The 144,179-nt window shown below is 44.7% G+C and overlaps 3 protein-coding genes and 1 pseudogene across 4 annotated transcripts; 2 read left to right on the plus strand and 2 right to left on the minus strand.

Annotated features, from left to right (window-relative positions):
• Positions 1-43,005: 43,005 nt before the first annotated feature.
• On the minus strand, positions 43,006-115,743 carry LOC104354714 (immunoglobulin lambda-1 light chain-like). The gene is given in 8 exon segments (XM_086460791.1): positions 43,006-43,151; positions 53,036-53,170; positions 67,663-67,680; positions 68,052-68,387; positions 76,251-76,292; positions 110,515-110,528; positions 111,891-112,188; positions 115,701-115,743. Coding segments are annotated over 8 exon segments (1,032 nt in total).
• On the minus strand, positions 89,919-93,068 carry LOC104353542 (trypsin II-P29-like; annotated as a pseudogene).
• LOC147416290 (trypsin I-P1-like) lies at positions 95,692-99,037 on the plus strand. The gene is made up of 5 exons (XM_086481335.1): positions 95,692-95,731; positions 96,211-96,379; positions 96,976-97,229; positions 98,016-98,152; positions 98,888-99,037. The coding sequence occupies exons 1-5, from the start codon at positions 95,692-95,694 to the stop codon at positions 99,035-99,037; spliced, it is 750 nt and encodes a 249-aa protein (XP_086337461.1).
• Positions 115,744-123,473: 7,730 nt separating the features above from the next.
• Positions 123,474-126,816, plus strand: LOC147416291 (trypsin I-P1-like). 2 transcript variants are annotated; one of them, XM_086465020.1, is made up of 5 exons: positions 123,474-123,513; positions 123,989-124,157; positions 124,754-125,007; positions 125,794-125,930; positions 126,667-126,816. In XM_086465020.1, exons 1-5 carry the CDS (start codon positions 123,474-123,476, stop codon positions 126,814-126,816), a joined length of 750 nt encoding a protein of 249 aa, XP_086321146.1. The 2 variants fall into 2 exon arrangements, with proteins under 2 accessions (XP_086321146.1, XP_086321154.1); XM_086465028.1 differs by lacking the exon at positions 123,474-123,513 and adding an exon at positions 124,479-124,480 and having other exon boundaries at positions 124,018-124,197.
• The last annotated feature ends 17,363 nt before the right edge of the window (positions 126,817-144,179 follow it).

Consider the following 144,179-nt stretch of genomic DNA (forward strand, 5'->3'; position numbering starts at 1 on the left):
TTAATCTGGCTGTGTTCTTAACTCAAGTCCTGACCCTTTGCATCTTTGGCAATGTTTCTTGGAAGGTCTCCATTCCATTTCCCCTGTATGGTTTCTAAATTCTGTCTCTTATAATACACACTTCAGGGCTCTGCAGGGCAGTAGCCATGACAGAAGAGCTTCCACCATCTATGACAATACAAATCTGCACTGCTGACACACTTGTAACTGCATTTCAGATGCAGGTATTTGTCCCTTTAAACATATGACTGTACAACACTATTGAAGCTGGACAGTATTTTTCCCATTAATATGCTGCAGGTGAGGAAGCAGAAGTGATACTTAAGGTCAAATAGGGAGCCAGGAAAAGCACACAAGTCCAAATTAATTTTCTTAAGTTGTAAAAATTCAAACAAAGCCAAACAAAACTCCACTGTCACCATTAAGAACCTGACGTAAAGGCTTATCTCACAGTCAGGGAGCAGCATGTAGCCTAATCCAGCAATGCATTAGATCAATCCAGCACAGTAATTTTGCTAAGCAAGGTATTTCTGGCTTCATCTGCCCCATTCTCAGCCCACCAGAGAAATATCATGGTAATATGTAGGTTACATGCAAAAAGCCAGTATGTTTTGTTTCTTTAGGTGCTCTTTGTGCAGAGCATTGAAAGCACTTCAATGTCTTCAGTGAGACAGTGAAGCGTAACTAAGGAGAAAAAAAATGTCTCAGGCAATATAGAGAAATGGCTCAATAACTTGGCTGAAATAGGGGAGAGAAGAGTTGTAATTAAAAAAGACAGCCTCACTGCAATTGTCTGAAAACCTAGCAATGAGGGATTTGAGCAAGTTTGGCACAGCAGAGAAAAAAGCAGCCTGGGGATTATAAGAAAAGGCAATACAGTGCAATTTGATTTGCTTTACTAAAGAGCGGGAGAAATTTCTGGACAGGATGGAATAACGCTCTCTTACACTACCCCTAATGAGAACCTAGAGCATAAATGAACCAAAGGCACCCTGAGCATCACTAAAACATAAGGAAACTAAAGGAGTCTCAGGAAGAAGCAAAAATTTTGATTCATGATTTATGAAGAAAGATAAAAATAAAATCAGTTACTTATAACTAACAAAAAATTAAGAATAAATAGGAGGATGGATATAATACAGGTACTGCATATTAGTTTATGAAGGATGCATACATCATAGAAGAAAAACACCACTGTATGAAACTGCAAAAAGGAGAAAATACCAGTCTGAAAGATCAGAAAACCTTTCTTTGCAGCAGGAACTATCCAAGCACATAGCAGCGTCCTCCAGGAACAGGGGCGAAGACAACTGTGAGCCACCAAAAACAAGACACGGTACACTGAAATCAAGCCTGTATGACTACTCTACATGGAGCATAAATACTCAGCATTTGTACTGCCAGTCAATCTATTACATTATAACATCTAAAAGCCTTTTTTTAGGCCAGCCAACTCCAGAGAGATAGGGACTTTTAAGCATTCATTTTGAAGGCAAATAAACACAGAAGCAGAGGTCAAATAAACTGAAGAAAACTTTCATTTCAGTCAGTGGGACTGCATTCATTACAGAAGGTTTGAAAACAGTCCACAGTTCAGACTCTCTCAATGTCACATAACTTATGAGTGGCAGAGCAGGAAACAGAACTCAAGTATGGTCTAGCTGCTGGATCCCAGGCCAAAGTCTTGAAATTACTAAGTAATATGTAAGGAGGAAATTAGTTTGCTACCACAAAACAGACAGAACTTAAAAAAACCCTGCTACCAAGAAGCAGACACAAAATCATTTCTGGCTTCAAAGAAACCAGTTGTTCTCCTGCTCTCCCTGCCTTCACACCTCTCTTACAATATCTGTTCAGCTTACCCTGATAAACCTGGTATCCCAGCAATGTTGCACCACTCTTCATGAGGCATCATATAGTCTTTTTCTGGATTAGAGCATAAAATTATTTTTCCATTAAATAATTTGTGGCTAAACAAAAAAGCTGGTTTTGATTTATCAGTTAAAAAAGGTAAGTCTGTCTTTTTTTTTTTTTTTTTTTTTTTTGATTCTGCCTTTTCCACACCTGAATGAAAAATCCTTACTCCACAATGAAGGATAGAAGAGAAGATTATCGAACCATTTAAGGGACAGTAGGAGGGAAGCACTAGCCTCTCTGAATTAAAAGAGTTACAAGCCCCTAAATTGCTAGCCATTGCCCTGCCCTAACCCCAGCACTTGATGTGTGTGGAATTTCACTACACCCAAAGACACTCATCTTTAATTCTTCTGTTCTCCTACTATTTCTTCCCTACACCAAACTAAACAGAAACTTCAAACCATCCCAACTCTTAAACAATCCTCTCTTCTTGTCTACACAAGCACCTTTCTGTGGCCTTCTCAGCTTGTTATTTCCTCCAAAACTGCTTTCAGACAGATTGCCTCTCCTTGCTACAGAATCCACTATTCCCCATTCTCCTCCAAATCCAACTGCAAAGTAATAACCTTCCCTGTACAGGATCCTTCCATAGACTTCCTTAAATATCCCTTCTCAACCCCTCTCTCTTCCAGCTACATAGAACTTGTCACCCATGTACCAGCTGTCAATCCTTCTTATGCTAACCCTTCCATAAATGAATGCAAATCACTTTTGGGCATATACTTCCTTGGGTAGTGGAAAGATCTCCAACTCCTTGGAAGTGCTGAAAATCATAAAGCATCTAAAAAGCATGACCGTTCCTGAGGATCCAAATGTCTTTTAATGACTCAACCCTATTAAACAGCGAAGATCTCAAGCAGCCAGAAAACACCAGTTACATTTGCCTTTACTTTAGTACCAAGCTCCAAGAGACAGCAGGTTGAAGTCTCCGGGTTATCTGCTTACATTATTCAACAACGCTATCATGATTGTTTACTTTGGCACCATCACTGTGGTATCTGGATTACCAAAATTTAGTTATGTTCAAGATCCCAAGAAAAGAGATGAATACAATCATCACCAGTATTTTCAATAATACTGGGTTCTTAGCTGAACAGCCAACAAGGGAGACTGAGTTCTTCAGGGAGCTTGTCAAGGCGAGTTTTGAACCCAAGGATGGAGATTCCTCTGCTTCTTTGGGCATCTGTTCCAGTGCTGAACCACTACTGTTGTTTGTTTTTGTTTTGTTTTGTTTTTTTCTTCCTTATATATAGTCAGAATCTTCCTTACTCTCTTTTGTTGTCTATCTCAACAGAAGAGAGTCAGCTCTTGCCCAGCTTCTGCTATACCAGATTGCAAACACAAACCACTTGGAAAGACTTGAGTGTGAAACATAGGATAGGTGGGTTAACAGGGACTGTTTACAGCTGTTTCTTCTCACCAGACAGAGCCAGTACTGTAATTTCTCGTTTCTGAACTCAGTCTTGAAATGGAAACACTTTAGTACAGACTCCATATAAATGATGCTCAGTGCTACAGGACAGATAGCGATAGGGCTTCCCATATGAACAAGGACAACTGACACTTGTACAGGTCTGTTCTTGTGAGTTTTCTGTCACAAAGGGGGCTGCTGTGTGCCCATCCTGTAAATAAACTGTGGCAAACATGGAGTACTTCATGCAGCCAGAATCTCTGCAGCAGTTTCCTTATGCAAGTAAAGGATCCCCTCAAAGTTCAAGCATTGTCAATGATTACACTTGAAGAGCCACAGGGCACTAGTGTTGCTAAATGGGATTCAAAATTCTCTTCCATCAGTGCACGTGTTTTTATTAGAAGGGAAGCAGATTTGCTCTCAGGTTTATGTAGTCGCTTATTTTTGAGTACCTCAATGGCATATGTCTTGAGTCTTGATGGAAGTGGTCATGCACATGACAAACCTAAGAGGGGTTTCCTAAGAATGGACTGCTTTTTTTCTTCAGTGTTTGCCTGGCACTCTGAGACTGATCAAGAACAGTGACAACTAGATAAACTGTATTAATTCTCTGCTGGCCACAGGTTCTGCTGGATCAAAGCTTTAAAGAAAACCCTTTGCTTTCTAATCCTTTTGATTGCACCAATAAATCTTTAGACAGACCTTCACTGAACCATGTTCTAACTTAGCGTGCAGACAATGTGTAGCCACAGATTAGAAAATAATGCACATCGACCCCATTTCCCTCTGACAGATACCACCTGCAGAACCTGGCATCAATAGCAGTTAAGCGTTCATCTGAACCATGCACCAGTCTGGTCTGCCTTTACAATTAAGAAAAAAGCTAGGATTGTTCAGGCATTGTACAAGTCTTCTGGAGAAAAGATGAAGGCCTGACAGGTTCTTCCTTTCCATGAATGGAATGGAGCTGTTTCTTTGAGTTCTGTGAAATTAGAGCAAACCAGACGCAGCAGGAAGAACTATCAGTTCCATAGCCTCCAGTTCCTACAGGAGACTTAAGGGCAGTTCCGATATTCTAGTCTGTAAAAGCTGACAGGAGTTTGATCCACTTCAGAGAGGATGCTTCATCCTGCACTACTTTGTAGAAATTCCAACTCTAATATTGGTCCAAGTATCTCATTCCCAGGAGGCATGGAGGCAAATGGAAACAATGAGGCTGTCAACATAATACAAAAATTGTCAGTTCTTAGTCAAGAGTTCCTGACAGCCTTCCTTATTGCAAGAACATTTGTGATTCTGAATGTGGGGTCAAGAGAATACCAATTCTGCATGCTTTAGTGCAAACTAGATTTCAAAACATAAGAAAGAACACTGAAGCAGATCAATGTCCATCTAACCCAAGTTTTATCTCTGTCTCCAGTTCCAGGAAGAGGTGCTATCTGGAGACAGCTTGCAAGTCTGGCCTCTATGCAGTCCACTCCCCTACTATTCCTTCAGCATCCACAAATACAACACAAGGGTTGCTATAAGTATACCCCAATCCATTCCCTTTAGTATCTCTTTACGAAATTATCTAATCCTTCTTTTGAACTTGCAAAGGATTTTAAAATACATCTATCCCTGTGCAACAAAGTATTTTTATATATTTTAAATTGTTCTACTAACAGAAGTTGAAATAGTAACAATGCCAGGTTTTTTACTCTTTCTATTCAACTGTCCCAAGAATTTTTCCAAATCATCTTGTTTCCTGGAACAATGTTTCTTCCTCCATTATTAACTGACTCCTCGAGGCCTATTTCACAGTAGAAATCATTATATGGTTATAGCTTTCCTCTGCTACATTTGATTCAGCAGATTTCCCTCGTATTTGCCATACTTCTTCCTCACAGAAAGCATCTAGATGCAAAATAAATGCACCTCAACAATTCATAGAATAGAATCATAGAATCATAGAATGCATTGGGCTGGAAGGGACCCCCAAAGGTCATCTAGTCCAACCTCCCTGTAGTAAGCAGGGACACCTTTAGCTAGATCAGGTTGCCCAGAGACCCATCAAGCCTGATCTTGAACGTCTCAGGGATGGGGCCTTGACCACCTCTCTGGGCAAACTGTTCCAGTGCTTTACTACCCTTACGGTAAAGAACTACTTCTTAATATCCAATCTAAATCTACCCGTTTCTAGTTTAAAACCACTGCCCCTCCTTCTATTGCTATGTGCCCTTGTAAATAGTCCCTCCCCAGCTCTCCTGTAGGGCCCCCTCAGGTACTGGAAGGTCACTATAAGGTCTCCCCTGAGACTTCTCTTCTCCAGGCTGAACAACTGCAACTCTCTCAGCCTGTCTTCACAGGGCAGATGCTCCAGTCCCCTGATCATTTTCGTGGTCCTCCTCTGGACCTGCTCCAACAGGTCCATGTCCTTCTTGTATTGAGGGCTCCAGAGCTGGACGCAGTACTCCAGGTGGGGTCTCATCAGAGCAGAGTAGAGGGGGAGAATCACCTCTCTTGATCTGCTGGCCACGCTTCTCTTGATACAGCCCAGGATGCGATTGGCCTTCTGGGCTGCAAGCGCACATTGTTGGCTCTTATCCAGCTTTTCATCCACCAGTACCCCCAAGTCCTTCTTGGCAGGGCTGCTCTCAATCTCTTAATCTCCCAGTCTGTATTGATTATGAGGATTATCCCAGCCCAGGTGCAGGACCTTGCGCTTGGCCTTGTTGAACCTCAACAGGTTCACCTGGGCCCAACTTTCCAGCTTGTCCACGTCCCTTTGGATGGCATTGCATCCCTCAGGTATGTCAACTGCACCACTTAGCTTGGCGTCATCTGCAAACTTGCTGAGAGTGCACTCAATCCCACTGTCTATACCAATGATGAAGACATTAAACAGCACCGGTCCCAGCACAGACCCCTGAGGCACATCACTTGTCATCCATCTCCATCTGGACATAGAGCCATTGACCACAACCCTCCAGATGCAACCATCCAGCCAATTCCTTATCCACCGAACAGTCCACCCGTCAAATCCATATCTCTCCAATTTAGAGGTAAGGATGATATAGTGGGGGACTGTGTCAAAGGCCTTGCAGAAGTCCAGATAGATAATACCCATAGCTCTTCCCTTGTCCACTGATGCAGTCACTCCACCATAGAAGGCCACTAGGTTGGTCAGGCAGGACTTGCCCTTGGTGAAGCCATGCTGCCTGTCCTGAATCACCTCCCTGTCCACCATGTGCCCTAGCAGAGCTTCTAGGAGGATCTGCTCCCATGATCTTCCCAGGCACAGAGGTGAGACTGACAGGTCGGTAGTTCCTGGGGTCCTCCTTTCTACCCTTTTTAAAAGTGGGTGTAATGTTTCCCTTCTTCCAGTTACCTGGGACTTCACCTGACTGCCATGACTTTTCAAATATCACGGTGAGTGGCTTGGTGACTACATCAGCTAATTCTCTCAGGACTCTGGGATGCATCTCATCAGGTCCATAGACTTATGTAAGTTCAGGTTCCTTAGGTGGTCATGAACCTTGTCTTCACTCACACTGGGAAGTACTCTGTCGCTTTGGTCCCTGTCTTGTGGTCCTTCAACTACGGAGGTGCAGGCACAGTCCTTCCTTCTCTTGCACATTTTGCACTATGACTCATAACAGCTTAATATTATCTCTCACTGAGAAGTATTAAAAAGACAACATCTGGGAGAGTCAATAAAATACTATTCCAATTAATTTATGCTGCATATTGATACATCACATTTAGGCAGAGTACAAAAAATGGAATTAGTACTTCTTCTCATTCGTGATAAATAGGGAACCATGACAGCGTTATACATCAAGCAAGAGGCCTTCCCCTCTCCTTTCACCTCAGCTTTCTCCTACTATAATTGCTCCTTCGCCACTGAAATGCCCTTGCAGATATTGTCAAGCATCTCACTAGGATACATCTCACAATGCTGTTGTGAAAAGCTGTCACTCAAAGCTTGTGCAATGCTTCAAGCATGACATAATATTGCCTACCTTCTTTCTCAGATAACAATTACAATAGCAATTCATAGAAATCTTTCTACACACCAAACAGGAAGTGAATGAGGGGAAAGCAACACATAACTCATCACTCAGGGTTTTAATATTATCAAGTTAATTTGTTCTTCAAAAAAAATCACTGTGGCACATATGGCAGCACAGAGAAATGTTTAATTAAATATATAAATCATTTTAGTAGTTCCTGTATGTCCTTTTATCCTCTATTACTATTCGAGATTATTTTGAATGACTCTAAACCACTTAAAAAATATCTGAGACGAGAGTGGAATTTTTAACAAAGCCTTGTAGATTTTTTTATGTCTGTTAAGTTTATTAATCTGATTTTGAGAGAAAGGGTCTAGGGGTTAATGCGTAACTAAGCTTAAAGGAATTCTTCCTCAATAACGTACTTCATAAAAAAGATTTTCTCTAGCTGGTTTGATCATTTGTTTCTTACAGATTATGTGAACAGGGTTACATCTCTGTCTTTCGGGTTTCTTTAATTTTACAATGACAATCCAAGGGCTGATTTTGAATGCTCTCCAAAGAAAGGGACTGATTTCCTTGTTTACCATGGAAACACCAGGAGTCTTGAAGCTGATCTTCCATGCTTGGATTATACATTTCCTAGTGTGATCCAAGTTAAGAACTTCCATAGTCCTTCCACAGTACTGTGTCCAGCTCTGGGGTCCCCAGCACAAGAAAGACATGAACCTGCTTGAGCAGGTCCAGAGGAGGGCCATGAAGATGATCAGGGGGCTGGAGGACCTTCCCTATAATGATAGGCTGAGAGAGTTGAGGTTGTTCAGCCTGGAGAAGAGAAGGTTCCAGTGAGACCTTATAGTGGTCTTCCAGTACTTCAAGAGAGCCTACAGAAAAGATGGGGAAGGACTCTTTTATCAGGCAGTGTAGTGATAGGATGAGGGGTAACAGTTTCAAACTGAAAGAGGGTAGATTTAGACTAGATATTAGGAAGAAGTTCTTTACTGTGAGGGTGGTGAGACACTGGAACAGGTTGCCCAGAGAAGCTGTGGATGCCCCCTCCCTGGAAGTGTTAAACGTCAGGTTGGATAAGGCTTTGAGCAACATGGTCCAATGGAATGTGTCCGTGCCCATGGCAGGGGGTGTTGGAACTAGATGATCTTTAAGGCCCCTTCCAACCCAACCCATTCTATGATTCTATGATTAAAGGGAATGGATGCTTATTTTAATGAATTTTTATTAAGCCCCTGTGGCTTGGATGGGGTGCCAAAATTAGAAGCATCATCACTCAAACAACCTCTACAGTCAGTGGTGTGAGCTGAATCATCTTCAGTAGATACCTAAGATCTGCACTAATTAAAAAAAGGGAGCTATGGACAGCTGAACAGCCCCCTTCAGGTGACTCCTTAGGTGCAGCCTAAAAGTATCTGGGGAGATTCTGAGCCTCTGCGCTGTATTCCAACTCATACCTGTGGCCATGTTAGCAGTTCTTTAGGTAAGTACATTTCCTTTCAATCTCTCTTCTCTGCTATGACACATATTTGGCTAAGAGAAGCCTCACAGCTGTACTTGTGACCCTAGTTAATCTCCTAACTAAAACTGATTCACTGCTGTTCTGTTTCCTTAGACTCTCTCAAAGCCTCCCCATTATATTTCTGCTACACCTAACAAGATGGACACTGATCTCTTGAAACTATTGCAATTAATTTTTTAAAATTTTTTAGTTAAAACCACAGATTATTTCTTCCGCCTGCTTATTAAGTACTTGAATTATATGCATATTAAATACAACAAAGGTGCTGAATAAAATCTTTCCCCATCTCACAAGATTTGAGTTAACTGGCAATTTTTATAGCGATTCGTGCACTTTTCAAAGAAACATTGGTAATTACACTCAAGTTTCTAACATTAACTCCTAGAAGCAAAATCCCAGCTCTAGAATACTAACACTGTTAGAGAATGAAAAATGTGAAGAAACGTACTGTTCTGTATGTTATCCATCACTTGCCTGATAGAAACTCTCAAAAATAACAAGAATTGGAGTGATACAGAAATTACCCCCTTTGAATTTTCATACAGTAAATAAAGGAGACTGCAGAAAGAAGAGCAAGAAAAAGAATCAGCAGCTGCCCATAACATTTATCGTCTTTGATGGAAAAAGAAGATAACGGCTCTAGCTACTAGGTATTGTTTCACTGTGCTTTACTAATTTTACTCTAATTTCTCAGGAAACTTCTCTCAGTACAGGTGTGCACAGATCGTTGCAATGCACTTTTATCCATGTGAAAATAAACACAATGTTTCAACTTCAAGTATGATTTACCTTTAACAAGTATACTTTCATCTGTACAAAAGGAAGACATAAGGCTTCAGAGAGGAAAAAAAATTAGGTAATTTAAAAGCTGAAGGTCAGAACAGCAAACCTTTCTCAAGCACTGTGTAAAAGCTTGTATTTCCAAAATTCTAAGCACAGATTTTATGTTTAGGGGATTCGACTTAAGTATCCCTGAAGATAGGAGCTAACACATTATTAACTTCTAGATGAAAAAATTCTGTGGTAGTAAAAATTCTTTGAAAATTGACATTTCCTTCTCTACTACAACCAGCAATATCTAAGTTTAAGTAAATGCTTCAAATTTCACAGTAATTTTATGATAGAACAAATCTGAAAACAAGGAAAAGGCACAATGCCAAGGATTTTGGCGTTAAAAAAAGGAAGGGAAATCAAACTTTTTCATGAACAGAATTTAAACAAAAGATGTGTGACGTAAAGAGTACATCCCTAAAATCATGTTCTCATCAAGTCAGCAATGCTGATCTTGCTTCTCTTTCACCTGAAATTAAAGTTTTATTATATAGCAAGTTCTGATTGGTGATGGATGGAAAATGATAAAAAAGGCCAAGCACAGTCTTAGCAATGGCCAGACAAACAACACAACAAATTAGACAAATAACCTTGACATCTGCTGACCAAGTCTGTGAGAGCATCTGCAAATCTCCATAGACAAATGACACACAGAGCCGCCAAAGAGCCTTAAAGGCACTGTCAGAATGCTGGAAGAGAAAGCAAGGGCCTGAAGGCTGGGTGGGAGCAAAAGTGAGAGTGGCTTACAAAGGAAAGACATGGATAAGCCTAAGAAAAGGGATATTTTATACTAATTCTGTTTCCCATTTTAAATTAAGAATGTAGCCTTACATGGCATGTGTAGAAATAGATGAACCAAGATTTATGCACAAACACTCAAAACACAGAATGGAGGGCAAAATCCAAACTCAGAATGCTTTTGTTAAACTGCTCTTTTGGACAAAAAAAAAGAGCTTTTATTAAACTGCTCTTTTGGCCGTTTAGTAAGGATTAAGATTTTCTTCAGCTTCAGTAAAGAATCTTCATTTTTTTGTAAAAATACACTTACTGTCTTCATCTCTAGTTTTGCTTTTGATTTTATCAGAGTTTTACAGTAAGGAATATTTAGCATGAGCAGAATATGCATGCTACTCATACTCACAGTATCCAAACTTATGCTGTCTGTTAGGAGATAGTGGCAGCACTAACAGTCAGTTAAAAGATAATTTTCCTCTTCTATGGGAATTCCCTGCATTTTCAAGTTGCCTTTCATTCCATGAGAGAAACTGACATTTCAAAACAGACTACAGAAAAGAACTAACAATATTAAAACATCTGCATTTAAGTGCTGCTCTTTTTATTAACCTCCTTTCTGGCTTCAAGGAGACAGCTTGGGTTTTCAGAGAATGTGTTTCATGATTTAAGCGTTAATTATACTACTTTTTTCCATTTTAATCAGTTTCACAGCCTTGGGCTGTCATTGAGATTGGTTCTCAAATTGTTGGTTGCATGCACTTGCAGATAGAGCCTAGGCTACTTTTATTTTTAAAACTATTTAATTATTAGCATTATTTATCATCACTGGGTTTATTCCTGTTAAGAAAAGCAAGGAAAGAACGCTTCTTTGTAAAACAACAAGGCAGAAAGGCACTGAAGCATAATCACTTCACTGACTTGTTAACTGTCCTGATTTTGCTGTCTAAACTTCACTCCCAGCCCCGCTTCATGCGGTTGATTACCAGCCAGCTTCCATGCAATTATACCTCATACCTACTGCAAATACCAGTTTTCAAGTTCATAAGGTTGCCCTAACAGAGGCCTGTAACATAACGTATTCTCTGAATGGAAGAAGGAATAAGAAATTACCTTCAGTGAAGCTGATTCCCTTAAATTTTGCTGACTGCACCAACAGGCTAAACAATACAGAAGCTTTAGCTCCAGCATGTAAATTAGAGTGTTTGATGTGGAAATGTATGCACAGAACTAGGAAGCTATGAGGGAGAGAGAAAATGGCTCAGAGAAGAGTTCTATCACACAGTTTTCATCCTTACATGACCACTGTTTGCCTAGTTGGGAATTCTGTCTGTTCCACCATTAGTTTGAGCTTCATGTTCCCACGAGGCACTAAACACTACAAAATAATCCTGCACTGCACTGATCATGCTCCACAGAACTGCCCACCAACACTAACTATTGTCTGCCTATAACCATTTTTGCAGGACGTGTTACGGCACTGTGCAGTAACAAGCAACTAGGGAGCTACCTTGGTAGCAACCTCTCAAGGCACAGTAAAAACACAGCGACAGAAACTATGAGATGTAGAGCTTATTTGGGAAAACTTTACCAGTTTTGCTTCTTTCAGTTCCAGTCTCCAAATCTGTAATCTTTACTCATACTCAAGTCTCCTTCCCCCATAGTACCTCATCTCATCATTAAAATGACTGAACTGAGCAACAAGAACAGACAACATAAGGGCCCTATTCAGAAACATCTGACTTCGTCTTTAACATTAAGTTTCTTTTGCCTTTTGTCAATGATATATAGATATTTATTTAGAGAACAATATTAATGATTCACACTGGTTCAAGGCTTAGACCAGGCTCTCACTTGGATTTTGTGAATCAAGTTGCCCAAAACTGGCTTTTGTCTAAGAGCCAGTTGAGAGAGCAATGAGGGAGAAATGGCAGCCTCAAGAAGAGAAGTGAGCTCAAGGCTGCAAAGTAGAGAGATGATCTGAAAGGGCATGACTGGGTGGAACAACTAGTTGAGTTCAGTGAAGCATCACAGGGAGCCCATATGTAGTGAAAGCAGGTTAGAGAGCCCCACCAAAAATTTGAACTTGCCACTGGCAGAGCCTGCAGAGCAGCCAATTCTATTCTCAGGTCCTTCCCTCCTCCTCCATCCTGCATTTCCAGTTCGTTGTTTCCACCCTCAGGAAATAGGAACATTATGTGCCATTACTATTTCAGCAGAACAGAAAAGGGAAAGCCAAGCGGGTTACCATAGAAAGATATTTCAGGCTCATAGCATTTCTTTCTAATGCATGTTTGTATTATTTTTCATGCCAGAGATGAAAGCAGTAACACATAAATTTCAGAGCTCATCCTGCTTCCTCTGCATCACAGAGGCTTATTTGTATTTCAGTGTGGATGCTGGGGCTCACTGCTCTTGTTACAGCCATGTCCATTTCAAACCAAACGATTACACCTAAAATGGAACAAGCACAACACACCACTTCCTTTCATTGGATACCACCCAGTCTTTGTTTTAATGAAGCAGATCCAAGGCATTTTCTGTCAGTAAGACAATCCCTCCCCCAGTTGCTGGCGAGACCGTAGTAACAGAAACTAAAAGAGGGGGACGGGCATCTTTATTTAGACAACATCTGACCTATAGTCCCCAGTCAATTGCAGGACGTTTGTCTGTATATTCATTTGAACTTTCCTAGACATATTTTTAAATTACATAAGCAATAGGCTTCTACAACTTCCTACAATCTACTCAGACCTTTGCTGGAAGAAGAAAATATGCCTTAATACCGAACCTGAAATCACCTACTTTGGGCACTTTGAGGCAGTCCTTTTACTTTAGCCTAGGATCTGGTCAATAGTCTCCCAGGTACTATAGATACTCCAGAGTAACCCTTTTCCAGTCATCGTTAAGCTAGATCTTTTTAATGGCATGTCAAAAATTCCCTGTAGTCTCCTAATCAACTCTGTTGCTTTTCACTGAACTCCCAGTTCATCAGTGCTGTGGCAGAGAAGTTCAGACAGTCAAATACAATAGTCCACATGCATTTGCCTTAGTGCCATAAGGTCAGTGATTGTCCAATTTCAAACACCATAGGTTCAAAGGCACAAAAGAAAACACAACAGAAAACACTAGGCTGATCTGCTATGATCTGGCAGGGGAAGAGCAAAGCCTTTGTCGAAAGAATAACCTAAAAACTAATTTTAAAAAAAACTTTCTGAGGTTTTAGGGCAAGTTCCCCCTTCCCACTCCAATTTCTATCCACACAACTCTTTATAACACTATTAGACACAGCAGGATGGTACAAACTACCAGTCAAGAGAAGCAAGCCAGGTACAACAATTAAATGAGCCTATTCTGATCCTTTCAGTTAAGAGTTGTACAGTAGGTGTTATTTTACCAAAGAGACGAAAACTTGCATTAGCTTAATTCTTTAAAAGAATTGAACATTTTTATTTTTACTCTGTTTCCAAAGACTGATTTATTTTCTTTATACCCTGTCACCGCACACACTCTTTTGGGAGTAATTCATTAGACGGAATCAAAAGAATCTACTTCGGAAACAATTTTTAAGCTATTCTTTTCAGGTAACATGGATATAGAGGCTAATTTGATTTCCTTAGTTGCAGGAACCTGCAACGATCTGAGACCATCCAGAGCCACTTCTAATTAAAGACGAGTAAAACAATCTGTAAGAAACATGCAATTGTGAACACAATTCCAGTCAGCATTAGGAGGACTTTTGACTGAAACAAGGAGCAAAAGTCATGCATCATTCCCATTACGTTATTTCACCGACTATCTTTCTGCTGCTCAGCTTGGGGCCCTGAGCAAAAAGATGCTACAGTAAGGCTCCAAAGAAAACTAATTACTCTTCAGCATCTGAATCCACATACTTGTCCCTGCAGAACACAACACCAAGATACAGGCAAACTACAGAAAATTCCCTCTATCAAGCCTCTATATCTGTTAGATTTTAGCAGACTGCTGATTTACACTCAGGTCAGAACAATCTGTTCTCAAAACATGTTGTATTGCACCTTTACCAATTTCTAACATGCTTAGATACTGGAAGAGAAGGTGGCCACTAAGATTCTCTCTGCATTAGTAACTAAATGAACTATTCCATTCCTGGTACCATAATGATGGCAGTAATAACTGCTGATATAGTGGCCTCTTTATGAACATGCTCCAAATGGGATCAGCAAACTCACTGAAAAGTGAAAATGCCAGTACATATTTGATTCCCCTTGCTGCTGACACCAGCTCAAAGCCTACTGACATTAGCAAGGGAACGGACCATCTGGGAGACCACTGCAAGCAAACTTTCCAATCCAGCTGTGCTTCCAGAAGCTTCTTCCTGGCTCAATACACCAAGAAGGAATAATTTCAAACACCTTCCTGGTGCAGAAAGCATTTCAGATTCTGCTTACTGGAATCAAATTGATCCTAGCTGTGAGTGTAACTTAACGTTTGGAAATTCACTTTTATAAACAGTCCAACTTGAACTTCCCAGTTGAAATTATTCAAAACCTTCCCAGAAATCTCTGCAACAATATCCCTCTTGTCACATCCCACCCTCTTAAAGAACAGTTAGGAAGACAAGAGAGTTCTGCCGAGGAACCCTGCTTCCATTTGTAGACATCCTCAGGAACTGAGAGAACCTGTGGTAAACCTGATGCTAAAGGTCTCCACACATGTCTCTGTATCCTACACACTGCCTCTGAAGTGGTCAGCTGGGCCAAATAGATTCATATCATATGAGTGTTTTACAGTAAGTGGGAAAGAGATCAGGTTATTTAGGGAGCTTTGAAAACCTTACAGTAACTTGAAGGAACATCAGTATGCTAAACCAGAAACAAGTTACAAAGAGTCAGTAGTCCTCAGTCTCTAGCTTCTAGGGTTTAATTAAATGATTTAGACACATTGGATATTTTCCAGAGGCATGGCACAGAGGCAAAAAACTGCACTTGAAAACTGCAGAATCAGCAGAGGAATCATTGACTTGGCAAGCTTGGGAAGAAAAAAAAAGAAAGAAAAAAAACTGTCTGAAAATGAAGTCATGTGTGTTTCAATATACAGGTCTGGGCTGGCAAGAATTTCCATCCTAAGGTGAACCAAGACCTTAAGGATCCAGCCTTCATATGTACGGCTATAGTTTTCAGATCGGATAGGCTGTGTTCTCATAGTATCCAGCATCTTGTCTACTCCCAGGACAGTACTTTTCTTCTCCTCTTTAACTGTTGTTGTGTGCACACAGGGGCATGGGCATGTATGCATGCATATCAGAGTACATGTGCACACGAAAGAAACATTCGAACAAAAATTTTCTTGACAAGCAAGACGTGAGTAGCAGAATGCACAGTGGCCTCTGGAGGCATGGAAAACTGAAATCAATTACTAGGAGAGCTTGACTTCCAAAGCTGCTTCTTTTCTCCTAAGTGGTCTCAAGAACAATCTTCAAGTAGCAACTCTGCGACAGGAGCATCAGCCTGCTCCATGGTGACTTTTTAAGAGGCAAGACAGCGTTTTCTGTATAAAATATTGTGCCATTACCTCCATAAAGTACACTTTTTAATTTATTTTTTTTAAACACCACATGTATTAATAGCACACTTAAAATAAAATACTATTCCTGGTGGCAGAGGAATATTTCTTGAAAGCACAACACATGCTTCCGAGAAGAAAGTATTAGGGTAGTTCTCCTCTTTAAGTTTAAAACTCCTTGTGTAAATCAAATGCAAGAGTGACAACATGAAATAGCATTTTCTTCCTCAGTAGATTTGCTGCTCACATGTCAGAGTACCATAGCTGACATGAGTGATTAAGGAGGTTTTATCCTTTTTGGAGTCTGTTTATGTAGCACAGTTGGCAGCACTCATACCAGAGAGCTAGTTTGCTGCTGTACAACATCTATAGAATTATTTACAAGATCCATGTAAATTATAACTTGTGCACACCCCCTGATGTCCATGAAACTGCGTGGTTGCCAGAGAGAGCAAATACGGAGAGAAAACAGATGTCCAGCCCAAGACTTAAGAAGGAGAAGCTAAATTATAAGGTTGCAAAGAGTTGGAAAATTGCTTAATTTGTGGAGTCAGTAGCTGGAAAAGGTAGGTTAACTGTATTGCTGTAAGATGATATAAAGCTTCCTAACAAAATATCAATTTTCCATTTTTTAAACAGTAAGATGCAATAGTAATATAACATTAAAGCAGGTTTAAGAAAAAACAGAAGAGAAAATAATGACAAAATTATAGGAGGCTCATCAGTTTCCTCCTAAAGCTTTAATTAATTTTTCTCTTAATAGAAATGAGTCTTTTAGCTTTCTGAAAAAAATCATTATATGTTTATGACCATGAACAGCCGATCTGGAATACTCTTAACTAACACTTTTTCACGATAGCAATCTTTTTGGGTGATACTGCCATCCTTTTTGGTCGCTAAACTGCATTATAAAGATCTAGCTTGACCATACATACCAGCTTCTACTTTTTCCATCCGCTATTGTTCATGTGTGCAGCAAACATACACAATATAGCCACAGAAATGAGAAATAAACAGTGCAATCTTAAATGTGCTCTAGAAGTACTCTGCACTCATCTGTAGGGACTTTAGAGGAACCTTCTACACAGGGGCTGCTGAGGGATAAATGCACAGATAACAAGGAAAAGCAGGTTTGAGGGGGAGCAGACCTACAGAGGGAAGCATTCCTGAAGCCAGAAGAAAACATGCATAAATCTCCAAACACTGAAGGTATCCAGGGAAGGAGAGCTGACCACAGAGCAACTCTATCTTAATGGAGGCACACAAGGTAAGGGGTGGCAAACTGTAATGATCTCTTACATGATTCTCTGCATATGGCACATACAGTATCAAAAGGGAGAAGGGGAAGACATCTGCACCTGGGCACAAAGAGGAATGTACACAGTGAATTTTATTGGCATAAAGAAGACAATTCTCAATGGATTGAGGGATCAGCATTCTTGACAGACACATCTCCTGGAAGCCTCTGGGAGCATAGTGGAGAATAAGCAGCTGCCTCCTTGGAGCCACCAGCTGCCTTTCCCCCAGAAAGCATTTACACTGTGTGATTGGTCAGCCTGCAAGTCAAATACAGTAAGTGAGGACAGTAGCAGCCTTGGACAAAAGAAAAGACAGGAGACATCTCTCCCCCACCCCCTCCAAAACCAGTCTCTATAACCCAAGCTGTTCTTGCCACATTACAGCTCGGAAGAGATGAGAATCTCATAACAAAGCAAGAAAATATGCCTTTCTGCAGCGTTTCTATGATTAAATTAGAGAGGATACAACCCTCCTCACAAGCTCCAATGCTCCAAAGTAATGGTATTTCCAAGTATCAAAACACATGGCCATACAAACAATTCTGTGCAGCTCAGTGCAAGTGCAAGAATGTCAAATAGGAGAGAACTCAGAAGACGTGAAAAAATGTTTAGTGGCTAGAGGGGCACACATACATGTCAAGGAATTAAAAATGTATAATTTGGCTGAGAGGACATAAATGCAAAATGCAGTAAGGGAAAGGATGTAATTATGTGCAGCTATCTGAGGTTCGCCAAAACACTAGCAAAATAAACTCAAGTGGTGCAAGGTGTTGAATTTTGGGAAATAACTGCTAGAGAAAAACAGATTTTTTTTTTCAGCACAGAGGTCAGGTAGCATCAAAGAAAAAAAGACTATTAGATTGTGGATTATCTCTTCCTTTTCGGCTCCCAAAGGAACCTCTGCATTGGAATTATTTCAAATTGGGAATGAAGACATAAAAATAGTCACTAAATCTCGTATTACTGACTTGGGGCAGGTGGATCAGCTGTGACTAAACAAGAGGTGCACCCACATCGAGTTTCCATGTTTCTGAATAGAACCTAACAAGGTAGGTTCTAATTAGAACATAACAAGGCAGAAGGAAGGCTCCCTTGTTCATCCCAGCTGAGGTTGCAGATCTGTCTCTGTAACAGATGTGTCCAGTGGCAGCTACTCTTCCCACTGTCTTGACTTTGTTGTTTCCATTTACCCTCTCATTCTCCTTCATCAATCTGCATGCCTTTATATCACTTCTAATGAAGGATGCCCCTTGAGACATTTACTTCTCCATCTTTACTCTTATTTCTAGAACTTGTGGGGGAGGCAGGTGATACTCTCTCACCAACTGAATGAGTGTGGTAATAGCAAGAGAAACTTAAGAGTAAGTGAAATCATCTCAGCGGATCCATGAAAGGCAAATTTAAAATTGCCTATCAGAACTGCCCCTCCCACATTCACAGACTTATTTAGCATGAGTAGTAGTAACTTGCATCATCTCCTTGAAAAATAGGTTAATGTGGCTTTTATCTGCCACAAGCACTCATACAGCCATCTGTCCCCACAAAAGCACTAAACAATCGTTCCCACAGAGAAGACCACAAAGCCTTCCTTATGTCATTCCACGAGGATCAGGAACCTACACCAGCATACATCCACCCCTACCTTCCCACTTCAGTGACTTCAACGTCAGCATTTAATTATGCCTCCTCAAGGAGAACGAAACAACGTGCATGCATGGAAGACACCTTCTTTTGATAGTAACTTCCATAAGCAGAGAAACTGTGACACGATTTCATACAGCTTTTCTCTCCTTGCCCACACTCGGCATCTGACACAAAAAGTTCCCTTTGGGTGAGGGTCTTTCTGTGCACTCCGAGTCCCAGTAACACAGCCTTTAATCAGCAGATATCAGGAAAGGAGAACACAAAACCCCCACAGCCTCAGGAGTTTTAATCCCTTTCAGAAGCAGTACTCGCTTATTCTGTGTCTTTGCCTCCCCACCCCGGATGGCAAAGACCAATGAATACCCTCGACCATGGCTCTCTTCCTCAGATCTCCTCGGCCAGGCCCACAATGCCCTTCCCCACCGGCCCGCTCGCCCGCCACAATACCTTTCGCAGGACTCCAGCAACACCTCCTTCACTTCCCAGCATTATTCAAGTCGTTTTCGGAGGAGCCCTTCCCACTAGAGCCATGCCGACCAGCATCAGGAAAAGTTGGACAAAGCTCATTTTCACCGGTGAGTTACACCATCTCGATGGGCTAACACCAGGTCCTCTCGCTCTGCACCCACTGCCTCTTTGTCCCCCGACCCCGGGCACAGCTCTTGGCCCTCTATCGATGCCTTTAACACGTCGGGCGCATGCGAGCAGTCCGGATCCTTGCGCTCCTCTCCAGGCCCTTCTCTGGGAACGTTTTTTTTTCCTCCTTCCCCCGCCCAGGATTCCTCGCCAACAGGAGTCTCCCTTCCTCCCGCTTGCTAGGACCTGCCTTGTCCCTTTCTCCGGGCTCCTCTCTCTCTCGCCCTTTCTCTCTCCCCTCCTTCTCCTCCTCCCTGTGTCCCTCCTCCTCCCTCTAGCCGCGCCCCCCCACCCCCCACCCCCCCCCGACCTGCTATTCTTTGGAGGCGCCCGGCCTAGCGCAGCAGCACGCTACGGCAAACAGGGATAGGGGCGCTGCGAGATCCCACACTCTGAGGAGACAGCCGCCACTCCTGGCACTTCCGCAGCGGTCACCATCCTGTCTCCCACCCCTGGCGGTTCCGTCGTCCCCTGCCGCGGCGGACTTCCCTCTGCTGGCTGCCACAGCCAGGGCTCGCAGGGATGGAGCGGTGCACGCAGCTCCTCTGCTCTCATAGCCGCCTCGCTGGGCAGCACGGGTTTCGTCCTCGATTCAACTCTTTGCTGCTCAGACTCCATCCCGCTTCCCCCACCCAGCGTCTTTCAGGGATTTTCCCAGCGGGTCTTCCGTCGCCACAGCTTCAGAGCTGCGGGCCTGGCCTGCGCCTTCTATACCGTGCTATTTTGCTGCAGCTGGGCTTTCTGTGAGGAGGCCCAAGTGTGACTCCAGGGGTGCCAGAAGTACAGTGTGGCAGTACAGGAGTAACATTATGAAATGCTTGATTCTTGATCAGTCTCTCATGACATTGTTGAAATTCATGTTGTTGTATGGCATCTGCTGTTGTTTTCTGGCAACCTAGCTTAAAGTTAGCACGTATGTGCTTACTTGCACTCCATTTCCAAATGCGCAAGATCAAATGTCACAGAGGCTAGGTTCTTCCCTGGTTCTAGGTACTAACCAGCCTCAACTCAATCAGCAGTGGCATGGATGAATCAATTTGGGTTCCTCAATTGTCCCAAAGGAGAAGCTCAGCTTCCAGGGTAGAAAAACAGGATGGGAGGCATCTTTCTGGGTCACTCCTGTCTCCTGCTAGTGCAAGAACAAGAGACTACCTATTCAATCTGCAAATGTCACTGGACTGAATATGGAAATATGCTAGAGGATGAGGCATGCTGCATAACCCCCTGATTGTACCTGCCATTCAGTGAGTTACATGGACAAGGGGCACAAAATGAGGGTGCTGTGGGCTACAGTGTAAACACAGTGTACTGTTTAGGACCAAACAGAAAATGTACCAAAACTCAGTGGCTTACGATTCACAAATACTTCTGTGATAACACAGAGCAGAATTTTCGGCTTCTGCTACCAAAGTAACTTCCTTTGGTTTGAAGTATGAGCTTCCTGTTACATACAGTTCAAAGTGATGGTGATTCCCTTCAATGTAAAACACTGGTGTACAGGCAAAATGCACATTAGACACCCCACTACATGATAAAATGTATAAACTTCTGCTTAAAAGAAATACTATCAGCTGATAGTGCCATATCTCAGAGTTCAAAAATCTAGAGCTAGTTTCTACACAGCACAGCCTTTTCTAGAAGTTCTGTATAATATGCAGAATAACACAAATACATAGCATAGTTTCTTTCTTAATCCTCTCTGTGGGGGTTTCTAGACACCAATTACAACAGACCTCTTTCCTTCCAACTCCCCTCCCTCCCCCTTCCCCCTCAACCCCCACCCCTGGCCTGATTCTAAAGGGAATTGACTTCAGGGGAAATGGCAGCCACCCAGCTCATCTTGAAGTCTGGTCCTTACTTACTCGGTAGTAATTTTTTGCACATATGTTTTCCTTTCTTTCTCGTTTTAATATGTATTAGTATTAGTATTTAGAGGATCATCTGGCCCATAGAAAGGAGCAGTGGGACTGCACCATCACACCAGGGTCAGGAAAGAGGTTAACTAGCTGCTTTGTTCAATAGCTGCAGAAACACTTCCTCCCCTTTATGGTAATGGAATATTCCCCCCACAACCTCCTCCTTCCTTCTTCTTGTGGAATGAAAGCCAAGCCTGAGGGTGCTGCTACTCTGAATGGGGAAGTTTAGGAAAAGTTCCCGTGCTACAGGGACACACACATGCACATGCAACATCCACCCCCTGTTTAAAATCTCACTTGGTGGAAGGCAAGATGACAGCCAATCCTTTACTAGGGATTAATTTTAAGGCAGTGTTTAAATGTTCTTTCTTCGGTGCTGCAGCATTTTGCAATGCATGCATTTGTAGCTTCAAAAAGCTTTCCCAGTTTCTGAAACCTTCCTCTAGTAGGCAGAATCATACCATACCAGAAAAACTCAGCCCTCTCAAAATGTAAACAATCACAGCCCAGACATGACAGAAACAGAGAAAGAAAAGCTCTCCATTGCGAACTACAATCGATGGATCAGATTATCGAGACAGTCTTAAATGTGACAAAACCTGCATACCTAACAACAGTGTGGCTGCATGATACAGATCAGTGGTCTCCAAAGTGGGGTGTGTGCACTCCAAGGGGTGTGTGAGAATTCGGGAATAAAATATTAGAACTCCAGCAGTACATTTATATGATTTATAAATAAGTAAATATACGTATATTTGGGGTGTATGTTTTTTACTAATAGGGGTACATGATTAAAAGAGTTTGGATACCACTGACATAGACAATCATGTGCTCCAACTTGCATAGACAGGCATTCATTTTATACAGAATTCCACACAATAGTGAGTTGCAAATATCCAGATACCCAAAAATTCTCATAATATTTAAGCAAAAGAAGAAGGTATAGTTATCAAAACAATGGTCAGAATAGCAAAACACAATCCATTTAATAAATAATCTCACTGTGTGAAACGTGTTAGGTCTTGAAGAGAAAAGAGTTGGAATGCGCTAGGCAGACCACACAAACCAAAGAGAAGAAAACCACACATGAGAGAATAGCTGAGGAGGATAAAAGGGAGGGGTGAGGCTAAGATAAGGGGAATAGAATATCTAAGTAAAAAAAGAGAAAAAGGAAGGTAAGAGTGAGAGAGGTGGAAGACAGGTAGAGAAAGCAAGATACAGACAAACTATAAAAGCTAGACAAGGAAAGAAGGGATGCGAAGAAGAAAGGGAGGAGCTGGGAATAGCAAATAGAATAGCAGGCAGAGGAAAGAGTAAGAAGGGTACTATTTATACATGAGAAGAGATGTTTGACAAGCAGTTTTGACGCAGAACTATTTTCAGTGGATAAAATCTTCAAGATTTTTTTCAAGGACAGATTTATCACTTCAAAAGTCTAAAATAACACATTCTCCCTCTCAGATTTCTGAAAAATAATCATACAGAGCAGTAAATTAAAACCTTGTAATACCGTTCTGGATACCATATATTATGGGAGACTAGACTTTTCAATCTGCTGATCCATGTTAATCCATGTTCTAAACTCCACTCATGTCCTTTGGAGGTGTGCTGTGACCCCAGTTCTTGACCAAGCATGGGTTTTATAATTTCTGCTGGATTTGCGGACAACTGGAACTGCAAACTCTTGTTGGAATAGCATAGATGAAGTAGCACTGTACTTTTTTCAGTATTGTCTGTTTGGCTTAGAAGGAAGAGGGGCACAAATAAACTGCAATTATCCCAGTGTTTTGTTGCTTCAATAAGAGTGTTTGAAAGTATTCCATACTTACAGCAGATCTGTGCTGGGTTCAGATGACTGTTGCTCATCTGAAGAATGACTCCAGAAAGCTGCATATGATTTCAAAAAACTCTAGTTTCTGTTGCATGCTGAAGAAGAAAAAATGGACCAACAGTTATGTAGATGGGAAGGAAAGTTACATTTCTTTAATGTCCTGGGATTTAAGCAAAATTGCCCTGATAAAAAGATCCCATAACATAAAACTTGCTTTTGGAAGCCCGGTAGAAAAATAAGGACAATAAGGTACTGGAGTTGAAAGGCAGAGTGGTGAAGGTTAAACACTCTCAAGAAGCTGCAAGGGAACGGAGCTGAGGTTCTGTAAGAGAATGTAAGGTAGCAGACTGTTTCTTTTCGGCTCGAAAACTGGGCAGCTTGCGCCACCCTATGTCAAAATACAGCGTCTCTGAGCCTGCTCGAGGTTACAGTAAGGGGTTATATAAATGACTGCAGTTCCAGTTTTGCTCTTGGCTGAAAAATGAATAGGAAAGGAAAACTACAAATTTAGTTTGGATTGGAATAAAATTATGTCTTTTCTTTGTGAAAGAAGAGGAATGTGGGAAGTGTTAATCGATTTTATTTAGCGTGAAACACTCCATTTAACTTATTTCAGGAGCTCTTCAGAGAAGGAAATGAATGGCTAGATACATAAAGCTGCTGGCAAAAGAAACACAACCTTACTCTCTTTTCTCTGCCCTGAGTTGTATGTCCTCATCACCTTCCCTGCACTGGCAGCACAGATTTGTGCAGTGACCTGGATGAAGGAACTGATTTGGCTGAAAACCAATTCAGCAAAAATTATATGTAAAATATTGGAGTATGTGTAGGAGACTTTATGGAGCTGTATGAATGCTACAGCTGGAAGATGGATGGGAAGGCAGAGGATATGCAGGTTAGGGAGGAACAGGCAAGACCACCCTTTTAGCAGCAACCCAGTTGTTGTATGTTTAAAGTGGACATATGCCAGTCCCCAGAGTATGAGGCCTGTAATACTGAGTGTCCTTTAATAGGGATGAGTTTTCACTACCCCTCGCTCTTGCAGTCTGTGACTGAAACTGTTCTCTTCGCACGAAAAATAAAGCTGGAAAAAGAAAGAAAATCCTTCAGTAACTATGCAGGAGACTAAAGCTAAACTTGAAAATGCCTCCAGAAATTGCTGAAATGCCATTGTTCAGTAAATCTGCTAAACACTGGGAGTGTGGGGGTGGGAAATCACCCAGGTTTAACCACAGTGTAACATGAAAAGAATAAAACTCCTATGTATTAGGCAGCACTCCTGCAGAAGCTGAGTAAGCACCCTGAAGGTAACAGTAACAATGAACAACTGCTTCTGTTTCTCATGTTGTGGAATGATCTCTGACAATCATCTCAGCTCTCTTGCTTATCTTACTGAATCATACAATTATAGAATCATAGAATATCTCGAGTTGGAAGGGACTCATAAGTATCACTGCTCCTTACAAGGGTACCTAAATCTAGACTGTATGATTCAGTGTCGTCCAGATGCTCCTTGAACTCTGACAGGCTTGGTGCCATGACCGCTTCCCTGGAAAGCCTGTTCCAGTGTCCAGCCACCCTCTCATTTAAGAACTTTTCCTAATGTCCAATCTGAATTTCCCCTGAAGCAGTTTCATTCCATTTCAATGGAATGAAAAGACAATTAAAAATGTTTTTATAAATACATTAACAACAAAAGGAGAGCTAAGGAAAATCTCCATCCTTTATTTGATGTGCGGGGAAACATAGTGTCAAAGGATGAGGAAAACGCTGAGGTACTTAATGCCACCTTTGCCTCCGTCTTTAATAGCAAGACCAGTTGTTCTCCAGGTACCCAGCCCCTGAGCTGGAATACAGTGATTGGGAGCAGAATGAAGCCCCCATAATCCAAAGGGAAATGGTTAGCGACCTGCTACACCACTTAGACATAAGAGGAAGACATTAAGAGGAAACAGCCTCAAGGAAGATGCAAGGGGAAACGGCCTCAAGTTGCACACATGTCTATGTGGCCAGATGGGATCCACCCAAGGATACTGACAAAGATAGCGGAGGTGCTCACCAGGCTACTTTCAATCATTATCAGCAGTCCTGGCTAACTGGAGAGGTCCCAGTTGACTGGAGGTTAGTAAATGTGACACCTACCTACAAGAAGGGCTGGAAGAAAGATCCAGGGAACCACAGGCCTGTCAGTCTGACCTTGGTGCCAGGGAAGGTTATGGAGCAGGCCATCCTGAGTGTCATCACATGGCATGTATAGGACAACCAGGTGATCAGGTCCAGCCAGCATGGGTTTACGAAAGGCAGGTCCTGCTTGACTAGCCTAATCTCCTTTTATGACAAGGTGACCTGTTTAGTGGCTGTGGATGTTGTCTACCTAGACTTTAGTAAAGCCTTTTCCCACAGCATTCTCCTGAGGAAACTTGCTGCCTGTGGCTTGGACAAGTGTACTCTTCACTGGATAAATAACTGGCTGGATGGCCAGTCCCAAAGGGTTGTGGTGAATGTAGTTAAATCCAGTTGGCAGCCGGTCACAGGTGGTGTTCCCCAGGGCTCAGTATTGAGGCCAGTTTTGTTTAATATCTTTATCAACAATCTGGATGAGTGTACTCTCAGTAACTTTGCAAATGACACCAAGTTGGGCGGGAGTGTTGATCTGCTTGAGGGGAGGAAGGCTCTTCAGAGGGATCTGGACAGGCTGGATAGATGGGCTGAAGCCAACTGTATGAGATTCAACAAGGCTGAGTGTCAGGTCCTGCACTCAGGTCACAACAACCGCATGTAACACTACAAGCTTGGGGAAGAGTGGCTGGAAAGCTGCCCAGTGGAAAAGAGACTGGGGGTATTGCTCAACAGCTGGCTGAATATGAGCTGGCAGTGTGCCAGGTGGCCAAGAAGGCCAACAGCATCCTGGATTGTATCAGAAATAGTGTGGCCAGCAGGATAGGGAAGTGATCATCCCCCTGTACTCAGCACTGGTGAGGCTGAATCTTGAATGACATGTTCAGTTCTGGGCCCTTCACTACAAGAAAGACCTTGAAGTGCTGGAGGGTGTCCAAAGAAGGGCAATGAAGCTGGTGAAGGGTCTGGACAACATGTCTTACGAAAAGCAGCTGAGGGAACTGGGTTTGTTTAGTCAGGAGAAAAGGAGGGTCAGGGGACACCCTGTTGCTCTCAACAACTACCCGAAAGGTGATTGTACTGAGGTGGGTGCCAGTCTCTTCTCCCAAGTAACAAGTGATAGGACAAGAGGAAATGGCCTCAAGTTGCACTTCCCTCAACCAGCTAGCTATGCTGTGCTTGATGCACCCCAGGATGCAGCTGGCCCTTTTGATTGCCATGGCACACTGTTGACTCGTATTCAACTTGCCATCAACCCAGACCCCCAGATCTCTTTCCACAGGGAGGCCCTCCAGCCTCTCATCCCTCAGTTTGTATGTGTTAGATTCCAGGATGTGAACAGAGAGGACTCAGATCTATGAAAAAGACAGGAAAAAGAATTGAAAAAGAACTTGGAGAAGCGAGTGTACTTTTGAAGTGGATCTCAAGAGAATAGGGAGCTAGTGGAGATATTTGAGAATGAGTAATAAAATTTTCTTTGTGCTGAAGTCTGCATACAGGCATTCAGAAGCTAAAGATAGTATGTGGAGTGTCTAGCATTCCTTTAGTTCTTTCAAGACAGCATGGGATTCTAGTTCACTGTGGAGGTAAAATCACAAAAAGCATGCAATTTAGGAGTCCCTCTTTCAAAAACCACGAGGCCAGAGGACTCCACTTTGTATTTCTGTAATTGAACATTGCCACCCGGTGGACAGAAGTGGTATTGTTAGCTAACAGGATAGCATGCTGCTTAACATCCAAACATCCCAAACCACACCAAAACCTGCAACTAGGGGTATCAGCCTCCACTGACCTCCAGGTGATGCTTCACAGGAGTACCATTTACTAGAAGGAGATATATAAAAGCATTGTGTATAAAAATTTTAGAAACTCCGTGGAAAAAACAAAGCTTGGACAAGTACCAGCCCCTCTGAGGATACTTATTAGCACTGCAAAGTTCAGGGTAGCTTTATTTCCTTCAAACAACTGAATTTAGTAGAGGAGGGATTTTGAAACGAAATACCATGTCACTAGCATTGCAGGGATACTCATGAATTCTAAGTGACTATGATTAATCACTAACTACTAACCTGCTGGGCTTCTCTGTGCTGCAAAAAGTATCTTGAAGCAATGAGTGGTCTCTGTTTAGAGTCAGCATTATCCTAGTGACACAGCGTAATGCTACATTGTGGAAAATTAAGTTAGTTTTTAAAGAAGTCTTTTTCTATGAGTCTATAATTTCCGATTTCCTCTGTGATGCTTCTCGAAGCTGTACTCTCTCAACAAAGACAGTCAGGGTCTTGAGGCAGTAAGCCTTAATTGCCCTGAACAACCTCACCTGCACCCTTCAATAATGCAGTCACTGTCCATTTTCCCAGGAACTGTATTTAAGCTCAAACCTAGGCACACATTCCCTGTCTAAGCTATCTTTTAGGTAGTGCCTAGTCTTTACCTTTGTTGTTTCTGGCTTGTTGATTTGGTTCATGGATAGGACATGAACTTGACTTGTCAGAGTGTTTATCTGATGATCAGTTGATGGAGCCTCTTATTGTTACCAGCCCTGCTTGGGTACTGTGGGAGTGTGGCCTTATCAGTGAGGATGCGGCTACCGCCTGTTTTGTGGTCTTACATTTCTTCTGTGGGAAAAAAATGGCCTTCTTCCCTTACTCTTATTGTTCCCTGAAAAAAATCAACATTAATGTCCTTATCACTAGTTTTGTCAAGTTATTGTCATGTTTTTCTTAAAGCTAGCATTGATGGTAAATTCTGGTACAATAATTACATTTTTGTATGTAAGTGCAATTCCTTTCCTAAGACATCTCTTGTGGGTTTTAAACACTGGAAAATTGCAGTTGCAACTGGTGAAACAGAAATAACTTTAGAACATTAAAACACAACAGCCAGCTTTTCTTCAGTGAATGAAGTTGCTGTAGAGAAATGTCATCCTGCTTAATTTTATTTGGACTATCTATGGTGACTTGAGACTGAGTCAGGGTGGTCTTGCACAGACGCCACCATAGCAAAAAAATCCCCAATGTTTTAGCAGCTGTTTTTTCGTTAATATGTCATTTGTTTTGATCAGCCAGTCAGAACCATAGAAATGAATCATCTCACAGCTAATTTTGAGAATTTGTCTTCAGGTGAAAACTAATGTAACAACATGATACTATAAGGATTTGACCTTTTGTTCAAACTAACTGGTGTACAAATACATACAAGAAAATGTGGAAAACCCTAGACTGTGGGAAACACGCAGAATGCTCAGTACAATAAAGCTTGTGATCACATACAAATTTGTGTGAAAACAAAGAACTATGAGAAGAATTACAGAGATCTGTAAAGATCAAGGTGAATGGCTACAGCTGCAAGTAATAAAAAACTCTGATATGAAACTGGTGGAACAGAAACACAGAGCAGACTGACCTTCAGCAGAATCAAGACAGCGCTTAGAATAGAAGCAAACATCCAAAGGACTGAGCTGATTGGGTAAATCAAGGGGCTGAGACAGGGAAGTAGCTGTGTAGAATTGTATATAATAGAGAACTAACTCGAATAAAGTGATTCTGCTTGCTCCATCTTCCAGAAGCCGTGAATTCATACACCACACTAGACTAAGCACTTTAAAAAACCAAGGGATCTAGGACTTGAAATCTATTGAAAGTTATATGCCCCTACCACATGATCTAAAGCCCCTTCAGCTAATGTTAATGACTTCTTTTTTTTTTTTTTTTTTTCCAGACAGCAGAAAAGAGGGCAGCAGAGGGCAGCAGGATTCCACATCCAGAGCCAGTAAGTTGGGAGAAATACCTCCTTTTGAAAAAAAAAAAATCATGTGAGTTGTGCAAAAGTAAAGTGATGCTGAGTTCTGAAGCAGAAACAGGATGAAATGCAGCTCAGTCTGAGCATTAGTGAGTGAGGCATTTTTATTCAAGCGATCTGTAGTGCACAGCTTTGTGTCAACAACATCGTAGCCTCCTTGCAGTGACAGAAGCATTCAGTTACTAGGATGACCTAGATGCAAGCTGCTTGGCTGGGAGGTATTTTTTGTGTGTTGCTGGGTGAGGTGCACCGTTGTCCTGCAGGTACTGCTTTGCTTTTTTTTTTTTTTTTGTTAGAAAAAGTGCTAGTGATCTCTCATGGAACGTATTTACAAACTGCTTGTTCTTATGTTGACAATCTCCTGCTGGATCATCTAAAGGCTTTCTCTCCTACTTAGTGACCACTGGATTGGTGCAAAAAGGTTCTTGGGAGCATTTTAAAGGCAGAATGTCATTCAGGAAAGGCCAGCTCAAGTTCTTTGCCAATGACACAAGGCTATGTTACTTTGCCAAAATACAGACATTGATTGGAACCCTTGTCAGATGTCATTAGCATTACTGAGTCAGTAATTCAGGCCTTGTACAAGAGCAAGGAGATGTCATCCTAGAAATACAGTAGATTTTATGGGAAATGTCATGGAGCTACTTCTGCAAGGTCTGTCAATGAGAGTCATGCTTCTGAGAACCATATGTAGTTAGATCTCACCTACATCTATTCATTAGGTTCCAAAATGCTGGGCAGAGAGAACAACTGGCATGACTGTAATCTTGCCTTTAAGGTAGGCACCAAGTTTCAAGTTTCCTTTACTTCTGAAAATGCCATTGATGTATTAATAACAATACTATGTTTAAGTTTCTTTTTTTGCCTCAACAAAGTAAAGAAACTCTAATGCTGCTGATACAGAACCATGTACTGCAGCTTACTTCCTGCATAAAAGGAGTAACAGTTTTGACAAGGTCTAATCAAGCAAACAGTAAACAGCTGTAGAAAAGGAAGCAAAAATAGTCAACTTGTTGCTGGGCTTTGCAGCAAGATTGGCGCCCAAATAAATATATATATTTTATATATATATATAGGGTTGGTGCGTGCAAAATGTATGGTAGAGTTGTGGCATCCTTACAGTTGATTTTGTGTCTGCTTGGAGAGGAGGACATAGCAGACAGCTTGTCTGTGCACAAGATGTAAATGAGGAAAAGAATACCTCTCCTTCAGTAGCTAATGTGGCCTGCCTGCAGGTGCCTTCAGGTTTCACAATCAACAAGATAAACATGGATGTGGTTGAAAGATTTCTGTCTATAACTGCAACAGTTTGCATCCTTGACTAAGTATTCTGTGGTTCAGAGAAAAAAAAAATAGCTTCAAGAAAAGGCTGCAACTTCAGATAAATACAAGACTGTTCTTGAGACAAATGTGGAAGCTTAGAAACCTCGTAGTGATGTCAAGGACAAAACTGACATAGCACCTTTGATCTCATTAACTCTGTAGTGGAACAGGTTAGCAATGGTCTTGAGAGTCTAAGCAAGAGTTCCAGAACAAGATAAATTCTCTTTAGGGAACAGCCCAAGACTTCTTCAAGCAGGCAGTAAGCTGGGTTCTGGCCTAGGGAGTGGTTTTGGTTTTCAGACCTCACCCAACGGTGCTTTACTTTTACCCGAGGCTTGCTTTAGCAGCATTTCTGCTAATGGTGGAATGCTCAGAGTTAATGTTACTGGTCTTTCTGCAAGAATGACACATGAATTCATGATACATACTGTGCTGGAGGAAAAAATGCTGTCTTGCAGGGGAGTTTTCAGGCTCAGGAGGAAGGTGAGAATTCCAAAACCATTTTTCTGCAATCTGCAAACTAATGGGTTAATAGATGATCACTAGCCTGACAGGCTAGTAGGCAGTCATTTTGTGCAATCTGCCTTGGTAGGAACTCTGTGTTGCTGGCAGCCCTGGCCTCCTTCTCTCTGCTGTGGCCCATTCTACTTAAGACACATTGCATTTGGATTATCGTGTTACTTATAACATTATCATATTACCCATGTGGTGGGCTCTCAGCCAAATGACTGCTCATCAGATCTGGTGTTGGAGCACACTTTGGGATGCTGTGTGAACCCCTACCAGAAGTGCTCAGGAGAAACTTCAGCGTGGCCTGGGCTTTGCATCATTGTCTAATGCTCTCCTGTAGCTATTTCGGATGATCATGCCCACAGTTATGAGCAGAGGGTCAGCCTGATGGACCATCAGTCTTCCCTTGCTTGCTGGATGGTGTGCCAGGCAATCCAAACTTGCATGGGAAATTAGAGGCTGGGACTAAACATAAACATCATGGTTCACAGCTATACTATACATGTCTTTGGCTCATGTTTGTGTTCAGAGAGTCTGGTAACAACTGAAATCTCTATTCCTTGTGCTCAGCCTGTTGTAAGTCTGAGTAAAGGTCTTTGCAAATCCTACCTGGGCCATCTCCAAAGCTAGCTCCTCCAAAGTCCAGCCTTCAGTTAGGCTGGAAACCAGAATCCTGGGAGGAACTGCTGGCCTGGTAAACAGTGACAGGCCTGTCAGTCCTGAGGAGTGTTTGACCATGCTTGGCAGTTTCCTCTATAGGCCAAGCTTGCCCTGTGTTGCTTCTCTCCAGGTCAGTTCCTTGTATACCTTAGCAGGCAGCCCTTGAGAGATGAGCTGGCAGGCTGGAAAGACTGTTATCTCAGGTGGGGTTTGTGAAAGGAAAGGCACTAACTGCAATATGGCTTGCTTAGGAGAATGAACACTACTTGGGACTATCAACTTTTACCTCAGGGTTGACATGACCTGGAGACCCAACCGAAGGCAGCTCCTATTAGCTAAGAACGTCCCATACCAACAATAAAATAGTAGATTGGACTTAAGAAACCAGGCATATAACCACAGGCAGAACAGCAAACCACCAGAATCCAGTATAAAACCACTCCACCTGCACAGGACAATGGTTTAGAACAATGAAGATCAACACACCACTGACCATATGTCTACACCACCTGCATGAGACAAGCATGTACTGATTCTGCATGGGACAAGCACATACTCATTATGCAAGCAATAGTAACTGATTTGCCCACCCCTTAATGTGAGTAATTTGACTGGTCTACACAACTGTATTGTAACATATATAAACCCTGCTTTCCTCAATGTCAGAGTCCTTTATGCGTTAGGCTGGGACACCACTATCAACACAGCTAATATGAGAGAATAAATTCCCTTGGTAATTCTATGTTAAGCATCCTTGTCTCCTTCCTCTGTTAGTGAAGAACCATCTTCTACAGGTTCTTGGTTATCAGGTTACTTTTTTTTTTTTTTTGCTCCAGAGCAGAGTGCAGGGGCTTTCGTTAACGAGTGTGACCTTAGCAAGGCTAAGGGAGGCTTAGAAGGGAGGCTTATCTTGACATTTCTTGTCCCCTCTGGAGTCTTTTCTTCAGGGCCCTGGCAGCCTAAATTTTATTCCCATTGGGTGTTCAGTTTCAAATTATTCCCAGGTGGGCCAAAAGACTCTTTTCTTCCTGCTGGCTTATGTGGTTTCTGGATGACTATAGGGCACTGAGGTTTCTGGGAGCATTGTTCTCTGTGGCTTGGCTATGAGGGTCAGTTCTTTGAGCTTGGCCTGTATAAGTAAGGAAAGTAAAGCTATTTTGTCCACAGTAGTGTGGGTTTGCTTTTTTCCCCTAAATAAACTAATGTCTTGCCTTCTGCTTCAGCGTCCTATGGACAGGCCTGAATCCCAAATTACCTTTCTTTTGCCTTCTACACATCCATTTGTTTTGTCTCCCTCACCTTGATCCTAAAAGGCAGCCTGTGTCAATCTGTTGACCTTACAATGATATTAAGTCTATGATAGTCTAATATTTCTATCTAATGACTTTCTGTCATTCCCTTGATCTGAAGCACTTTTTAGAGACCTGATGAAATTCTGCATTTTCCTGGGCTTTGAGTTAGTGCTTGAGCAAGACCAAATCAATAATTGTTTTGAGCAACTAATTTAAGAGGAGAGGTAGTTGCTGTGTGCAAAGAGGTTCATGACTGACTGTTAAAGAAGCCATAACTCTGCCTAGTTGCTTCAGGGTATCAGTATCCTATACTCAAGTTCTTATGCAAATAAGAGCAGATATAAATGTGAAGAATTCACGTTTAAAGAAGATTTATCTGTTCTTTTGAAAATGGAACATAACTTGTAAAAGGAATGCTCCAGGAGATCAGGACTAATTTGATATCAAGTTTTTCAGTAATTTTCTGATAAAAAGATTCTGTGGAAGATGAATGTTGAAAAAAGCACCATAGGAAAAGCATTAACATCTGATTTTTCAGGAAGATAGAAAGGTAATAGAAGAGGAATGACCAGGAATAGAGGGAGAGTCTAGTAGAAGGAGGAGATGTAAGAGACTCAGCATGACCAAATAACAAATCTGGAGGAATGAGTTGATGGAGATTGGAAGAAGGAAGGTTTTGTGGGGAAAAAATAAAACCAAGGCAACAGATAGAACATCTGGCTTCGAAGTGCGTAATATCTCTTGCTGAGATCAGTGCTGTTGCAGGACAGGAAAATGCTGACATGGTTGTTGCTGTTCCTCCTTACAGCTGATGAACATAAGAACAGAATTGATGGACTGACTGGAACCCCCATTCCCTGTCCCCCCGTGCTGCTGCCGGGGGGGGAAGAGGTAGCAGAGCTGAGCCTGGGAAGACCAGAGGATTGCATGTGTGGGGGAGATGTGTTGTTTTTAAGACCTGGTTGTGTCTCTCATTATCCTTGATGGTGTGGTTGTTCATCAAATTTATGTTGTTACCCCCGGGTGGAGTCTGTCTTTTGCCCGTGACCATAACTGGTGAGTGAGCCCTCCCTGTCCTTTGTCTTGATCCTCAAGCCTTTTGGTTTTATTTTCTTGTCCCCATCCCTTGGGGGACAGGGTAGGGGTAAGCGAGCAGCTGCGTGGTGCTTTGCTGCCATCTGTATGGGCTCAAACCACGACAGGTTATTTACAAGGTTGTAAATAACATCTTCACTGGTCTGCACTGTAACAGTTGTTTAATATAAAAAACCTTTGTTTTCTGCTTTCTTTTAGAGTGTCTGAATACAAGTTTAACTATAGTGACTAAGATGAATAAGAAAACATCCTTTAGCCCTACTGATGGTATAAAATCAGCATATCTGTTCATAAACCATCTGATGCAAAAAAAAAAAAAGATTAATTGATTTTAAGTCTCTCATATTCATCTTTTCTGCATATACAATTTTATTGACTTATATTTGATGCCAGTTTTATTAATGTTCTAGGTTAAAAGGGTAGAAAAGTTCATAGTTTGATTAAAAGAAAATTATTTTTTTTATCACATATCGCATGTACATCACTGTAAGTACATTCCTATAATCACACTGTTCCCAAAAACTCATTTTTTAGCTTCAACTAAGCTTCAAAAGCTTGTAAGGAAAAGATAATAAGGATTGTTCTCTGATTTCAAGTACATCTGTAAAGGTCAATAGTGTTAAAGCTGTGGAGAAGGCCATGCATATCTTAGTTATGAAGGTTTATTAATGTTTATTTAAAATCCTTATCTTTATGAAACAGTCAAGGCTCTCAAGTTTAAAAATGAAGCACTGAAGTTCTATGTGTGCTTTAGCTTGTGAGATATTTTTCTTTTTGTAAGAAGTACTCTACTGGCAGACCTTCACCATAAATACAGGTGTTTATGGACCTAATTGTTATTTACAGCTACCTTCTTTGCCAGAGGAGAAGTGTCTTGAGTGTAACTAACTGCATGAGTTCTTTTGTCAAGGTGTGGTAAGAATTATGAAATATAGTAGAGTTTGCGTATACTGTTGCACAGTGAAAGGTGGCCTGATAAACAGATTATGCTCATCAAACTGGGAAAAAGTTATTAGTGTCACTTAAATTCAGCCCACTTTCCCCTCCCTCCATGTTTAACTGTTTGCAGAATGAGCTTCTAGTTAATTTTAGCTGGTGTGTAATAAAATTTTTTGAATAATCTGAACAGTGTAAAAATGGATATTTGTGACATATATAGAAATAGTAGTTTTCTTTCTTTCTCTCTCTCTCTTTCTTCCTTCCTTTCTTTCTTTCTCTCTTTCTTCCTTTCTTTCTCTTTCTTTTCTTTCTTTCTTTCTTTCTTTCTTTCTTTCTTTCTTTCTTTCTTTCTTTCTTTCTTTCTTTCTTTCTTTCTTTCTTTCTTTCTTTCTTTCTTTCTTTCTTTCTTTCTTTCTTTCTTTCTTTCTTTCTTTCTCTCTTTCTCTCTTTCTCTCTTTCTCTCTTTCTCTCTTTCTCTCTTTCTCTCTCTCTCTTTCTCTCTTTCTCTCTTTCTCTCTTTCTCTCTTTCTCTCTTTCTTTCTCTTTCTCTCTTTCTTTCTCTTTCTTTCTTTCTTTCTCTCTTTCTTTCTCTCTTTCTCTCTTTCTCTCTCTTTCTCTCTCTCTCTTCTCTCTCTTTCTCTCTTTCTCTCTCTCTTTCTCTCTTTCTCTCATTCAGTAACAAGCACATATCAAATATATAGCTATACCTATTAATTAAAAGTACCTTAAATATTGACAGTTTATGCCTCTAGTAGTATCATCAGCCAGAAAGATATCCTCCTTCTCCCATATAGTCCTGCTGACCTTGTAAAATGCAATCTGTGTTTCTTAGTCTTGCTAGTGTGTGACCCTCACTTTATTCACTGCCTGGCTGTATGTTATTTGTATATTGGAAGGAAGCAAAACCGCTAAGCATAAGTGTTTGCAAAGTCAAATGCTTTGGTTTTAATTTTTTTTATCATATGGGTAAGATAGGGAGCAAAGGAATTAATTTTGTTTGGTGGTCATATGTGAGGATTTGCACAGAGGTGTCAGAAAGCAACCTCTGCTGTTAGATACATTTATCACCATGTGATAAAATGATAGTTTCAATCTGGTTTTGCTGACTTGCCACCTTTCCTTAGTTTTGCAGTAAATTGTTGAATAGTTAATGAGCGGTATCTTCTACTTACCAGTGTGTGACAGCCAGCATCCTTTAAGTTTTATTTGCAGCTGTGCTGTGAAGCATGCTTCTTCATTTACGTGAGTGTTTAGAGATATGTAGCTTTTACTTCCACTGCAAAGTCTTTTATTAACTTAAGTGACAGCAAATATACTCAGTATCAGTATTTTGATGTTAAGTATTGCTTAAGTGAAGGACATGTAGATATACTAGCTGGATCTCGGTCTATATTATTGCGAGTTGACTAAACTTATCCTTTCCTTAACTTTCTATTTTGATATCTCTTTGTTTAAGCCTCCATCTAGCTCTCTTCTGATGAAACAATACATGTCTCCTGTCTCTGCTCTTTCCAGTTTTCTCTTCTCTCTCACCAAAGTAGTTATCCTGTTGATAAACAAGAGGACTTAGCTTTATGCCAGCCTTTCTCTTTTACTGTTCCACTCATAACGCTGTCCACCCTCCTACTGACTCTGCTTTTTGAAGCATACACAAACTGGTCTATTAGGCAGAACCAAAGGAGCAGTAGGCCTGCAATATGTTTGGTGCTGGTGGTTAGAAGAGGAGGCAGACTGTGGCAGGAATTTGCATCAGCTGCTCAAAGAGTCATCAGTCCTGCAGGAAAGGGTGTTCATGGCTCCTAAGCAGTGTTCTTTTTGCAAGAAGATCAATGCAGACCAGTCTCCCATCCCCCCTTCCCCCCTTCATAGAAAACTTCCCTTTCCATTTAGGGAATGATTGTAATTTATTCCGCTAACCATTAAAAAAATGCAAATTTAATCACACACAAACACAGAAAACTGAAATGAAACACTGTGGTCCTGTTTCTGAAACACATGTTCTTGGAAGCTTACATGCACAGTGGAATTTTAAAGCTTTTACCTCCAGAGGAAGATGACCTTAGTCCACATACATGCTGATATTGTCGTGGATGTGTAAGACCTTCCAGTGTGAACTGAAAAATCTTGCAATTAGACATGTGTCCTTTTTTTATCATCTGATGCTGTTGATGAGCCGGAGCAAGGCAGGGCAGATTGTTTCTCTTTCCTCATAAAGGACATACTATTTGTAACTTCTGTAACATGTAGGGAAATCACTCAGTGAGGCTTATTACTGTTGTCCAGCCTGGCAGGAGAAAGACCAAGGAAATGACAGCTACATAGTCTGGACAAAGAACATGAAAGAACTGATGTTTTATAATTGGAGAATATGAAAATATGTACATAATAGCTGACATGTTCTGAGCTGTGGTAATATTACCATACAAGGAATTGAAAATGCAGTTTCATGTTAGAACTTGAAAGACTTCAGAGAAGGTATCACCAAAGGGAGTGTATCCTGTTTTATGCCACCTCCAGTTACAGGTTCCTACACTTCCCTTGCTTCATATCTAATGATTAGGGGACCACTAGCTGACCTGTGTCTTCTTAGTCCTCATGCAGAAAATGAATAATTTTGATGTGCGTTATGCATGTTATTTTTCTATGGTCAATAAAGTGTTCTGTTGTGACTGATTCTATAGCCATATAACACTATGATGCATTCCAATGTAGAAGACTGTTACTAGTGGAAAAGCAAAAGTATTGTATTCAACCACTGCAAAGTTTGACAGAAATTGCTGTAACATTAAACTGTACATTTGGATTCATCTGTGAAAGGATAACAAGGCTTTAAAGATTCATCCTCTGTATGAAATCATTATTTCAGTCTCAGACTAACAGAATATACAAAATTTCCTAATTTGTAAATACACATTTTGGTTGGATCTGTGTGTATAGATACCATTACATTAATGATTTAAGACACATCTCCACCACCACATAGCCAGAAGAACAATGAGAGGCAGGAGAACATCCTCTAACCTTACCAGAAATCAGAGCAACCTCATTTAGCTCCTCCCAGGGCTGTCACAGGAGGATGATTAGACCATTGTCCAGGGATGAAAGCTATCCAGGTGAGTAAAGGAGACAGGTTCTTTGCATTGCTTTGTAGTCAGGAGTGTTACCACCTACATGGTTCTGAGACTCATTATGGGATGCAGGAGAAGAGCATTCGAGTACAAAACTTGGTGGGAGGATGATTCCTAGGTTTAAGGAAGGAACCAAAGACGGGGAAAGGGAGGGATCACAGTGCTTGGTGGGGAACAAGCATGGGAAAATAGAGGAATTCGGGGACAAAAAGGGCCCATCATATGTAAAGAAGTTGCTGGTTCCTGTACTTGTCTGGTCATGCCCAGTGTCCGATCACCACAGTCTGTCTTATTAAACTCCATTTATAACTACTTTTGTGGGTGAGTGGTCTCTCTCTTCCGTGTGACTGAAGGTCTAATTGCCAACAACTGGAGTCAGACTACAAGTTCTATGGGCCCATGTGATTATGGTGCCATCCACTGGAGTGAGTGAAGGTCTTGAGTGGCAGCAACTGGAGTGGATACCCCGGGTCAGAGGGGCCAGCAACTGGAGACATGAGCAGGACGCCCTAGAGAAGAAGAAGAAACATTAACTCGTATTTGGCAAGTGAAGGGAAACATCTGGACCACAGAAGGTCATGTTTTAACAACCTGACTGCATGGTCAGCACATAACAGAACGCCTGAGAATACTTCAAAAGAAGTTAATGTGATTTTTTGGTGCTATTGGATGCTTATGCTTAGCATTTTATTTCAAGCTATATATAAACTCTTGAAACATCCCTATAGACACCTTTGCTTCTCTTATGGAGGGAAGCCTACTGAGCCTACCGAGCCGTTCTCGACACTAGTCAGTGCCCTCAAGGAGAAGAGAAGGTCTCTGGACCTGAAAATAGACCAACAGGCACTACAGCTGAACCAGAGAACAAACCTGTGCCGGTATCAGTTGCCCCTATACAGAATAAGAAGTACACAAAGAAATCGGCTCACTTAGTGAGGGATGAAAGTGAACCAGGGTCATCACTAGAACAGGAGGAAGAGGCAGAACAAGAGATAATCACCCGATCCCTATTCCTGAGTGAGCTGCGAGATAAGCAAAAGGATTTTGGCCACCATCCAGGTGAGCACATTGTCACCTGTCTCCTCCAATGCTTGGATAACAGGGCCAGTAGCTTGGAATTAGAGGATAAGGAAGTCAAGAAGATGGGCTTCCTGTCTAGGGAAGGAGGCATTGACAACATGATTGGAAAGTGGACACAAGCCCTCAAGCCTCTTGAGGTGACTTCTGTCAGGCGTGAAAGAAATGTACCCCTTCAGAGAAGATGTTACGTGTCACCCAGGCAAGTGGACCACCATGGAGAGAGGTATCCAGTACATGAGGGAACTAGCTGTGCTGGAGGTGATTTATGATGGTCTGGATAACAGTCAGTCACCTACAGATCCAGACGAAGACTAATGCACACAACCCATGTGGCAGAAGTTTCTATGAAGTGCACCACTATCGTATGCCAACTCATTGGCAGTAATGTCCTGGAAAGAAGGTGAGGGACAAATGGTGAATGTATTGGCTAGTGAACTCTGGCAATATGAAGGAAGTCTCTCTTCTTCCCTATAGGCCTGTGTCTTGGCCGCAGAGGAACTATCCCAGGAGTTCCAGCAATTCAAAAAAGGTTATGTCCTACTCCCCACCTGTACGGGCCCATATCTCAACTGTTAGAAGTAGGGGCTCCTCTGCCCAAGAGAGAGAATACAGGAGGTATACACCATGGGCCACCCTGTGACCATGGATAGGACATGAGGCAGTGGGATGCAAAACTTACTTTGGTCCTAGCTACACGGGCACGCAAGTTGCGGGGGAAAACTACCACAAAAGGGAATTCTTCCTGGAAAGATGCCACTCTGGTTTTCAGTGGGAAGTTCCCCAGACAGGGTAGAAGGGCTGATCTTACATCTGATCCTCTTCAAGGCACTTCTAAGTCATTTTCACAAGAAGTGAGTGATGCTGATCAGGATTAGAGGAACCCTGCCTCCAGCCAGGTGGAGGAAAGGGACAACTGGGTTTATTGGACTGCATGAGTCCAATGGCCTGGCATGTCAGACCCACAGGAATATAAGGCTCTAGTAAACACTGGTGCACAATGTACCCTAATGCCATCAAGCTATAGAGTGGCAGAATCCGTCTGTATTGCTGGAGCGATCCCAATAGCTAACTGCACTGGAAGCTGAGGTGAGTCTAACTGGGGATGAGTGGCATAAACACCCCATTGTGACTGGCCCAGAGGCTCCATGCATCCTTGCCATAGACTACCTCAGAAGGGGGTATTTCAAGGACCCAAGGGTGTACCGGTGGGCTTTTAGTATAGCTATGCTGGAGACAGACGAAGTTGAACAGTTGTCCACCTTGCCTGGTCTCTCAGAGGAGCCTTCTGTGGTGGGGTTGCTGAAGGTTGAAGAACAACAGGTGCCAATCGCTACCACAATGGTACATAGGCAGCAATATCGCACCAAGTGAGGCTCTCTGATTCCCATCCATAAGCTGATCTGTCAACTGGAGAGTCAAGGGGTGATCAGCAAAACTCACTCGCCTTTTAACAGCCCCGTATGGCCAGTGTGAAAATCTAATGGAGAGTGGAGACTATTGTGGCCTGAATAAAGTCACGCCGCTGCTGAGTGCTGCCATGCCAGACGTGTTAGAACTTCAGTATGAACTGGAGTCAAAGGCAGCTGAGTGGTACACCACAATTGATATCGCTAATGCATTTTTCTCAATCCCTTTGGTAGCAGAGTGCAGGTCACAGTTTGCTTTCACTTGGAAGGACATCCAGTACACATGGAATCGATTGCCCCAGGGCTGGAAACACAGTCCCACCATTTGCCATGGACTGATTCAGACTACACTGGAACAGGGCAAAGCTCCAGAATGCCAGCAATACATTGATGACATCATCATATGGGGCAATACAGCAGAAGATGTTTTTGAGAAAGGGAGGAAAATGGTTCAAATCCTTCTGAAGGCAGGGTTTGCCGTAAAACACAGTAAGGTTAAGGGACCTGCATAGGAGATCCATTTTTTAGGAATAAAATGGCAAGATGGGCGTCACCAGATTCCAATGGATGTGATCAAAAAGACAGCAGCCATGTCTCCACCAACTAGTAAAAAGGAAACACAAACTTTCTTAGGTGATGTGGGTTTTTGGAGGATGTATATCCGGGACTACAGTCTGATTATAAACCCTTTCTATCAAGTGACGTGGAAGAAGAATGATTTCAGATGGGGCCTGTCCTAGGTTACAGTGTAAGATGTGCCCCCCCCCCAAAAAGTATTCTATTACCATCTTCAGGGGCTGTTGAGACCAGGTGGGGCGGTGCTCCCTCCCTCCCCCCTCTGGACTATCTTCTGTTAATGGGCACAACAATGCCTTATCGCCTGACCCATCGATAACTCGCTCCTGGACTATCTCCTGTTAATGGCCCATCAAGGAACTGCCTCACGACTCGCCATCCCATTGTGAGATGCTCCGCCCGGGGGGGGGGGGGGGGCGGGGGGGGTGCGGCGGAAGGAGCCAAGCATTCCATGCTAAATAAAAACTGAGAGCTCGAACACCCTAGCAGCCTTCTTCCACTGGATTCCCAGAGGAGTTTTCCCCCCCACTGGAGTTCCAGAGGACAAGAGCTACCTACCCACCACTGGACCTTCGGAGGAAGACCAGACTCTTTTACCTGATTGCTGCTTCCACAGAACTACATCCATCGCTTCAGGAGGACTGCAGCCAGCATCTTATCGGACTGCTACTGCCACCCTAACAGGGTGTCAGGTTGTATTCCTGACTCTGTCAGTGTAAACCAGTGGGTTGTTTGTTTTTTCCCTGCCTTGTGTTATATATATATATATATATATATATATTAGTAAAGAACTGTTACTCATATTCCCCATATCTTTGCCTGAAGGCCCGTTAATTTCAAAATTATAATAATTTGGAGGGAAGGGGGTTGCACTTTCCATTTCAAGGGAGGCTCCTGCCTTCCTCCACAGACACCTGTCTTTCAAACCAAGACAGGGCCCTGAACAATGACAAGCCTTTGAACAAATTAAACAGGAGATTGTTCATGCAGTAGCCCTTGGGCCAGTCTGGACAGGACAAGATATCAGAAATGTGCTTTACACCACAGTCAGGGATAATGGCCCTACCTGAAGTCTCTGGCAGAAAGCATCCCGGGAGACCTGAGGCCAACCCCTAGGGTTTTGGAGTTGGGGATACAGAGGATCCAAGGCCTGCTACACTCCAGCTGAAAAAGAGATCTTGGCAGCATATGAAGAAGTTCAAGCTGCCTTGGAAGTGATTGGAACTGAAGCGCAGCTCCTCTTAGCACACTGACTGCCAGTGCTGGGATGGATGTTCAGAGGGAGAGTCTCCTCCACACACCGTGCAACCGATGCCACATGGAGTAAGTGGGTCACGCTGATAACACAACGGGCTTGAATACGGAGCCCTAGCCACCAGGAGTTTTGGAAGTGATCATAAACTGGCCAGAAGGCAAAGATTTTGGGATGTTGGAGGAGGAGGTGACATGTGCTGAAGAAGCCTCACTGTATAATAAACTACCAGATAATGAGAAGTGATACACCCTGTTTACTGATGGGTCCTGTTACAATGTTGGAAAACATTGGAGGTGGAAGGATGCTGTGTGGAGTCCCACATGATGAGTTGCTAAAGCTGCTGAAGGAAAAGGTAAGTGAGCCAGTTCGCAGAGGTGAAAGGCATCTGATTGGCTTTAGATCTAGCTGAACGAGGAAGGTGGACAGTGCTTTATCTCTATACCTACTCATGGATGGTGGTAAATGCTTTGGGGGGGGGGTTAGAGCAGTGGAAGGAGAGCAACTGGCAGCACAGAGGTAAACCCATCTGGGCTGCTGAATTATGGCATGATATTGCTGCTCGGGTAGAGAATCTGGTTCTGAATGTAGGTCATGTGGATGCCCATGTACTCAAGAGTAGGGCCACTGAAGAACAACAGCAGGTACATCAGGCTGCTAAGATTGAAGTAGCTTAGGTGGATTTGGACTGGCAACATAAGGGTCAATTATTCATAGCTCAGTGGGCCCATGACAGCTCAGGCCATCCACGAAGGAATGTAACATACAGGTGGGCTCGTGACTGAGGTGTGGACTTGACCATGGGCATTATCGCACAGGTTATTCATGACTGTGAACCATGTGCTGCAATCAAGCAAGCCAACCAGTTGAAGCCTCTGTGGTATGGAGGGAGATGGCTGAAATACAAATATGGGGAGGCCTGGCAGATTGACTATATCACACTCCCACAAACTTGCCATGTGCTTACAATGGTGGAAGCAACCACTGGATGGCTGGAATCATATGCCGTGCTCCATGCCACTGCCTGTAACACTAACCTGGGTCTTGAAAAGCAAATCTTATGGCAACACAGCACCCCAGAAAGGACTGAGTCAGACAATGGGACTAATTTCTGAAACAATCTTATAGACACCTGGGCCAAAGAGCATGGCATTGAGTGCGTATATCACATCCCCTATCATGCACCAGCCTCTGGGAAGGTTGAACAATACAATGGTCTGCTAAAATCCACACTGAGAGCAATGGGGGTGAGACCTTCAAACATTGGGATACACATTTAGCAGAAGCCACCTGGTTAGTAAACACTAGAGGATCTACTAATTGAGCTGGCCCTGCCCGATCTAACCTCCTATGTACTGTAGAGGGGGATAAAGTCCCTGTAGTGCACATGAAGGAAAGACAGTTTGAGTTAGTCCTGTCATAGGCAAAGGCAAACCCATCTGTGGGATTGCTTTTGCCCAAGGAACTGGGTGCACTTAGTGGGTGATGCAGAAGGATGGAGAAGTTCTGTGCATATCCCAAGGGGATTAATTTTGGGTGAGACTAGCCAGTGAATTAGATTTTATTATGTTAATTTCTAAGTAACCCTGCCATTGTATGTTGCCACTATCACAGTTACTGTATGCCATATCAATGGTGTTACAGTGAGAATCACTCAAATCAACGAAGGATGAACTTTGATGAAATCAAGTGAGTCAGTGGCGATGGAACTTGAACTGGCTTCAGCAACTGGTGCCCAGAAACTTCCTCAAGATCAGCATCTTCAACCTGCAGACTGTGAGCATGGGCTGTGTGAAATACACCAGCTACGGGGTCCGGATGCATCATGCAGAAATCCAACAACACCTCCAACAGATGGAACCCCGAAGTATAGGATCTGGGCATGATGTAGATGGCAAAGAATAGGGCGTGGATGATGTCCTGGGTTTGGCTAGGATAGGGTTAATTTTCACCAGAAGCTGGGAGCCAGGACAGCCAAATCGAACTATACCGTGCTGACATCATGCTCAGTATATAAGGGGAAGTGGTGGGAAGGCGCTTCACTGGTGAGCCGTTGTGTTCCGTGTCACTCACTGTATATATTATTTCATCAGTATTGCTGTTGTTACTGTTGTTTCTTCTCTCTTTGTGTTGTTCCATTAAACTGTCCTTATCTCAATCCACGGGGTTTTACCCTTTTCTCCTGATTCTCCTCCCCATCCCACTGTGGGGGGAGGGGTGAGCGAGTGGCTGTGTTGTGCCCTGCTCCCGGCTGGGCCTAAACCACGACAACTGACAGGCATGGGGCATTGACCACCTCTCTAGGAAGCCTATTCCAGTGTTTGACCAATCTCCCAGTAAAGAAATATTTCTTTAAAGTCATTTCTGAACCTCCCCTGATGCAGCTTTGAACCATTCCCACATATCCTGTCACTGGATACCAGGGAGAAGAGATCAGCAGCTCCCTTTCCCTCCTCAGGAAGCTTTAGAGACCAGTAAGGTCGCCCCTCCTTTTCTCCAAATCAGACAGACCCAGTGTCCTTGGCTGCTCCTCATAGGACATGCCTTCCAGCCCTTTTGCCAGCTTTTTTGCCCCTCCTCTGGACATGTTCAGGGATCTTAATATCCTTAAACTGTGGGGCCTAGAGCTGCACACCGTACTCAAGGTGAGTCTACACCAATGCTGTCAACAGCAGAATAATCACCTTTTTTGACCGGCTAGTTATGCTGTATTTGATGCACCGTCTTGGCTGCCAGGGCATGTTGCTGACTCATATTGAGCCTGCTATCTACCAGCACCCCCAGATCCCTTTCTGCAGGGCTGCTCTCCAGCCACTCCTCTCCCAGTTTATACTTGTGTCTGGCACTCCTCTGTCTCAGGTGCAGAATCCAGCATTGCTTTTGTTAAATTTCAAGCCATTGATGATTGCCCAATGCTGCAGTTTATCTTATCTATCTGTGTGGGTCCCAGTGTGAGTGTGGGTGTGTGGGATAACTGGAGGACTTGGAAGTTCAGGGGCAGTTGCTCGGTAGACTGAATGTCTAAGGCTAGTTACTGGGATCCAGTGTGTGTATGTGCATGTGCGCACGAAGGAATGCATGAGGGTTTGTATCTGTGAGTGTGGGGGTCTGTATCAGGAAGTGACATGGGGTGCAGGCCTCAGGGGCTTTTACATCAAGGTGCAGTGTGTGAGGATGCGAAGGATCCACGGCCAGCTGCTGGATATGCTGGGTGCCTAAGGCCAGCTACCAGAGCCGTCCACAATCGCTTTATGTGTATGTGTCCTGCTAACAGACTTTCATCCTGATCAGCCAGAGAGGGACACAGGATGAAGGTCTGTTAGTGCCCTCTGTGTTTGCATGAGTGTTTCTGTCTGTATTGATTTATGTGGCTGCATGCGTGTATATGTATGTTTGTATTGTGTATATGTTTGAATGTGTATTGGGAATGCACATTCAGCCTTGCTAGTGGATGAGCATAGAGACAGGGAGCTGCAGCAGCCTCACCACTATTGGGCTACCCAGTTTCCCAAGTCTTAACAGGTACCTATGTAAGTACCTATATAGATCTCTCTATTTAATTTTGCAGTGTGATTCAAGCTACATTAATATATTTTCGTGTCTTGTCACAAGTGCAGAAGATGGTTTGAGATGATATTTCTTTTATGGCTGAAGAAATGCAAATTCTTTAACCTCAGGAGGTGGTTAGATCGGAGATGGAATTAATCAGATGGAGAATGGGGAAGAGAATACCGTTGAAATAAGATGCATTGAAATAAGATGGGAACAAAACAGTCATATATCTGTTTTTATTTATATTAAAATTTTCTATAAAGTAAGAGGGGGAAGTGGTATGTGCAGACCCAGGTGAACTTGGCATGAGTCAGACCAGAAATTTGAAGGAAAGACTAGAGTGACCAGGATAATATAATAGAGAATACAAAATATTCAGATAAACTGATGATGGAACAATACTATGTGCAGTAAGAATTTAGAACTAGTTCAAATGAAAAAGACCCAGCCATCTCAATGAATGTGGATTGAAATTCTAGGACTGAGTAGGAAGGGGATAGTACCAGATCTACATTGCCAGTGGCCTAACAGTAATGGCAACAGTCTTGTGCTGTGCTGAAACTTCTGTGACCCTCAGGTACACTGACCAAGTAACACCCAGGGATCTGAAGCAGAGACACTATCAATGAGTTAGGGATGTCCTGAAAGGAAACCTATCACTCAGCCCTGAATAATAGTTGTAGTCAAAGTTCTATCAATGCCAAGTGCTAAGACACCCCTGCAAATAAGCTAAATTATTTCTCAACTTCCGTTGATCCATGCTGAAACTCGTACTGAAATCCTTCTTTGTGTAACTGGTCCACTCCAGAAGTGTGTCTAAATTTTTTTTTTTAATTGTAGGTGTAATTTTTTTTTTCTTAAAAGATGTATTTGTATTACTGAAGCAGTTCTCAGCATGTTTTGTTCTTGTCAATATTAGCCTTGCTTATAACTTTTCCGTATTTTGCAATTTCAGTCTCACAAAAAAATCCGCAAATAACTGGCTAAAAGGATAATCATGGCATTTGTGGGGTATAGTGCAGTTATGGGACATGGCTATAAATGTGTTCATATGTATCCTAGGTACACAGAGCATATAATATCTGAATATGCTGGTCCAGCTTTGTATAATAACCTGTTAGGATGTAGCAGTGTTCAGTGATCTAGTCCCACAGATAGTAGAGCTGCAGGTTTTCAAAACAATTGCTTTATATGCCCTCACATGTAGCTTTCATATGTTCCTGCATATCAAATTCATGAAGTCCAAGTCACAGACATTCATTTCCACTGAGAAGAAAGTATTGAACTGGTGATTACTCAGGTCGTGTTATGCTCAGAGCCACAGCATGACATTTTGATACCTTTGTTTTTACGACTTCAGAAAGTCCAACGTCTCAACAAACTCACTGCCAAGACTGGGTGATGAGGTCTCTCCCTCCAACTGCCCACACTTGATAGTCTTAGAAGTAAAATACTTAGCTGGAAATTGGCAGACTAGGTTTTATTCCTCCCCTTGCTTGCTTTGGCCTTAACTTAACCACTGGTGTGTAACAGGATGTTGTGAGTCAGATTTTCCGCTTGAAATTCTTTAACTCTGTACTAAATATTTATTGATCAGACATAGAATCTGTTGCATGTGAAAAGTCTAGGCTATAAATTTGCATTTTTATACAGCAGAAAAACATTTGTCATTAATCACTTTGCAATACCCTACAACACAGTACACTAGAGAGTTGGTTGGTTCGGTTTCAGATCCTTGAAACAATGACAACGTGGGGTTGTAATCAGATATTCTTCTTGAATGTTTTACCTGTTATATTGCTCTGCCCCCAGTCCCACATAAACCCAGAGGAAAACTCTAATTATGTGTTCTGTGTAAAGGGAGGTTTGGCTTTCCAGCCTATTTACGTGGGTCTTAGGACAACTTTTACAGCATATCTAGTTAGGTACCTCGTCAGCTACTTCACATGCCAGTTCCCTCCCTCAGCTGCTTTATGTTGGCTTTTGAAATCCTGTTCTCAATATCAGCACTGAGATCTTTATCTCCTACAGATAAATAACTTATGTATTTCTGGGTCAACACTTTCATTCAGCATTTCACAGTCACTAGTTTAATGACAGACATACCTATCTCTGGTGCATTAGTTCCAGTCCCCTTTCCATGGAGTTCTGCCAATGCAAAACCAGAGAACTGTGAGAAATACCCCCCCTAAGGATCACTGTAAACACCCATTACTTCCACCAAATGATCTCTTTTAACTTAAATAAGAAAGAATAGTTTCAGTAGGTTAAATCAGGTTGTTTGATTTTGGCATTGGTCACTGCAGCATCATTTCGAAGATTAGATATGGGAAATATGAGTGCTGTGATGGTTCTCACTGTGTATCCAAAATACCATGGTAGGACAGTGATCAGTCTTAACGCAAGTTAAAAAAATAGGTCAGAGACAGTGGTATCACTCTGAATCCTGGAATTTGGGTTTATAATTAGTAAAGGTACTGATGGGAGAACTAAAGGAAAAGAAGGTGTTAGACGTTTGCTTCAGGAACAATCCAAGTTTTCTTCAATTTTTGGTGTGTGCTAAGGATGCAAAAGGCTCCCATACAAAGCTCTTCCCCAAGAATCAAGATCGAAGCATATACAATCATATGTATTGTATATGCTCTTCTTCAAGAAAGAAAAAATCCAGCAGTCACCAATACAAAACCCCACTTTACTTGGTTACACTAAACATTTTCTGTTTTATTCTGGAAACAAAATAGGAAAAGGTAAAATAAAACACACAAGGGTAGATAAAAAGATAATTGGCGTATATGACAATATCCTGTCTGACAGAATAAGAAAAACTTCCACCTGAGTCAGTTTGAAACTTTCTCTGTGGTTTCAACAGATACACTTCAAACAAAGTGTTTGCTTGAAATTTCTTGCAGGAAGGAGCTTGGTTTTCAGCATAGATTTGGTTGTTACAGAGATCTCTGCTATTGGTTTAAGAGAAACATGTGAAACAGACCTATAAAGTCTCTTATAGGGGCATTGCTCACTGACTACTGAGGCAGAAATGGGGATGTGGACAGCTTGGTGTGTGGTCATGTACTTCTTTGGAGCAAGTAAGGGATCAGTAGAGCCATGAGACGTGTTCTGATGCTGGGACAGTGTAACTTACTTGTTTTACTGTGATTTCATTCTGCTTTGTCTTATAGGAGCTAAAATCACCCAAACATCAAGTCTTGTGCTGAAAGAAGATGAGAAAGCTACTCTGACATGCAGTCAAAATGATAATCACAATTCTATGTATTGGTATGTGCAGCAGCCAGGGAAGGGGCTGCAACTAGTCTATTATTCCATTGGCGCAAATCAGCAACAAGAGGGTGATATTCACACTGGATACAAAGCTAACCGGTTAAACCTCTCAGACTTCTATTTGGATATTTTATCTGTGAAGATGAACCATTCAGCCGTCTATTTCTGTGCCAGCAGTTTGGACACAACACTTCAAAGTCACTTGCTTTCTTTACATAAACTTCTCTCCTTTCCCACACCTTCCCTTAGAAGCAAGCTGCTCTCGGCACAGGAAAAGGGTATGTAGGCCAATAGGCTATTCGCAAACAAGATGTTGCTGAGGAGCTGGAACAAGAGAGGCAGAATAAGTGTTTGAAGTGCAAGTTAGTTGCTGAACTCCTCTTTCCTGATCAGCCGTTTATTCTCTATCTCATCAGAACAATCAATAGATTGGTACTCAAATGCAGAAGTAAAATAAAGGAAATGGAAACTCCAGTCTACACAGACACAATTTTTTGTCCCCTAAACCATTTTCTTACCTGACACAGAACATTTACTTGAAACATACATATCTCTGCGCCTGACTTTAGAGATAGTGTATGTATGTGCACTCTCATTCCTCTCCGAATATTACCGAGCAGTGAAAGCCACAATGCTTTGAAAGGTTGCCCTATTAATAAGAAAGTTCTAGAATGAAGATTGTCAACAGTAATGAGAAGGGGCCTGAACAAAAGATGATATAAGAATAGAAGCTAAACAGAACCAGTATGCCAAATATTGAATTAAAATGACAAAAGAGCTGCCATTACCATGATCTGCAAGTGCATAGACGGCCCTGAAAAGTTATAAGTGTATGGAGGCTATAAAGAGGAAAGGGAGATAGTACAAAGTAGTATGCAACTTCAAATGAATTCTCACTGAAGAAAAATAACATGTAGATTTCCGTTTATTCAGAAATTGTTCTGACCAGTGTACTTCTGGCTGCATAGTGAAGCACATGCCACTGTGTGTGTCACATCTATCTCTTTATGCATCATACTTATACCTCTCACCGATTAATAAGCAGCGACACAGTCTATGTTAATCTGGTTTATTCCTTCTCTCTGTGGGTGAATTCTGAGGGTTTTTTCCTCCTAGGCAACTTTGTGATGGTCCTTATTCAAAGTCTTGTAGTTGTCTCGGACTTTGAGCTAAGCCTTGACATGAACAGTGCTCCAGAAGACAAAAATGTAGAGGGATGAACAAGCAGGATGTGAATGTAATTTTATTTACTATATAATCTGTCCCTGATTGAATATTTCAGATTTAGCATGAAGAGTCTTGTGTCTTACACAAAAAGACCTACCAGTGTCTTTTCAGCACCACCATTCTCCCAGATAGTGTCACTGATGCAGTGGGGTTAGTCATAGCATGAGTTACTTTTTGGTGTAAGCATTCCATGATGATAATATAACAAATTGTCCTAATGCAAGAAAGCACTAAGCAAAATCCTTGTGGTACGTAAAAGTGGCCTGCATGATTTGGTAATTCTGAAATAAAGAATAATAATGTGTTTCCAGTCAGAGAGTTTTGGAAAGGTTTAAAGAAAGGATATAGAATGGGAATATTCCATAATTAGATACAGCATCCACATTCTGAGATTATTCTTATCTCGGTCTAAATTCTGTCGAATTATATAGTAAATGCTGCAGGGCAAAGGAATATCTTATATTACCACATACGCAGCATAAGCAAATGACTTCAAGGGAAATTTTCAATTTTTCATTATTGAGCAGCATTTCTTCCATTGGGAGAGGAGTTACTGGATTACAGGCACATCCCCTGGGGAAAAGGTGAAAGAACCTTTATCTGAGTCCTTTGAATATCAGGCAGTTGGCTAGAGAGCAGCTTTGCAGGAAAGCGTTTGAACATGAATAAGTAGCAAGCCCTTTCAGCAATGAAGGCTAATTACATTTTTGGTTGCATTAGCAAGAATGTGGTTAGCATGTTGAAGCACTTTTGAGGCTGTATTTGGAATACTACCTCTGTTGTCCATACACACCCCTATCCTGCCCCAGTCCCAGTAAAAGAGAGATATCAACAAATTGTAGAGAATCCAGCAGAGAGTCACTAAGATGATCAGGGGACTGGAGCAGAAACATGAGAAAAGAGACTGAGGGAATTGATTTTGTTCATCTTGGAGAGGAGAAGGCTAATTGCATAACTCCAACTGCCTAAATACAGTTGGAGTCTTAGAGGGGTATAGTGGCAGCCACTCCGAGCTGCAGCAAGATTAACTTTGATTAGATATAACGAAAAAATACTTCCTCTTGAGGGTGCTTCAGCGCTGGAACAGATTTCTCTGACAGCTTGTCAAATCTCTGTCCTTTAAGATACTCAGAAATCATCTCTGTGCTACATGATCTAGCTTTCGAGTTAGCCCTGTTTTGAACAGCAATTTAGAATGAGAGACCTCCAGAAGTCCCCTTCCACCAAAATTTGTCTACAGGTATATGATTTTTATCATCTTGCTTTGCTGTTTTGAGATATGTAGAAAAAGCATGAGGTTTTTTATGATTTGTAAAAGCAGGTCAGCAACTCCCCACAACCTCTAAGTCTTTTGTTTTTTCCGTGTTGCACAACAGAAACAGCAGCTGTGCATGCAAAACCCATCTGCAGACTTCAATAACAAGAAGATTGTGTGATAACATGAGGCAAAAACCTCACCAGCTTTCATAAGACCTGTATGTGACACTATTTCTGTCCAACTCTAATACGGTGAACAGAGAGCTGCACCCTGTGCCTCATCCTGAGAGTCTGAGGCGGTGTTGTGGTAAGAGAGGCTGTTGCGTTATCAAAACGATTTTTTGAGTAAATGTCAAACCGCATCCTGTTTTGCGAAAATTCAACTTCTGTTCCCTTAAAGAGGTATTTTCAAGCACATTTTGGCATGTCATCTTCTCTGATTCTGAGGTACTGTTTTCTGCTGAGGCCTTCAGAGATATTTCCCCTTCTGTTGAAGACCCTGGCTACGATAGACGGAAGATCACTTTAGGGTCTCTGCTCTATGCTTCCTGCTCCTTCTGCCTTGCTATTGCATTCCCAGATATTTTGTTTCCAAAGCTCCACAAGCAATCCTCTATCTTGGCATCCATTATTCCTACCTCTATTTAGGATACATCTATACATAAAAGGTGTGACTCTGTCCTGCATTTGTTCCCAAGTGAACTACCTCTGAATTAACAATTGTTTAACTTGTGCCATAAGGTAGTAGCTTAATGAGATGCAAAGCAGATGAAAGATTTCCAGAAACACTCTCCAGTATTAGCAATCCTTTGGTTTTACAGTTTATGCTGCACAGAAATGGTGCTTACAAACACAGCTTTAAAGAAACACACTCTGGTTCCCCTTCATCCTCACCCACAGATTAGATTCTCTTCTCTTTTTCTGAGTTGCATACTTTTTTCTTTCCTCCTTTGCTTTTCTTAGCCTTTCTTGTTTTTCTTATTTTCTTAGTCTTCATGAATTTTCCGGTTTACTCTTTTCTTTAAAAAGACCATGCATTTTGATAGTACTTCATTCATTCTTTTGTGCAATATCTCCCTGGAGTTCTCTCCCCCTTTTTCTCTAATACCCTCCCCTTCATTCTCACTAGCTTGTTCTCTTGAAAATTATGAGACACACAATATAATTTTAGAGAAGTGGATTGATATAAATATCAATTTTAAGACATCATTTTGTCCAAAGTGGTCTCCTATACAGTTAGAATGAGTCAGGACAAACATGTACAGAATAGAACTCTGTTCCTTTCCTTGGACCTAAGCATCAGCTCCATCACAAACATCCCATACAAAACACTCTTGAAAATAAGCATGATATATACAAACTTCCCAGCTTTAGGACTTCTCTGTCAGTTTTCTGAAAAGTAAGGGTGAAAGCAGTAAATAGAAAAACAACAGAGAAAACAAACATTTTCTTAGAAAACTTTAGTAGACAAGGACTTTTTTTTCTTTTCATTGTGCTGATTAGGAGAACTTGTTCAGTGTACAAGTTACAACTTGTATACCCTTAACTGAAATATCATGTTAACTTGTAATTGTATTAGACTTTTCACATTCACCTCGGTATGATTGATTAGGAATTGGTCTGAAGAATGAGAAGTTGGGGACAACAAATGAAATTAGGTTTGGAGTCTTTCTCATGGGAATACAGAATCAGAGAATCATAGAATAGTTTGAGTTGGAAGGGACCTTTAAAAGTCATCTAGCCCAACCCCCCCTGCAGTAAGCAGGGACATCTTTAGCTAGATCAGGTTGCTCAGAGGCCCATCCAACCTGACCTTGAATGTTTCCAGGGATGGGGCTTCCACCATCTTTCTGGGCAGCCTGTTCCAGTGTTTCACCATCCTCATCATAAAAAATTTCTTCCTTGTATCCAGTCTAAATCTACTATCCTTAGGGTAGCACATGTAAAAGCATTACACCTTGTGCTATCACAACAGGCCCTGCTAAAAAGATTGCCCCCATCTTTCTTATAGGCCCCCTTTAAGTACTGGAAAGCTGCAATAAGGTCTCCCTGAAGGCTTCTCTTCTCCAGGCTGAACAATCCCAACCCTCTCAGCCTTTCCTCATAGGAGAGGTATAGTTCCTTGCATAAGCTCATGGCAACACAGAAAATAATTGAGATCAGAATAAAACAGGGTTAAATGCTAAACAATAATTCCTCTTGCCAAAAGTCTGTTCAACTGTGTCTGAAAATAAAAATGCTTGAATTTTTGAGTTCTGTGTGTGCATTATGTATGAATATTTCCCCTGCTACAGAAACATTCTGTGGTATACCTTCTTTAATTCAGATTATTCACATTTATCTTTTCTTACACCCTCATTGGATGACTTTACAGAATTATCTCCCACATCAGCATTTATAGTTTTTCCTGATTTTCTTTCTCAGACTCATTTCACTATCTCCTTATCCGCTTTATGTCTGAAACATCCAAAGCAGTATCCTGTTGGATATGTTTTCAAAAGGATAATATGGGAGTGGGAGAGTAGATATAGTAGACCTTCTTGTAGCCTCCTTCCTAGAAGTCACTTACTTGACATGGTGCTTTCTTCTAGCAAGAAGAGTGTTTATACACCTGTTGAAATTACTGCTTTTTTCTTATGTTGATACTGTATTAATTTCTCTTCATCCCTCAACCAGACAGAATCTTCCAAGGCCACATGTGGGAGAATATGGTTGGCATGTGGCTTTTCATTAATGACCACAAACCTGCTAATTTCTGTTCAGAGGATGACCTGCTTGAGACTGTCTTGTAACGGTGGAAATATGTATAGAATGGTGATGGGCTAAGCAAAATGTACTTCTACACAGACAATCTGTAATGAAATCTAGACTAGAAATCCTCCCATGTGAAGACAACCAGGAATGCTGCCACGATTTAGTTACAGGGCAAAAAGGTTTTTTTATGTGGGTGACTTCTGGATATCAGGAGGAGACGATTCTCTGTGTTTTGACCACCTGTTCTTGCTGGACGTACTCCTCAGGAGTATGATCTCAGAGCAAGCTTCAGAGTTTACCTGTTCTCGGGGAGTTTTTTGTAAAGGTCTCCCAAAGGAATGCATCACTGTTTTACCAGTGTCCCTGCAATGGCTGAGCTTCAAACAAAACCAGTGCTTCCTTCAGCTCCACCACTAGTGGTTGAGGACCAACTTTTGAAAATGCAAGTCTCTGCTTATACAGACTAAACTTTAGAAAATAGATGGTCTTGTGTGTGTTGAATGTCTCTGATTGCAGAGACATCTGGAAAGATAAAAGTGCTTCTATGCAGAATTGTACTGTGCTATTTGTCTCCTGTGACTCACTACCATTCACCAAGCCAATGTTGTATTTATATCTGATGAGAAACAGGAAGGGGAGGTGGCTGTAACATGCTGAAAACTGGAGAGACACTGACATGAGTATGAGCATGTCATGCAGAAGCTGAATACTAGTAGGAAGTTTAACAGCACAGGTGCACCAACAAGGGAGAGTTGTTGTCATGCGATGATTTAGGGGTGAGGTAGCCATAAGCAGAAAACACGACTCGATGACTTAGTAAAATGTATTTACTAAGTGGGTTGGGTATAGTGAGTAGATAGCAATACCTATTCTAAAATTTCTGGCATGTGCACACACACACTGCACAGTAAACACACCAATCAAACCCTCCAGTGGGGATGTGGCCAGCACCCCGGACTCAGGTGAACAGGACACTTACTTCAACCTAAGTCCAGGCTGATCACCTAGATTTCAATATGGACCTCAGGCTCGGTGTTCTACAGTGTTGGACGGTCATTAATGTGTTTGTCTGAAGGAGCTCTTGTCTCAAATATTTCTCTAACTTAGATAGTTGGCATAAGCCAACATTGGCCTTCCTAGTCATGCCTTACCAGGTTGATGTCTTTGACTTTCTTCATATCTGAAGCCAATTAGCATTTGTTACCTGGGTGACAATCACCTCCTCTCACTGTGTGTAACAAGGATGTAAAGTTTTTAACAGTTTTGACGGATGTAGTCTGGATCTCTCAGGTAGGCCTCCAGTGATCTATGCTTTGTTTCTCAGCACATCTTGGAATCACCTAACGAGTGAGAACAGGAGAGATGTAGTCAAAGTCTCACTCTATCTGAGCGGTACTTTCAGGCAGGTTTCACTCTGTGATAATTTCTGTTAGGGCCTGAATGTGCCTGTAGGTATTAATGCCCCCAAACACACTCATCTGGGATCTCCACCCTCTGCCTATTGGCAGAGGATGTCCATTTAAGCTTAGACCTGGGCCTTCAGTTCTTTCCTGATCTATGTAGTAGGTGTACAGCCCTGTGACTGATCCTGCCTCCTGAATGGGCCTTGTACCTATGTTGTAGGTAGCTTGTCTTCTGGGTGGACACCTCATATCCCCATAGCTTGTCACTAGTCATGTCTTTGGTCCTATGTCTTGGATAGACTGTGAACCATGAGTCCATGTGATAGCATTGTGCCTTTGTGCAAAGAAACCTCATGGTATCTTGGGCTGCACTAGGTGGAGTGTTGCCAGCAGTTCAAGGGAAGTGATCCTCCCCTTCTACTCAGCTCTGGTGGGGCCACACTTGGAGTCCTGTGTTGAGTTCTGAGCTCCGCAGTACAAGAGAGACATGAACACACTGGAGAGAATCCAGCAAAGGGCCACAAAGAAGATTAAGAGACTGGAGTATGTCTCATATGAGGAGAGGCTGTGAGAGCTGGACCTGTTCAGCCTGGAGAGAAGGCTTCCAGGGATTTCATGAATGTGCAAAGTAGTTGGAAGGGAGGATGCAAAGAAGACAGAGCCAGGCTCTTTTCAGTGGTGCTTAGTGAGAGTTCCAGAGGCAAAGGGCACAAACTGAAACACAGAAGGTTCCTTCTGAACACAGGGAAACACTTTTTTACTGTAAGAGCAACTAAGGACTGGAGCAGGTTATCCAGAGAGCTTGTGGAATTTCCATCCAATTAAAAGTTGCCTGGGTCCTGGACAATTGGCTCTGGATGGCCCTGCTTGAGCAGGGTGGGTGGACAAGATGACCCCACAAACCTCGTAAACACTACAAACCTGATAAAACCTGTAAACCACATAAACCCCATAAACTGCACAGTCAATAGTGGGTACTGTCCTTGAAATTAGAGAGGCCCTGCGTCCAGCCAGGTGAAGGATGAGGAAGATCTGGGAGAATGTCCTTCTCAAGCCAAGCCATGAGTGGGTCTTTCTCAATGTAAACTATCAGAGGAGTTGCAGCTGGAATCAGAGGTGAAGGATGATGCCCCTGTGACTGGGAAAAAAATACCTTAAAAAGTCCGATCATCCAATGAGAGATGATGAAGATTTGGACAAGGGTCCTTATCAAGTAAAAACTTCTCAAGAAAAACCTTCTCAAGCAGAACCATCGGAGGGGCAGGAGTTAGAATCAGAGGTAATTGTCAAAATCTTACCTATGAAGGAGTTGCAAAATGTGAGAAAGGACTGTAGCTGACATGAAAGTGAGCCACTTATCACCTGGTTGCTTCGATGTTGTGATAATGGGACTGATACCATAGACTTGAATGCTAGAGAAACCAGGCAGTTGGGATCCCTGGCCAGAGACAGAGGTGTTGACAAGGCACTTGTGGGAAAGAAAACCACTCTCAGCCTCTGGAGGCAGCTCATCAGCTATACAGAGCAGATATCCCTGTAAGGACAAAACTGAATGCTGCCCGAGCAAATGTACCACAATGTAAAAAGGTATTAAGTATCTGAGAGAATTAGCTGTGTGACAGGTGATTTATAGTGACGGACAAGTAATTGTAGATGCTGATGAAACGCTATGCAAGTGACATACGTTGCAGAAGTTTGTGCAGAGTGCACCATTGATATATTCCCCACACATTGTCAACAATGATCTGGGGCAGAGGTGCTGGGACACCAACTGTGAATGAAGTGGCTAACAAAGTACAACAATATGAAGACAGTCTCTCTCATCCCCTACAGGCCTACACCTCAGCTGTGGCTAAGAAAATGGTTAAGGAAGTTGCAAAACTGTATGAGAAACTGTCTAGGAGGGAGATATAGATCCTTTTCTTCGCCTGAATGGATGTGATTAACAAAATAACAGCAATGTCGCCACCAACTAACAAAAAGGAAACACAAGCCTTCTTAGGTGTTGGGGGTTTCTGGAGAATGCATATTCCCAGTTAAAGGCAGATTGTAAGACCTCTCTATGAAGTGACTCGAAAGAAAAAATATTTTAACTGGGGCCCTGAACAACAACAGGCTTTTGAGCAAATCAAACGAGAGGTTGCACATGCAGTATCCCGTAGGCCAGTCCAAATAGGACAGGATATTAAAAACATACTCTGTACTGCATCTGGGGATAAAAGTCCTGTTATCATTGATATTAATGAAATGTAAAATGTGATAGAGGCAACTGGGAAGCTGCTAAGAGTCCTTTGTATTGTCTTGATCCAATTGTGTTTAAACAGCAACATGATTTAAGACTAGATTTAGGAACTAGCTATTAGTCAATATGGCTCTGTCAGAAAGGGTGACGGATTGTGGTTTGGCCAGCGAACCATGAAGAACTGCCTGGGACTGCCAAGATTAGAGAAGAAGGAGGTAAAAGGTAATTCTGGCAAGAGGAGATCACAACCACCAACTCACTGACCACCTAGGCAAATTATATCACCTACTCAAAAAGGACAATAAAAGAAGAAGACAGAGACTGCGCACTAATTTGCATTAGAAGAGAGGAAGAAGAACCAATCATTGAAGGAAATTATGAATTATGTGTTAGTTTAGTGTATAATTGTGGGAAACTCTGAGGCCAGGTGTGCTGTCTTGGGACAGACACACAGTGATGCGCATCAATGAAATAAAATACCTCGACTCTGTGTGTATATTGGCATTTTGCACACTGGGTACCAGATCCTGCTTGTGGGACAACAGTCCTACCTGGAGCCTCCGCAGAAAGCACCAGGGCAGATTCAAGGTTGACCCCCAATATTTTGGAGTTGGGGATGCAAAGGGTCCAAGGCCAACTATACTCCAACTGAAAAAGAAATATTGGTAGCATAGAAAGGAGTTAGAGCTGCTTTGGAAGTGATTGGGACTGAAGCACAGATCCTCCTGGTGCCATGATTACCAGTACTGGGCTGGATGTTCAAGAGTAAGGTTTCTTCTATTCCTCATGTCATCAGTATTACATGGAATAAATGGGTCACATTAATCACACAGTGGGCCTGAATAGGAAATCTCAATCATGCAGGAATTGGCCAGAAGGTAAAGACTTTAGAATGCCACCAGAAGAAGTGGTAATGTGTGCTGCAGAGGCCCCACAACATAATCAACTACCAGATAATGAAAAACAATATGCCTTATTTACTGATCTTTCCGTCTTGCAGGAAATCAACAGAGGTGGAAAGCTGCTGTGTGAAGCCCTACATGATGAGTTGCAGAAGCAGCTGAGGGAGAAGATGAATTGAGTCAATTTGCAGAGGTAAAAGCCATCCAGCTGGTTTTAGACATTGCTGAATGAGAAGAAAATGCATTGTGGTGGTGGTTAAAGCAGTGGAAGCAGAGTAACCAGCAGCACAGAGGTAGATCAATTTGTGCTGCCACATTGTGAGAAGATATTGTTGCCCGGCTAGAGAAACTAGTTGTAAACGTACCTCGTGTAGATGCCAACGTACCTAAAAGTTGGACCACTCGAGCGTCAAAACAATCAGTGAGTGGATCAGGCTGCTGAAGTGTTCCAAACCGGCTTAGACTGGGAATATAAGGGTAAACTATTTTTAGCTTGGTGGGCCCATGACACTTCAGGACATCAGGGAAGAGATGGAACATACAAGTGGTCTCATGACCAAGGAGTGGATTTAACTATGGATGCTATTGTGCAGGTTATCCACAATTGTGAAACATGCACCACGATCAAGCCAGTTAAACAGTTGAAACCTTTGTGGAATGGGGGACAGTATTTTAAATATAAATATGGAGACGCCTGGCAGATCGATTATGTCACAATCCCTCAAAGTGTAAGTGCTAAATGCTACAATGGTGGAAGCAAGCACCAGAGGACTGGAAACATATCCAGTGCCTCATGCCACTGCCCAGAACATTACTCTGCGCCTTGAAAAGCAAATCTTGTGGTGACATGGTACTTCACAAAGAATTGAGTTGGAGAATGGGTCTTATTTCAAAAACAATCTTATAGACCAAAGAACACAGCATCAAGTAAGTATATCATATCCCCTATCATGCACCAGTCTTGGGAAAAATAAAATTATATAATGCACTGTTAAAAGCTACTCTGAAAGCAATGGGTGGTGGAACATTTAAAAACTGGGACAAACATTTAGTGCAAGCCACCTGGTTAGTTAACACCAGGGATCCATCAATTGAGCCAGTCCTCCTCAGTCAGACCTTTTACATATGGTAGAAGGCAATAAAGTCCTTGTGGTGTAAAAAGGAATTTGTTGGGAAAAACTATGTGGGTACTCCCTGGTTCAGGTGAAGGCAAACCTATTCGTGGGATTACTTTTGCTCAAGGACCTGGATGCGCTTGGTGGGTTGTAGTCGTGCAAGGACGGACTCTGCCTTCCAACCAATATGGTTTTGAGCAAAAGCCATTTATTGAACATTCCGCTGCGTCTTATATACTGTTTTATTTCCGTACACGTGATCATGCATTCTGCCAAAAGGACATGTACGCCTTGTCTTGTAGTCGACGCTTTCTCAGGACTTGCTTATCTTGCAGCTCCAGCTCTTCTTGCTTCTGTCTGTTCTCTCACGGGTAGACTGGAATCCTCTCAAGGTCAAAGTTGTCCTGTTCAGGGGCCTCAGTCCAGCTGAGATCCTCCACAGTGGGTAATGATGAAGGATGGTGAAGTCCAATCAGTACCTCAAGGGAATTTAACTTTAGGTGAGAATACTTGATTCTGAGCTGTATGATGTTAATTGCTATATAATACTAACAGTGTTCAGTAAGTGTCTTTCAGGATAACGTAGTGCTGGTGACTGGAGCTAGCTTCATTGAGTGATGTCAAGTAAATTCCTCAAGGTGGATCTGCAACCCATGGGCATGAACTGTGATGAATTTCATACCATCTTTCCTACCCTGAGAGACTGCTATGATAGATGGAAACCCACAATCATGAACTAAATGAACTTAATAAACTTCTGTGTAGAAAGACAAATCATAAACTAGTGATGGGTATGACATAAATCGTATGGAATAAGGGGTGGTATGTCCTGGTTTGAGCTAGAACAGAACCAATTCTGCTCAGTGATTTTACTTTTCAGCTAAGTCTTCTCTAAGTAACTGCATTTTCTGACATTAATGTCATATTTTTCCCCCTCCAAATGTACAACTTTAACTGTTCTGTGAATCCACATTGTAGCCTTCTTTTCAGTCCTGTCTCTGGACTACAGTCCAGTCTTCTTTTGCTCCTGATTGGACTTCTTGAGTATATCCTGGAGCTGTTTCACTGCTTGCCTTGCTTGGGATTGTTGATGAACCCTGCATCCTTCTCTGCTTACTGTGTTCAGGTGCTGTGGGACCCTGGCCTGATTAGTGGATGCACTACTTGAGTTGTTCTCGCCCTTGATTCCTGGTTTGCCTTCCCCACTGGCCCTTGATACTTCTTGTGATATTTCTCAGCAGTACATACATAACTAATAATGCCTAAACAAAGAAACAGAACCCAAACCTACAGAATGATGAGGGGCCTCAGCACAGGATGGTATCCCTCAGAAAGACTTAGCAGGCATGCTGAAGAAGCCATTCAATATGAGTTTCAGACATGATATGTAGCAGGAATGATTTGTGAAAGCTTTGGATGCAAAATCAAGCAATAGTGTCAGTCTCTTCTCCCAAGTAACAAGCGATAAGACAAGAGGAAATGGCTTCAAGTTGCACCAGGGAAGGTTTAGATTGGAAACAAGCAAAGATTTCTTCACCAGAAGGGTTATCAAGCATTGGAACAGGCTGTCCAGGGAAGTGGTTGAGTCACCGTCCCTGGAGGTATTTAAAAGACATGTAGATAAAGCTCTTAGGGACACGGTTTAGTGGTGGACTTGGCAGTTTAAGGTTGGATTTGGTGATCTTAAATGTCTTTTCCAACATAAATGATTCTATGATTCTATGATTCTAACAAGTATCTCCTGACTGAAATAAGGCAGAATTACTCAAGAGTGGAGGTGCTCAACTACTGCAACAAATTACAAAGAAAGGAGGTGATTTCTTCACTTTTTGACGTTTTCCCATCATTACTTTATTTATTATCTTAATGCAAAGTAAAAATAATTATGTGAAGTTTTTGATGTGCAATATACAAGATATCAAGATGATAATTTAATGACTTTCTGGCACTTTTACAGATACATGAGCTCATGAAAATGGTAGCTTTGAAATTATTTTCCAAAGTGGTTTTGTTATAGGCCTTGGCTTGTGGATGTCAGCTGCTGTCAGCCTGAGGTCTGCTCATAGTTTCTTTTTTTCCAAGAAAAGGATGCGTTTACACAGTTTATTCTTTTGCAAGACTCCATTGGTTGTAGACAATAAAGGAGAGATGCATTTTCATACTACTTGTAGCTATTCTGTAATCTGGAGTGGTTGGATCATTTCCTCAGGGTTATCTTTTGATAGTGGTCAAACTTCCATTTTCACAGCCTTCCTGCATCTCTCACATAATAACCTCATCTCACATCCTTATCCAGTGCTGGATGCAGTAGAACAGTGTGTTTATCCTCTAGCAATATAAAAACACTGGGATCACCCCAATCACATAGCAGGGTGGATGTGGGCAAAAGTACAAAAGGACACTCTGAAGAGCCTTGTGAGTGGTAAGCAGGAATACACAATAGATGGAATGCTGTTCATACATGTCCTGCCAGTGTTTCTTTTTGTATAGAAGTTAAAAAATATATTTTCTTTTATCCCACCTCTGAAATATATAAATTCTTTTTTGTCAAATAAGTGTCTATACTTCATTTAATTGGATTAACCTTTTTTTTAGCTTCTGTACTATGAGCAAAAGGGCAACTCAATCTTCATGGCCTATTTAGTACTTGGCTTCTATGATGAGAAAGGCAGCAGTGAGGCTATTCTGTAACAGCAGTGGGCATTAGATTTCATAATAAACGAATGGGGGAGCTGTGCTGGTGTGTAGATGCTTCCATACTTCCCAGCTGGCAATATGCATGCTATTGCAGACAATACCAAAAAAACCTAAAGACATAGTTTTTTCCTTCCTCTACACCTAGTAAATTTGTAACTATAAAACCACAGGATCCCCCTTTTGTCCTCCACCCCCATTTTTCTTTTCTTTATTTAGTCTAAGATTGGACACATCTTTGCAGATTCTGAACTTCTGTGGCTCAAAAGCTATTGACAAGGTTGGGACGAAACACAGAAAGTCTGTTTTTCCTGATGCTGACAAGATGTACCACTGTCCATCTAAATAACTCTGATGGCTAGAGTGAATCATAAGTTCTAATTATTTTATTTGGGGTTACTGAATCCAATAGCCCAATAGTGGCAAGGTTGCTGCAACTCCCTTTCCCTAGGTCCACCCACTAGCAAGGCTGAGTATGTATTCCCAATAGGCATACAAACACATACACCATACAAATATACATACACATGCAGCCAGCCACACAAATCAATAGAGACAGAAACACTTATGCAAACACAGATGGCACTAACATACCTGGATGTATGATCTTCTGAGGCCTGCAGCCCCTCACACTCACAGATACAGACCCTCATTCACCACTTTGTGCACACGTGCACACACATGCGTACGCATGCTGGCTTCCAGTAACAGGCCTTAGACACTCAATCTACACAGCAACTGACCCCAGACTCCCCAGTCTTCCAGTTACCTCACACACCCACACTGGGACCCACACTTATACTTTATGGGACGCCCAGAAACTTGCCTTAAGCATGCAGTCTGCTTGCTAACTGTCCCTGGATGCTCACTCTCCCAGTTGCTAGTACTGGACTGTGCAACCCTCTGAAGCCTGCAGCCCCACTCCAGTTGTTGCTACACAGTTTAAGTAAGTACTGGATGAGCCTTCTACTGTTTGTATAACAGATAAGCTATTCCTATAAGGATTGTCAGTGAATGTTCTTTGATGTAAGGTACTTATGATACTACACACCACTGGAAGTTGTGCTGTAGGACACAACTTTTGCAACAAAAGACAAAACTATAAAAACAACAGCTCATGTTTCTGAATGGAAAAGAAGCTAAAACTTTATTCCTAATTCAAGGAGCTGGGTTCTCAGCCTCTAAGCATTAAGGTGTTAGTTTTAAAGATACTATACAATATGATACGACACAATATGCTACGATACGATACAATATAGTACAGAAGTACAGGGAAAACCCAGTCCCAATTACAAAAAAGTGGAAAGAACAGGAGTGGGACAGATAATCATGAAGAAATAATATTCAGAAGTTCTTAGACAGAAGCATAGATCCTTTGCTGTAGAAATGTAGAAAGTATAATTTGCTGTGTTCTTGCTGACGTGATGAAGAGGACTCTTCATTTATTTTCCATGAAGTTTAGACACTTGCCACCAGCCTAATTGAAAACAAAATTGAATAAACAAATAATAATAATAAAAAAAAAACCACCCAGGAAAAGGAACAAACACAATAAACTAGGAAAAAATAGACCATATTTATCAATGTCCCAACTGCTGTGTCTCCCAAGGGTATTAACAGAAATGACTGTGTTGTATCTCCATGCTTTCTCCCCTTTTTGTCCCAATGAAGTGTCTTAACCTGTACAAATTATTTACTTACATACTGAACTAATATCTTTACACACAACTTTGTGTGTTAGATGACTAATCTGGTGGTCTTCTATAATGGAGTGACTGCATAGGTGGACAAGAGAAGAGATACAGATGTTATGTACCTCGACTTCTGTAAGGTCTTTGATATGGTCCCCCACAACATTCTTGTCGCTAAATTGGAAAGAGGTTTAATGGATGGACTGTTACATGGGTAAGGAATTGGCTGGATGACAGTGACCAAAGAGTTACAGCCAACGGCTCAATGTCCAAGTGGAAAACAGTAAGGAGTGGTTTCCCTCAAGGGTCCATACTGGGAGCAATACCATTTAATACCTTCCACAGTGTGTCATTGATATTGGCATTGAATGCATCCTCATCAAGTTTGAAGATGACAGCAACCTGAGCAATGCATTTGATATACTTGAGGGAAGGGGTGCCATCCAGAGGGACCTGGACAGGCTTGAGGAGTGGGCCCATGTGAATATCGGGAAGTTCAATAAGGCCAAATTCAAGGTTCTGCAGCTGGGTTGAGGCAATCACCAGGATCAGTACAGACTGGCGGATGGATGGCTTGAGACCAGCCCTGTGAGAAGGACTTGGAGATATTGGTGGATGAAAAATTTTATGCCAGCCATTCATGTGTACTTGCAGTCCAGACAGCAAATTGTATCCTGGGCTGCATCAAAAGAAGCATGGCCACCAGGTCAAGGGAGGTGATTCTGCCCCTTCTACTCTGCTCTCGTATGACCCCACCTGGAGTACTGCATCCAGTTCTGGGGGTCCACAGCACAAGAAAGACATGGACCTGTTAAAGATGGTCCAGAAAAGGGCCACAAAAACGTTCAGAGGGCTGGAACATCTCTCTTATCAAGAAAGGCTGAGAGAGTTGGGGTTGTTCAGCCTAGAAAAGAGAAGCCTCTGGGGAGACCTTCTTGCAGCCTTTCAAAATACAAGGGGGTTTGTAAGAAAGATAGAGTTGTTACCAGGGCCTGTAGTGACAGGACTAGGAGCAATGGTTTTAAACTGTTACAGAGTAGCTTTAGCTTAGCTATAAGGAAGAAATTTGTTATGATGAGGGTGGTGAGACACTTGGTTGCCCAGAGAAGTTGTGGATGCCCCATCATTGGAAGTGTTCAAAGCTAGATTGGAGAGGCCTTTGAGCAACCTGATCTAGTGAAAGATGTCTCTGCTTATGGCACATGTGTTGGACCAGATGATCTTTAAAGGTCCTTTCCAAAGCAAACTATTCTGTGATTCTATGATTGTGATCAAGTAAAGTACAAATCTACTCCCTCTACTATCCTTGAAAAAGGACAAAAAACCATAATTGAGTTTGTGTTCATAGCCACCCTGAAGGTTACTTTTAATTTCCTAGTCCAGCTTTTAGAGGAACAAGTGCTGAGGCTTCCACTACTCTCACTGGGAATATCTTTCAGCCATATGAGAAACTTAATGCTAAAAAGTATTTCCTGGTAGTTAGTTAAACTTCTCCCATTTGTTCAGATTTATCCCATTGTTCTTTCTAAATCTTTGTAAATCTGTTCAGATTTATCCTATGTATCTCCTCAAAACCCCTGCTTATTACTTTCACTGCAGGCATGATTCCCATTTCAATGCTTACAGAAAGATATGATATATCTGGTATTTCCCTTTACTTTCTGGAGAAGTTAATTCTCATCTTTTCCCACATGTTTAAAGAGTATTTTGAGAAGAATATCTCTGCTAGATAAAATTGATTTTATTTGAGTTCTGGAAAAACAGTAATTGAAAATACATCACTTATTATTTTTCAAACTGGCCTGCCCAAAATCTGGTAGAACACATGGAGAACAACCCCACAGCTGAGAACAGATTTAGTCTGTATCCACTGATCCTTGCAGCAGTGAGTAAGCTCAACTTTCAAGTGACACACTTAGCCTACCTTGGCTGTCCACACCAGACTGCTCACCAAAATTGCATAGAGCAACGCTTTGCCACAGAGCATGAGGTAAGTGAGCTTCAGAGAATTTCCATACCGCAAGTAGGACTCTGCAAATCAAACATCGTTTGTGTATTGAATTCTATCATCACAAGAGACTAGCTCTAATATAGCTTTAATCAAATAAAACCCCCTGAAATCTTCAGCTAAGTGAGACAAAGGAACAAGAGCCAAATGAATGGCTCTGTTGACATGAGATGGCAGGGGATGGGAAAGAACACTGTGATTCAAAGAACCAAAAGAGAAAGCAAGTCTAGGAAAGACACAGATTTGCTTCATGCTAAGAAAGTATGTCCTGATTGGGATTGTTTAACCGTTGTGTTGCCACACCTACTGAAAAACTAGACTGTTCATGTGAATCCCCTCTTAAGAAGTCAAATTAAGCTGAATCACAAGGTACAAATTTTTTTCACTCATTATTTTCAGTGGCCTCGTGTGTGCTGCTGATATATCAGGAAAATTTTACATAGCCCAGAATAACATGATATCTACAACTTTTATTTTTGTAGATTTTTCACTCTTCAGAAATTGTAGTACTATTGAGACACCAGCCTGATCTTGGTTCAGCCTTAAGATTCCTGAAACATTAAAGAAGTTGGTGAAAAACAAGACTGTGTAAATATATATACATAGAGGAAAGAAACATAATTTTTAATATGGATATCCTCACAGTTTGGAGGGGAATGTGACTTGTAATTGGAAGTATTCTGAATTTTATACTAAGAAATATTCAGAATTCTGGATTTTGAATCTTGATATTGTAACACTTGGCTGAGTATGTATTTTTTCTTTCATGGTTGAGCAAGCAGCCTCCCAACAGAAGGCAGTATAAAAGACTGGGGGAGATGATAAAAAGAGCAAATTACACTCTATAGGAAGGTTCCACAATTCCTTCTGTTATTTCAAAAGGGAATCATAAAGAAGAGCTAAAACATGCAACCCTCCCAAATTATTTTTTTTTAATTTAACATACAAATCACCTAGATGAGGGCGTACAAGTTATTCTTATAGTAGAAAACTCACACACCTTGTGCTCAGCATCAATAAAACTGGAATTAAAATACATACAGATATTTGCCTGTGAGGACACACACACACGTACCTTCTGTGAGCGCACAACCTGAAAGACAAAAATGAACTGAATGTCACATTTCTCTTCAACGCAAACAGAACACAAATTTTAGAAGTTTCAGTTTACAATATATTAACTGATTAATTTTACTGTACTATACATGATATAATACTAAAGAGATTTCTCAATGAAAATCTGAAGAAACCTTTGAGAAACTATAGATGTATAACAATAATGTAGATATAGATGCCCAGGAATATGAAGAGACATATGCAAATATGTACATATTTACATATGTATTTGTGCCATAATAATCCTGTATAGAAGTTGGCTATAGATGTTTTTCACATCATAACCCACACCCTTTTGATTTGTGATTTCTAGTTTGTACAGCATGGTGATACACATTTTTTACTCACCAGCATCACCATAGATTAATTTGTGTATTGATTCCACTGTTCCATTCTTCAAAAAATTGGCAACACACTCAAAACGATTCAAAGGGTTGAACCATTCCTGTGTTGAGATCCTCAGTCGGCTGGTCAATGAGTAGGTAGTCCCATTCTGTGTGGAAAACTCATCTGTCCCCACCCCTTCTGTCCTTTTAGCACCATTCATCTTCCAGAACAGATTCAGGTGGTCAGGGTAGAAACCAGAGGCCAGGCATACCAGTGTGGCCTTGCTTTTCTGTTGGATCTCTTGCTTTGATGGTGAAAAGATGGCCACAGCTGGAGGTATGATTTCATCGTTCTTTCCTGAAACAGAAAGCAATATGGCCCAGAGCCTCCATTACTCTGTTCAACCAGAAACCCCTTAAAACTGTGCTTTATTTGTGCTGTGTGACTCCTGTCTATTAGACAATATCTATTACATAGGCAGACACCAGGAAACTGAAAGCATTTATCTTCACTCATTGCACAGGAACATAGAAGGTCTAGGTACAGAAATGCGTAAGTGTTTGAATTTCTAGTATTGTCTCTGTCAGAAGAAGAGGAAAGCTGAAAAGAAGCTGAGCAAACAGGCAGAAAAGTACCCAATATTGCTATAAGGCCTGTGTTTGTAATATCGTACTAATAGATAAGAGTCTGTGTTATAAGGTACAAACATCCTCAACTGACTGCGTTACATTCCTGGAAGTGTAGTAAGACATAATGGTTATTGCAGCAGCAGTGCGATACCCTACTTGGAACCCCCCCATCTAAGAGGTCACTTGAAAGGAAGGGGCTAATCTTTCTCACTGTCTGAAGTGAAGAACACTTTAGGCAGTTAACCTGAATCTGCCTGGGACAAGTTTTTCCTTAGGTCTTAACTTGCCATCCTTTTTTAAGAATATGAAATATCTCTTTATGTTATTTATTATTTAGTTTGTTCTAGGTATGGGAAGCCCTCATCCTAGACTACACATCTTCCCAAAATGATGCAAGATTCTATACTAAAATTTGTCCCTGTCCTAAAGTGTTTAATACCTACATGTAAGACTAAAGACAACAGACTTCCACAAAGTCAAAGGGATGTACAAGGCAGCAATGAGATGTTACTCAGAAACTAGACAGTGACCCTAAAATCCATCTTTTTTTTTTCCATATACTTTATTAAAATCATAGAATCATAAAGAATAGACCTCTGAGATCATCAGGTCCAACCATTGACCTATACTACCATGCCCACTAAACCATGTCCCGAAGTGCCATATCTACACGCTTTTTGAACACCTTCAGAGATGGTGACTCCACCACCTCCCTGGGCAGCCTGTTCCAACATTTGACTACTCTTTTGGTAAAGAAATTTTTCCTAATGTCCAATCTAAACCTCCCCTGCTGCAACTTGAGGCCATTTCCTCTTGTCCTGTCACTTGCTACTTGGGAGAAGAGACTGGCCCCTCACCTCACTACAACCTACTTTCAGGTAGTTGTAGCGAGTGATAAGGTCTCCCCTCAGCCTCCTCTTCTCCAGGCTAAACAACCCCAGTTCCCTTAGTTGCTCCTCATGAGACCTGTACTCCAGACCCTTCGCCAGCTTCCTTGCCCTTCTCTGGACACACTCCAGCACTTCAATGTCTTTCTTGTAGTGAGGGGCCCAAAACTGCACACAGTATTTGAGGTGCGGCCTCACCAGTGCTGAGTACAGTGGGATGATCACTTCCCTAGTCCTGCTGTCCACACTATTTCTGATACAAGCCAGGATGCTCTTGGCCTTCTGGGCACACTACTGGCTCATCTTCAGCCTGCTGTCAAGCAGTACCTCCAGGTCCTTTTCTGCCGGGCAGCTTTCCAGCCACTCATCCCCAAGCCTGTAGTCCTGCATGGGGTTGCTGTGACTGAAGTGCAGAACCTGGCACTTGACCTTGTTAAACTTCATAGCATTGGCCTCAGCCCATCAATTCAGCCTGTCCAGGTCCCTTTGCAGAGCCTTCCTACCCTTGAGCAGATCAACACGCCCACCCAATTTAGTGTCATCTGCAAACTCACTGAGGGAGCACTCAATCCCTTCATCCAGATCATTGATAAAAACATTAAACAAGACTGGTCCCAGTACTGAGCCCTGGGGGATACTGCTTATGACCAGCTGCCAGCTGGATTTAACTCCATTCACCACCACGCTCTGTGCTCGGCTGTCCAGCCAGTTTTTAACCCAGCTTACTGTACATCTGTTTAGGCCATGAGCCGACAGCTTTCTTAGGAGAATACTGTGGGAGACAGTGTCAAAGGCTTTAGTAAAGTCCAGGTAGATGACATTCACAGCCTTCCCCTCATCGACTAGGCAGGTTACCTGGTCATAGAAGGAGATCAGGTTGGTTAAACAGGACCTGCCCTTCATGAACCCATGCTGGCTGGCCTGTGTCCCTGGTTGTCCTGCACCTGCCACATGAGTGCCCTCAAGATGAACCATTCCATAACCTTCCCTGGCTGAGGTCAGGGTGACAGGCCTGTAGTTCCCTGGATCCTCCTTCTTGTACATGGGCGTCCCATTGGCAAACCTCCAGTCATCTGGGACCTCCCCTGTTGACCAGGACTTCTGATAAATGATCGAGGGTGGTTTGGCCAGATCCTCTGCCAGCTCCCTCAGTACTCTTGGGTGGATCCCATCTGGCCCCATAGACTTGTGAATGTCCAGGTGGCATAGTAGGTCTTTAACTGCTTCCTCCTGAATTACAGGGGGTTTATTCTGCTCTTGGTCCTTGTCTTCCAGCTCAGGGGGCTGATTACCTTGCAGATTGCTTGTCTGACTATAAAGACTGAGGCAAAGAAGACATTAAATACCTCAGCCTTTTCCTCATCCTTGGTGACAATGTACCCCTCCGCATCTGATAGAGGATGTAGATTCTCCTCGGTTCTCTTTTTGTTGTTAATGTATTTGTAGAAACATTTTTGTGGTCTTTCACAACAGTGGCCAGCCTGAGTTCTAGTTGTTTCTTTTTTTTTTCCCTCTTCATGACCTAACCAGCTCCCCATACTCTTCTTGAGTTGCCTGCTCTTTCTGCCAGTAGCGGTAAACCCTCCTTTTTTCCTGTGAGTTCCAGCAAAAGCTCCCTGTTCAACCAGGCTGGTCATCTTCCCTGCGGGTTCATCTTCCAGCACACAGGGACAGCATGCTCCTGCGCCCTTAAGACTTCCTTCTTGAAGAGTGTCCAGCCTTTCTGGACCCCTTGCCCTTCAGGACTGCCTCCCAAGGGACTCTCTCACTCAGTGCCCTAAACAGCCCAAAGTCAGCTCTCCAGAAGTCCATGGTTGTGGTTTGGCTGACTCTCCTCCTAACTTGACTAAGTATAGAGAAGACTATCATTTCATGATCACTCAGCCCAAGTAGGCCTCCAGTCACCACATTTCCCACCAGTCCTTCTCTGTTCGTAAACAGCAGGTCAAGTGAGGCATCTCCCCTGGTAGGCTGCCTTACCAGCTGTATCAGGACGTTATCATCTTCCACACACTCCAGGACCTCCTGGACTATTTCCTCTCTGCTGTGTTGTATTTCCAGCAGACATCTGGTAAGTTGAAGTCCCCCATGAGGACAAGGGCTAATGATTGAGAGACTTCTGCCAGTCACTTACAGAATGTCTCATCTGCCTCTTCCTCCTGGTTGAGTGGTCTATAACAGACTCCCAGCAGGATATCTGCCTCATTGGCCTTCCCCCTCATCCTTACCCATCAGCACTTGGCCTTGTCCTCGTAATCGTTAATCTCTACACAATCAAAACAATCCCTAACATACAAAGCCACCTCACTGTCTCTCCTTCTTTGCCTATCCCTTTGAAGAGCTTATAGCCATCCATTGCAGCACTCCAGTCACTTAATTCATCCCACCATGTTTCTGTGATGGCAACCAAGTCGTAGCTATCATGCTTCACAATGGCTTCCAGCTCCTCCTGTTTGTTGCCCATACTGCGTTCATTGGTGTAGATGCACTTGAGCTGTTGATTTCACCCCTAACATCGGCATGCCTCTCCTAGGTCCATCACTGGTAGGCCTTGTTTTGTCCCCCTCCCCCCTCAAACCTAGTTTAAAGGCTTCTCTACGAGCCCGGCCAACTCATATGCGAGAATCCTCTTCCCGTTTCTAGAAAGCCGAATCAGGCCTGGTGCCTTGTAAACCTCCCCATGATCACAGAAACCAAAATTCCACCAATGACACCAGCCTCTAATCCATGTGTTAATCATCAGGTGTGTTTTCTTATTCCTTTCAGTATTCTTGCCCACCAGTGAAGGGATTGAGGAAAACACAACCTGTGCTCCGGAACCTTCAAGCAATCTCCCCAGTGCCCTGAAGACCCTTTGGATGGTCTTTTGATTTCTCTCTGCAATCTCATCGCTACCAAGTTGCATAACCAAGAGCGGGTAGTAATCAGAGGGCCAATTAGTAATTAGAATGCCTTTTTTACTCATCTAGTATGATAAACTCATGAGTTTGGCAGAGTGCACGTGGAAACAGAAATGCAGAGAGAAGTGTGGAGCCAAAGAGAAAACTTTTAACTTTTTTTTTTCAGTGTGAAGGCACTATAAAATGTAGATGTTCTTCCTGATCACTCCCTCCTTTCTAGACAGGAGAGAATCAGCAGGAACTTATATCCTGCATAGATTTTGCCCCTAAGCCCTAGTGTTTGCTTTCAACTGAGCCTTAATCATGATTGTCGGTGCTTACTCTACAAAGATCCCTGAGGTTCCTCTGTGAGAATGTGGGAACTGTACTTCAGAAGAGGCAACTAGATAGTAAGGGAGATAACGTCCTAGAAAGTTTGGCACTGGTCTGCTTTTCTTCAAGTGGTTATGAGGAGAGGTTGATTACTTTTACTGTCCTCTTCTAGTACTTGGCTTTATGAATTTTTTTCTTATCCTGAAAGTATGTCTCACGTACGTTCGTTGGCTCATAGCCTAAATGGCTAATGAGTGAAGACATTGAAACAGATAGGGAGGACACAGAAGAAAAATGAGAGAGATTTAACAGACTAAAACAAAACAAGACAAAGAGGAAGACAGGTGAAAAAGGCAGACAGAAAGAATGCTAAAACTACTGGAAAGACAAAGAAAGCCAGAGAACGAGCATTCTTGAACTGAAATATGGAGACTAGTACAAGCAAGAGCAGAGATAAACAGAAAAAAAGTGTTATCAACAGCCCATTCTGTTCTGATCTTCCACAGTGTTCATGGCAGACACTGGCACATATACTTAATCACTTCCATGCATAAACTCATGCATTCACTGTCACACGTTCTTCACCCACCTTAGAGAAAAAGTACCGCAGTTCTTATATTCCCATCATGTCAAGGTCACTTTCACAATTTCTTGTTATCTTTCACTCCTACTCTCATTTTGAAATCATCTCTGTATATGCTACATATCATTAACGCAAGTGAAATTTTCAAATGTCCTCCACATTGAGCACTTGTGTTAATCACAGCTACTTACCTCTAACTATGAGCACAATGCCAATGACAAAGTAGCGCAGTTAAAATGCACAACTGTACACGATCAGACTATAGTCCACAGTGTCACTATGCTTTTCTTGCCAGCCACTTATAATGGCAAGCAAATAATAGTTATAATCCTTAAAATGTTATTGTTTAAAGGAGCAGACAGCAGTGTGTATTTCTGCAGTTTGTTATCAGATGTGGCAGTAGCAGATAGAAAGCATTATTTTGCCTTGTGATTCCAAAATACCTTGATATAGGTGATGTTAAATCCTTTCCTGGGAGGGGAGAAGGCAGAGAAAGCAAATGGGGAAAAAAGAGAAAGAAAAAAGGAGAAAAGTGCATTGAGAGGAAAAGAATAGCCCTTTTTGAGAATTAGTAGTTGTGACAAGGACTGTTAGAGGAAGCCAGTGTCTCAAAGCAACTTTAGGCAGCCTTCCCACCATCTGTGGAGAGGGGAGCAAAGTACCAGCAAGACTACTCTTTCCCTGGCTGATTCAGCAAACACAAGAATCCAGAGTCTACCTCTGAAATGTTGCTTTTGAATGTTAGATGAATGAACTGCAAAAACTTGCAGACTGAAAAACAATCTTTCGTTCCCAACCTCTATAATGTTTTCTTGGAGAATGGGAAGAAACAGAATTATATCTTCCTTTCTTCCTTCAGGAAGTTCCCCATAAATGAAGATAAAGGCAACAGACACAAGGATCTCAAAATTTGTGCTTGCAAATCCTACAGTTCCATATTATCATATCTTATTTTAATAAGCAACCAAGAAATAATTAATCCTGTCCTCATGGCTGTATGAAAAATTATCATTATTCTGTTGTTAATTAAGAATGCTTTTGTCCCTTAAACCAGTATCACATATATCAGAAAGATCTGAATTCTGTCTTACCTAGGACTGTGAGTTTTGTCCCACTGCCAAAGTACAGTCTTTCATTATTCACACTGTTTTGCAGCTGCAGGAAAACGTTTCCTTTATTCTCAGTTCTCTGAGCCAAACCTGTGGACTAACCTCATGTGGTACCAGCAAAAGACGAAATAACAAAGTACATTAATTTATGGTCCCCTAAACAAAAAAGAAATGTCTGTAAGGGAATACCATCACATCTGTGTGTCTAACCAGGTGAGATCAAGCTCAGAAATACCTCTTCCAGAGCCCTTTTCCTTCAGGTTTAGGTGAATCAGTTGTTGCAGCTTTCACCATTTCTTTAGAGGATATTTACCTATTTATCTAGGTGTACTATTAGAAAATACTTTCCCATATGCAGACAAAGCAATTTTCTTTGCTTATTTTCAATGAAACAGCCTAATTTCCTTAACTGCCTCATTTCCTTTCAATAACATGAATGTTCTTCTCTTGTAAAATAAATGTTTGTTTGGATTTTTTTTACTTACAAAATAACTTCTATTATATTGCATATTGGAGGCATATATTACATCTAATATAACCCTGGTCCACCCTGCCTATTGTAGCAATTCCTAAACATCCCTCCCTTTCTCCTTCCCTGGAAGGAAGTCTTTGCTTTTATTCTTTCTGTTCTCTTAGCTATGTTTTTCAGAGTTAGCTGCATAATTAGTTATGGTCAATGAGGGATCAGTATATTTATTTTCATCAGTTGAGACACTTTGAATTCACACCACATTTCAAAAACCATGCTGATCACTGAATTTTTCCTATGGAGGTTGAATTTTATCACTTGTAATCATTTTACTATGCAGTGGGACAGTGTGGTACAAAAGCCTGAGGCATCAATTCTTCTGACTCCAGGAGCAATGCAATGAGAAGAGTTCACCATCATTTATCGAGTCTTAAAAGCAGCCTTGTTTTCCCCCAGATTTGGAGAAAGTCCAAATCCAGAAGCGTGGCCCTGAGAGAAACATTCCCTGAGAGCTGCTTTTATTTGCAATGAACAACAAATCCTGTTTCTGTGGTTTTCAGTGGCCTTTTAGCATCTATTGTGAAATAGTAAGACCGTTGTCCTAAATGATCTTTTTATTACCATCCTGATGAGCCTGTGTTGTGCAAAGAAACTTGCTGTGCTGTGGAGAGTTTTTTTCTATAACAACAAGGACTTAAACAGCTGCAGAGAGCTGTTAGTATTGTTTATAATAAAGTTGAGTATTTATTTGTGGCTTCTGTTTTGACAACTAAAAATGTTAGTACACTTATTTGTCTTTCCCAGTTATCTGAGATAACACATGCTTTAGCTTACCCTGAAAAGATCCAAAGTAGTTTAAGTTTGTAGAGGCCTGATTTCGTTTCCTAGACCTGTCCAAAGTGTTACTGCAACTCAGTTCTTTCCAGACAGATAGCCTTTCATTAAGTTGTTCTTAATTACCTGTAGCACCACGAAAACTAGCATTATGGAGAACAGTTATACTTTTAGGGAATAGTGATTTTTGCAGATGTCAATTTATTAAGACAATTTATTTATGATATACACGTATTTTTGAAGCCATTCCTCATCCTTATTCTTTCTACAGATAACTTTCATTTACTGAAAATGCATTAATTCTGTTCTCCAAAGTCAAGTGTGGGTCCCTACCTAGAGTACTAAACCTAGTCTATTTTCCAAAGTAGACTGGGTTACTAGCATATCAGGAAAACATCAGTTTAATAACGAAAGGGAGAATAAGGTTGAAGTGAACTTCTCTAAAGTGAAGACCTAGGATTTGAAGTAATTTAAAAGAGAAAACAAAAAATTCTTACCGATTACTGTAAGTTTTGTGCCATCGCCGAAAATCACGTTATATGTGGTCACAGTGACAAAATGATGTATCATAAGCTAAGAAAAGGGTTGCACTGCAGTTGACTTTAGTAAGCAGAAGCTTAAGCAATGTTTATTGTATCTGGAATCCCAACAATCCCTCAAACTGTCTGAAGGACTTTGGCAGAAAACCAGCTTGAAATCCTATTATAGAATCTGTAGCATTTGTAAAAGCATTTCCCAGAGTTTTTTGATACTTACATTTACTAAAACACCTCAAGTTGGTTTACAACCTTTCTCTAATTTCCATGTTATCTCATCAGTATTACCTGCTATTCTCATTTTGCAGATGTAGAAACCATGCAGATGTACCCAAAGTGGTAGAGGTTGTCATTGTCTAGAAATATAATTCCTCTACAACTAGAGCTTCCTTATTGTCAGTCTTGTACTCTAAGTATTGTGAAGCCTTCCTTTCTGTAACTTGTAGAGTTAATAATCAAATATTTCTTTTGTGGTTGTCATAGTCACATGCCTTTTCATATAGGTGGTTCACCTTTGTGGCACTGAACTAAAAAAAATCCCTTCAATGTTTTCCCTTCAATGGCAGGCCATCTTCAGTAGTCTTTCAGCATCCCGTTCAATTTTCTGATAGGTTAAAAGTAATCCACCTAAGGAGACTTCAGAAAAGTCAGTTGACTGTTCTCAGACAGACCCATCAGGAAAAACTGCAGTGAGACAGCGTGGAGGATTAGAGAAAACCTTTGTGCTCACAGGCATCAGTCAGTCAGTGGACACTGGAAGCTTATTTAAGAGAGAAAATCCCAACACATTTTATATAGTGCCTCCAAGAGATACCTGCTACATGTCAGAATTCTTTTTCTAACAGTTTTATCACATTGATAAAGAATCATTTTGTGGTCAAACATTATCACATCAGAGAAAAAGACTAATTCTCTGCTTCACCTAACCTGATAGGTTTTGGGTACATGTGCAGTCAATCTGGTTTGCTGAAAATTATTTCAGTGTCTCAGAATCTTCTGGCTTGTTTTCCAGAGAGGGATGGCTCAGTTCTCAGATGATGAAAGTAAGTTCTAGCACACTAGGTCTGTCAAGCAAAACCAAGACAGAACATGCTTGCTGCGCTGCAGAATTCTCTCTGTCTTAACACACTCCCCCACAAGGTTTATGCACATAGGGGTTTTTGTAAAGGCCTCCTGGGGAATGTATCATTGTGGATCACCTGTCCCCACAACGGTACAGCCTCATACAAAAACAATCCCAGCCATGGCTCCACCCTACCATTTTTGTCACCCAGTCACCATGAAAGATTGCCATGGCAGGCCACATCCTTCCTCTGCCATTGCAGTTTCTGTGTGATAGTCTGATTACCTCTTAGTGTACCATTATCCCTGAATTTATAATCCTGACTTTTTTTTTCCTATAGAAGACAGTATTATTTTTTTCTTTTATTACCTTGTTTTAAATACAGGGTTTTTTTTCACTTTGTAACTTCATGACAGCGTTCAAGCTGCTTTCCTTCCCACTCCTTTTTAATTCTGCCCCAGGATGATAAACAGACCTCAAGCCCCCAGTAACTGGTTTGCATTGCAAGTTTGCAATTTGCTTAATACAGACTGGTGTTTCTGTTTGTAGTCTGGCTTGGTTGGGAATACCCTCCTTGGTCTGTGCTGCACATGTCACAGTTGCTCTTAAAGGGAGGGAAGTAGGATGCTGACCTCTTAAGTTTGTATTCCTCTGACTGCCCTGTAACAGGCAGCAGAAGTACAAGGTTCTTGCAGGTGCGTGTGACCCCGACTGTGAAAAGGTTTCATTTAGCAGTAAGAGCATGCCTTCATTTTGGAGACTGTCTAAAGGGGGTAGAGACTGACATTGACAGTAACAGGATACTTTTATCTCCTTCCTTTACTCATAACTAAATGGAGACACAAAACTGTATTTTTTCTTCCATAGGTTTGTCCAGGTATGATGTCATTCCCCAGAGGGAAAGATCTGTGCCAGTGAGACTGTATGTATCGTAGTACACACTAAGGCAATACAGGGAAAGACAGGCACGTGAACGAACTAGTTTAGGTTTGGGGTATACGCAGCTCATCCTGGCCTAGTCTTCTCACATAAAAGGTCAACACATAGTCAGCAACATGACCAAGAACCTACAGTAAACCTGTTCGTATTGGTCTTTAATGGTTTCACTTCAATCTGCCTTGATATAAAGAAAATAGCCTGTAAATACAGGATGCAGTCCTTCGAAACAAGGTAATTCTACTAGGAAAATCACAAATTATTTTCTTTTCTTTTCAGATATCACAAGTGAAACTGTAATTTCTGATACAGCCTATTCAGCTGGGAACAGCTGTTAGTGTTCCAGGGAAGGGAATGAGAAACAGACTAAGCTGAAACATTTAGGACCAAGTCATAGGACTACAGAAGGCAAGATATTGGACAGGTGATCGCAGATGGCCCTACAGTACCCTCCCTTCTACAACAGCAAAACTGTGTGCTTAAGTCACTAACTGTAGGAATGACTGTAGACATTTGTCTTTGTTTAGATTGAATTCTTTTTAAAAACACATTTAGATTTTTATTTGTCTGGCTCTGCATAAAAAATAACACTAATTATGCAATATTATTTGCCTGCCTTGGTCTTTGTCTGCCTCTGATGTCAGCACTGTTTATTCAGGGTCTAAAACCATTCTATTAAAATTAATTTAAGATTATTCTGTCTCCAGTCTACATCTCCATTAGTGTCCTTACTGTCACTAACAGACTTTCTCCCATGTGGTGTCTTTCATTTGAAAACAAGCAAATCACCTCTGTATTAATTTTGAAGGAGTGTTTCTACATAGTGCTAACATCTCCTCAGGACATGTTCATAAGGCAATTTCCAAGATATGCCAGTAGAGACCAGTCTTGTCCCACTTTGTTCATCTGTAACCTGTCAACAAGAAAGGCCTTGTAGGCCTATAAATTCAAATGAGTGAGAGGAAAGAAGAGAAGAAAGACAGTTCCTTGATTTTTATTTCCATGTCTCTCATAGGAGGCTTCATGGGCCGTGCTGGGTAAAACTTCAGACATCCTTGGGAGGAGAAAATAAGATGAAAAAGAACTCATGGGTCGAGATAAAGGCAGTTTAATAAAGAAAAAGCAAAGGCTGCGTGCAGAAGCAAAGGAAAACAAAAGGATTTATTTTCTACTTCCCGTCCATGGGTGATGTTCAGCCACTTCCTGGGAAGTAGGGCCTCAGTACATGTAGCACCTTAATAACAAAAGCCCCCTCTTCTCCTCCTTTCTCTTAGCTTTTTATTGCTGAGCATGACATCGTATCATATGGACTATGCCTTTGGTCAAATTGGGTCAGCAGTTCTGGCTGTGTCCCCTCCCAACCTATCTCTTGCCCACCCCCAATCTACTGGCCTTTGCAGCGGGAGTCGGGGAGTGGGAGCAGGTGGTGGCAGGTCTGGAGAGACAGCCCTGATGCTGTGCAAATCCCAGCCAGACCCAATACACATCCCTATGCAGATAGTGATGCTATACCATCCTATGTATGTGTATTTCCTTTATTTCCTTCGCTTTGTTTCCCTTCTCTTCCAGCCTGTTGTCTACTCAAGCTTTTTGTTAGATGCCATTGATTTTTGCCCAAATTGTCATGGTCAAGAAGGCCAATGGCATCCTGGGGTGTATTAGAAGGGGTGTGGTCAGTAGGGCGAGAGAGGTTCTCCTCCCCTTCTACTCTGCTCTGGTGATATCTGGAATATTGTGTTCAGTTCTGGGCCCCTCGGTTCAAGGACAGGGAACTGCTTGAAAGAGTCCAGCACAGAGCCACAAAGATGATTAAGGGGGTGGAGCATCACCCTTATGATGAAAGGCTGAGGGAGCTGGGCCTCTTTAGCTTGGGGAAGGGGAGACTGAGGGGTGACCTCATCAATGTTTATAAATACATAAAAGGCGAGTGTCAGGAGGGTGGAGCCGGGCTTTTCTCAGTGATGACCAATGGTAGGACAAGGTGCAACAGGTACAAGCTGGAGCATAGGAGGTTCCACGTAAACTTAAGGAAAACCTTTTTCGCTGTGAGGGTGACAGAGCACTGGAACAGTCTGCCCAGAGAGGTTGTGGAGTCTCCTTCTCTGGAGACATTAAAAATTTGGCTGGACATGTTCCTGTGTGACCTGCTCTAGATGATCCTGCTCCAGCAGAGGGGTTGGACTAGACGATCTTTCGAGGTCCCTTCCAACCCCTAACATTCTGTGAGTCTGTGATTCTGTGAAAGAGCAATACTGTTTCCCAAATGTTCATCTTCTGCTCCCAACCCAATACCTGTATTGGATGACTAACACAAGGTTATCTGTCCTGTTATTTCTGTTCTGGGTCAGTTCTTGTTTCACAGGAAGCCTGAGAAACAGCAGCTGTGGTGGAAAACATCTACAATTTAACATCTTCATTAGTGATCTAGATGATGGGACAGAATATACCTCAGCAGCTTTGCAAACACCAAACTGGGAGGAGTGGCTGGTACACCACAGGGTCATGCTGCCATTCAGAGGGACCTCGACAGGCTGGAGAAATGGGCCAACAATAACTTCATGAAGCTCAACAAGGGGAAGTGTAAAGTCCTGCGCCTGGGGACGAATAATCCCGTGAACCAATATATGCTGGGTGTGACTCAGCTGGAAAGCAGCTCAGCAGAAAAGGAGTGGGGGCTCCTGGTGGGTAGCAGGTTGACCATGAACCAGCAATGTGTCCTTACTGCAAAGAAGGCGAATGGCATCCTGGGCTGCATTAGACAAAGTATGGCCAGCAGGCCAAGGGAGGTGATCCCCTTTATTCAGCACTATTAAGGCCACACCTAGAGTACTGCATCCAGTTCTGGGCTCTTCACTGCAAAAGAGACATGGGCATACTGTATAGTGTTCAACAAAGGGCCACAAACATGTTTAATGGACTGGAGCACGTCACATAAGGAGGAGAGGTTGAGAGACCTGGAACTGTTTAGCCTAGAGAAGGCTCAGGAGGCATCTGATTGATGTGTACAAATACCTGAAGGGAGGGTGCAAGGATGATGGAGAAAGGGTCTTTTCAGTGCTGCCCAGTGACAGGACTAAAGGCAATGAGCACAAACTGAAACACAGGAGATTCATTCTGAACATAAGGAAATATTTTTTTACTGTGAGGATGACTGAGGAATAGGTTGCCTAGGGAGGTTGTGGGTCTCCATGCTTAAAGATATTCAAAAGCTGTCTAGACACAGTCCTGGGCCACTGGCTCTAGGTGGCCCTGCTTGAGGTGGGGGGGGGGGTTGGACAAGATGATCTTCAGATACTCCTTCCAACCTCAACCATTCTGTGATTCTGTGGTTCTAAGATCCTGTTAAGCCCTCACAGTAGTTGCAGGATGAGCACATCACATGGTATAGCACCATTATCTGCATAAAGATGTGACTTTACACATCCTCTCCTTCCATCACCTTATCTTTTGAGTAGCCAGTATAACCTTCCCTGAAATATGTCTTTAGCGACTATATCATGGACCTGAGAGTGTTCTGAGGAGCAGATGAGTGCTCCCTGGGAGCAATGAAAGCAACACTAGTTGCTGAACAGCTCCTGGAGTCAGAAGAATATTGGCTACCAGGGTGTCCAAGGAGTGGCATGTGAAGCTGAGTCTTTCAGAAATGTCTTTGGAGGACCAAAGTCTGGGATGAAACTACATTTAGCCTCTTCAAAGCCTCCACTGAGTCCAGGGTAAGACTACAATGAACACAAGTTTCTGTCATGCATCTGGATTTCCCTAGCTAAGAACAGTTTAGCTTCTTTCAGAGCAAAGCTTGGAAGAAAAGTAACATTTATATAGCATGATCCTTCAGGAGACTAGGACCCTTGCATGAAACTGAGTGATACACCCTGGCCATACAGAATTCTATTAGCAATTTGGGTGAAATTGAGTGTGACAACCTTGTACAGGTCATGCTCCCAGCTGACTCCTGCTCCTGGGTCTCACTAGCTATTCTCATCACCTCCCATTCTCTTTTTTTTTTGCTGTAATCAAATAGTATGTTTCACTTCAGCCTATCCAGCTTTGCCACGTCAGCAAGCAGCATAGTACATTTGCTACCTGTGATAGCTATGCGCTTCGTATGCTATGTCTTCCATATGAGCATGAGACAATTGGTCTGTGCTCAACGGTATGCAGACTGACAGAGTCATGACCTAAAACCAGAAGCCCAAAATACACAAGTGTATAGCCATACTTTCTTAAAGATACCTTTTGCTCTTCTATGTCCCTCTTTCCCTTTCTTTGAAGAAAAGGTTCTACGTTATGCGATAAAAACAGGAGCACAGATAGGCAATGGCAGGTGGGGGAACGCTGCCCACACTTTTCCCAGGCCCGTCACTGTTCGTCAAAAGCTCATCTCTGCAAGCAATGAAGACAGAGGCACAAAGAAAGGCAATTTCTGCCTTCAGCTGTCCCTCACAAGGGGAGCACCAGGTCATGGCACCTTTTTGTAGTTTTCTTTCTCTGCCCATGAGGTGTTGCTGTGAAGAGATGGCATGTTGCTGTCTGAGTGTTGTACTGTCTGCCATTCCATCATCATGCATGTCTGGGTATTGGATCTGTCAGCCATGAACCTGTGAATATTGGCCTCATATATAATTTTTTGACTAATTTACACCTGTGGATATATCTTGGCCATCTTTCCAAAAGGGTTTATTCCAGTAAATGTAAACACGTATTGTTTCCCTCTGGAGGATGTTCTTAATACCTGAAAGATGATACCTCACAAGTCAGAACTTACGTTAGACAGAAGCAAAGATGATAGACCAAGATCATGGAGGCACAAAAATCATGTCTAATCACATCTTAATTTCATCAGTTTCCCAGTCAGAGAAGCATATTCCCTGCAGTTTAATCTTCCTGGGAGCTCTAATTCACTTCCTAATTACAAAAATCAATCTATCTCTGCCAGCCTTTTTTTTTTTGAAAGCAAAAACTGTGGTTACACATTAGCCTCATGAACACTCTGTTTTTTCTAGTCTGCCAGGTACATCCTAGTTAACCTTGTCTTAACCTGTACCACTCTCTATTCTCTTCTGAATATATAAGATTCAAAAAACTTATATTATTGTAGCTGATTCTTTTCTTTCTAGTACTTTGAATGAAATATACATACTTAGTTTCAATGATTTTCTTCAGTAATCCTGATATTGCATCTTCCAAACAGTAAGCAATATTACTAAGGTTTTCTCTTTTTCTTTCCATTTTGTTGATATCCCCCTCCCATATTTCCTGAAGCTCTAGAGAGACTCATATCTTCCCTTGACCTTTATATATTTGTATAGAAAAGGCATGTTCTGTGAGTCAGGCGATATTGTACTTCTGGGCCTAAGGCTATGTTTCTAGGGACATATCAGAATTCAGAGCAGTGTGAACCTCAAAAATTTTGGTAGTGAATGTTCTCTGCCTCACTTTCTCAATCCTGCTTTTTTAAGAAGTTAACAGAAATTAACTAAGAAGCTATAGCCTATTCCCAGACAGGAAAGAAAATATTTTCTATATGATGTTGTTGTGGTTTGAGCTCACCCAGCCAACAACAAAACACCACACAGCCACTCACTTACCCCTACCCCATCCCCTGAGGGATGGGGAGGAGAAAATACAACAAAAGGCTTGAGGATCAAGACAAAGGACAGGGAGGGCTCACTCACCAGTTATGGATATGGGCAAAAGACAGACTCAACCTGGGTATAGCAACATAAATTTAATACAAACAACCACCACCATCAAGGAAAATGAGAGATATAACCAGGTCTTAAAAGCAATACACCTTCCCCTGCCCCTGCCTCCCCTACTCCTCTGGTCTTCCCAGGCTCAACTCTGCTACCTCTTCCCCCACAGCAGCACAGAGGGACAGGGAATGGGGGTTACAGTCAGTCCATCACAAGGTGTCTCTGCTGCTCCTTCCTCCTCAGGGAGAGGAGTCCTCGCAGTCCTCCCCTGCTCCAGTGTCGGGTCCCTCTCACAGGACACAGTCCTCTACAAAATTCTCCAACATGAGTCCTTTCCCGTGGGGGTGCAGCTCCCCACGAACGCCCCAGCGGGGGTCCCTCCTGTGGGCTGCAGCTCTCCCAGCAATAGGCTGCTCCAGCATGGGCTGCCTTAGAGTCACAGCCTCCTTCGGGCCTCGTCCCCTCCTCTGGCCTGGGGTCCTCCACAGGCTGCAGACCAACCACTGATCTCCATGCTTGGCAGGAGTTCAGCCTGCCACCCCACCATGGGCCTCAGGGGAACCTCTGCTCCAGTACACCTCTGCCTCTCCTTCTTCACTGACTTGGGTGTCCACATGGCTGTTTCTCTCACATCCCCTTCCTCTCTTCCACTCACTAACGAAGAACCACGAACAAAGAACTCAATCAACAGGTGCTTTTACTCTTAAATATAGTTATTTGCAGAGGCACCAATTGGCCTTGCCTTGGCCAGAGGTGGGTCCAAAATTGGAGCTGGGGGAGCTTCTCAAAGCCTCTTACAGGAACCAGGTACCTCTGTAGCCCCCTCCCCTGCTAACAAAACCCCACCAGACGCCAAACCACCACAGATGTATAAAAGATTTTTTATGATCTCGTGTCATGGACGCTTAGCATATGAGAAGTAGGGTTTTGACCATGGCTCCTGTTCAGTCCCTGCCAGTTCTTGCCATTGCAGGTTTTCTCAGGGGAAATTATTCCTTACCTATGCTCCAGTGAGGTTGAGCCCTGTGCTGTATGTAATCCCATTCCAGTGACTTGTCAAGGAAATATAGACAATATAGAACATTTTTTTTAAATTACCTTCCGTATGTCTTACATCATTCTTTGAATTTTTGTGCTGCTTTCAAAATCAATACAACAGTCAGTAAATGAGCTTTACCAAATTTAATATACTTTTATATTCTTTTATGGTTTTGACACAGATTATCCTTTGATGCGTATTTTTAGCATTTACTCCCCACAACCTATTCTTTTTTATCTTTCACAGAAGTCTTCTCTTGATTTTGCTTGTTCTCCATTTGAATTCATTGACATTTTCCCCTTTTATCTTACTGCTAGGATGGGACACCTTGAGTCACTTCCATGGGCCATATTGAGACAGTTCCATGGGACACTGCTGCTTTGATGAATGTCCTAAAATGATGGCTACATGTCTTGTGCATGGAGACACTACAGGATTTTTAGTTTCATTATTGACTGTCATGCTGGACCTGTTAAAAACCTTTTCTTCCAGTTGTAATCAGACCTCAAGTTCTAGAGGGAGAAAACGTAGAGACTTGATGGGAAATTAAACAGACTATGGAGACTATAGGAATTAATTCTAAGATTATGCTGTGTAAGAACATTTCAGTGCAGCTGGGTACACATTCATCTCTAGTCACATGTGTCAGAATTTATTACTCATTCCAGGATGAAGATTTTTATTCGGAGTAACTTTTCTGTCTCAGGAAACAAAAAACTATTGCACACTCTCTGAAAGAGGGAAGTATCTGGAAGATGTAACTCAGGACCTCTAATGCATCTCTCAGAAATTGCCTAACATTGCTGCCTTCTGAAAAGTAGTTAGACTGACAGCCTTATTGGTTTTCAGTTGAAAACATCTAATTCTTTCAGTCTATTTTCTGTAAAATTAAAGAAGAAACAAGGGAAAACAAAAAAGTACCAAGACAAAGGCAGGTATGATCGAGCTTCCCAAATCAGAACATGGACTACTGGATTTGGGGAAGAATAGATGCAGGAAAATAGAAGAATAAAGTTATTAAAGGGGCTAGTCACAGGTAAACAGGTTGCTGGTGAGTGTGCTTGTCTGGCTGTGCCTTGTGCCTGCTTAACTCGGTGTATCCCTGTCTTATTAAATATAATTTCTAAGTATTTCCCTGAGGGAGGTACTGTATTCTGTGCACATGTGTCTTCTGTGTGGAGGTCTAGCTGCTAGGAACTGGAGTCAGACCACACGTACCAGCAACTGGAGAGACCAGTGAGTGAACTTAAGGGACAGAAACGGGAGTAGGGCCACAGGTAAGAGTGGCTGTATGTTCATCGTGCCAGCAGGTAGGACGAGGGAGGGTATTTCAGTGTGTGTGATCACTAGTGAACATGAAGCCAGACTAGCTGGCAAGTAAGTGAAGTGACCTGTGTTCCAGCTGTATATGTCTTTAATGGCAAGACCAGTGGGAGGGGGCAGCCAGAGGGACAGGGGAGTCCTAAACACCTATTGGAGGGTGTGGGTAGGGAGTAGGGTGCATGTGTGTGCATGTATCAGCAATTGGGGTGAGGATGTAGGACTCATAGGGCTCATAGGTCCAGGTGAGAGCAAATGTGGTGACTGCGATCCAGTGACATCTACTGGGCAGGCTCGGTGTTTAAACATGGTTATGGAAGGAGGCATGTTGTACATATGTATACATATATTTCCCACTATTGAACCCTCATCCAGTTCAGCCAGAGAGGGATATAAGATGATGCCATTGGTGCTGTTTCTCTTTGTGTGGTGCAGTTTCTGTTTGTCTAAGTGGTGGGTGCATCTGTCTGTGTTGATCTGTGTGGTCGGCTGTATATACATGCATATATGCATCATACATACATGTCTACTGGGAATACATTCTCAGCCTTGCTACTGCCTGGGTCAGGGGGCATGGAGCTGTGGCAGCCTCCCCTCTGTCAGGCTAGCAGATTCAGCCTTAACTGTAAGCTTCAGGGAAAGCAGTGATATCTCCTCCTTAAGGGAAAATCAGATCATAGAAGAGATGTGACAATGATGAAAGGGCTGTACCCTGCCTTCTGTTCTACAGAAGAGAACCAAAGGAACAAGGAAAGCCTTCCTACTGAAGAGTGCTTAACAAAAGTTGGAAACAGTAAGAACCAGCTGTCTTGGTTTGAAAGACAGGTGTCTGTGGAGGAAGGCAGGAGCCTCCCTTGAAATGGAAAGTGCAACCCCCTTCCCTCCAAATTATTATAATTTTGAAATTAACGGGCCTTCAGGCAAAGATATGGGGAATAGGAGTAACAGTTCTTTACTAATATATATATATATATATAACACAAGGCAGGGAAAAAACAAACAACCCACTGGTTTACACTGACAGAGTCAGGAATACAACCTGACACCCTGTTAGGGTGGCAGTAGCAGTCCGATAAGATGCTGGTTGCAGTCCTCCTGAAGCGATGGGTGTAGTTCTGTTGAAGCAGCGATCAGGTAAAAGGGACTGGTCTTCCTCCGAAGGTCCAGTGGTAGGTAGGTAGCTCTTGTCCTCTGGAACTCCAGTGGGGGGGAAAGCTCCTCTGGGAATCCAGTGGAAGAAGGCTGCTAGGGTGTTCGAGCTCTCAGTTTTTATTTAGCATGGAATGCTTGGCTCCTTCCGCCGCCCCCCCCCCCCCCCCCCCCCCCCCCCCGCCCCGGGCGGAGCATCTCACAATGGGATGGGGAGTCGTGAGGCAGTTCCTTGATGGGCCATTAACAGGAGATAGTCCAGGAGCGAGTTATCGATGGGTCAGGCGATAAGGCATTGTTGTGCCCATTAACAGGAGATAGTCCAGAGGGGGGAGGCAGGGAGCACCGCCCCACCTGGTCTCAACAGCTCCTGAAGATGGTAATAGAATTTTTTTTTTCCTTTTGGCACATTTTACACTGTAACCCAGGACACCAGTTTAGCAGAGCTTTGTGTTAGATTTGGAAATTAATGTAATGAAAGAGCGCATCAAGCAAAGATTGGCTTTCCAGTCCTGAATGACAGAGAAAAATGACTGTTGCAACACAAGGAAGGCACTGGCAGCCTATTTTCAGAGCTACATATAAGTTTAGTACTTAAGGCCAGGACTAGGACTGTGTCCAGGTCAATGGTGACTGTGTGCAATTACCATCAGATGGCTCTTTAGTCAGAGAATTTAAGGCATCTCAGGCCAGTTTCTTTCAGTAGCCTGCACTGGTACAGAAAGTTTCTTTAGGGCCACCTATTTGCAGACAACTCTTAGAGAAATCCTTCCTCCTCTGGCTTGTCATTCCAGACCCCTTGCCTAGTCAGACCTGTGCTTTTCCTTTCACACCTCTCATCATCAACCATTCTATTCCATTTCTAATCCAGCTGTGTCTGCTCCTCTGGTACAAGTTCCTCTTCCTCAACCATTCTGTTTCAGTGTGCCAGCCTCATTGGCTGGCACCTCTGAACTCCCTCCCCAGCTTTTTCAGACCACTCAACTATCCACCTCACCACCTTTACATATTTTCCAGTCCCTCTTTGGTCTCCCTTTTCTTTTGCAAACTCTCCATCCTGTATTCTCACAGCAAAGAGGCAGTTTCTAGGTTTGGAGGCATTAAAATTGCCCAATAGTGGCCCAGTTTACACAGGCTTGGGATGCACAGACCCTTCAGAGGAGGTCTTTCTGGCTGCTCTCTACAGATCACATGCTGGATGAGGTAGATCAAATAAATATTCAAAATCTGATTTCCCCCTCCTGATGTGTCCTTGCAGGGTCACTTCCCTTCCCTTCCCTTCCCTTCCCTTCCCTTCCCTTCCCTTCCCTTCCCTTCCCTTCCCTTCCCTTCCCTTCCCTTCCCTTCCCTTCCCTTCCCTTCCCTTCCCTTCCCTTCCCTTCCCTTCCCTTCCCTTCCCTTCCCTTCCCTTCCCTTCCCTTCCCTTCCCTTCCCTTCCCTTCCCTTCCCTTCCCTTCCCTTCCCTTCCCTTCCCTTCCCTTCCCTTTCCCTTTCCCTTTCCCTTTCCCTTTCCCTTTCCCTTTCCCTTTCCCTTTCCCTTTCCCTTTCCCTTTCCCTTTCCCTTTCCCTTTCCCTTTCCCTTTCCCTTTCCCTTTCCCTTTCCCTTTCCTGAAGATTCCTGGGACACAGTCTGTTTCCACCTCAAAGACTGTATATCCATTTCTAGCTCTATGTGGGACTGCTGCTCTTCTCGTGAGTTTCCTACCATCCTTCCCAGTACCATGGTCTTTCCTTACATTGTTATTCCCTCAGTGCCTATGGCCCACAGTCCTCCAGGTCACTTCCCTAGTTCCTGAGCTCAGGCACTCTGAAAGAAAACATAACTTTCCTTCTTCCCTAAAAAAGGACATAACAAAATCTAGAATAGCAGCAGGGTAAACATAAACATGCAGCTAGAGCTGCCCCTCCCCTCCCTTGACTCCCCCTCCTTCCTTTCTTAACAGATCTGTTTCCATGCTTTACACAGATATGAGGTTACAGGCCTTTTCCTCACCTGCTTGCTATTGTTTTCCTTTCCCTACCAGCTAGCCTGTGTTACCTGATAGATCCTGGTGGACCCAGTCCACATGCCTCAACTGACCCTGAGGAAGTGAAGGGGAAAGCTGACGATCATCGGTCATAGCTTTTGCCCATGGCCTGATTGATCTGCACCTGTGGTCTCCAATTGCCCTTTTTGACTTACCACTATAGCTGAAATGACCACCATCAAAGCTGTCACAGTACCAGTGGGGTGATAACTATACCATTGGCAGGAGCAAAATGGGACTCCGCTCCGCTGCTGTAGGAATCTCCTCCCTAGGGACCTGCTCCCTCTCCTCCCATTCTCAGTAAGAGGGCCAGGAGTAAAGAAAAGGAGGTGCCTGGCTCACAAGACTTCCTAGATGGTTGCACAGTTCCTTAACCCCTTGCCTGCTAGCCCAGCAATTCTAGGGCACTTTTCCCAGCTCACACGCCTAAACCAGAAGAGGAGAGAAGGTTCATGAGGAGCTGGTGTGAGGCTGCAGGGAACCCCACTTGTGTATGGTGGTCGTCAGTCCCCAGAACATTGGTCTGTAAGGCTCTTTAAGTAAGACTTTTATTTGTGCTATTATCTTACTAAAAAGAGTGATAGGTCAGGAGGGTAGTGGCCAAGGAGCCAGGCAGTCATCAACATATCACTGGGCTGCGATGTTTCTTTGATTCAATCAATGTAATTGCAGACCTTGGTGTAGACACTGGGATAACCTTTCAGAGCACACTTGGTTCCCCATGACACAATTCCTTGGAGTTATCCAATGCATACAACTGGGCCACCTGAGTCACCCTGCAGAGGAAAATTTAGAAGTATGAGCTGATCTCACCTGGAAAGGTTTTGACCTGATACAAAGGATTCAGGGAATGCAAAGTGCAGTGCAGCAAGTCCTGACACAGGAGCACAGTAAGATAACACTCATTTGCTGGCCTCTTCTACCCCCCAACAATACACTGCTATTGTACTCCATGCCTAGCAGATGTGGCTGGACCTCCTAGTTCCAGTGAAATCCATCCTGTATTAAAACCCTGATGGAAGGATACTGTGACAGAACAGAAAACCTGGAGGTGAGGAGGCCTAAGCACTCTGCCAAGCTCTGACATATACCATGCAGCATGAGGCACCCCGGAGTGTGCGACCCAGGGCTCTGTGCAGACATCAATGCTTACCTGGCATGAGTCTTCCCCACCATCCAGGAATCCTACACAGATTATGTTGCTGGTGATCTGGCCTGGGTAAGCCTCTTGGCACTTTTAGCTACTCAGAAATGGAGCTCTCGGTCACTGGAGAACATAGGGGAAATTGGCTGCTGAGACAGCAGCAAAAATTAGGTTTCATCTTGGGATTCAGCACTCTCAGTGAACAGAAAGACCTGTAGACCTATATGCAAGAGTCATCCAGCAAAGCAGGACAACCCTTCTGACCTGCATGAGCAAATGCAAAGGGCATTGTTGATTGAGGAACACCGGCACTCAAAGGACAGTTTGGGGAACTCACAGGCAGAACATGGAAAGGCTGCAGAGCAGGAGTGAAATGTACATGGATCTCATGAACCTGGCAGGAGAAATGTGACCAGGTACACGCAACATACACTGATACTCACAGCCACTGCTCAGTGTGTTCCTTCACATTGAAAAAGGCACTCGGGACCCTCCTTGGCACGGGAGCCGGGCAGAGCTGTGGGTTGAATGTCAGCAGTGTAGTCCATGGTGGTTGCCAGCTTGATCCACATAATGTCATTATCAAGGCTTCTTGAATTGTATTTAGGTTGGTGGATGATTAATGCGTCACTCTTGACTAGTTCACTGTCTTCCTTCACATCAGTGCTGTACTCTCCCATCCTCACTTGTATATGGCTGCAAAATGACCAGCAGAGAAGAGCAGCAGTTAACCATTGGGTAGAACAACTTGATGCCACGTGAGAGACACTTGGAACACAGTAAGGGAGTGTTGCCGTAATCAAAGGTGTATGTGTCACAGAGTTCTAGGAGCTTTAAGATTTCATGAAAGACAGAGTCTGAAGAGCCTTGCTAGTTGGGTATCTTGTCCAGTGGACCCCCATCTAGCAACTGTGTCAATGGTGCGAGCGTAGACGGATCACTTTGGACACCTGGAACGATGCTTAGGGAAGGAAAATTACGTTTCCTGTTGTAGAGGAGCATGATCTTTGATCTGTCCTCTCTCTGCAGAGGTATGCCCTAAATTCAGGACAAGAAAGATCCATAGAAAAGATCTGGAGGGATGAAAAAGCGCAAAACAAAAGCAAGTCTCATGGACATGCAAATGAACACAGAAAATCAGGTTAGGATGCACAGAAAAGGATGCCAAGAGTGCAGGAATATTGGAAAGATCACGTAACACAGGGAGACAGAGGGTAATGTTTCTACTTCGGTTTCAGATACATTGCCACCTTGGATTCTCTTCTTTTGCTAGGCACCATATTCTGAATCTGGTGGCTTCGCAAGATTTGACTAGAATCCATACATTTCTAGCCCTGAGCAGCTGACCAGGACCCACTGGTTGTTGAGGAGTGAACTGCCACAGAAGCGATACCCAACATTCAAGGACACTGGTAGGGAACTGAATGCTCTGGGCAATTGTAGCCTCCCACGATCTTGTCATCATCAGCATCCCCAGGAAAAGCAACTGAGAGAAAGAGGATTGAGTTTCACAGCACCAGGTCTGAACCCGTTCTCTTAAAGTGTAGCAACAGCCAGTGAGCTACAGAGGAATTAGCAAGAGCTATAACAGTTTGAAATTTCAGACGTCTTCACAGCAACTCCTGAAATAGCCTCCTGAGTTCTTTCTGTGCTACTTTGAAACATGAGGCTTTGTCTTTACTGCCCTGAGTGAGGAAAAGAACAGGAGAGCGGAAAGCTGCCAAAGAACTTCACAAATGAGACGTGTGCAGCCTTCACACTGCCACCTTCACTTCCGTGGCACCTTTGAAACAGTTTTCAACAGCTGTGTCATGGTGGAAAGCACACGGTGCACATTTGTGTAGGTTGAGAAATGGAAAACAGCAAATGCACCTGAGATTGCCAGCAGACTTCTAATTTGCTGGAGGAAGCCAGGGGCAAGGAGAGAGGAAGGCAGCCCTAGTAGCGAAGAAATCAGAGAGAACATGAAGGCTCTGCAGAGTCGGAGGCTGATGTTATAGCAGAATGTAAGAAAGAACATGTATGGTATTTGTTGAAACAAGAACAGTGGTCTCCGAACATTTTTGATCGCACCCCCCCATCAGTAAAATATTTTTGAGCACACACCAACAGTATATGTATATTTAGTAATTGATAATTATATACATATAATACTGAAGTTCTAATGTTTTCTTCCCACACCCCAGAGGATTGTCTTGCACAGGAACACCATAAGCAAGGAGCCTGTCTCTGACTGTCGATTATAGGTACAAAGAGCAGAAGATGCAAAGAGCAGAAGATGCAACCCCCTTCCCCAGACACTCTCCTTGCCACCAGCAACTGGGCACTTGATGTTCCTAGCTCAGATGGGACATCTCTCAACCAGCTGCTCCCAGGCAGGAGAGACTTGGGAAGAGAGAATCCATAGTGCCTTCCACCACCAAGCTCTGTGAGATGTACAAGGACTAGCCTCAGAAACTCCTCTGCTTTGTGCTCCCGGGAAGGTTTATCTCTGTCAGCCCACGGTCTCGCCAGGTTCCCCTTTCCCACGATCTCGCATCAGCCTGGACAAATGTATATTATCTCAGTCCAGTCATATTACAGTTGACTGAAAGACTTGAACTAGGAACACGGATTTCTAGAAATGCAAGCTGCCATTGCTTCTCCATTGATAATAACCAACACAGCTGCCCTCCAGTCACCAATCCTCCTCCTTTCCGTGCCCCTGGAGCCACCAGCATTCTGCTGCAGCATCACTGCATTAAATGAGAGACTTGTTTGCAGCTGGAGATATATCCTCTGGAGTGTACTTGTTGAAAGACCCTGACAAAAAACCTTACAATGGGTCTGTGGAACATTCAGCAGCATTGAGAAGAAGGTAGGGATGTGTGTTCTAAAAGAAAGAAAGGAGGGGTGGGAAGAGGTGTTCCAATTTCACCCCGAATGCAAAGCAGTCTGTTCATCCTTCACAGCTCTCACTGAAAGGCCTGAATGGCTATTCTGAAGCAGCGCATCTGCTGGACGTACTCTGAGTTGTGCATCACAAACACCCCATTTGCCTTCATTTGAGATCAGTTTGCTCCATGAGCTGCCCTGCTGGCATGCACCCTGGAGTTCTGGGATTCATGGGAGCCTCTGGAACCATCAAGGCCTTAGGAACACAGGAACTATGACCCAGGACTTTCGCCATGAGCTCTGGCAGCAGCCTGGGAAGAGGTCAGTCGTGTTCTCTTGTTGACTTAAGCAAGTAGCATAGAGAGTCTCAGAGAGACCTTTTTCTTCGAGGAGATTACCAGTCGTCCCCGTATGATGCCTTTCCTGCTGTTGAGAATAACTGATCAGTTAAAGATCAGAGTAGATTAAGTAAAACAAAAAAAGTCCCAAGATAAAGGCAGGTATGGTCGAGCTTCCCAACTCCGATGCCAAATTACTGGATTTTCCTGAAATTTGGGCAGATACTAAGCCAAATATTAAACCCTGTGAAAAGAAGGAAAACAAAGCTGTCCTTCATAGCCTAGGTGTTACCTAACAGGTTATTAGAGCTGTATCTCAGGATAAATGTTGTTTTATAACACCTGATGACAGCCTGCCTCTATGCCAATGGCATGTTTTGGACAAAGAAATTATACATCCACAGGGAGATCAAATTATACACTATCGTAGACTGGGAATTGTTCTCGCTCTGCTTGGTTAGATAGCTTTGGTAAATTTTGCCGTGCTTAGTCCTGCTACGGCTCTTTCCCTTTTCCACAGGAAGCTTCTACTCCTTATTTGTTTCTCAGGAAAAAAACACGTTTCTAAGAAAACTGTGCACTGATACCGGTTTAAAGCCCAAGACAATTCATGCAGCTCCTTGGAGGGGTCCCTGGCTTTTAACTTGAAGAAAAATTTCCATCTGGATAGTGCCACTCTGTGTACCAGCCCTCCAGGGCTCTCAAAAAATTGATCAAGAAATGGTGTAGAAAGATTATTCTTTGGTCTCTCATGCCACTTCAGCATCTCAAAGAGACATGACTTGTCTTTACAATCACTTGAGGTTATCCCATGTCTTTCAGGAGCTAGCATGATGAAGTTGGCAGCTGCTTGGAAAATGATTGTTCATCAAACACATTATGCTGTGGCAGACTCAGCATCATGACAGAAATTATCACTCTTTCGGAGAAGGATTTCAGAAGATCTCATTTTTTGTGTTCACGGTATTTTTGTTCACATACATTACATCCATAAACATCAAGGATGTTATGCTGAAATTCTTCTGTGGCAAAAATGAATCTCTATAGAACATTCCAAAGCTAGATGAAAGGCGTGGTTTGGCACTTAGGCTGATATTGTCATATACAACAGGTGAGAGAAATTAGGAAAGAGAAGTCTTTCAAAGAGGTGTGCTGCACATTTCCACATTTGAACTTTGAACTTGGGAGGTGCTGGAGGGCACAGAATAGTTTTTTCATATGCACTTATTGACATTACTTTTGAATAATTTTATTTATGAAAACACTGTGTTCTATACGATAAAAAAAGCACACACGCCCATTACTCAAGAAAAGGAATTTGCTAAAATAAGCTTAACAAACTTAGCACTGAGAGGTTTTGGTTTTGCTTTTTCAAATAAATGCATAGTATCTTACAGTCCATTACCTGCAATATTCAGCTTCCGATAAAAACATGCATTTAAAAAAATGACACCACCAGCACAGAGGAATCTCAAAGGGGTTTGAGGGTTGCCCTCAAGAGGTGCTGCGTATAAGAATGAAACAGGTGAACAACTACACATCTTCCAAAGCCCAAGTGTATTTTTAAATTGAAGGCTGCCCTCTGAAATAATTTAAAATAGCTCTCTATCTTAGGAAATGTTTATGATTAACTGATCTGTTATTTGTAGTTTCTACCAGTGGCTGTTAATGCCCACATTTGGGTCTTCAAATTTTCCACTGTGTACTTTTTGTCTGGAGAAAACCTTGGATGAGAGATAAGGCCATTTTGAAAAATGTATTTCTAGCAGCTCACATTTCCAGTCCACCAGCCTGGGCCTGAGGCTGTGTCAAGATCATGAAATACATACTGTTTGTCACCTTTGTTGGTGTGGCTGGTGAGTATATTTTTTAATTCGATTTTTGTAATTTATAAGGAAGCTCATTTTCTGAGCAGATTTGCAAGGTAGTCTATTGCGGGAAAGTGAAGTCCAGTTTATACTTGCAAAAGTGTTAAGGCAGAGCACTGCAACTTCTCTTGACTGCTGTCTGTTCATAATCGCTTATGTCACAAAATGGGGAACGAATGCCTTTCTAGAGGTTTGTGACCCAGGAATACAGAAATGTGTCCATAGCTTTGAAAAAACCCACTGTCTCTCTCTTAAGGACTATGAGGTATAAAGGTAACACCTCTGGCCCGGGAGGTCCTAAACCTGCTGTGAATTTTTGGACTGTGGGTGAGTGCTTGCCAACCACTGTTGCTGTGAGCTTTTATAGAAGTAGAGCCTACAAGTGGGATGTTTTGGCGTGAGATGTGTCACAGGGGCACAAGATTCCTTATGCCAGATGCTGACATATGCCTCTTCTTACCTCCCAGTTGCCTTCCCCATCAACGCTGACGATGATGATGACAAGATTGTGGGCGGCTACACCTGTGCAGCAAACTCTGTCCCCTATCAGGTGTCCCTGAATTCTGGGTATCACTTTTGTGGAGGTTCCCTCATCAACAGCCAGTGGGTCCTGTCAGCGGCTCACTGCTACAAGTCGTGAGTGGATTCTTCTGCAACCTACTTCTTTCTTTCAGTTGTCTTCTAGCAGGAATTCTGAGCTGTGGGGTCCAAATATGCAAATGACTCCATGCTGACAGGAGACAACCAGGGAATGGGTGGCTCACTCAGGAAGCTGGGCTGAGGCAACATAAGGGGTTTTCCACTTCTGCAAATGTTTCTGTGATGCAGAGCACTTTCTGAAATGAGAATGTGATAATCTAGAAACAAGTTATGGCCTGTGAGTTCTTATAAGTTACATTAATCTTGCTAAAACTTAGTCACTGGAGGACAGGAAGAGGAATGAGGTCATGGTGATAGCAGTTTGCCTTTTTCTAGAATGTTTGTGTAAAGCACTGTTACATATTCAGTTTGTCCCAGCTCAACAACATAAACCTACAGGAATTCACCACCTGTACTGGAAGGGGGTAAGATCTCAGTGTGGATCCCCCGGACTTATTGCAGGACAGGGAAGATAACCTGCATGAAAACAGCTACTACAATAGCGATGTTTAAGCGAGTGTATACAGTAATGGGGGGGTTCCTCATAACCTGTCGGTGGCAGTAAAGTATACACCGTTCTTTCACTTTTCCAGTCGCATTCAAGTGCAGCTTGGGAAGCATAACCTGGCAGTCACAGAATTGACAGAGCAGCTGATTAGTTCAGCTAAAGTCATCCGCTACCCTGGCTACAACTCCGCAACACTGAACAATGACATTATGCTCATCAAGCTTGCTGAACCAGCCCAGCTCAACCAAGCTGTCCAAACAGTTCCTCTGCCTACCAGTTGTGTGGCCACGGGCACCACGTGTCTAATCTCTGGCTGGGGCAACACACTCGGCAACAGCAGTGAGTACTCTGTGGGAATGTCCTCATCATGAGGACGTGGGAGCCACTCTAAGACCTCACAATTAACTCCAAACAGCACAGGCTAAAGCACAGGGAAGTGCTGTGGGACAGGCACTTTTTGAGTGATCACTCTGTGTGGGACAGGAACCATTTAACTGCTTTAAAGGCAAGCCTTTATAAGGTTCTTTCTCTGCTTCTGTGTTAAGAACATGGAATCACTTAAGTCATCCGTGTGCCATTCACCAGCATGTTCAGACTGCCATAAATTTTCTGGCCTGGCGCTATCAGCTGCACAGTGCCAAGCACTAGCAACTTAACTAATGTCAATAGAGTGGTCAGTTCTCTCAGAACAAGGTCAAAACCTGTGACTGTGGATCTAAAATTACTACAAGGGAGCTCCGTTCTCTTACAGCAACGGTCAGAGGTGTGGATGGTGACTGGTGTCTAATCCACTGACGACAACTAAAGAGGAGAGGACGGTTTTCCTGAGACTCAGGTTTCCTCCATCATATGTGCTACAAGAGTAGCTCTTGGCTCCATGCTTGCCAGTTGATGATTTTCTAGGTATCAGAAACATTAATATGGCTGTAGTGTAGAATGGCGGACCCATGGGTAGAATCTGTTCCATCTAAACAAAAGGATTCCATGCCGTGATTACTGTTCAGAGGAAAAAATGACGACTGCTAAACCGGGATGTCCAGTGATACATTTCTGCTAAGAAAAGATCTTCTCTAGGCTCTGAAATGAACAGAGATCTATCAACCATCTCTCCCTATTTTCTTGTAGTACTGTATCCAGATACCTTGCAGTGCCTGAAGGCTCCTGTACTCTCCTCAAGCGAGTGCACCAAAGCCTACCCTGGGCAAATTACCAAGAACATGATATGTGTAGGATTCATGGAGGGAGGGAAAGACTCTTGCCAGGTAAAACATCTGCCTCTCCTTTCTCATGTGTTTCTGTCCTGCCTTTTGCCAGTAGAAGAGGCCTTTATATTGGAGAATTGGCTATACTCAATGCACTGGCATGTCTGAATGTTGTTTTTGTGAACAACAGTGGAGACTTAGGGTGAAAGATGCTCATTGAGTGAGGCTAGTTTTTTCCCACTCAGTTAGTCATTGTCCCTTTTTTGAGACAGCAAATACCTCTGCCATAAACCTCCACAAGCAGACTATGCTGCCTCCTGCACCTTAGGCTACTGAAAAAGGAGCAGTGCTGCACCAGAGAGTCAATAGTACTCACGGTGACTTTAGAGCTTAGGACGCAAATGTTAGGTTTGGACTCACCAAATATGAAATAGCCAGTATGGCAAGATCCAGGCAATCTGGAAAACGAACACACCTGCCAATTGCTCTGTGTTTTACATGTGCCTAGCTCCGTGGAAATATTTGACAGAAAAATGTTTAAGACACACATATGCAAAGCGTCTGCCAAGGACTGCATCTGTCAAAAATAGGCAGCTTACTCATCCTTAGCTGTGATGCCCTTAGAGCTAAAGTAAGGCACAGTACACATCAGGTGTAGCACAGTAATCAGAAATGATCTTTGTAGAACTTCTGTGTAGAAAAAGCCCAGTGGAGCTCCCTCAAATGTCAGTGATTTCTGGCTCGTCACTTTCACTGATATCATTTCTTAAATATCGATATCCTTTATGTGCACAGGGGGATTCCGGAGGTCCAGTAGTCTGCAACGGGCAGCTCCAGGGCATTGTTTCCTGGGGTAGGGGATGCGCACAGAAAGGCTACCCTGGAGTTTACACTAAGGTTTGCAATTATGTCTCCTGGATTGAAGAAACTATATCTGCCAAATGAGACACTCGGGTTCTATGTGAGCTGCTTTTTCTCCTCGTCAATTTCCTCTGTTTTGGGACTGGTTGTACAAAAATTATCAAAAAATAAAGCGTTTTAGGCACCTCTTCTTTGTGCAACATTTCTCTGGGTACTTCCGTAGGCTATGATATGGAGGACAGAGGCAGGGAATGTCACTCTGGGGAAAATAGTTAATATTTGTAGTACCTCAACTAGCAGGATTGTGGAACATTTTGCAGACTCATCTTCAGGAGTCTTTCACCCATTTCTGGAGCAGAACATCTTTTCTGCTTATCAGCCCATGCTCAGGTGCTACAAAACCATCTGAAACAGCTGAGAGAGTGTGCTGAGTAACACAAGCAGCATACTCTTACTGCAGAAATCAGCAGGCAGCAGCACAAACACTCCCCATCTCCCCCAGTCCCACCCTCAACAATATGACTTAATGTTCCCTAGTGGATGCTCCCTGAAAGCTCTACTTGGGAAATGAAACCACCTCTTGCTAGGGCTTGTTCTCTTCATGTACCACTGTGCCACTGGGGCTGCTGTCTGTACCTTTTTGCTCAGCTAACTGATCATGCTGGACTTGCTTAGTTTTCTCAGAAGAGTCAAAAGGACAGAGATGTTCCTGGGTTCTGGTTTTAACACCTCCTAACCCCAGCTGGCACTGGAATTGAAAGTCCGTGAAAAAGCTGCCAAAGCTGCCAGTGGGCTGTGTACCTATCTCCTAAAAGTTAAAAGGGAAATAGAGAGTTTGAGTAAAATATAAGGATAGAAACAAGCAGAGAATAGGTCAAATGGGGAGAAATTGAAAAGAAATTCAACACTGGAGGAAAGAGAGGGAGAGGACAAGAGCAGGGCACGAAGGAGCAAGAGCCATTTGCCTAAAGACAGATTTGTGCCTGGCTCTCTCAGATGCATTGTCACTGAGATAGAATCATAGAATAACAGTTTCAGTTGGAAGACACCTTCAAGATCATCAAGTCCAACCTTTGTCCTAGCTCTATCCACACCACTAAACCATGTCCCTAAGTACAACATCTACCTGTCTCTCAAACACTTCCAGGGATGATGACTCCACCACCTCCCTGAGCAGGCTGTTCCAATGCCTGACAACCCTTTCAGTAATGACATTCTTCCTAATATCCAGCCTGAACCTCCCCTGGTGCAGCTTAAGGCCGTTTCCCCTTGTTCTGTCACTAGTTACTAGGGAGAACAGATCGACCCCCGCCTCGCTACAACTTCCTTTCAGGTAGTTGTAGAGAGCAATAAGGTCTCCTCTCAGCCTTCTCTTCTCCAGGCTAAAGAGCCCCAGATCCCTCAGCCGTTCCCATATGAGACATGCTCCAAATCCTTTACTAGCTTGGCAGACCGCCTCTGTACCCTCTCCAGCACCTCAATGTCCTTCCTGTAGAGAGGGGCCCAAAACTGGACACAGTACTCGAGGTGCGGCCTGACCAAAGCTTAGTACAGGGGAATGATCACCTCCCTGCTCCTGCTGACAACACTATTCCTGATACAGGTCAGGATGGCATTGGCCTTCTTGGCCACCTGAGCACACTGCTGGCTCCTGTTCAGCCATCTGGCAATCAGCACTCCCAGGACCCTCTCTGCCTGGCAGCTCTCCAGCCTCTCCTCCCCAAGCCTGTAGCGCTGCTGGGGGTTGTTGTGGCCAAAGTGCAGGACCTGGCACTTGGCCTTATTGAAACTCATGGAACTGGCCTTGGCCCAGCGATTGATCCAGCCTATCTAGATCCCTCTGTAGAGCTTCCCTACCCTCAGGCGGATCGACACTTCCACCCAGCTTGGTGTCATCTGCAGACTTACTGAGGGTGCTCTCCATTCCCTCGTCCAAATCACTGACAAAGACGTTAAACAGGAGTGGCCCCAGTACTGAGCCCTGGGGGACACCAGTCGTAACCGGCCGCCAACTGGATTTAACTCCATTGACCACAACTCTCTGGACTCGGCCATCCAACCATTTCTTCACCCAGCAAAGTGTGTGCCCATCCAAGCCAAGAGCGGTCAATTTCTCTAGGAGAACGCCGTGGGAAACAGTGTCAAATGCCTTACTGAAGTCGAGGTAGATGACATCCACAGCCTTTCCCTCATCCAACAAGCGGGTCACCCTGTCATAGAAGGAGATCAGGTTTGTTAAACAGGACCTGCCCTTTATAAACCCATGCTGACTGGGCCTGACCAGCCCGTTGTGCAGCACATGTAGCACAACGGAACTCAGGATGATCTGCTCCATCAGCTTCCCTGGCACTGATGTCAAACTGACAGGCCTGTAATTTCCCGGATCACCCTTCTGTCCCTCCTTATATATGGGTGTTATACTGGCTGACTTCCAATCTGCTGGGACCTCCCCAGTCAGCCAGGACTGCTGATAAATGATGGACAATGTCTTAGTGAGCACCCCTGTCAGTTCTCCCAGCACTCTAGGATGTACCCCATCTGGCCCCATAGATTTGTGCACATCGATGTGGAGCAGCAGGTCACTGACCATCTCCTCCTGGGTTGTGTGTGGGGACATTTTGCTCCTGGCCCCTGTCTCTTGGCTTGGGGAGGCTGACTTTCCCTGTTACAAGTGTTCCTACTACTAAAGACTGAGGCTAAGAAGGCATTAAGCACCGCAGCCTTATCCTCGTCTTTTATTACCGTATTTCCTCCTGGACCAAGTAGGGGACAGAGGGTCTCCCTGGTCTTTCTTTTATTGTTAATGTATTTATAGAAACTTTTCTTGTTGCCCTTTACCTCCAAAGCCAGATTAACTTCTAGCTGGCCTTTGGACCTTCTAATTATCTCCCTGCATAACCTAACAACATTCTTGTACTCATTATGAGGGATCTGTCCCTTCTTCCAGAGGCCGTAAACTCTCCTTTTTTCCCCGATTTTAAGCCAAATCTCCCTATTCAGCCGGGCTGGCCTTCTTTGCTGCTGGCTCGTTTACGGTACGTGGGGATGGCCTGTTCCTGTGCCTTTAAGATTTCCTTCTTAAAACGTGTCCAGCCTTCCTGGACTCCTATACCTGTCGAAACTGACTCCCAAGGGGTTCTATCAAGTAACCTCCTAAACAAGTCAAAGTCTGCCCTTCGAAAGTCCAAAGTGGACGTTTGCTGCGCCCCCTCCTAACATCTAGAGAACTTAATAATTTCATGATCACTGTTCCCTAGACTGCCTCCAAATGCTATATCCTCCACAAGACCTTCTCCGTTCACAAACAGGAGGTTCAGCAGGGTGTCTTCCCTGGTCGGTTCACTTACCAGCTGTGTGAGGAAGTGATCCTCCACAAATTCCTAGAACCTCCTGGATTGTTCCCTCTCTGCTGTGTTGTATTTCCAGCAGCTATGTGGGAAGTTGAAGTCCCCAACAAGAACAACGGCAAGTGACCGTGAGATTTCTCCCAAGAGCTTATAGAAAGTTTCGTCTTCCTCACTGCTCTGATTGGGAGGTCTATAGCAGACTCCCACAGCAATATCAGCGTTATTGGCCTTGCAACTTCACCTAATCCAAACACTCTCAACCCCATTGTCACTGTACTTAAATTCTGAGCATTCGTAACAGTCCCTAACACACAAGGCCACCCCACCACCTCTCCTTCCCTGTCTCTCCCTCCTGAAGAGCTTGTAGCCACCGATTGTGGCACTCCAGTTGAGACATCCCACCATGTTTCTGTGATAGCCACTACGTCACAGTTTTCCTGTTGCATCATGGCTTCAAGCTCCCCCTGTATGCTGTTGCTCATACAGTATAGAGGCACTTCAGATGAGCTAATGATCCCAACACCTTTTTGTGGGTGTGGGCCCCATTTCCTACCAGACCCTTCTCAGGTTTTTCTGTGACTTTTAAAACATCAACAACAGCCCTTGCCTCTTCATTCCTGATTATATGTTTATCCCTTGTCTCCACTGAGAAGGCAGAGCTAGGTGTCCTTGCTAGCACACCATCCTACGGGCCCTGCCATGCTTCCCATGGGCTTATTCATAACAGGCCTGGTTTATAACCCCTCCCCCCTTCAAAAGTAGTTATCTCCCTCTCACACTCCCTGATGCTCCTCAGCCTCTCTACCTCCTCCTTCAGCTCTGCTACCAGGCTGAACAGATCATTCACCTGATCTCATCGATCACAAGTGTTGTCTCCACCACCCTCTGGTACAAGTGACAGGCCAAAGCACCCCCTGCAGCCTTTGACCTGCACAGCTGCAAGCTTGCGTGGAACTCTGTCTGGGTCACCACATACCTCCTAGGAGAGTAATAGGTGCGTGCATTGAGATAGGCGCAACATATGAACAGGACCAGACCGTAGCTTCGTGTCCAATTGCTCTGGAAGCACTTGCTGAATTCCTTCTCAGCATCTGCCCTTTTCCAGAAAAAGCCCTGAGCTGTAACCTGGCATGCTTTCCTTCATTCTGCGTTCACCAGGAGACAGAGTTCTTATCTAGGAGCAGCTGAAAGTCACAGCTCTGTGACCTGTGACTCCCTGATCCTGGTTCCCTCGCTAACCGCTGTGAGTCGAGGGTGGTTGATATCTTTGCTTGGTATGTTAGGGGAAAGGAGAAGCAAAAACTTGGAGGACAGAGGAGAGAACGCATTGAAAATATGATGAGATGAAAATGGGGGGGCGGGGGGGGAGGGAGAAATACTTCTATTATCAGGCAGAATGCATTCTCAAATATGACAGACAGGGATGTTGAGAAGTCCGGAAACAGTCCCAGTCCTCTGTTACTATCCCTCCCAATGTGTCAAGGTCTCCAGTGTCTAAAGAAGAAATTCCACTTTCCAGATGATAGGTCATTCTTGATTTTCAAATTGCTGGAATATCTTCATGGGACCTCCTCTCTTACATGGCTGGAGCATCACTAATGTCTGTGGTGGACAGTGCCACGAAGAGGTCACTGACAAAGTTGTTCCCTCCTTTATGCTGCCCAATAAGAGCAACAGATGTCTGCAAAGCACTGAGATGGGAGGACACTTTTTCTTTTTCTCTCTCTCTCTCTCTGCTGACATTTCCACATACTGCTTTCATCACACAGGTCTGCACAGCAGGAGTGAGAGGATTACAGAGCTGGGAGCCCTGATTGGAGCCTGAGGGTCGACAGCACAAAGTGCCCTGTACTCTCTCTATTCTTCTCAGGAAAAAGTCCACTGGGATCAAGTGCAATGTATTTGAGTGCATGTACGAAGGCATAAAAACCTTGCACCAACCTGGCAGGACAGGAGGAAAAGTAACCAAGTGGCAGCAGCACTTAACTAAAAGGCTCCAAAGGCCAGGCAGAGCTAAAACTCTCCGTCAGTCCAGCTTCTCTAAAGAGGCTCAATACTCGGAAGAAGCGTTAAGGATAGAACTGGGCAACAAATTATGCTGGTTTGTGTACAAGTCAACATGTCTCTTGGAGAAGGGTGGAGGGGAGGATCTGCGACTCAGCAGTGACACAGTAGAGTCTGAGATCCCACACAGATCTATTTATTCTGTGGACATATGTCTGTAGCTGGGAGACTTTACCCTGACAAAATAGCTTTGATATAATAGACTCACGAGACACCTCATTCTTGGGGCCAGCTGGCTTTGTGCTTGGATGACTGCAGCCTGTGTTACTGGGAAGGACTTCATGCACAGGCTATTACATAGCTGCACGATATGCAGAAAGACACCCCTAGCTGAACGGAATATTCTGGTCTCTCTTGAGACTCTTATGTGTGTAATGTTGAAGTTTTCTTCCTGTCTGTCTCCAGAAAAGCGGGAACAGTTACCTTCCTCTCAAAGATTGCTAACAGTTTCCTCAATCATGTGGTGCCCAACAAAAAAAAAGGAAACAGAGAAAGCGTTATGATGTACGTATGATGTATTGGCAATAGCAGCACAAACATAGGCAGCACAGAAATTGTCTGTGTGTCACTGCTGAGACGCATAGAGACACAAGAGTGCGTGAACCTGTTTTCTTTCCTCCAGTGAGCAGGTGAGGTGCTGGAAGAAGCTGGGTTCCTCCACCCTCATACAATTAACAGGCATGGATCTCTTTCTGCACCCTTCCCTGCCTTGAACTGGGTGAAGGACCGGATTCCCCGAAGCCTGCAAGGTGTCAGTGCTGACAATGAAACGACATTTGCGTCACGGTCAGCACGCTGAACTCTGACATGTCCTTCGCACCAAGTACAAGAGGTGGTTTGGGGCTGCATAGACCATCTTTCCCTCCAGCACCAGCTCTGTTTTACGGCCTCATGCACATCGGTGGGTTCTTTCCCACCACAGAACATCCTCAGCTTTTCCAATGGTTCCAGGAGGTGCAGCTGGCCTTGGGAAATCTGCAGGTCCTAGCTTCTTCACAGAGATAATACCTGATGCAGATCCCTGACAATCAGGCTCTCATTCACCTTTGGGAATAACCCTGTCTCATCACTCCCTACTCTGCTCTCTAGAGAAAAAAAAAAAAAAAAAAAAAAAAAAAAAGGCTGCATCTTGTGATGGTGTGAGGAAAACTATAGTTGAACCCATACCCTCCCAAACTGATTCTGCAGGGACCCCCAGCCTCAACTCTGTGGGCAATGGCCGCCTGACCATGCCAAAAGAGAGCAGAGGCAGAGTCTCGCCAGCCGTCAGATCGCTTTCTGTATAGAGCTTTGTGCTCAGCTTCCTGAGTATTTGAATCAATGCATATCTTAGCACAATAGGATGTGCCAGGGTCATTCACTGAGGTAAAATCTATTGAAAAGGCCACGTGATAGCAGTCTATACTCCCACAGCTCTTGAAGTGATTCTGAAATCCATCCTCAAGCTCTGCCTTTTCCCTTTCCACTGAAAACACTACCAGCTGCAGCATGGTATCCTTTCTTTGAGACTGCTTACACCATGGCATGTAGGGGCATGTGGTTCCTATCTGGAAACAGCTGAGAGTCACAGCTCCTCGCTCTCTGATGACTGTTGAAGGGCCTACTCTGTCGGGCGGCGGAGTCGGGGGGGGGAGACGGGGAGGGGAAGGGAAGCAGCAGGAGGCTAGGCAGGATGTGAAATTTTTTGAGGAGGAAGGGGGTGGCAAAAATTCACAAAATCTAGAAGGGATAAGGGATAGGATGGTTTGGGATGGGTTTAAAAGCTATAAGCAAGTTTCTCATCTGTCTATGAATGACCAGCAGAAAAAGGTGGCAGAAAACGTGAATGTGTTAGAAACATTTCAAACGTGGAGGAAATCGGAAGAAAATAACAGTCAGTGATGGAAACCTGCCCATGGTGGCAGCACAGGCACAGAGACTGTGAGGAGGAAACTCTGAGGAAGGCAGAGATGCGTGACATTGACGATGGGCAGGGCAGTGTGAGAGCACCTGAAAGGTCAGAAAGTGGTTGGCTGGCTGGGATCAGTGGGAGATAACACTCACACGCAGTAGTGGGTGGTGTGAACCCTGCACAGCTGGCTTTATGTGTGCGTATGTGTGTGCGTGCAATCACAGGAGTGCGATGGGGCTGGACGGGAGCCTGAGTTCGAGGCAGGGCAGGGGGATGCTGTGGAGTTTTTCTTTCTTCCTTCCACATGAGCTAAGATCTCCAGAAAAGAGGTGTTACGCAAAGAAGACAGAGACACAGAGCATGGGTTTTGCTTCTCTGTCCCACATCTGACACTCCATTCCAGACTCCCTGAAACTTCACAGGCCCTGACCACACAAACCATAGGGTGGAATTGTCTCTGCTCAGACCAATGCTGTCAGAGCAGGCTGCTGACATAATGGTCCTGGTGTGCATTGTAGCTTGACAGAGGGGAGTGGCACAAATGCTCCTTTCTCCTGCAAACAGAGATCTGAAGGGAGAAAAAAACTGCCCCTGGCCTTAGTTTGGGAGTGGAGATCCAGTGACCATGCCAAGAAAAACTCCCTGTGAAAATGATTATTTGGGGCTGAAGGTAGTGGGAAGAAGCTGGGCAGGAATTGCCCTTCAAGGACACAGAACAAGGTTAGATCTAGCCAACTCCTCCATGTGGGTTATTTGTGGCAGAACAGGAGACATTCTTTCCCTCACATGGATCGCATCCACTTCAAAACATCCAGTGCTCTTGATGGTACAGAACATAAAAAGCAGTGTGCTGTTGGAAAGACCTGTGTAGCTTGATATGGTCGGCATGTCCGTGAAGCCTTGTTATATCAAGACACAGCCACATCCATTCACCTGCATCCTTCCCAGATGACTCTGTCCTTGGGCTTATGCCTCCCTTTTCCCTAGAAGCTTTCTCATTCCTTTCAGACTCACATTTAACAATCTGGCTCAGAGCTCTGGAGGCACTGCGATATGCAGTTTTGCAAGCATAGTGCTCTATGGTTCTGTTCATGGGTGCAAGGACGAGGAGGAACTTGAAAGGAGCTAGTCAAAAGCTCTGTCACTTCTGGATTCTCATAGGTGAAAGACATGCTGGAGAAAGATGCGTGCACTGAGAGACTTCCCAGCTTGCATGGAAACATCTCCTGCATGCAAAGCACCATCTGGGCCAATGTACGGGACCTGTTACTGTGGGTTTTGATGCTCATACTTGCCTGTAGTTCTGTAGATGGCTGAAAGCAAATATGTGAGCTGGAGGAAAGAACTTGTGTCACTGGTCTCCATTTTGTCTCTGCTGGGAGGACAGACAATCCATGGCATTATATAAGGGAAGGGAGGGGAGCAGGGAGGGATGGAAGAGGGGAGAGGGTGGTGTTTGGTGAGCAGGTCAGAAGGAGGCAAGGCATTGAAGCAGAGACTTTGGATCTGCCATGTGGAAGAGTTGTTCCTTGCCTGGAGACTGACTGGGATGTTGTGTCCTCCACAGAAGGAGGCCTCACTGCCCCAAGTTCCATGTTCCTAGGGGTGGAGAACCTGCCTGGTTTGTTTCTTTTGCTGATATGCCTACTCTTGGTCACAGGGAGGGCTGGTGACCCCTGCGCTCCTCTTCATGGTATGTCACTGAGCCCAAAGTTATTTAGGAGCCTCCTCAGTGGCCTAGGAGCCTAGGGCTCAAGTCAGGCATCTTGGGCTCCCAGAAAGTCACTTGGGAGAGCAGAGCTAACAACCTGCCCCATAACAGCAGCTTCTGTGCTAGTTGGGAGTTTACCCACCGAGTGTCTGAGAACTGCACCTCAGAGGGTGTCTGGCATTACTGCTTACCCCTGGAGTCCATCCACAAAGAGGGGATCCAAGGAGCTGTCTCGCTCAGTACAGGTGCACCAAATCCTAGGAATGGCTGAGTCCTGACTCCATGTATCCCTGGGGACTGACTCTGTGTGATCTGGTTCATATCATTCAGAGGGTGGGTCTGAGGAAAGGTCAACAACCTCTATGCCCTACGGAAGCATGAAGCACACCCCCTCTCCTCCCCATCACCCTTTCCATTGCATGGCAAGAGCTTCCACGGGGGGAGTCTGAAAACTTTCAGAACAATGGTGGAATTAGAAAGGTGACCGTGGGCAGCTAGCATGCAGCTGTGGCACCTCTCCTCTCCTTTGGTTGGGGGTGGGGGGTCGTGGTTGGAGACCTGCTTTGCTCCCTGTGTTCCTCTTCAGAGTTTCTGTGTTCTGTGAATTCAGATTTCACATTCTCTTCGTGCTGAGTAGCAAACAAACTTGACCCTTCCTTTGGATAGGGTCACGTAGTGGGGCTAGGGCCTCTCTACCAAGCCCAGGTGAAAACATACACAGGGCAGTGGTGGCGCTGGCTGGGGCGAGACTGTCTCTAGGGAATGTGCAATGAGTAATGAACCTGGCAGGGGAGGGCAGGACCAGGGTGGTGGAGATGGAGGTCTTCCTGAGGACCTCACTCTCTCCTCCTCTCAGGGCAGGGCTGGGCCCAAAGCTGAGGACTTGAGCCGCGGTGGGGGGGGCTTGAGACACAGTGGTGTATCCAGATCCCAGAAATATCCAAGAAAGTTTAATAGGAAGCCTGTGTTCTAGGGGTTTGGGTGTGGGGAGAGGTTGGTGGGAAGGGGCAAGGGTACCTGTTCTGCTTCAAAACCCCGGGGTGCTTCGGCGCTCTTGGCTAGCTCTCTCCTAAGACCACTGGGAACCTCTTAGATGAGATCCAAGGCAACAAGTTTTCCATCTGGTTGGGGCTTTAGGGCTGGGAGTCTGGATACCTGGGTTCCCTGAGATGTAGTCTTGTGCTGCCACTGGAGCTGTGGGCAGAAAAATTAACCCCTTATATCTGCTATGCAGAATTGCCCAAAAAGGTTTAGACATCCTGAACCACCCCATTTGCAGCCGTGATTCTTCCTCAGGGGAAAATTTGGATGGTCTCTGTCTCAGGAATATTTCTGGCTTCTTTCTTGGTAGGGATTACGGGATCATTTCCACTGGGATTATGAGATAAATAGAATTCCAGTTATGGGTTTAATCACATTGCAATTACTTGCTTAATACCCATGTGTAGTTTGGGAATAATCCCAAATGCGCTTTCAGGTTTTTTCTGAAGAGGTTACAAGAGATTACAGGATTAATCCTCACAAAGTTTATGGGACTTACCTCAGAAAGGTAATGGTATTAGTCATCCACGGCATTACAGAGTTATTTTCATTGGGATAATAGGATTAATCCCCAAAGAATTATGGAATTACTTCCCAGGGGGATTATGGGATAAATCCCCAAGTGGATTATGACCTCTCCTTCTCTGGGGAAGTTCTCTGCGCCCCATAACCTGGTGACCTGAGTGCAGAGCAGTCAGTTCCCAGGCTGGACCTGTGTGGGCAGAAGTTTGGGCTCGTGGCTGAACATTGGCCCCAGGCAGGGCTACAGAGTGGCCCTTGCTTCTAACTGGACAAAGTGTGGCATCTATTTGTCTTCCTAGGGCAAAGGCAGGTTTGACAGCCAGATCGTGGTCAACAGTACTTTGAATGGCCAGGATGTAAGTGGCGTGTGAGTTGGTTCCGCCTCATGCACCAAGGGGCGTAGAGAAGGCACCCATCCCGTCCCAACAAAGGGACAAAGGGAAGCGGGGGCGGGGACAGCCAGGCTGGGTTGGTCTGGTGCAGAGAGGTCTACGTAGAGTGGAGTGCAGCACCAATGGCTGAAAGGGAGCCAAGCTCTTCTGTGTGATGGAGTAAGGAGCACTGGATGTAAGTCAAGGTTGGAGGACACTCATATTGAACAGATTCTGGGGCCATGATCTAGACTGGAATCCCCACTAGAATCTTTTTGAAATCACAGGGTTTTTTTAAAGAACCCCAGAGCTAGTTTCAGGTGTTCACCTGTAACACCAGAACCGTGAAATGGTCTGCATAGCGAAAAGGGACAGAGGGCATCTTCCTTCCATAAACAGGAACTTTCTCTCCCCTTCTTCCCGTAACCAGAGAGGATTAACACACATTTGTCTCTCTCAGGACTTTAATGGAGAACCAGCAGTCTGTGAGAGTAACACAAAGACTCTCTCATCCAAACATTCCCCCATTCTTCTTGAAAGCTGTAGTGCACCAAAGGTTCACAGAGGTATTTGTGGCAGTGGTATCTAAGGGTTTCCAGTCTGCCCTCTACTCACGTAAGGGTTGGTTCTGGAATTGGAGCAGGTCTCTCAGGGCCTGGACCAGAGCAGTTCGGAAAGTTTCCCCAGATGCAAACCACTCCTTCGAGTACCAGACCCTGTCCCAGGGCTGCCTCACTCCTCTGGCAAAGGATTTGTCCCTCTGCCTCAGCAGGATTACCCTGTCCCAGCTTGTGCCCATCACCTTTCAGTCTTTTCCTGGGCAACTCCAAGAAGAGTCTGTTTCCAGCCTGTCCACAGCTCCCTCCGGGGAATGAGAGGCTGCAACTAATGCTTGCCTGCCTTCTTTTCTTCTGGCCTCACAAACCCAGAACCCTCAATGTCTCCCCACCTGCCCTGTGTTACAGTGCTCATCATCTCCAAGACCCCTGATGGACACCTCCCTTGTCCTGGGGACACAAGGTGGTCCCAGTCCACAGCTGTGGCCTCCCCAGTGTGGAGCAGGAGGGGGCAGGAAATGACCCCCCTCCTGGCCCTGACAGCTCCATTCTGGCTAAACAGAGCCAAAGGTATGGTGGGTTACTGCCACAGAGCATCTTGCAGCTTGGGGCTCCTCACCTACAGGACCATCCTCCATCTCCGGATGTGATCAAGACCTGGGCTACATCGCATACATCAGTGAGTCCAGGTCACAGGTTAGAGACTCAGGGTCCCTGGCACACAGCAGCATGCCCATTTTCTAGAGATTGGTGGGGCTAAGGGACCAGCATGCACACAGGAGGACTCAGTGGCATGGTCCTGCTGGCATGGTCCTGCTGGCACTCCAGAACTTGGAGCCCCTCATGCACAGCAGCGTTCTGAGCCTCGGGTTACCAGCAAGGCACCTGTACTCTCAGAAACCACAGCATGAGCAATCCCAGGAGACCCTTGAAGGTCGTAGACACATGAGTACGGGAGTGCTCAGTTCTGAGATCCCTGCAAGATTCAACTGCAGGTTGGCCTTGGCTGTGCGAACTATTCCACATCCTGCTTACCCCTGTGTAACAGACTGAAAGGGAGAAGAAATGGAAGAGGATGTAGGAGATAGGAGAGGGACAGGTGTGAGAGAGGACAGAGAAGAAAGCAGGAGGGGTTAGAGAGAAAGATTAGAGGAGGAACGTGAGAGGCACTCTATGGGATGGAAGATAAATGAGGCAAGCAGTGAGTACAAGGAGAAGGAGACTCAGAAGGTGATTCAGAGGTGGGAAAGAACAGGGAAGAAATTAGAGACCAGGCAGAGGACAGACAGACAATACAACTACTTTCCTTAAATAGACAGAGCTGGAGGGCAAGAGGAGAATATGGGGTATTGTCAAATACTGTGTGTGGCTGGGGGGCAGATCCCTGTTTGCATGGAAAGGTTTGTGCTATGCTGCTCCAGCTTTTGAGTCACTGTGGGTCTTGCTCAGCACAGAAATATGTGCCTGAGTCATTGAGCAGGGCATGATCTATCTCCATAGATAAGTGGTTTCCCTTAGTCCCCTTGGACTGGAAGTGGTTTCTGAATTCCTTCTCAATCTCTGCCATACCACCTTCCACTGAGTATACAACCAACTGCAGAGTGGCATACTTCCCCATGGGCAGCTTGTACCAGTACATGGTTGAGAATGGCTTCACCTCTTGGGAACAGTTCAGAGTCACAGAGTCTCCCACTCGGACAACTGTGTCTGGTGATTGCTGAAGGGCCTGGCCTGGAAAGAGAAGGGAAGAGATGTGAGGAGTAAAACACGTTGAGGGGGACACGGAAACACATTGTTGACGTATGACGTGGCGTAAGGTGGCATAAGGATGTCAGCAAGCTATGGGACAATGTCCTGTTTTTCTAAGAGAGATGCATAAGAGAAAAAAAGCACAAAGCAGCTTCAAATACAACAGCGTATCTGTTATGAAAAATAATGACTCAGTACTCTCAATTGAAGCATTAAAATGGGACAGGAAAAAATTTGTAGATCTGTAGAGCTTTTCGTGTTAAGATGCTGAGGAAAAGCTCACTTTGTTCATTGCCCTTCTTCCCCCTGGAAGCCTTGGGGAATGGGACACTGACAGCAACTGGGCACACAGCTGAGACAGCAGCACCGGCTCCACTGCGGCTGTTCAAGCGGAAGGAAAGTTCACTTACCCACAGGGGCCGCAATGGACAAAAGGAGCCAGTGCAGAACCATGGAGAAAGGCCACCTCCTTCCAGCAACCTGCCTTAATGGTAGCAGTGGCACAGATATGTGCGAAGAGGAAAGGCTAAGAGAGGAAGAGACACGTCTCCTTCCGGGTGGGCAGGGTGGTGAGAAGGAGCTCGAACCATGAGAAGGCAGTTGGCTGGCTGGGAACACTGGGGAGCGACACCTGCGTTCAGACATGAGGTGCATGTACCCTTCTCCACTGACTTCCTGCTGTGTGTGACTATGTGTGTGTGTATATGTAGGCGGGAGATAAGCGTCATTACAGCAGCATGATGGGGCTGTGCGGCAGCCTGAGTGTGGGCACAAGCACAGGGATGCACAAAGAGGCACCAAATGAAGCGTAGAGCAAGAGCGCTCAGGAATGCATGTTTGTGTCTGTGCCCCTCAGCTGAGTCTCCTCTCTAGACACCCTCACACTCAGAGACTCCCAACACTGCAAGCTGCAATGTGGAATATTTTCTGCTTATCCCGGTGCTGCTTGTGATGTTGCCCAGGTATGGGAAAGGCTGCTGACCTGTCATCCTGATAGCTGTTGTAGCATGACAGAGAGGAGTTCTGTAACCATTCTTCTCTTCCTCCAAAGGGAGATCTCAAGGAGAGAAAAGGCTGCCTTTGGCTCTGCACTGGGACTGTGTCTTGGGAGAGTGCCCCAGGGAGCGATTTCTGAGGAGAAGGGTGTTCGTGGTGGGATATGCTGGTACAGACTTACCTTCTCCATGTCAGAGAAGAGCTGATAATCTCCTTTTTGTAGCATTCTGCAAAGGAGCAGCAGGACGAGGATGGACAGAGCTGGAGAAAACCCTGTCTTCTTCTCTACGCGGGGCACAGCCTTGTTCACCAACCCAAGGCTGTGGGAAACCACTGCAGGCAGGAAGTGAGGCTCACAGTTTGTGTACACTGGTGCATACTGTGTGTGTCAAAGGCCTGAGAGAGCCTCTGAACATCTGTGCCGTGCTGTGGGCCCAGCAATGCACAGCAGTGGAAGGTTGGCCCATACAAGAGAGCAAGTGATTCGGATGCTCAAGGCTGCCATGGGCTTTGCAGTGAAGATGTTCCCTTGTGTCCTTTTAGCAGATGGGTGCAGCAATGCCTCCAGCTCCCAGACCCTCTGTTACAGGTCCAAGTGTGCCCCATTGCGTTCATTTCCACAAACAGCCTACAGGAGATTCAGGAACAACCTTGGATTCTTCAAAAGAAAAGGGAGAAAAGAACCAAGGGTGGGCTAAATTGCGCAGGCAACAGGAAGAAACCCCCCACCCCCCACACACCCACAGCACTCCATCTGAGAGGAGGTTGTGCTTGATGTGTCCATGGAAAGGGTCTCCATTTTCCGTGGGGTTCCCTGGGGCATGCAGGTGGCAGGGCAGTGTACTGGGAGCCGTGCAGAACACACGGTGTTCAAGGAGTTAGTGATCTCAAATAGGCCATGCCTGCTCTGTTGGGCCTTGTGCTTAGGGCTTGAGAAGCCTGTATGTTAGCAGGAGAAGCTCAGCGTCGGAACCCGTTGAGTGCCCCATGCCAGCCTGTGCTGCCCACTGGTGTGTCTTATAACAGGCGTAACGCTCTAAGCTGTCAGGAAACTCTGTTAGCTGCACAGCTTGCTAACATAACTGTAATTTATATAATATCTTCGGGAAAGTTGAATTGTACGTGGATCAAGGGGTGGAAGGTACTGATCCTGACACAGAGACCACTGTACGTGGAGGAGTTAGTGATCCGCAGTTAACCTGAGTAGGGGCAGGACTGTGCTGTGCTGTGCTGTGCTGCACGTACCATGCGGCCTTTGGGCCTGTACTGTGCTGCACATATCCCTTGGCCACAGGACAACCTCAGACAGGTCCTTGTAACGGAGGAGCGTGTGGGCAGCTCCTGCTTGGCACTGGCTATCACACCACCTGCCTGGCCTTGCCTTTATCTAACCATGAACTTCTCACATGAACATCCTTTCTGTTTGACACCGAGAGTGGCAAGCAGGGTCGGCTGGAGTCAAATGAGAGGAAGCCTGTGGAGTGCAGATTGAAGAGAGACAGAAAGAAGGTGGTGGGGAGAGAAAGGAAGGCAGAGAGGGGAAGAAGGGCTGACGGACGTGAATCTGATGTAAATGAGAGTTAAACCAAGAGGGAGACAAGGAGGAGAGATGGCAAGGAGAGAAAGCAGACAAACTCACAGAGTCTAAGAGAAGTAAGGGAAGGCTAGGAAGCAGAGGAGGTGACAAGTGGAAAGGGATCATCCTGCCTTGTGCAGAACAAGGAGGAAAGCAGGTGCCTTTTGTTCAGGGGGAGGTTTGCGCTTAGCTCCTTCAGCAGCCTAGCCACTGTGTTCCACTCTCAGCACAGTAATACATGCCAGAGTCGTTGAGAAAGGCATGCTCTATCAAGAGGGTCATCCTGTCTCCTTGTATCTCACTGCTCTTGAAATGGCTTCGGAAATCCTTCTCAACATTTGCTCCACCACCTTCGAATGCAGAAGCCACTAGGATCAGCCTGGAGTCCTTCCCCAAAGGCAGCTTGTACCAGTACATAGCTGTGTTAGAGGATTGCTTCTTGGAACAGCTCAGATTCACAGACTGGCCTTCTTGTGTCGCTGTGTCTGGGGACTGTTCCAGAGCCAACACTGGAAGGGAAAAGGAAGAGTGTTGAAGAGGAGGGGAAAAAAAAAGGAAAAACGTAAACTAGGCAGTGTGGGTTGGTAGAGAAGAGGGTGAGAAGGAACAGGACAGGCTAGAGAGCAGCGGAAACGATGGGACAGCTCTTCAGATCAGCAGGTGAGTTTATAATCTCTCTCTGATAGGCAAGAAACATTCCTGAGCAGTTTGTGTCCAAAAAAGGAACCATTTGGTGGTTGTGCACAAAAGAAAAAGTAGACAGCCATTGCAGGAGGTTCAGGGATTCCTGCCCACCTCATCCACAGTGCGTCCTCAGCACAGGAAGCCTTGGGGAATGCAGCACTGCCAGAAACTGGGTATGCAGCTGGGACAGCAGCACTGCAATCCCATAGGTGCTCAGGAGTAAGCTGTGTTCACTTACCTATAGGGGCCAGCATGGCCACAAAGAACCAGCAGGGAATCATGGGGGAAAAGCCCCTGGTCTTTCAGGGACCGGTTTTTGTAGCTGCCCAGAGATAAGTCAAGAGGAAGAACTGAGAGAGGGTGAGACTTACTGGGGTTGGGCAGGACATGTAAGAAAGGATTGGCTGACTGAGAACAATGAGGAATGATGAACACAACCACAGGAAAGTATAAAGCTCGCAGAGATTGGGGGGGGGGGTGTCAGTGTGCAGGGCAGGGAGAGAAGGGGGCTGATGGAGAGAACTAGGCTGAGGTTGCACGGCAGTCTGAGTGTGTGCAAGGCAGAGGAATGTACCGAGTTCCCCTTTTCCTTCTGAAGTCCCTGAGAGACAGAGGAATGAGGCATGGAGGACACACATAGATCCCTTGGATTTTTCCTCTGTCCTGTAGCCATGGCTGCTTTTTTGTTGTTCTTTTGTTGTTTTTTTTTTTTTTTTTCTGGTTTGTTTCTTTGTTCTTTTACTGCTGGCTGTTTGAGGGCTCCTTTTCTCTGTGCAGTACTGTGAGCACATCAATTAATGTCAGTGAGAGGCAGGACCAAGAAAGACATCACAACAGCCCAAGCATTCTGCCTGCTGAGGGCTCTCACGGGCTTTGCAGTGGAGCTCTTCCCCCATCCCTTTCTCTGAAGAGCAAAATAGTCCCTGCAGCTTCCAGCTGCTCTCCTGCAAAGAACTGTGAATCGCACTGCAGTTAGTTTCTCTTACTCTTTGCAGCAGAGTTGGGAATGTTCCTGAATATCACAAAGGAAAGAGTGGGATAGGGGTCTCAGCTGCCCCACACTGTCCCTTTGCCCTCTCCAGCCAGTCTGGTCACACATGTGTTTCAGTATTGGAAGTGCTCCAGGCTGGTGCAGTGATCACTGTGATGGGGATGGGAGGTGTATGAGGGGTCACTGTAGGGGGGTGTGTGTGTGTGTGCGCGCATGGTGTGTGCACACACATGTGTATGTGTGCATGCATGTGTGTGTGCGTGCACACAGAGCTCCCGCCTGCCCTGGCCGGGCAGAGCTGGTAAGAGGGATAGGAGAGGGAGGTGAATGCCTGTGAAGAGCCCAGGAACAGTCAATGCACTAGCATAGGAAGGGAGAATCAAGTGTGGCCCAAAGGGTGAGGCATGAAGGAGAAGAGGTGCTGAGGATTTGGGCCAGGGTGGCCTCTCCCTCCACCTTCCTTGCTGACAGGCCAAGTTCCTCCAGAGTCAATTTCCCCCTGGGACCTGGGGCCTAGCTGGGGAGCCCTGCGTGTCTCAGCCTGGTGCCGTCTCTGGGGCAAGGGCTTCTGGCAGCTCTGCTTCAGGAGCATTCTTTGCCTGGCAAATTCAAGGAGTGCTCAAGGACTAACACTGTCTGTGTCATTGCCCCCTCTACCCTTTGAATCAACCTGTCCAAGGTGGTTTCCTTCTCTAACAGGAGTGAGCTTGTCCTACAGAGGGGGAGTGGGGGATGCTGCTGGGATGCAGCCAGTGAGACCATTAGGGTCTTGAAAGCAGCTGTACAGTGCAATTTTATTCAGTCATGCTCTGTGAGTGACACATCCCTGCTGATCTGAAAACAGCCTCGCCGGAGTCAGACCATTGGCATGCTCTCCACCGCGCCCTCAGGTGGTTCTGCTCAGAAGGACAGCCACATGGCCTCCTGAATGGGGCACACTCAGCATAGGCTACCTGGGGAACCCGATGTGCGCAGGGATGAACAGCTGATAGAGTGGCAAGGGTGAAAGGAACCTGGGCAACAAATGACAGAGAACTTTACCATGCTGAGCCCTGCTGGCACCACCTTTCCCTCCTCATAGGAACTCTCGTACCTTGTGCCTGGAGCTCTACCTGGCAACAAGGAAGGAGAAACAAGTGGAAATGTGCTAGGATCCCTGGTGGTACTTCCGCCTCATGATGCCAGGGAGGAGAAAGCTACTGGGGTGTCACCCAGCTCAGTATTTCTCTGAGGAAAGTTCAGTGAAAGGTATGAGGAAAACTGCACACAGGTGCTAAGCAGGAGACACTGGATCAACAGGTGGAGACTGTGATGTTACATACTTCACTTGCGTGCTAGACAGTATCTCCTTCTCCCCACAGCTACAGTATGTGCTGGAGCACCCCTGACCAGGCCCTACGCCTCACCCTCCATAAAGAAAAGCAAAACCTTCCATTCCTCACACGTGGGTCTTTAATCCTGCAGTATAGCTTGGGCACCTGGGCTCCTCCCCCATTCCTTCACTTCTATTCCACGAAGCCCTGGAATCTCCCCATAGAAGGAAAGAGGGCCTCAGCATTCAGGCACTCAGTTCCCTCGGACCCCCTCTGCCTGAAGAGTGTGCATTGTGCCCCAGAGAGTGCCAGAAATGAGACCATCCTGTCTCCCTTGGGCATCCTTTGTGGCCATCCAGAGCTAGGCAGGTTCTCCTCCACGCTGCCCCTAGTAAGGCTATTTCCAGCGACACTGAGTCTCTGCACCTATCCTTCCACTGCCAGTTACCTGAGGTCTCTGGGGCTCCTGGTTTCCAGATAAATGAAGCTCAATCCCAGGCCCTGGACCTGTTGCAAATCACTCCCTGATATAGCAGGCCAGCGAGAAAAGAGTTTCAGGGAAATCATGTTTGGGGGTGGATGGGACATGGACAAATGGACATACACATATACACATCACTGCACATGCACGTTGTTGATTACACACCATGGCATGCAGACACACTCCTGTGTACTCACACAGTTTCACACACACTCATTCCATGTGTACACCCACAAACCGTGTTGAACACACTCCCTGTACACACCTCGTCTGTTGTGAAAACACACTGTTATACACATACACACAGAGAGCTCTCGGTCACTGGAGAACATCGGGAAATTGGCTGCTGAGAGAGCAGCAAAAATTAGGTTTCATCTTGGGATTCAGCACTCTCAGTGAACAGAAAGACCTGTAGACCTATATGCAAGAGTCATCCAGCAAAGCAGGACAACCCTTCTGACCTGCATGAGCAAACGCAAAGGGCATTGTTGATTGAGGAACACCAGCACTCAAAGGACAGTTTGGGGAACTCACAGGCAGAACATGGAAAGGCTGCAGAGCAGGAGTGAAATGTACATGGATCTCATGAACCTGGCAGTAGAGCAGGAGAAATGTGACCAGGTACACGCAACATACACTGATACTCACAGCCACTGCTCAGTGTGTTCCTTCACATTGAAAAAGGCACTCGGGACCCTCCTGGGCACGGGAGCCAGGCAGAGCTGTGGGTTGAATGTCAGCAGTGTAGTCCATGGTGGTTGCCAGCTTGATCCACATAATGTCATTATCAAGGCTTCTTGAATTGTATTTAGGTTGGTGGATGATTAATGCGTCACTCTTGACTAGTTCACTGTCTTCCTTCACATCAGTGCTGTACTCTCCCATCCTCACTTGTATATGGCTGCAAAATGACCAGCAGAGAAGAGCAGCAGTTAACCATTGGGTAGAACAACTTGGTGCCACGTGGGAGACACTTGGAACACAGTAAGGGAGTGTTGCCGTAATCAAAGGTGTATGTGTCACAGAGTTCTAGGAGCTTTAAGATTTCATGAAAGACAGAGTCTGAAGAGCCTTGCTAGTTGGGTGTCTTGTCCAGTGGACCCCCATCTAGCAACTGTGTCAATGGTGTGAGCGTAGACGGATCACTTTGGACACCTGGAACAATGCTTAGGGAAGGAAAATTACGTTTCCTGTTGTAGAGGAGCATGATCTTTGATCTGTCCTCTCTCTGCAGAGGTATGCCCTAAATTCAGGACAAGAAAGATCCATAGAAAAGATCTGGAGGGATGAAAAAGCGCAAAACAAAAGCAAGTCTCATGGACATGCAAATGAACACAGAAAATCAGGTTAGGATGCACAGAAAAGGATGCCAAGAGTGCAGGAATATTGGAAAGATCACGTAACACAGGGAGACAGAGGGTAATGTTTCTACTTCGGTTTCAGATACATTGCCACCTTGGATTCTCTTCTTTTGCTAGGCACCATATTCTGAATCTGGTGGCTTCGCAAGATTTGACTAGAATCCATACATTTCTAGCCCTGAGCAGCTGACCAGGACCCACTGGTTGTTGAGGAGTGAACTGCCACAGAAGCGATACCCAACATTCAAGGACACTGGTAGGGAACTGAATGCTCTGGGCAATTGTAGCCTCCCACGATCTTGTCATCATCAGCATCCCCAGGAAAAGCAACTGAGAGAAAGAGGATTGAGTTTCACAGCACCAGGTCTGAACCCGTTCTCTTAAAGTGTAGCAACAGCCAGTGAGCTACAGAGGAATTAGCAAGAGCTATAACAGTTTGAAATTTCAGACGTCTTCACAGCAACTCCTGAAATAGCCTCCTGAGTTCTTTCTGTGCTACTTTGAAACATGAGGCTTTGTCTTTACTGCCCTGAGTGAGGAAAAGAACAGGAGAGCGGAAAGCTGCCAAAGAACTTCACAAATGAGACGTGTGCAGCCTTCACACTGCCACCTTCACTTCCGTGGCACCTTTGAAACAGTTTTCAACAGCTGTGTCATGGTGGAAAGCACACGGTGCACATTTGTGTAGGTTGAGAAATGGAAAACAGCAAATGCACCTGAGAGTGCCAGCAGACTTCTAATTTGCTGGAGGAAGCCAGGGGCAAGGAGAGAGGAAGGCAGCCCTAGTAGCGAAGAAATCAGAGAGAACATGAAGGCTCTGCAGAGTCGGAGGCTGATGTTATAGCAGAATGTAAGAAAGAACATGTATGGTATTTGTTGAAACAAGAACAGTGGTCTCCGAACATTTTTGATCGCACCCCCCCATCAGTAAAATATTTTTGAGCACACACCAACAGTATATGTATATTTAGTAATTGATAATTATATACATATAATACTGAAGTTCTAATGTTTTCTTCCCACACCCCAGAGGATTGTCTTGCACAGGAACACCATAAGCAAGGAGCCTGTCTCTGACTGTCGATTATAGGTACAAAGAGCAGAAGATGCAAAGAGCAGAAGATGCAACCCCCTTCCCCAGACACTCTCCTTGCCACCAGCAACTGGGCACTTGATGTTCCTAGCTCAGATGGGACATCTCTCAACCAGCTGCTCCCAGGCAGGAGAGACTTGGGCAGAGAGAATCCATAGTGCCTTCCACCACCAAGCTCTGTGAGATGTACAAGGACTAGCCTCAGAAACTCCTCTGCTTTATGCTCCCGGGAAGGTTTATCTCTGTCAGCCCACGGTCTCGCCAGGTTCCCCTTTCCCACGATCTCGCATCAGCCTGGACAAATGTATATTATCTCAGTCCAGTCATATTACAGTTGACTGAAAGACTTGAACTAGGAACACGGATTTCTAGAAATGCAAGCTGCCATTGCTTCTCCATTGATAATAACCAACACAGCTGCCCTCCAGTCACCAATCCTCCTCCTTTCCGTGCCCCTGGAGCCACCAGCATTCTGCTGCAGCATCACTGCATTAAATGAGAGACTTGTTTGCAGCTGGAGATATATCCTCTGGAGTGTACTTGTTGAAAGACCCTGACAAAAAACCTTACAATGGGTCTGTGGAACATTCAGCAGCATTGAGAAGAAGGTAGGGATGTGTGTTCTTAAAGAAAGAAAGGAGGGGTGGGAAGAGGTGTTCCAATTTCACCCCGAATGCAAAGCAGTCTGTTCATCCTTCACAGCTCTCACTGAAAGGCCTGAACGGCTATTCTGAAGCAGCGCATCTGCTGGACGTACTCTGAGTTGTGCATCACAAACACCCCATTTGCCTTCATTTGAGATCAGTTTGCTCCATGAGCTGCCCTGCTGGCATGCACCCTGGAGTTCTGGGATTCATGGGAGCCTCTGGAACCATCAAGGCCTTAGGAACACAGGAACTATGACCCAGGACTTTCGCCATGAGCTCTGGCAGCAGCCTGGGAAGAGGTCAGTCGTGTTCTCTTGTTGACTTAAGCAAGTAGCATAGAGAGTCTCAGAGAGACCTTTTTCTTCGAGGAGATTACCAGTCGTCCCCGTATGATGCCTTTCCTGCTGTTGAGAATAACTGATCAGTTAAAGATCAGAGTAGATTAAGTAAAACAAAAAAAGTCCCAAGATAAAGGCAGGTATGGTCGAGCTTCCCAACTCCGATGCCAAATTACTGGATTTTCCTGAAATTTGGGCAGATACTAAGCCAAATATTAAACCCTGTGAAAAGAAGGAAAACAAAGCTGTCCTTCATAGCCTAGGTGTTACCTAACAGGTTATTAGAGCTGTATCTCAGGATAAATGTTGTTTTATAATACCTGATGGCAGCCTGCCTCTATGCCAATGGCATGTTTTGGACAAAGAAATTATACATCCACAGGGAGATCAAATTATACACTATCGTAGACTGGGAATTGTTCTTGCTCTGCTTGGTTAGATAGCTTTGGTAAATTTTGCCGTGCTTAGTCCTGCTACGGCTCTTTCCACAGGAAGCTTCTACTCCTTATTTGTTTCTCAGGAAAAAAACACGTTTCTAAGAAAACTGTGCACTGATACCGGTTTAAAGCCCAAGACAATTCATGCAGCTCCTTGGAGGGGTCCCTGGCTTTTAACTTGAAGAAAAATTTCCATCTGGATAGTGCCACTCTGTGTACCAGCCCTCCAGGGCTCTCAAAAAATTGATCAAGAAATGGTGTAGAAAGATTATTCTTTGGTCTCTCATGCCACTTCAGCATCTCAAAGAGACATGACTTGTCTTTACAATCACTTGAGGTTATCCCATGTCTTTCAGGAGCTAGCATGATGAAGTTGGCAGCTGCTTGGAAAATGATTGTTCATCAAACACATTATGCTGTGGCAGACTCAGCATCATGACAGAAATTATCACTCTTTCGGAGAAGGATTTCAGAAGATCTCATTTTTTGTGTTCACGGTATTTTTGTTCACATACATTACATCCATAAACATCAAGGATGTTATGCTGAAATTCTTCTGTGGCAAAAATGAATCTCTATAGAACATTCCAAAGCTAAATGAAAGGCGTGGTTTGGCACTTAGGCTGATATTGTCATATACAACAGGTGAGAGAAATTAGGAAAGAGAAGTCTTTCAAAGAGGTGTGCTGCACATTTCCACATTTGAACTTTGAACTTGGGAGGTGCTGGAGGGCACAGAGTAGTTTTTTCATATGCACTTATTGACATTACTTTTGAATAATTTTGTTTATGAAAACACTGTGTTCTATACGATAAAAAAAGCACACACGCCCATTACTCAAGAAAAGGAATTTGCTAAAATAAGCTTAACAAACTTAGCACTGAGAGGTTTTGGTTTTGCTTTTTCAAATAAATGCATAGTATCTTACAGTCCATTACCTGCAATATTCAGCTTCCGATAAAAACATGCATTTAAAAAAATGACACCACCAGCACAGAGGAATCTCAAAGGGGTTTGAGGGTTGCCCTCAAGAGGTGCTGCGTATAAGAATGAAACAGGTGAACAACTACACATCTTCCAAAGCCCAAGTGTATTTTTAAATTGAAGGCTGCCCTCTGAAATAATTTAAAATAGCTCTCTATCTTAGGAAACGATTATGATTAACTGATCTGTTATTTGTAGTTTCTACCAGTGGCTGTTAATGACCACATTTGGGTCTTCAAATTTTCCACTGTGTACCTTTTGTCTGGAGAAAACCTTGGATGAGAGATAAGGTCATTTTGAAAAATGTATTTCTAGCAGCTCACACTTCCAGTCCACCAGTCTGGGCCTGAGACTGTGTCAAGATCATGAAATACATACTGTTTGTCACCTTTGTTGGTGTGGCTGGTGAGTATATTTTTTAATTCGATTTTTGTAATTTATAAGGAAGCTCATTTTCTGAGCAGATTTGCAAGGTAGTCTATTGCGGGAAAGTGAAGTCCAGTTTATACTTGCAAAAGTGTTAAGGCAGAGCACTGCAACTTCTCTTGACTGCTGTCTGTTCATAATCGCTTATGTCACAAAATGGGGAACGAATGCCTTTCTAGAGGTTTGTGACCCAGGAATACAGAAATGTGTCCATAGCTTTGAAAAAACCCACTGTCTCTTAAGGACTATGAGGTATAAAGGTAACACCTCTGGCCCAGGAGGTCCTAAAGCTGCTGTGAATTTTTGGACTGTGGGTGAGTGCTTGCCAACCACTGTTGCTGTGAGCTTTTATAGAAGTAGAGCCTACAAGTGGGATGTTTTGGCGTGAGATGTGTCACAGGGGCACAAGATTCCTTATGCCAGATGCTGACATATGCCTCTTCTTACCTCCCAGTTGCCTTCCCCATCAACGCTGACGATGATGATGACAAGATTGTGGGCGGCTACACCTGTGCAGCGAACTCTGTCCCCTATCAGGTGTTCCTGAATTCTGGGTTTTACTCTTGCGGAGGTTCCCTCATCAACAGCCAGTGGGTCCTGTCAGCAGCTCACTGCTACAAGCCGTGAGTGGATTCTTCCGCAACCTACTTCTTTCTTTCAGTTGTCTTTTAGCAGGAATTCTGAGCTGTGGGGTCCAAATATGCAAATGACTCCATGCTGACAGGAGACAACCAGGGAATGGGTGGCTCACTCAGGAAGCTGGGCTGAGGCAACATAAGGGGTTTTCCACTTCTGCAAATGTTTCTGTGATGCAGAGCACTTTCTGAAATGAGAATGTGATAATCTAGAAACAAGTTATGGCCTGTGAGTTCTTATAAATTACATTAATCTTGCAAAAACTTAGTCACTGGAGGACAGGAAGAGGAATGAGGTCATGGTGATAGCAGTTTGCCTTTTTCCAGAATGTTTGTGTAAAGCACTGTTACATATTCAGTTTGTCCCAGCTCAACAACATAAACCTGTAGGAATTCACCACCTGTACTGGAAGGGGGTAAGATCTCAGTGTGGATCCCCCGGACTTATTGCAGGACAGGGAAGATAACCTGCATGAAAACAGCTACTACAATAGCGATGTTTAAGCGAGTGTATATAGTAACGGGGGGGTTCCTCATAACCTGTCGGTGGCAGTAAAGTATACACCGTTCTTTCTCTTTTCCAGTCGATTCCAAGTGCAACTTGGGAAGCATAACCTGGCAGTCACAGAATTGACAGAGCAGCTGATTAGTTCAGCTAAAGTCATCCGCTACCCTGGCTACAACTCCGCAACACTGAACAATGACATTATGCTCATCAAGCTTGCTGAACCAGCCCAGCTCAACCAAGCTGTCCAAACAGTTCCTCTGCCTACCAGTTGTGTGGCCACGGGCACCACGTGTCTAATCTCTGGCTGGGGCAACACACTCAGCAACGGCAGTGAGTACTCTGTGGGAATGTCCCCATCATGAGGACGTGGGAGCCACTCTAAGACCTCACAATTAACTCCAAACAGCACAGGCTAAAGCACAGGGAAGTGCTGTGGGACAGGCACTTTTTGAGTGATCACTCTGTGTGGGACAGGAACCATTTAACTGCTTTAAAGGCAAGCCTTTATAAGGTTCTTTCTCTGCTTCTGTGTTAAGAACATGGAATCACTTAAGTCATCCGTGTGCCATTCACCAGCATGTTCAGACTGCCATAAATTTTGTGGCCTGGCGCTATCAGCTGCACAGTGCCAAGCACTAGCAACTTAACTAATGTCAATAGAGTGGTCAGTTCTCTCAGAACAAGGCCAAAACCTGTGACTGTGGATCTAAAATTACTACAAGGGAGCTCCGTTCTCTTACAGCAACGGTCAGAGGTGTGGATGGTGACTGGTGTCTAATCCACTGACGACAACTAAAGAGGAGAGGATGGTTTTCCTGAGACTCAGGTTTCCTCCATCATATGTGCTACAAGAGTAGCTCTTGGCTCCATGCTTGCCAGTTGATGATTTTCTAGGTATCAGAAACATTAATATGGCTGTAGTGTAGAACGGCGGACCCATGGGTAGAATCTGGTCCATCTAAACAAAAGGAATCCATGCCGTGATTACTGTTCAGAGGAAAAAATGACGACTGCTAAACCGGGATGTCCAGTGATACTTTTCTGCTAAGAAAAGATCTTTTCTAGGCTCTGAAATGAACAGAGATCTATCAACCATCTCTCCCTATTTTCTTGTAGAACTGTATTCAGATACCTTGCAGTGCCTGAAGGCTCCTGTACTCTCCTCAAGCGAGTGCACCAAAGCCTACCCTGGGCGAATTACCAAGAACATGATATGTGTAGGATTCATGGAGGGAGGGAAAGACTCTTGCCAGGTAAAACGTCTGCCTCTCCTTTCTCATGTGTTTCTGTCCTGCCTTTTGCCAGTAGAAGAGGCCTTTATATTGGAGAACTGGCTATAGTCAATGCACTGGCATGTCTGAATGTTGTTTTTGTGAACAACAGTGGAGACTTAGGGTGAAAGATGCTTATTGAGTGAGGCTAGTTTTTTTCCCACTCAGTTAGTCATTGTCCCTTTTTTGAGACAGCAAATACCTCTGCCATAAACCTCCACAAGCAGACTATGCTGCCTCCTGCACCTTAGGCTACTGAAAAAGGAGCAGTGCTGCACCAGAGAGTCAATAGTACTCACGGTGACTTTAGAGCTTAGGACGCAAATGTTAGGTTTGGACTCACCAAAAATGAAATAGCCAGTATGGCAAGATCCAGGCAATCTGGAAAACGAACACACCTGCCAATTGCTCTGTGTTTTACATGTGCCTAGCTCTGTGGAAATATTTGACAGAAAAATGTTTAAGACACACATATGCAAAGCGTCTGCCAAGGACTGCATCTGTCAAAAATAGGCAGCTTACTCATCCTTAGCTGTGATGCCCTTAGAGCTAAAGTAAGGCACAGTACACATCAGGTGTAGCACAGTAATCAGAAATGACCTTTGTAGAACTTCTGTGTAGAAAAAGCCCAGTGGAGCTCCCTCAAATGTCAGTGATTTCTGGCTCGTCACTTTCACTGATATCATTTCCTAAATATCGATATCCTTTATGTGCACAGGGGGATTCCGGAGGTCCAGTAGTCTGCAACGGGCAGCTCCAGGGCATTGTTTCCTGGGGTAGGGGATGCGCACAGAAAGGCTACCCTGGAGTTTACACTAAGGTTTGCAATTATGTCTCCTGGATTGAAGAAACTATATCTGCCAACTGAGACACTGGGGTTCTATGTGAGCTGCTTTTTCTCCTCGTCAATTTCCTCTGTTTTGGGACTGGATGTACAAAAATTATCAAAAAATAAAGCGTTTTAGGCACCTGTTCTTTGTGCAGCATTTCTCTGGGTACCTCCGTAGGCTATGATACGGGGGACAGACGCAGGGAATGTTACTCTGGGGAAAATAGTTAATATTTGTAGTACCTCAACTAGCAGGATTGTGGAACATTTTGCAGACTCATCTTCAGGAGTCTTTCACCCATTTCTGGAGCAGAACATCTTTTCTGCTTATCAGCCCATGCTCAGGTGCTACAAAACCATCTGAAACAGCTGAGAGAGTGTGCTGAGTAACACAAACAGCATACTCTTACTGCAGAAATCAGCAGGCAGCAGCAGAAACACTCCCCATCTCCCCCACTCCCACCCTCAACAATATGACTTAATGTTCCCTAGTGGATGCTCCCTGAAAGCTCTACTTGGGAAATGAAACCACCTCTTGCTAGGGCTTGTTCTCTTCATGTACCACTGTGCCACTGGGGCTGCTGTCTGTACCTTTTTGCTCAGCTAACTGATCATGATGGACTTGCTTAGTTTTCTCGGAAGAGTCAAAAGGACAGAGATGTTCCTGGGTTCTGGTTTTAACACCTCCTAACCCCAGCTGGCACTGGAATTGAAAGTCCGTGAAAAAGCTGCCAAAGTTGCCAGTGGGCTGTGTACCTGTCTCCTGAAAGTGAAAAGGGAAATAGAGAGTTTGAGTAAAATATAAGGATAGAAACAAGCAGAGAATAGGTCAAATGGGGAGAAATTGAAAAGAAATTCAACACTGGAGGAAAGAGAGGGAGAGGACAAGAGCAGGGCACGAAGGAGCAAGAGCCATTTGCCTACAGACAGGTTTGTGCCTGGCTCTCTCAGATGCATTGTCACTGAGATAGAATCATAGAATAACAGTTTCAGTTGGAAGACACCTTCAAGATCATCAAGTCCAACCTTTGTCCTAGCTCTATCCACACCACTAAACCGTGTCCCTAAGTACAACATCTACCTGTCTCTCAAACACTTCCAGGGATGGTGACTCCACCACCTCCCTGAGCAGGCTGTTCCAATGCCTGACAACCCTTTCAGTAATGACATTCTTCCTAATATCCAGCCTGAACCTCCCCTGGTGCAGCTTAAGGCCGTTTCCCCTTGTTCTATCACTAGTTACTAGGGAGAACAGATCGACCCCCGCCTCGCTACAACTTCCTTTCAGGTAGTTGTAGAGAGCAATAAGGTCTCCTCTCAGCCTTCTCTTCTCCAGGCTAAAGAGCCCCAGATCCCTCAGCCGTTCCCACATGAGACACGCTCCAAATCCTTTACTAGCTTGGCAGACCGCCTCTGTACCCTCTCCAGCACTTCAATGTCCTTCCTGTAGAGAGAGGCCCAAAACTGGACACAGTACTCGAGGTGCGGCCTGACCAAAGCTTAGTACAGGGGAATGATCACCTCCCTGCTCCTGCTGACAACAGTATTCCTGATACAGGTCAGGATGGCATTGGCCTTCTTGGCCACCTGAGCACACTGCTGGCTCCTGTTCAGCCATCTGGCAATCAGCACTCCCAGGACCCTCTCTGCCTGGCAGCTCTCCAGCCTCTCCTCCCCAAGCCTGTAGCGCTGCTGGGGGTTGTTGTGGCCAAAGTGCAGGACCTGGCACTTGGCCTTATTGAAACTCATGGAACTGGCCTTGGCCCAGCGATTGATCCAGCCTATCTAGATCCCTCTGTAGAGCTTCCCTACCCTCAGGCGGATCGACACTTCCACCCAGCTTGGTGTCATCTGCAGACTTACTGAGGGTGCTCTCCATTCCCTCGTCCAAATCACTGACAAAGACGTTAAACAGAAGTGACCCCAGTACTGAGCCCTGGGGGACACCAGTCGTAACCGGCCGCCAACTGGATTTAACTCCATTGACCACAACTCTCTGGACTCGGCCATCCAACCATTTCTTCACCCAGCAAAGTGTGTGCCCATCCAAGCCAAGAGCGGTCAATTTCTCTAGGAGAACGCCGTGGGAAACAGTGTCAAATGCCTTACTGAAGTCGAGGTAGATGACATCCACAGCCTTTCCCTCATCCAACAAGCGGGTCACCCTGTCATAGAAGGAGATCAGGTTTGTTAAACAGGACCTGCCCTTCATAAACCCATGCTGACTGGGCCTGACCAGCCCGTTGTGCAGCACATGCAGCACAACGGAACTCAGGATGATCTGCTCCATCAGCTTCCCTGGCACTGATGTCAAACTGACAGGCCTGTAATTTCCCGGATCACCCTTCTGTCCCTCCTTATATATGGGTGTTATACTGGCTGACTTCCAATCTGCTGGGACCTCCCCAGTCAGCCAGGACTGCTGATAAATGATGGACAGTGTCTTGGTGAGCACCCCTGTCAGTTCTCCCAGCACTCTAGGATGTACCCCATCTGGCCCCATAGATTTATGCACATCGATGTGGAGCAGCAGGTCACTGACCATCTCCTCCTGGGTTGTGTGTGGGGACATTTTGCTCCTGGCCCCTGTCTCTTGGCTTGGGGAGGCTGACTTTCCCTGTTACAAGTGTTCCTACTACTAAAGACTGAGGCTAAGAAGGCATTAAGCACCGCAGCCTTATCCTCGTCTTTTATTACCGTATTTCCTCCTGGACCAAGTAGGGGACAGAGGGTCTCCCTGGTCTTTCTTTTATTGTTAATGTATTTATAGAAACTTTTCTTGTTGCCCTTTACCTCCAAAGCCAGATTAACTTCTAGCTGGCCTTTGGACCTTCTAATTATCTCCCTGCATAACCTAACAACATTCTTGTACTCATTATGAGGGATCTGTCCCTTCTTCCAGAGGCCGTAAACTCTCCTTTTTTCCCCGATTTTAAGCCAAATCTCCCTATTCAGCCGGGCTGGCCTTCTTTGCTGCTGGCTCGTTTACGGTACGTGGGGATGGCCTGTTCCTGTGCCTTTAAGATTTCCTTCTTAAAACGTGTCCAGCCTTCCTGGACTCCTATACCTGTCGAAACTGACTCCCAAGGGGTTCTATCAAGTAACCTCCTAAACAAGTCAAAGTCTGCCCTTCGAAAGTCCAAAGTGGACGTTTGCTGCGCCCCCTCCTAACATCTAGAGAACTTAATAATTTCATGATCACTGTTCCCTAGACTGCCTCCAAATGCTATATCCTCCACAAGACCTTCTCCGTTCACAAACAGGAGGTTCAGCAGGGTGTCTTCCCTGGTCGGTCCACTTACCAGCTGTGTGAGGAAGTGATCCTCCACAAATTCCTAGAACCTCCTGGATTGTTCCCTCTCTGCTGTGTTGTATTTCCAGCAGCTATGTGGGAAGTTGAAGTCCCCGACAAGAACAACGGCAAGTGACCGTGAGATTTCTCCCAAGAGCTTATAGAAAGATTCGTCTTCCTCACTGCTCTGATTGGGAGGTCTATAGCAGACTCCCACAGCAATATCAGCGTTATTGGCCTTGCAACTTCACCTAATCCAAACACTCTCAACCCCATTGTCACTGTACTTAAATTCTGAGCATTCGTAACAGTCCCTAACACACAAGGCCACCCCACCACCTCTCCTTCCCTGTCTCTCCCTCCTGAAGAGCTTGTAGCCACCGATTGTGGCACTCCAGTTGAGACATCCCACCACGTTTCTGTGATAGCCACTACGTCACAGTTTTCCTGTTGCATCATGGCTTCAAGCTCCCCCTGTATGCTGTTGCTCATACAGTATAGAGGCACTTCAGATGAGCTAATGATCCCAACACCTTTTTGTGGGTGTGGGCCCCATTTCCTACCAGACCCTTCTCAGGTTTTTCCGTGACTTTTAAAACATCAACAACAGCCCTTGCCTCTTCATTCTTGATTATATGTTTATCCCTTGTCTCCACTGAGAAGGCAGAGCTAGGTGTCCTTGCTAGCACACCATCCTACGGGCCCTGCCATGCTTCCCATGGGCTTATTCATAACAGGCCTGGTTTATAACCCCTCCCCCCTTCAAAAGTAGTTATCTCCCTCTCACACTCCCTGATGCTCCTCAGCCTCTCTACCTCCTCCTTCAGCTCTGCTACCAGGCTGAACAGATCATTCACCTGATCTCATCGATCACAAGTGTTGTCTCCACCACCCTCTGGTACAAGTGACAGGCCAAAGCACCCCCTGCAGCCTTTGACCTGCACAGCTGCAAGCTTGCGTGGAACTCTGTCTGGGTCACCACATACCTCCTAGGAGAGTAATAGGTGCGTGCATTGAGATAGGCGCAACATATGAACAGGACCAGACCGTAGCTTCGTGTCCAATTGCTCTGGAAGCACTTGCTGAATTCCTTCTCAGCATCTGCCCTTTTCCAGAAAAAGCCCTGAGCTGTAACCTGGCATGCTTTCCTTCATTCTGCGTTCACCAGGAGACAGAGTTCTTATCTAGGAGCAGCTGAAAGTCACAGCTTCGTGACCTGTGACTCCCTGATCCTGGTTCCCTCGCTAACCGCTGTGAGTGGAGGGTGGTTGATATCTTTGCTTGGTATGTTAGGGGAAAGGAGAAGCAAAAACTTGGAGGACAGAGGAGAGAACGCATTGAAAATGTGATGAGATGAAAATGGGGGGTGGGGAGGGAGAAATACTTCTATTATCAGGCAGAATGCATTCTCAAATATGACAGACAGAGATGTTGATAAGTCCGGAAACAGTCCCAGTCCTCTGTTACTATCCCCCCCAATGTGTCAAGGTCTCCAGTGTCTAAAGAAGAAATTCCACTTTCCAGATGATAGGTCATTCTTGATTTTCAAATTGCTGGAATATCTTCATGGGACCTCCTCTCTTACATGGCTGGAGCATCACTAATGTCTGTGGTGGACAGTGCCACGAAGAGGTCACTGACAAAGTTGTTCCCTCCTTTATGCTGCCCAATAAGAGCAACAGATGTCTGCAAAGCACTGAGATGGGAGGACACTTTTTCTTTTTCTCTCTCTCTCTCTCTGCTGACATTTCCACATACTGCTTTCATCACACAGGTCTGCACAGCAGGAGTGAGAGGATTACAGAGCTGGGAGCCCTGATTGGAGCCTGAGGGTCGACAGCACAAAGTGCCCTGTACTCTCTCTATTCTTCTCAGGAAAAAGTCCACTGGGATCAAGTGCAATGTATTTGAGTGCATGTACGAAGGCATAAAAACCTTGCACCAACCTGGCAGGACAGGAGGAAAAGTAACCAAGTGGCAGCAGCACTTAACTAAAAGGCTCCAAAGGCCAGGCAGAGCTAAAACTCTCCGTCAGTCCAGCTTCTCTAAAGAGGCTCAATACTCGGAAGAAGCGTTAAGGATAGAACTGGGCAACAAATTATGCTGGTTTGTGTACAAGTCAACATGTCTCTTGGAGAAGGGTGGAGGGGAGGATCTGCGACTCAGCAGTGACACAGTAGAGTCTGAGATCCCACACAGATCTATTTATTCTGTGGACATATGTCTGTAGCTGGGAGACTTTACCCTGACAAAATAGCTTTGATATAATAGACTCACGAGACACCTCATTCTTGGGGCCAGCTGGCTTTGTGCTTGGATGACTGCAGCCTGTGTTACTGGGAAGGACTTCATGCACAGGCTATTACATAGCTGCACGATATGCAGAAAGACACCCCTAGCTGAACGGAATATTCTGGTCTCTCTTGAGACTCTTATGTGTGTAATGTTGAAGTTTTCTTCCTGTCTGTCTCCAGAAAAGCGGGAACAGTTACCTTCCTCTCAAAGATTGCTAACAGTTTCCTCAATCATGTGGTGCCCAACAAAAAAAAAGGAAACAGAGAAAGCGTTATGATGTACGTATGATGTATTGGCAATAGCAGCACAAACATAGGCAGCACAGAAATTGTCTGTGTGTCACTGCTGAGACGCATAGAGACACAAGAGTGCGTGAACCTGTTTTCTTTCCTCCAGTGAGCAGGTGAGGTGCTGGAAGAAGCTGGGTTCCTCCACCCTCATACAATTAACAGGCATGGATCTCTTTCTGCACCCTTCCCTGCCTTGAACTGGGTGAAGGACCGGATTCCCTGAAGCCTGCAAGGTGTCAGTGCTGACAATGAAACGACATTTGCGTCACGGTCAGCACGCTGAACTCTGACATGTCCTTCGCACCAAGTACAAGAGGTGGTTTGGGGCTGCATAGACCATCTTTCCCTCCAGCACCAGCTCTGTTTTACGGCCTCATGCACATCGGTGGGTTCTTTCCCACCACAGAACATCCTCAGCTTTTCCAATGGTTCCAGGAGGTGCAGCTGGCCTTGGGAAATCTGCAGGTCCTAGCTTCTTCACAGAGATAATACCTGATGCAGATCCCTGACAATCAGGCTCTCATTCACCTTTGGGAATAACCCTGTCTCATCACTCCCTACTCTGCTCTCTAGAGAAAAAAAAAAAAAAAAAAAAAAAAAAAAGGCTGCATCTTGTGATGGTGTGAGGAAAACTCTAGTTGAACCCATACCCTCCCAAACTGATTCTGCAGGGACCCCCAGCCTCAACTCTGTGGGCAATGGCCACCTGACCATGCCAAAAGAGAGCAGAGGCAGAGTCTCGCCAGCCGTCAGATCGCTTTCTGTATAGAGCTTTGTGCTCAGCTTCCTGAGCATTTAAATCAATGCATATCTTAGCACAATAGGATGTGCCAGGGTCATTCACTGAGGTAAAATCTATTGAAAAGGCCACGTGATAGCAGTCTATACTCCCAGAGCTCTTGAAGTGATTCTGAAATCCATCCTCAAGCTCTGCCTTTTCCCTTTCCACTGAAAACACTACCAGCTGCAGCATGGTATCCTTTCTTTGAGACTGCTTACACCATGGCATGTAGGGGCATGTGGTTCCTATCTGGAAACAGCTGAGAGTCACAGCTCCTCGCTCTCTGATGACTGTTGAAGGGCCTACTCTGTCGGGCGGCGGAGTCGGGGGGGGGAGACGGGGAGGGGAAGGGAAGCAGCAGGAGGCTAGGCAGGATGTGAAATTTTTTGAGGAGGAAGGGGGTGGCAAAAATTCACAAAATCTAGAAGGGATAAGGGATAGGATGGTTTGGGATGGGTTTAAAAGCTATAAGCAAGTTTCTCATCTGTCTATGAATGACCAGCAGAAAAAGGTGGCAGAAAACGTGAATGTGTTAGAAACATTTCAAACGTGGAGGAAATCGGAAGAAAATAACAGTCAGTGATGGAAACCTGCCCATGGTGGCAGCACAGGCACAGAGACTGTGAGGAGGAAACTCTGAGGAAGGCAGAGATGCGTGACATTGACGATGGGCAGGGCAGTGTGAGAGCACCTGAAAGGTCAGAAAGTGGTTGGCTGGCTGGGATCAGTGGGAGATAACACTCACACGCAGTAGTGGGTGGTGTGAACCCTGCACAGCTGGCTTTATGTGTGCGTATGTGTGTGCGTGCAATCACAGGAGTGCGATGGGGCTGGACGGGAGCCTGAGTTCGAGGCAGGGCAGGGGGATGCTGTGGAGTTTTTCTTTCTTCCTTCCACATGAGCTAAGATCTCCAGAAAAGAGGTGTTACGCAAAGAAGACAGAGACACAGAGCATGGGTTTTGCTTCTCTGTCCCACATCTGACACTCCATTCCAGACTCCCTGAAACTTCACAGGCCCTGACCACACAAACCATAGGGTGGAATTGTCTCTGCTCAGACCAATGCTGTCAGAGCAGGCTGCTGACATAATGGTCCTGGTGTGCATTGTAGCTTGACAGAGGGGAGTGGCACAAATGCTCCTTTCTCCTGCAAACAGAGATCTGAAGGGAGAAAAAAACTGCCCCTGGCCTTAGTTTGGGAGTGGAGATCCAGTGACCATGCCAAGAAAAACTCCCTGTGAAAATGATTATTTGGGGCTGAAGGTAGTGGGAAGAAGCTGGGCAGGAATTGCCCTTCAAGGACACAGAACAAGGTTAGATCTAGCCAACTCCTCCATGTGGGTTATTTGTGGCAGAACAGGAGACATTCTTTCCCTCACATGGATCGCATCCACTTCAAAACATCCAGTGCTCTTGATGGTACAGAACATAAAAAGCAGTGTGCTGTTGGAAAGACCTGTGTAGCTTGATATGGTCGGCATGTCCGTGAAGCCTTGTTATATCAAGACACAGCCACATCCATTCACCTGCATCCTTCCCAGATGACTCTGTCCTTGGGCTTATGCCTCCCTTTTCCCTAGAAGCTTTCTCATTCCTTTCAGACTCACATTTAACAATCTGGCTCAGAGCTCTGGAGGCACTGCGATATGCAGTTTTGCAAGCATAGTGCTCTATGGTTCTGTTCATGGGTGCAAGGACGAGGAGGAACTTGAAAGGAGCTAGTCAAAAGCTCTGTCACTTCTGGATTCTCATAGGTGAAAGACATGCTGGAGAAAGATGCGTGCACTGAGAGACTTCCCAGCTTGCATGGAAACATCTCCTGCATGCAAAGCACCATCTGGGCCAATGTACGGGACCTGTTACTGTGGGTTTTGATGCTCATACTTGCCTGTAGTTCTGTAGATGGCTGAAAGCAAATATGTGAGCTGGAGGAAAGAACTTGTGTCACTGGTCTCCATTTTGTCTCTGCTGGGAGGACAGACAATCCATGGCATTATATAAGGGAAGGGAGGGGAGCAGGGAGGGATGGAAGAGGGGAGAGGGTGGTGTTTGGTGAGCAGGTCAGAAGGAGGCAAGGCATTGAAGCAGAGACTTTGGATCTGCCATGTGGAAGAGTTGTTCCTTGCCTGGAGACTGACTGGGATGTTGTGTCCTCCACAGAAGGAGGCCTCACTGCCCCAAGTTCCATGTTCCTAGGGGTGGAGAACCTGCCTGGTTTGTTTCTTTTGCTGATATGCCTACTCTTGGTCACAGGGAGGGCTGGTGACCCCTGCGCTCCTCTTCATGGTATGTCACTGAGCCCAAAGTTATTTAGGAGCCTCCTCAGTGGCCTAGGAGCCTAGGGCTCAAGTCAGGCATCTTGGGCTCCCAGAAAGTCACTTGGGAGAGCAGAGCTAACAACCTGCCCCATAACAGCAGCTTCTGTGCTAGTTGGGAGTTTACCCACCGAGTGTCTGAGAACTGCACCTCAGAGGGTGTCTGGCATTACTGCTTACCCCTGGAGTCCATCCACAAAGAGGGGATCCAAGGAGCTGTCTCGCTCAGTACAGGTGCACCAAATCCTAGGAATGGCTGAGTCCTGACTCCATGTATCCCTGGGGACTGACTCTGTGTGATCTGGTTCATATCATTCAGAGGGTGGGTCTGAGGAAAGGTCAACAACCTCTATGCCCTACGGAAGCATGAAGCACACCCCCTCTCCTCCCCATCACCCTTTCCATTGCATGGCAAGAGCTTCCACGGGGGGAGTCTGAAAACTTTCAGAACAATGGTGGAATTAGAAAGGTGACCGTGGGCAGCTAGCATGCAGCTGTGGCACCTCTCCTCTCCTTTGGTTGGGGGTGGGGGGTCGTGGTTGGAGACCTGCTTTGCTCCCTGTGTTCCTCTTCAGAGTTTCTGTGTTCTGTGAATTCAGATTTCACATTCTCTTCGTGCTGAGTAGCAAACAAACTTGACCCTTCCTTTGGATAGGGTCACGTAGTGGGGCTAGGGCCTCTCTACCAAGCCCAGGTGAAAACATACACAGGGCAGTGGTGGCGCTGGCTGGGGCGAGACTGTCTCTAGGGAATGTGCAATGAGTAATGAACCTGGCAGGGGAGGGCAGGACCAGGGTGGTGGAGATGGAGGTCTTCCTGAGGACCTCACTCTCTCCTCCTCTCAGGGCAGGGCTGGGCCCAAAGCTGAGGACTTGAGCCACGGTGGGGGGGGCTTGAGACACAGTGGTGTATCCAGATCCCAGAAATATCCAAGAAAGTTTAATAGGAAGCCTGTGTTCTAGGGGTTTGGGTGTGGGGAGAGGTTGGTGGGAAGGGGCAAGGGTACCTGTTCTGCTTCAAAACCCCGGGGTGCTTCAGCGCTCTTGGCTAGCTCTCTCCTAAGACCACTGGGAACCTCTTAGATGAGATCCAAGGCAACAAGTTTTCCATCTGGTTGGGGCTTTAGGGCTGGGAGTCTGGATACCTGGGTTCCCTGAGATGTAGTCTTGTGCTGCCACTGGAGCTGTGGGCAGAAAAATTAACCCCTTATATCTGCTATGCAGAATTGTCCAAAAAGGTTTAGACATCCTGAACCACCCCATTTGCAGCCGTGATTCTTCCTCAGGGGAAAATTTGGATGGTCTCTGTCTCAGGAATATTTCTGGCTTCTTTCTTGGTAGGGATTACGGGATCATTTCCACTGGGATTATGAGATAAATAGAATTCCAGTTATGGGTTTAATCACATTGCAATTACTTGCTTAATACCCATGTGTAGTTTGGGAATAATCCCAAATGCGCTTTCAGGTTTTTTCTGAAGAGGTTACAAGAGATTACAGGATTAATCCTCACAAAGTTTATGGGACTTACCTCAGGAAGGTAATGGTATTAGTCATCCACGGCATTACAGAGTTATTTTCATTGGGATAATAGGATTAATCCCCAAAGAATTATGGAATTACTTCCCAGGGGGATTATGGGATAAATCCCCAAGTGGATTATGACCTCTCCTTCTCTGGGGAAGTTCTCTGCGCCCCATAACCTGGTGACCTGAGTGCAGAGCAGTCAGTTCCCAGGCTGGACCTGTGTGGGCAGAAGTTTGGGCTCGTGGCTGAACATTGGCCCCAGGCAGGGCTACAGAGTGGCCCTTGCTTCTAACTGGACAAAGCGTGGCATCTATTTGTCTTCCTAGGGCAAAGGCAGGTTTGACAGCCAGATCGTGGTCAACAGTACTTTGAATGGCCAGGATGTAAGTGGCGTGTGAGTTGGTTCCGCCTCATGCACCAAGGGGCGTAGAGAAGGCACCCATCCCGTCCCAACAAAGGGACAAAGGGAAGCGGGGGCGGGGACAGCCAGGCTGGGTTGGTCTGGTGCAGAGAGGTCTACGTAGAGTGGAGTGCAGCACCGATGGCTGAAAGGGAGCCAAGCTCTTCTGTGTGATGGAGTAAGGAGCACTGGATGTAAGTCAAGGTTGGAGGACACTCATATTGAACAGATCCTGGGGCCATGATCTAGACTGGAATCCCCACTAGAATCTTTTTGAAATCACAGGGTTTTTTTAAAGAACCCCAGAGCTAGTTTCAGGTGTTCACCTGTAACACCAGAACCGTGAAATGGTCTGCATAGCGAAAAGGGACAGAGGGCATCTTCCTTCCATAAACAGGAACTTTCTCTCCCCTTCTTCCCGTAACCAGAGAGGATTAACACACATTTGTCTCTCTCAGGACTTTAATGGAGAACCAGCAGTCTGTGAGAGTAACACAAAGACTCTCTCATCCAAACATTCCCCCATTCTTCTTGAAAGCTGTAGTGCACCAAAGGTTCACAGAGGTATTTGTGGCAGTGGTATCTAAGGGTTTCCAGTCTGCCCTCTACTCACGTAAGGGTTGGTTCTGGAATTGGAGCAGGTCTCTCAGGGCCTGGACCAGAGCAGTTCGGAAAGTTTCCCCAGATGCAAACCACTCCTTCGAGTACCAGACCCTGTCCCAGGGCTGCCTCACTCCTCTGGCAAAGGATTTGTCCCTCTGCCTCAGCAGGATTACCCTGTCCCAGCTTGTGCCCATCACCTTTCAGTCTTTTCCTGGGCAACTCCAAGAAGAGTCTGTTTCCAGCCTGTCCACAGCTCCCTCCGGGGAATGAGAGGCTGCAACTAATGCTTGCCTGCCTTCTTTTCTTCTGGCCTCACAAACCCAGAACCCTCAATGTCTCCCCACCTGCCCTGTGTTACAGTGCTCATCATCTCCAAGACCCCTGATGGACACCTCCCTTGTCCTGGGGACACAAGGTGGTCCCAGTCCACAGCTGTGGCCTCCCCAGTGTGGAGCAGGAGGGGGCAGGAAATGACCCCCCTCCTGGCCCTGACAGCTCCATTCTGGCTAAACAGAGCCAAAGGTATGGTGGGTTACTGCCACAGAGCATCTTGCAGCTTGGGGCTCCTCACCTACAGGACCATCCTCCATCTCCGGATGTGATCGAGACCTGGGCTACATCGCATACATCAGTGAGTCCAGGTCACAGGTTAGAGACTCAGGGTCCCTGGCACACAGCAGCATGCCCATTTTCTAGAGATTGGTGGGGCTAAGGGACCAGCATGCACACAGAAGGACTCAGTGGCATGGTCCTGCTGGCATGGTCCTGCTGGCACTCCAGAACTTGGAGCCCCTCATGCACAGCAGCGTTCTGAGCCTCGGGTTACCAGCAAGGCACCTGTACTCTCAGAAACCACAGCATGAGCAATCCCAGGAGACCCTTGAAGGTCGTAGACACATGAGTACGGGAGTGCTCAGTTCTGAGATCCCTGCAAGATTCAACTGCAGGTTGGCCTTGGCTGTGCGAACTATTCCACATCCTGCTTACCCCTGTGTAACAGACTGAAAGGGAGAAGAAATGGAAGAGGATGTAGGAGATAGGAGAGGGACAGGTGTGAGAGAGGACAGAGAAGAAAGCAGGAGGGGTTAGAGAGAAAGAGATTAGAGGAGGAACGTGAGAGGCACTCTATGGGATGGAAGATAAATGAGGCAAGCAGTGAGTACAAGGAGAAGGAGACTCAGAAGGTGATTCAGAGGTGGGAAAGAACAGGGAAGAAATTAGAGACCAGGCAGAGGACAGACAGACAATACAACTACTTTCCTTAAACAGACAGAGCTGGAGGGCAAGAGGAGAATATGGGGTATTGTCAAATACTGTGTGTGGCTGGGGGGCAGATCCCTGTTTGCATGGAAAGGTTTGTGCTATGCTGCTCCAGCTTTTGAGTCACTGTGGGTCTTGCTCAGTACAGAAATATGTGCCTGAGTCATTGAGCAGGGCATGATCCTTCTCCATAGATAAGTGGTTTCCCTTAGTCCCCTTGGACTGGAAGTGGTTTCTGAATTCCTTCTCAATCTCTGCCATACCACCTTCTACTGAGTATACAACCAACTGCAGAGTGGCATACTTCCCCATGGGCAGCTTGTACCAGTACATGGTTGAGAATGGCTTCACCTCTTGGGAACAGTTCAGAGTCACAGAGTCTCCCACTCGGACAACTGTGTCTGGTGATTGCTGAAGGGCCTGGCCTGGAAAGAGAAGGGAAGAGATGTGAGGAGTAAAACACGTTGAGGGGGACACGGAAACACATTGTTGACGTATGACATGGCGTAAGGTGGCATAAGGATGTCAGCAAGCTATGGGACAATGTCCTGTTTTTCTAAGAGAGATGCATAAGAGAAAAAAAGCACAAAGCATCTTCAAATACAACAGCGTATCTGTTATGAAAAATGATGACTCAGTACTCTCAATTGAAGCATTAAAATGGGACAGGAAAAAATTTGTAGATCTGTAGAGCTTTTCGTGTTAAGATGCTGAGGAAAAGCTCACTTTGTTCATTGCCCTTCTTCCCCCTGGAAGCCTTGGGGAATGGGACACTGACAGCAACTGGGCACACAGCTGAGACAGCAGCACCGGCTCCACTGCGGCTGTTCAAGCGGAAGGAAAGTTCACTTACCCACAGGGGCCGCAATGGACAAAAGGAGCCAGTGCAGAACCATGGAGAAAGGCCACCTCCTTCCAGCAACCTGCCTTAATGGTAGCAGTGGCACAGATATGTGCGAAGAGGAAAGGCTAAGAGAGGAAGAGACACGTCTCCTTCCGGGTGGGCAGGGTGGTGAGAAGGAGCTCGAACCGTGAGAAGGCAGTTGGCTGGCTGGGAACACTGGGGAGCGACACCTGCGTTCAGACATGAGGTGCATGTACCCTTCTCCACTGACTTCCTGCTGTGTGTGACTATGTGTGTGTGTATATGTAGGCGGGAGATAAGCGTCATTACAGCAGCATGATGGGGCTGTGCGGCAGCCTGAGTGTGGGCACAGCACAGGGATGCACAAAGAGGCACCAAATGAAGCGTAGAGCAAGAGCGCTCAGGAATGCATGTTTGTGTCTGTGCCCCTCAGCTGAGTCTCCTCTCTAGACACCCTCACACTCAGAGACTCCCAACACTGCAAGCTGCAATGTGGAATATTTTCTGCTTATCCCGGTGCTGCTTGTGATGTTGCCCAGGTATGGGAAAGGCTGCTGACCTGTCATCCTGATAGCTGTTGTAGCATGACAGAGAGGAGTTCTGTAACCATTCTTCTCTTCCTCCAAAGGGAGATCTCAAGGAGAGAAAAGGCTGCCTTTGGCTCTGCACTGGGACTGTGTCTTGGGAGAGTGCCCCAGGGAGCGATTTCTGAGGAGAAGGGTGTTCGTGGTGGGATATGCTGGTACAGACTTACCTTCTCCATGTCAGAGAAGAGCTGATAATCTCCTTTTTGTAGCATTCTGCAAAGGAGCAGCAGGACGAGGATGGACAGAGCTGGAGAAAACCCTGTCTTCTTCTCTACGCGGGGCACAGCCTTGTTCACCAACCCAAGGCTGTGGGAAACCACTGCAGGCAGGAAGTGAGGCTCACAGTTTGTGTACACTGGTGCATACTGTGTGTGTCAAAGGCCTGAGAGAGCCTCTGAACATCTGTGCCGTGCTGTGGGCCCAGCAATGCACAGCAGTGGAAGGTTGGCCCATACAAGAGAGCAAGTGATTCGGATGCTCAAGGCTGCCATGGGCTTTGCAGTGAAGATGTTCCCTTGTGTCCTTTTAGCAGATGGGTGCAGCAATGCCTCCAGCTCCCAGACCCTCTGTTACAGGTCCAAGTGTGCCCCATTGCGTTCATTTCCACAAACAGCCTACAGGAGATTCAGGAACAACCTTGGATTCTTCAAAAGAAAAGGGAGAAAAGAACCAAGGGTGGGCTAAATTGCGCAGGCAACAGGAAGAAACCCCCCACCCCCCACACACCCACAGCACTCCATCTGAGAGGAGGCTGTGCTTGATGTGTCCATGGAAAGGGTCTCCATTTTCCGTGGGGTTCCCTGGGGCATGCAGGTGGCAGGGCAGTGTACTGGGAGCCGTGCAGAACACACGGTGTTCAAGGAGTTAGTGATCTCAAATAGGCCATGCCTGCTCTGTTGGGCCTTGTGCTTAGGGCTTGAGAAGCCTGTATGTTAGCAGGAGAAGCTCAGCGTCGGAACCCGTTGAGTGCCCCATGCCAGCCTGTGCTGCCCACTGATGTGTCTTATAACAGGCGTAACGCTCTAAGCTGTCAGGAAACTCTGTTAGCTGCACAGCTTGCTAACATAACTGTAATTTATATAATATCTTCGGGAAAGTTGAATTGTACGTGGATCAAGGGGTGGAAGGTACTGATCCTGACACAGAGACCACTGTACGTGGAGGAGTTAGTGATCCGCAGTTAACCTGAGTAGGGGCAGGACTGTGCTGTGCTGTGCTGTGCTGCACGTACCATGCGGCCTTTGGGCCTGTACTGTGCTGCACATATCCCTTGGCCACAGGACAACCTCAGACAGGTCCTTGTAACGGAGGAGCGTGTGGGCAGCTCCCGCTTGGCACTGGCTATCACACCACCTGCCTGGCCTTGCCTTTATCTAACCATGAACTTCTCACATGAGCATCCTTTCTGTTTGACACCGAGAGTGGCAAGCAGGGTCGGCTGGAGTCAAATGAGAGGAAGCCTGTGGAGTGCAGATTGAAGAGAGACAGAAAGAAGGTGGTGGGGAGAGAAAGGAAGGCAGAGAGGGGAAGAAGGGCTGACGGACGTGAATCTGATGTAAATGAGAGTTAAACCAAGAGGGAGACAAGGAGGAGAGATGGCAAGGAGAGAAAGCAGACAAACTCACAGAGTCTAAGAGGAGTAAGGGAAGGCTAGGAAGCAGAGGAGGTGACAAGTGGAAAGGGATCATCCTGCCTTGTGCAGAACAAGGAGGAAAGCAGGTGCCTTTTGTTCAGGGGGAGGTTTGCGCTTAGCTCCTTCAGCAGCCTAGCCACTGTGTTCCACTCTCAGCACAGTAATACATGCCAGAGTCGTTGAGAAAGGCATGCTCTATCAAGAGGGTCATCCTGTCTCCTTGTATCTCACTGCTCTTGAAATGGCTTCGGAAATCCTTCTCAACATTTGCTCCACCACCTTCGAATGCAGAAGCCACTAGGATCAGCCTGGAGTCCTTCCCCAAAGGCAGCTTGTACCAGTACATAGCTGTGTTAGAGGATTGCTTCTTGGAACAGCTCAGATTCACAGACTGGCCTTCTTGTGTCGCTGTGTCTGGGGACTGTTCCAGAGCCAACACTGGAAGGGAAAAGGAAGAGTGTTGAAGAGGAGGGGAAAAAAAAAGGAAAAACGTAAACTAGGCAGTGTGGGTTGGTAGAGAAGAGGGTGAGAAGGAACAGGACAGGCTAGAGAGCAGCGGAAACGATGGGACAGCTCTTCAGATCAGCAGGTGAGTTTATAATCTCTCTCTGATAGGCAAGAAACATTCCTGAGCAGTTTGTGTCCAAAAAAGGAACCATTTGGTGGTTGTGCACAAAAGAAAAAGTAGACAGCCATTGCAGGAGGTTCAGGGATTCCTGCCCACCTCATCCACAGTGCGTCCTCAGCACAGGAAGCCTTGGGGAATGCAGCACTGCCAGAAACTGGGTACGCAGCTGGGACAGCAGCACTGCAATTGACATAGGTGCTCAGGAGTAAGCTGTGTTCACTTACCTATAGGGGCCAGCATGGCCACAAAGAACCAGCAGGGAATCATGGGGGAAAAGCCCCTGGTCTTTCAGGGACCGGTTTTTGTAGCTGCCCAGAGATAAGTCAAGAGGAAGAACCGAGAGAGGGTGAGACTTACTGGGGTTGGGCAGGACATGTAAGAAAGGATTGGCTGACTGAGAACAATGAGGAATGATGAACACAACCACAGGAAAGTATAAAGCTCGCAGAGATTGGGGGGGGGGGTGTCAGTGTGCAGGGCAGGGAGAGAAGGGGGCTGATGGAGAGAACTAGGCTGAGGTTGCACGGCAGTCTGAGTGTGTGCAAGGCAGAGGAATGTACCGAGTTCCCCTTTTCCTTCTGAAGTCCCTGAGAGACAGAGGAATGAGGCATGGAGGACACACATAGATCCCTTGGATTTTTCCTCTGTCCTGTAGCCATGGCTGCTTTTTTGTTGTTCTTTTGTTGGTGTTTTTTTTTTTTTTCTGGTTTGTTTCTTTGTTCTTTTACTGCTGGCTGTTTGAGGGCTCCTTTTCTCTGTGCAGTACTGTGAGCATATCAATCAATGTCAGTGAGAGGCAGGACCAAGACAGACATCACAACAGCCCAAGCATTCTGCCTGCTGAGGGCTCTCATGGGCTTTGCAGTGGAGCTCTTCCCCCATCCCTTTCTCTGAAGAGCAAAATAGTCCCTGCAGCTTCCAGCTGCTC

Source organism: Leptosomus discolor, chromosome 1 (genome assembly GCF_034619465.1).
Source record: "Leptosomus discolor isolate bLepDis1 chromosome 1, bLepDis1.hap2, whole genome shotgun sequence".
Classification (NCBI taxonomy): Eukaryota; Metazoa; Chordata; class Aves; order Leptosomiformes; family Leptosomidae; genus Leptosomus; species Leptosomus discolor.

Excerpts from the sequence above, each read along its gene's own strand:
- LOC147416290 (XM_086481335.1), top strand. The coding sequence starts at position 95,692 with ATGAAATACATACTGTTTGTCACCTTTGTTGGTGTGGCTG. Across the intron at positions 95,732-96,210 it reads CACCTTTGTTGGTGTGGCTG|TTGCCTTCCCCATCAACGCT; the intron begins GTGAGTATATTT and ends CTTACCTCCCAG. Across the intron at positions 97,230-98,015 it reads CAACACACTCGGCAACAGCA|TACTGTATCCAGATACCTTG; the intron begins GTGAGTACTCTG and ends ATTTTCTTGTAG.
- LOC147416291 (XM_086465020.1), top strand. The coding sequence starts at position 123,474 with ATGAAATACATACTGTTTGTCACCTTTGTTGGTGTGGCTG. Across the intron at positions 123,514-123,988 it reads CACCTTTGTTGGTGTGGCTG|TTGCCTTCCCCATCAACGCT; the intron begins GTGAGTATATTT and ends CTTACCTCCCAG. Across the intron at positions 125,931-126,666 it reads GAGGGAAAGACTCTTGCCAG|GGGGATTCCGGAGGTCCAGT; the intron begins GTAAAACGTCTG and ends TTATGTGCACAG.